At 38.7% G+C, this 144,179-nt stretch overlaps 3 protein-coding genes and 1 long non-coding RNA gene across 5 annotated transcripts; 3 read left to right on the top strand and 1 right to left on the bottom strand.

The window, feature by feature from the left end:
• The first annotated feature begins 16,291 nt into the window (after positions 1-16,291).
• Positions 16,292-18,172, top strand: LOC145792262 (uncharacterized). Its single transcript, XM_082873042.1, has 2 exons — positions 16,292-17,110; positions 17,192-18,172. The coding sequence occupies exons 1-2, from the start codon at positions 16,631-16,633 to the stop codon at positions 18,026-18,028; spliced, it is 1,317 nt and encodes a 438-aa protein (XP_082729168.1). The 5' UTR covers positions 16,292-16,630; the 3' UTR covers positions 18,029-18,172.
• Positions 18,173-43,796: 25,624 nt separating this feature from the next.
• Positions 43,797-65,425, bottom strand: LOC114281897 (uncharacterized). 2 transcript variants are annotated; one of them, XR_014332143.1, is made up of 3 exons: positions 65,158-65,425; positions 48,122-48,157; positions 43,797-44,039 (listed from the first exon to the last, which is right to left on the bottom strand). It is a non-coding gene; the product is annotated as an uncharacterized LOC114281897 (long non-coding RNA). The 2 variants fall into 2 exon arrangements; XR_014332144.1 differs by lacking the exon at positions 65,158-65,425 and adding an exon at positions 62,304-65,119 and having other exon boundaries at positions 48,122-52,761.
• Positions 65,426-69,049: 3,624 nt separating this feature from the next.
• LOC114259749 (uncharacterized) lies at positions 69,050-71,418 on the top strand. The gene is made up of 2 exons (XM_082876023.1): positions 69,050-70,648; positions 71,233-71,418. Exons 1-2 carry the CDS (start codon positions 69,050-69,052, stop codon positions 71,416-71,418), a joined length of 1,785 nt encoding a protein of 594 aa, XP_082732149.1.
• Positions 71,419-76,500: 5,082 nt separating this feature from the next.
• On the top strand, positions 76,501-77,466 carry LOC114287649 (dehydration-responsive element-binding protein 2D-like). Its single transcript, XM_028231085.2, has one exon. The coding sequence runs from the start codon at positions 76,753-76,755 to the stop codon at positions 77,464-77,466; it is 714 nt and encodes a 237-aa protein (XP_028086886.2). The 5' UTR covers positions 76,501-76,752.
• Positions 77,467-144,179: the final 66,713 nt, after the last annotated feature.

Genomic DNA, 144,179 nt, shown 5'->3' with positions numbered 1-144,179 from the left:
TGCTTGCATGTTTTGGCTCAAATCCATGAAGCTTCTAGCCTTGTTTTAACATGCTTGAGCTCTATTTTTCATTGTTTTGGTCATGCTTACATTGTTTTGTATAGCTACCATGCAATCTAGCTTGTTAGCTTTGGATGTTTGAGTCACTAGCATGCTCTATTCGGATCATTTCAATGGTTTGGCGTCACTTGTAATATTATTTCAGTTCATATAGTATGCTCATGTACTTGCATTTGTCACATCTTTAATGCTTTAAAGGGTTTGTGTTTTATGCCTTATGAATGTGTCATTGTGTATGCCACCATGCTTAGGTCTTTGGGATGCCATCTAAGTGATTTTTTGGGCTTACTTTGACATGCCATAACTCTGTTTTTCATTGCTTAAATCATGCCATGTTTGGTTTTGATAGGTGTAGTGTAACACCCTCTTTGGTAGCCTTGCATGCCTCATGTTTTGACGTTGTGTTCTAGCTTGTGTTGGCTAGTTTCGAGCTTGCTTTTGGTCTTGTTTGGACCTGTCTTAGGACTGTTTTAGGTCCTCTTGGCCCTTTGGGGCTTGCTTTGTATAGCCATGGTTTGAACCCTTAGGCTAGTTTCATGCTTTAAGCTTTCTTGCATGCTTTGCTTGTGTACTTTGGTCAGTTTGGCACCTTTCCTAACATGATTTCAGAGCTTAACATGTTTGTCTAATATCCATGTTTGTCTCCCTTTAAGCGTTCTTAAAAGTTGCTCTACAATGCTTAAGGTAATGGACCATTAGCATGCATGTTTATATGTGTATTTCATGCCTTTGTTTCATCACTTTGGCCACTGATTTGGACCTATTTGAGAGCTATCCATTTTGGTTTAAGACCATTATCGCATGTTGTTGCATGCTTGCCTTGCATGTAGTTGTATACTTGGCCTATTGCGTGTTGTTGCATGCTTGAGTTATATCGCATTTGGCATGCCCCTTTTGTTAAGTTGCTTTGCATGTTTGCATGTATTGTCCCTTGCATGTTGTTGCATGCTTGCCCCACATGTTGTTACATGCTTGCCTATCCTTGAATGTTGCCACATGCCTTGCATGCTTGTTTAGGTTGCACTGCATTTGGCATGCTTATTACCATTAGCCTTGTATGGCATTGTCCTTGACATGTTTCATGTTGCATTAGTTTTGCTTGCATGTTTGCATCCCTTGCCTCTTGATCAAGCATGATAGAGGTTGGGGTCCCTTATGTGTTTTTTTGTGCATTTCATTCCATATTGAATTGTATATTCAGCTCCTTTGGCCATCATGCAATGAAATGCATGATTGGTGGTCCGAGGGTCGAGGACTACACTCCTTTGAGTCTCAAACATGATAAGGAGGGTGGTCGTGCAAACATTGCCTTGTAAATGTAATGTCATGCTCTGTTTGTCCTCTGCTGCAGTAACACAGCATTTTGCAGGAAGATATGGCCGGTCGGCTAAACATTGTTGGCCGAGAGCTTTACATTTGGTTGACGACCAATTTCCCATGGCCGATGGCCCTATCTCTTGGCCGATAGACTCACAGAAAGTCCCCAAGCTGGTTCAGAAGTGTCACAGAAGTTGGCATAGTTTTCAGAGGTACAGAGCAATGTAAACAGAGGCAACATGTGACATGGCAATGGATTTCTGAGCGAAGCCGTCTGAGCATGCGTGCATCCCTCTTCCCGAGGCTGTTTTTACTATTTTCATAGCTTAATTGATTTGCTTAATTAGTTAAGTGTTGTGTAATAATTAATTAGCTTGTTAGTTAGTTAATTATGTAATTTGTATTATTTATTCGGACCCTCCGTCGAGAGGGCGAATTTTGTAATAAGTGTGCGTGAGTGTGTGAATGTCTTCCAACCCCACATCTTTCTCCCTTTTACTTACCTGCTTTCAATGGTTAGTTTTAGGTCATGTTTCAATTAGCATCCTTATGCTCGCATATTTGCATCATTCATCTATATTGCATGCACCAGGCTCGGCGCATCATACTAACCGCATGGTATTTCAATTCCTACTTGAATACGTATATCGAGTTGTCGCATTTCACATGCCATTCTTAGAATAGCCGAGCCTATTTCTAGTTACATTTTGCATGTGTTGCATTAGGCATCTTAACATAGCTAGGATCATGCATTGATTACTAACTAGCTTTTGTTTTGGCTCGGAGTACTGGGTAAGCTTTTATGCTTTAGCATCTTGCACGTGTGTGAGTGTTAACATGACCACATTCTTACTATGAGGCTAACTGCTTATATGATCAACTGTCTGAATGCCTGTGGGTGAAGGATAGATTACTTGAATTAGAACAATTCATTGAAATGTGAGTTTTTAAGCCCACTTGATTGTGGCAAAATCATGTTTTCTAAGCCCACTCGAAAGTGGAAAAATTCATGTTTTAACCTACTTGCGAGTAGCACCTTCAAACCATTTTCAAACAAACATGAGATGTTTTGTTCCAACTTAAGCGATCTAGTCTATACTTATGTGTTGTGCACATCACATAGTAATTCTAGGCTATTAATTGGAATAAGAACACATATGTTTTCAAAAACAAGATATCATGTTTAGTACAGGTCGATCTTTGATCCGGCGAGCGGGGGTGCTCATAGATGACCTTCCCCAATCGTACCTAAGTTCTCGAGCCGAGGCAACTTTGGTGATGACCGACACGTGGCCTTAGGCACGAGTTAGGGTTTCCTAAATTCTCCCAAAATAAAATATTTAGATGGCGACCCTGTATCTGGCAAAGCAGTCCATGTTTGACACTTTTTTACAAAAATCAGTTTTCCAAAACGATTTGCTGGATTTGGACTCTTTGGTGATTTATCAATCTCACATCGTACATTGTGAGATCAGATTAAGAACCGTGACATTTGAGTCCGAACTGTAGCATGAAGCCCCAAGGGCGCGCCTACACACTTGAAAAAGTGATTGCATATGAACATTACTTAAATTATTCCAATTCAAACAACTAGCCTTCATCCACAGGCATTCAAGCAATTATAGCACTTAAGCAATTAACCTCATGGTAAGCATGCTAAACATGGCAACATCAACATGTGATATGCTAAAGCGAGTAAAGGTTCACCTAGTACTCCAAGCCAAAAAGATGAAAAGAGTTAGAAAAAATGCATGATTCTAACTATGCGATATGACTAATGCCATACATGCGATATGCAATTTACTAGGCTCAGCTACTAATATGGCATATAATTCAATTTGATAGCATACGGTCTAAGCACGTATTCAAAGAATGTTTAACTAACAATGTAAGTTAGAATGATGAATCGAGCCTTGGCGCATGCAATACAAGTGGATGGAAACATGAAGTATGCTAAACAAAACATGATGCCCTAAACTAACATGGGGCTGAAAGACATACACGTTTTTACAACATTGCACCCTCACACAGGAGGGTCTAAATGAACTAATTAGCTAACTAATTACCTAGCTAAGCTAATACATCAACAAATGAATAATTTAGCTAAACTACTTAACTAATTATTACAAACCGAATGAACTAATTAATTAACTAATCTAACTAATTAAAAATAATTACAACGCGAGGTGAATTAGCTATTCTCACTAATTAATTACCAAGCCGCAATTTTAAGCACAACATTAATACGTCTATAACACGAATCCCGAGGATCGATGGAGGGCTCATGCATGAATGCGGTTTCCACTTGAAAAAAACCACTATTTTTGCTACTGAATGCCTCTGTTGCACAATAGAACATTTGCACTGATTTTCACCTCCAGACCAACTCTGTTCTGCTTCAAAAGGACACTACTTGATTTTGCACTGGTGGCCAGCACAGAAGATGGCCTGCCGGCCACTACTGACTGGGTTGTCCTGCTACAACAGAGAGAAAATAGAGCAGAGACAGTGTATTCTCATGGGTTTGTTTGCACAATTTACCCCTCCTTATCATTTGGACAGCTAAAAGGAGTAGTAAGTTTGATTCACAAACCACCAATGGATGCAATTTCATTGCATGATGGCTTATGAATCAAGTGTGCAAGTTCATTGAATGCAATAAAACAAGACTCTTGAAACCACCTCCCTATCATGAAAGATCAAGGGAAGTAGTTGAAAATGAATCTTGAACCGTTTTCATTACTAATGAGTACGAAACGACTCAAGACTCAAGGGTTCAATTAACATCCGATTGAACCCAAACAAGTTATTATCGTGCACCTTTTTTAGCCTCAATTTTATCACTTCATTTTAGATTACCATCCATTCTTTAGTCAATTGAGTCCAAAGGTGAATTTAAGTCCTCTAAAGGAAAGAGGGCTCAAACCAAGAGTTGCTTTGGGCATGAAAGAGACATCATACCGTTGGTAATAAACCCCAAAAGGGGATTAAACCATTAATCATGACATCTCAATTTCATGCTTAAACAAACAAGTAGTTTGAAACCACTTTCAAAGCAAAGAAAAAGTCAAGAAATGAGGGAGGTTGCAAAGGTGATTAAAGGTGAGAACAAGTAAGAAAAGCACTAAATAAATGCAATCAACTCAAATAAGATGGTGTCTAATACCTAAAACACCAAACTTATGAGGACAATTACACTACAATCATGCAATATAAGGCTCAAATGCAATGAACACTTAAAAATAGTCCTAAAACAGTCCTAAAACATACTGAAATTAAGACAAAAATAGCTAGAATAATAAGCTAAAACATGGATCATGCTAGGCTAGTAAGCAAGACACAAGGAGGGGAGGCTAACCCCTCCAACTTTGGACTTCAAAACATGATTTTAGCCACTGAAATAACTCTAAAAATTAATGTTTAAAAGCTTAGAAAAAGATAGTGTAAATGTGGGAAACACAAGGGTAAAGGCCTTGAGAGCAAGGTGTAAAGAAGGGTGAGCCACCCCTCAACCTTTATTGGCCTTAAAACCCAAGTTTTAGCCCAAAAATATAGAGTTTTTAAGGCCCAAAAATAGTTGGAAAACAGTAAGAACAAGAGTTAATACAACAAGTAAAGAGGCAAAGCTTTATACCTCTTGAGGAGGAGATCACTTTCAAGCAATAAAACAAGGCAAACACACCCTCAAGAGCTCAAACAAGGCTCAAAGATACCTCAACTCAAAGATGGAGAAATTTGGTTCAGAGTGCATAGGCAAAGGTGAAAAGTGTATAGGTAAAGGTTGAGAAATTTGTAAAAGAGATAGAAAGAGAATTATAGAGAGCGGGGAAAAAAATTTCTCTAAAATTTTTCTAACCCCATGGCAAGAGGGGAGGTCCTCTATATATAGAGAAACATGAACCTCTCTTAAAAACATCCAGCCATACACGTGGGAGCAAATGCAAGCATCTGTGCAAACAGCTGGCATAGCTGTCACAAACTATTTGCAAAACACATTGGTGGCCGATAGGCTAGTAATGGTGGCCGGCAACCAAAAGAAGTGGCTAGCAGCCCATATAAGTGGCTGGCAAGCCACCGGAGGTTGCAGCTTGAAAATCTAAGGTTTGGTCCAAAAATAAAGCAACAGGGATGTAGGGTTTGAAAGGCTCAAAGTTATGGCATTCCGCTGAGGACTTCGAGCACTTGACAAGCACATAGAGTCATCATTGGGTGTGCAAGCGATGACGTCCAAGTTGTAAAGGCCGTCAAAAATGGGGTGTCTACACCTTGCGGTGAGACGGAATAGTTAGCTAGACAAAAAGAGAGTTCAAGTCGGCGCCACTAACTCTGATCTAGTGCCCGATCACCTACATATGTATATTAAATAGTGAGTTAGAGCCCAGTGAATAATCCCAATGTAAAGATTCACAGCATATATAAGCAAAACAATGTTCAAAATATTTTCCGGATACTTGTACTAATGAATAAAGTTCCATAAACCTTCAATAAACTTTCCATAGATCAACACATAACGCAGTACGTTGTCAAAAGCATTACTATACCTTTAGCAAAATACTATACAAAACGTTCACGATGAAACAAAGTATTTATCAAACATATACATGCAGAAGTCATAAAGTTCTTCATACCATTCAGTTTCACTTTCATTTCGTGATATGATCCAATAGTACTGGTTAGCACATTAGCAGAACGTACACAATGGAATGAGAACATAGGCATAACGATTGCAACGTATCGACATATACATAACGATCTCAACGGATCGACATATACATAATGGTCGCAATGGATCGACATAGACATAATGATCGCAATGGATTAACTTAGACATAACAACCGTAACGGGTCGAAATAGACATAATGACCATTAGGGATAGACATAAACATAACAGAAGTTTTTGAAAATCAAGCACTTGTTCATGGTGTCACATTCAATGATCAATAGGGAATCTCATTCATTCGTATCAAACATAATTTCTCAAAAAACTTGTCATTTATAACAAAACGTTTACAACGATCCAATAACTTATACAAAACGTCATTTACAGTTCATAGACAAAGCAGTGGTTACTGAATGGTCAAAACATATTTTCGTATTAGTTGTTCAAAGGAAATTCACTCACTCCTTAGCAAATTTCCTTTTGAGGAAACAGATCACATTGTACATAATTCGGTATTTCAAAGCATAACTTTTAATTTTAAAGGACTTATTTGTAAACTTTGTCATATTTCATAACTCTTCGTTTAGGAAAACTAATTTCAAAGTAATTCATACAAAAATACCGTTACAAAGAGATTACTCACCTCAAGTAGGTTGGTGTCCTTGCACAACGTTCAGACCTACATATCACATATACCAAACACATTGGAACACATTGTTCTAATCGCATACTGTATCTTCTCATTCTAAATCAATTATACATGTTATTTCCTTACATATCAGTACCTTAATGAGTCATAATTCATGCTTAGAAATACTCATAAGAAGACAGAAGCAAAGATGTAAACACAAAACAACATGTCAAAACATGCTGAAAAGGCTTGGCCACTCGAGCGGTGGCCACAACCTGTTGAGCGTGCAATGTGCTTGTTGTACAGAGGAGCTGGCCACTCGAGTGGTGGCCTAGGCCGCTCAAGCGGTCTAGGTTGGCATGGTGTTCGAAAATATGTTCAAGTTTTGGAGCTCTCAATCTGCAAATCCACCTTTTTTTTTTTTTTGGGGTCTAATTCAATCCCAAAATCTTCAATTTCATACAATACAAGACCCAAAACTTCTTTCAAGAAAACATTAATCTTTATAGACATGACTTTCAACAAAAACATATCTTCAAATTAAAAACTAATTTTTCCATTCAAAACTCAAAGTTTTGAATTGAATTGAATTGAATTTTGATAAAAACTCATAATTTAAGCTTCAATTTCTCAACTTCTATGGTACCTCCTTAAAATCATAAAAACTCATTCAAGGAAATAAGAATATGATCATATGACCCAAGAATGTATATCATGCATGGTGATTTTGAAAGTTGATTTAACTAATTCTTCCATTTTGGAACACAATTACATTAAACCTTCATTTTCATAAACATAACCCTTAATTTTATGTATGGTCTCTCGTCAATCTCTATGAATCATGTAGGAGAACAAGTATAGAATCAAAGTTTTCTTGAAAATGTACCATGCATGTAAAGATTATGAGTTAATTTGAACAATTGTACCATTTTCTAACATGCATGTCCTAAGCTCTTAATTACATGAACAAATCTTCTAATTAATTATAAATTCAACTCAAGTAAGCTTATGTTCTTCCTATTTGAACTTAGATTCTATGAATTAACAGTGTACCATTTCAATTTCATGAATTAGGCGGGAGAAATTACCTTAGTTTGATAATTTAATGCAATATGAATCAAGCTCCTTTATTCTTCCTTCAATTCTTCTTTGAGCTCAAACTCTCAAGATGACTGTTTCTTTCCTCGGTCTCCTTCTCTTCGTGGGTCTTGTTTGGTGTGTTAGATGAAAGACTCCATATAAACAACAAAGTACTCTCTCTCTTACTATGTTTGTTGATTAAAAAATGAGTAGTATTCTAAATTATTATTATCATTAATTAATTTACCTTTAAAATTATTAGATCATTCTAATTAAATTAAATAAAAAAAAAATCAAATCTATGCAAATTAAATTAATTCTCATCACAATAAAATCTCAATTACACTAAATTTAACCTAATTATATTAGTGTGAGTGAATTAGGCTGTAATTCCTATCCAATTATTTAATTCTAACTTGTTAAAATTTACGAATCAAACAGGTTTATTTCTCATTCTAACCTATCTTTTCTCAATAACACAATTCAATAAATCACATGACAATCAATAACACTTAACAATACATAATCGCATAATTAAATTAAGCACGTAATCAATATACAATTAATTTACGTAATTAAGGTGGTGGTTGTCACACTCTGCCTACATTATGAACTTCTGGGAAGAATGTTTTACCGCTCAAGCAGTAGATGTTGCGCTCGAGCAGTTGGCCTATATGTGAGCACCGCTTTTGGTCACACTGCTCGAGTTATAAAGTGAGCGCTCGAGCGGCTCTATTTAGTATAAAGTGTGTTGTTTGCTATTTTTAGGGGAAAAACCCGTCTAGATTCTTAGAGAGAAGTAAAAAAAAAAATTTGTTCTATATTAGACGGTGTTTATGTATTGTTTTCCTAGATAATTTGAGGGTAATCAATTGATCAACGAGCTTCATATGGACTATCATTAAGGGTTGTTTTGTTCTTTCATTCACAAAAAAAAGAGAGGTGTTCATTGATGGATTCTGGAAAACTTGGGCCTCAAGCTTTGGTGTATTCCGGAGTGGCTCATCGTCGTGGATTCGATATCGGTGTTGTGGATTCAATGTTAGGCAAAGTAATTCCAAGGTAAAGACGGTGGTGGAACATCGGGTTGGTTCAATTCGGGCGTAGATTCGCTAGGTAATTAAGGGTTCACATGTATAATTCTTTTTGGTCTTCTTAGTGGATTGTTTTGTGATTTTAGCTCGTGATTTTTTTATCACAATTGGAGGTCTCCAATATTGATTTTTTTTTCTACATTAAATCGTTGTGTCGATTTGTTATTGATTGTTTGATTGTAAATGTTATTTAGTGTTTAAAATTAAATCATAATCACAAATCAATATCTCGGGAGTTTTTACGTTTTCCAAGCTTGTTAATTTTTTAAAATTGGGCCATATCAATATTTTCGGGGGATTATTACTGTTCAGTCCCATTAATTGAACTTAAATACCTATAAGTCTTACACATATTTTGTATGCACTAATAATATTCTTATTTTGCCCTCATCTTCTCTCTCTCTTTCTCTCTTGCTCTTCAATGTTTGGACTCTCTCTATGTCTTTGTCTCTCTCTTCAATGTTTGGAGTCTCTCTCTTTGTCTCTCTCTCTCTCTCTATATATATACAACATTTCTTCAAAACCCTCACACTATCATCACCATTGCTACTATGGCCGACCATCGCCATTATCGTCATCCACCGGTCACTACCATCGTTGCCGTCGACCTACCACCGCCACCATCATCTTCCATCGCCCCCGTCGTCGTCCATTCACTACCACCATCAATCTACACTCCATCATTGCCAATTTACCACAACCGTTCACCAACCACCTCCACTATGACTGATCTACATTTCACTGCCTCTAATTTACACTCTACATCCTTGATCTCCATTCTACCATCACTGATCCACTGACCTAGTTGTAGATCTACACTGATCTAATTGTTTCAATGGTAAAATCGGCTCCAAATGACTCCAATCAATAGTATTTTTTCAAATCCTACCCCCCTCTCTCTCTAAACTTAAAAACAAATATGTTATAAATTTATTTTTTAGTGATGAGTTTATCAGTCTATGGCTGTGCATATGTATGTAGGATGAGAGTGTCTTGTGAGTAAGTGAGTAGAAGTGTGAATGTGAACGAGTGAGTGACTTCTTTTTTTTATTTTTTTATTTACAAATCACTCAGTGATAAATTTATCACTGATATTGTTGATTTTGTATTAACTTATGATTGATTCGTTTTTTTTTTCTCAGTAATAAATTTATCAGTCTCTATTGTTTCCTATCTGTGTTTGAGAAGAGGGTGGATTCTTGCAAATAAGTGATTGAACATGAGTAAGAGTGAGTGAATCAAATTTATTTGTAATTTTTTTAGAAATCGATTAGTGATAAATTTATATATCACTAAACGTGTTTCTAATAAATTTATTAGATTAGTTTGTGCTATATATGTCTATGTGGTTATATTTCTGTGAATGAATAAGTACATAAATAAATGACAGTGTGTGTGTATGTAAATATGAATGAGTGACTGAGTGGTGACAATAATGATATAGTGGTGATAGATATTATTTTTGTTGAAGCAATTCAAAAAAATTTGCTGGAACTATCGTCAGAGGTGGTCGCTGGAGATGATTATCGGCGACTGGTAGGGGTGGGCGCGGGTCTATTGTGGCCACAGAACCTCCAATCCGTCATCCGTCCACCAGATTGACAGATTAGAGAAAATCAATCCACATTCGTCCGCCAATCCAGCGGATGTGGATTGAGCAGATTGACGGATAGATGTGAATCGGTTTAGCAGTTTAAAATTTTATAAATTTTCAACATAATTCAACTTGTGCATTTCCTCAAAAAAAAAAATTAGTATTACAATCGATGACTTAAAAAAATATTAAAATCGCTGTCTATCTCATCCAAAAAAAGAAAGTTTGAAACTTTAGAATATTAAATCACTCATGCCTCATCCACATATTACAATCACAACATGTCTCATCCACATAAAACCACCAAAACCATGAACAGAGCAGTAGTAGAAATTGTGTGCCTCTGTATTGTTACAACTATATCTGTTTTTGAAAACAAAAAGCAACCAGTATATATCATCTTTTTTATTTATTATTTTTAGAGTTAGATTTAAAAATCAAAAAATATAGATAAATAATACATTTATTTTTTTCAATTCAAAAAATATATTCAAGTTGAAAACTTTTTTCCAACAGAATATTTAAACTCTTTTTCAATTAAAAATACAAACAGAATATCTAAACAAATTGAAAACACAAAGCCTTAGAAATTATTCGGGGTGCTCGCGGTTTGGCGGTTCTATTGCGGCCAAAGGAACCTCAAATCCTCCATCCGTTCAAAACTAGGTGAATTGGAAAAAAACCAATCCACAACCGTCCGCTTGTCATCACACATCCGTTCAAAATGCAGTGGATCGGTTCGGTTCGGTCGATTTGGACGGATTAGTATATCCGCTGCTCACCCCTAGTGACTGGAGGTGGTTGATAGCAGAAGAGGAGAGAGTCATAATAGCATTGATAATAGGGATGAATAAGTTGAAGTAAAGTTATTTTAAAGATATTGATAAATGAAAAAAGGAGCATGACTTATAAGTAAATAAGTCTCCTCCATAGGACAGACTCATAAATACCCCTATTTGGATAAATTACGGGCCAGTTCTATGTGGTAGACTTAAATACTTGTAGATATTGTACACTTTTTTAATACACCAACAAGTCCTAAAGCATTTATTTTGTTCCAATATACTTTGAAAATACTGATAGATAAAATATAAAAAAATAAGCAGAACTTGTGAGTAAATAAGTTTGATCAATAAAATCAACCTGTAAGTTATTTAATATTTTTGCACAATATGACACGAAATAACCCGTAGCAATAACATAACAATGGATGCGAGATATGATATATATATATATATATATCGTTAAGTTACTTCAATAACTAATATTTTACGTTTATATTTAATATTTTTATATGTATACATATAATTCAAAATTTTCAGTTTGCTTGGTATATGTGCTCAGATTCGACCTAAATTCAATTCATGCTTTTGATTTGCTATCCAAACCCACATTGAGTTTAAAATTATTTTGTTTAAAATTTTTAAAAAATTGAGTTAAACTTGATTTTTTCGGTTGAATTCGTCGTAATTACACCCCTTGGTTTGCATGGACACCAAATTGTGGAGAGGAAGATTCGTTTACACAATGTGAACAATCCATACTATACAAATATGTTAATATTTAAGCCAAATAAAAAAAAAATATTAATGTTGGAAAATAATATACAGGCACACACACCGCCATCATGCCTTTGAATTGAGGAAAATGTGAGGTGGGGATAGTGACAGTGAAAAGAGGACCTAAATGAAATGAAGTGGGGTCTTTTTTGTTTTTTTGTTGAAGTTGGAAGACGAAGTGGGGACTTGACTTGGAGAATATTCATGCCTCCTGATTTCTGGGAATCCTACTGTCTGAACTCATCTCATTTTCCTTCGCCGCCCCCCACAAATGACATCACATTTTCACCTTTTATTTAATTGCACTTCAAGCCCCCTTATCTCCTCTATCTCTCTCTCCAAACGACAATGAATGCGATGATATCCTATAAGGAATTCTTAAGAGTGATTATTTGCTGCTTTCGAGAGGTGTCGTTTAGTTCATTGAGCTCACTTTTAGATCTCATTTTAATAATTCAAATTGTTTATATTTTAGGGTTCGTTGAATACATCATTCATATAAAAAATCAAATCGATCAGATAACAGCAACCCCGCGTTTGGATCAATTTTGTATAAAAAAAAAATAGACAACGAGAAAATAAATGGTTCATACAAAATTAATCTGAACATATGGCCTTGTTTGGTTTGTATTTCTCAAAAAATTCTGGGAAAAATTCTCTACAAATAAGTTTTCAAAAGTAGTCAAACCAAACAAATTTTTTCAAAATTTTTTTCCAAAACTTGTTTGGTTTACAAGTTTTCCAAACAAATCTCTCTCTCATACACATCAAATCAATCACTTTTTCCAAAACTCTCTCTCAAAATAATTTTTCAAAACATCTTTTGAAAAAAAACCAAACCAAACAAATGTTCGTACTTTTTATCTCAAAACATGTTTCTCAAATACAAACCAAACAAGCCGATTGATTTGATTTTTACAGGAATAACGTACTCGATAAATGCAAAAATGTGAATAGATTGAATTATCAAAACGGGACTCAAAAGTAAGCCCAATGGGCCAGACTAGACTGTCCAGTTGGATTTGGGACTGGAGACAGTCCAGGTCATTTTAAAAACTCAACAAAAAGTGTTTATCCAGTAAATATCAAGTTGGGGCAATACATGGAATTGTCTCAGTAAACCAAACCAAATCAAACCTTAAGTCTCATCAAATGGGGTCGGCTACATGAATCCTTCTTCTCCACGTGGCCCTATCACAGGCCATTTCATTAGTCAAATTAAGTAGATTCATATCTCTATTTATAACGCTAGTCAACGTTAATCTAGGCCTACCCCGTCCCCTAACACTTCCATCTATCGTTACAGCATCGCATCTCTTCACTACTGCCTCTGTTGGTCTCCGTTGAATATGACCAAACCATCTCAAACGATTCTCTCTCAACTTATCCTCTATCGGTGCTACTCCTACCCATTCCCGAATACACTCATTCCTAATCCTGTCCTGTCTAGTCTTACCACACATCCACCTTAGCATCCTCATCTCAGCCACACTCATCTTATCTACATGTTGTTTCTTGGTTGCCCAACACTCCGTCACATACAACATAGCTGGTCTAATAACCGTTCTATAGAACTTACATTTTAGTCTAGTGGGTATTCGTTTATCGCACAATACCCCAGACGTACTTCTCCACTTACACCATCCCGCCTTAATCCCATGGGCCACATCTGCATCTCAGTAGTAAGATATAAATTCTCAATCCTTAAACACATTTGAAGATGGCTCGTCTTCAGTTGGATTATTATTGTTATTCAGAGTTGATATTCTCTCCCAAAGAATTTATATGCCCTCCTTTTTCTTTTTTCTTTTTCACGTGAGCTTATGTATTAAAATAAAAAAAAGTAAAAAAGACACTTTTTTTGAAATTTTATTATTTTTTTCTGTTTTATTTATAAAATATCAATTTAATCAATTTAGATTTTGAAATTTTTTTATTTCAACACATCATCCAATTGACAATGATTTTCCTAATAAATAATCATTGAATTTGCAATTGATGCGCAAAAAATTATTTTAAGATTTAAATAACATAGGTGAAGGTATGAAAGGGGAGAGGATGAGGGAGGGGAGGGCCGTTAGTTGTAGGATGTTGGCACCGTTGGTGATACTGAAGCTTCCCACACTATAATTATGCACAAAATCCGATCACATGACATGAGGTGAGACCTATGTGAGACTGTTGTGCATGCGATTGGATTTTGTACACTGTTTTAATATATATATATGTGTGGGTAAAAATCTGACCACACTGCCCGTTTAGTGATCAGCAGCAAAGCACCGGCAGAATAGATGGCTCCAACAACCTGTAACAGAAAGGAAAAGCTCCGGCGGTGGTTCTTCCACTCGGGGGCACTCCGACGATCAAGTCAGTATGTTTCTCAAGGATAATCAAGTATTAAACTGAATACTCAAAGTATGAATTACATACCTTAGACCCACGGGGGTGCCTCTCTTTTATAATATACTTAATCCAAGTCCAACTAGAAATATGACTTCTGTGTACCCCAATCTTAGTACTTACTCTGGACTCTTTAGGAGATAGAGATAAACTCCCTAAGAGGTTTATCCTTATCTTAATTAAGTCCCCTCTTTGCTTCAGGACTCTTGTCCCTTATCTTCGGATTCCGACATCTTCGGAGATGACCTCGGCTTATCCGAGATTACATCGGCTTAACTACCAGGGCACGTGGCACGTCGGCTGACACGTCGGCGTCACCATGCCACGTGTTGGTATTCAGAAAATATGTCCCCACAACTGCCCCCTAGGTTCCATTACCTCGGCATTCTGAGGTGACGGAACCTACACTGTTCGAAATTTTGTCACTTCTTTTCTGAGCAATGGTTCAAAAAAACTGTTTTGCCAAGATTATCTTCTTTCAGCCGACGTGTTCTCTTCGGAGAACGAGGCTTCGATCGTACTCCCCTACGCGCATGAGCTGTCATGCATATCTAACTGTTTCTTTTACGTGTTTCATCTTTATTGGAGCGTGTCAGTGACGCGCCTGAAGCTGTCTGTTCGTTCGTCTGCGCCGTCTGACGCGTGCGTTGCTCTAGGCGCAATAATTGCCCTATTTTTGCCGCCGTTTCAAATTTTTGACAAAACTCTTTTTTGCCTCTTCTTTTCCTTCACTTTTTCATTCTGTCTTCTCGTTCTCTCTCTTTCTGAAAGCTTTTTCTTCTTTGAATCCGCCATTGCTTCAAACTTTCTTCTGGAACTGCTTTTGATTCTTCATTCTTGCAAAAGCCCTCTTTGTTGTTGCAACTGATTTCTGGGTGCGGCGAGCACTGCCTTGGCTTCATTTGTTCTGGTAAGACCCTTTCTTTTAATTCGTCAATTCTCTTTATGTGCTTTTGTCTGTCTACTGCCATTACTGATTTTGTTCGAGGTCTGGGATTTATTTGTCTCTTGAATTTGTGGCTATACTTTGAGCTTCTATGCTTTTTCATCATTCTCTTTGCCGCTGTTTCTTGATTTGTTTCTGTATCTCTATTGCTTCTGAGAACTATACCTCTGTTCTTGAATCTGAAACTTCGTCTTTGTTTTCTTCTTTTTTGTATCTGTCCCAGATCTGTGCCCTCGATCTTTATCTTCATAGTTCATAGATTTGGGATTTGTCTGTAGAACCCTTAATCTTTAGGGAAACTTGAAAAACGCCCATCTTTTAAGACAGATTCCTCTTAGTTTAAGCTAACATAATGGGTATGTGGAGGCATAGGGTGAATACCCCAACAAAACTTGAATACTTTAGACAAGAATTCTCTATCCCAGCCGATGTTCATCTTAAATTGGCTGGGGATAATGATACCATCGTGCCCACAGATCATACAATGCCCTTTCAAATAGTTACTTTTACCGAATGTGGACTTCGGCTTCCACTCGATCCCCTCTTTCGTCAAGTTCTCCATTTCTATAGGCTGAACCCTATGCAACTTACTATCAACTCCTATAGGGTAATTAACGGTATTATTGCCTTAGCTAGGCAAGAAAACCTTAGAATCACCCTGGCCGACCTTCAATATTGTTATACCATGTGTCCTCTCGATCTGAAGGATAGGGGTTTTGTTTATTACCTTAAGCCGAGATCCACTCAGTACAAGATTATAGCCGACCTTCCAGACTCCAACAAGGGGGCTGGAGATGACTTTCTTATTGCCTCTGGAAATTGGGAATTTGGCCCAGATGAAGATGTCCACCTCTACCCTCTTCCTCGAACACTTACAGAGGGCAAGAGTAAGAGCCCTGAGTCAATACTTAGTTGTTTTTACTTAAGATTTTAATACTTTATTTCTGACGTCTGTTTCTTTGCAGATCTTCATCAGCCACCGAAAAATTTTCGCCAATCCTTCTTCCCAGGAACAGATCTGAAAACACTTCTTGGCCTCCCAATCCATAAACGAAAAGCCCCAGTATTACTAAACTTCATCCCTACATACAAATCCACCTTACCCGACGTCCCAAGAAAAAGGAAAAAGAGCCTTTCTCCACCTACAGCCACAACCTTAACTGCTTCTACGTCCCGAACAGATCAAGAATCCACATCTGCCCCAGCCGACCTTCCATCAACTTCGGCCCCCTACTTAATACCAATTCCAGAACGTAGACGCCGAAGAAAGCTTGTAAAAACAGCCGAAATGGTTCGCTCAAAGCCTGTCGTCCAAGATCTTCTTGCCGACATTCCAACTGACGCCGAAGCCGCACCAGCGCAAACAATGCTCCCACCCAAACAAAAGAGAGTAAAAAGGGCTCAGCCTAAGGCCAAGGCTACAGATGCCGAAGCTGAAGATACTGTGCCTATTTCAAAGCTGGCAGAAAGCAAGAAATCAGCCTCTGTCTCCACCAAGAGATCTGCTGAGGGTCAACCCTCAGGGTCTACACAAACAAAGCGGCCAAGGTCATCGTCTGCGACGACCTCGGCTTCAAAGAAGCCCGACGTCCCATGGGCCCCTGATCTATCTCTGGAGGACAGGCCCATTATGGCTAGCGCGAGTGCTGACGACATTAATGTTGCTGTCGCTCTTAGCACTGCTCTCCTCCTACCGAATGACTTGGAGCGAAATGCCAGTTTTAGTGAGTATGAAAATTATGCTCTTATGCTCCAACACTCTGCTCAAGTAAGTATTTCTGTTTGTATTTATGTTTCTTCCTTCTTTTTCTTTCTGAGAAAATTTTCTGATACTTCTGTTTTCATTCAGGCTATCCAACATGCCCATTCATTTTCAATGCAATCCTTTGAGAATCGTCAAAGATTGGTTGATATGAAGAGGGAAGCAACTTCATTGAAGAGAGAATTAAGGGCCCTTGAAGTAAAAATGAAAAAACTAGAGGATCAAGCCGAGGCTGCAACGAAGAACCAAACCTTAGCTCTTGAAAAGGCCGAAGCTGCTGAAGCTGTTAAAAAAGTAGCTGAAGCCGAGAAAAGGGAGGCCGAGGCTCAGAAGGTCCAAGCGCAAAAAGAACTTCAACAAGCGCTGGCCACCAAGGAGGCCGAAATCAAAGAGGCCGATGAAAAGGCCTATGCTCAAGGTATGGCCGACGTTGCAGAAGACTACAAGCTTCAAGTCAGGCAGGCATGCAACAGGGGATTTTCCCTTGGTTGGATGTCCTTGATAAAGAAGCTTGACCTTCCTGCTGACTCGCCATTGCGTCAGGCCGATGCTATTCCGTTACCATTTCCTCCACCTCCTTCTGCTGGTGAGTCAGAGTCCGAGGCCGAGGAGGAAGATGAAGAAAAAGACGATGGTGAGGCCTTGGTGAGAAAACCCAAGAATGCTGCCGAAGTCAAGTCCCCTCCTCCCGCTGAACTGGTTATGGACTTAACTCAAGATGAGGGGGGTGATGATGCTGAGGAAGTGTCCAAGGAGTCTGTTCCAGGGTGTCTATCATCTGACCTCCTTCTGACTGAAAGAAGTCTTGACACAACTTTGGCAGAGATAGATGCCGAAATACAAGCGGAGAAGGTGGCCGAGGAGATTCCAGCTGAATCATCCGAGGTTCCAGTTCCTGCTGCTGCTGATGTTCAAGAGTCTTGATTTTCCCTTCTTTCTTTTCTGGATTTTGGACTTTGTTTTTTCTTTCAATTCCTGGACAATGTATATTCCTTCTTATGGCCGATGTGCCTTTTTCAGTATGTAATTGCAACTGTTCTTGCTATGGATATTTCAATCTTATGATGTTCTGTTGTTTGCTTCTGCGTAGTTCTATACTTAGAAATTTTTGCTTGCTTTCTGCTTCCTTTGTGCAATCTTCTCGGGGTTACATACCTCGGGTATAACTGCAAAGCTTTTACTTCGGCAAGATACTGACCTGCAAACCTTGTATAAATTTTGATAAGCACAAAACATATACTACTCAATGTATACTTTTGCCATCTTTTTTTTCAAGTTTTCAACAAGTATTTAAACAATGATTTCGTTCTAATCTACTTGTAAATTGCTACAAATTTCAACAAGTGTTTAAACAATATACTTAACCTTTGCTTCAACCTGTTAATTTTCTGTATACCTCAGTGGGTGATCATACGTCGGCTTAACATAAACTTGTAAATTGCTACAAATTTCAACAAGTGTTAAGCATCTTCTCTAGGGTTTAAACAACCCACATATTGCTATGAAAACTTAAGCAATAACCTCGGCCTATCTTCAACTTGTAAATTGCTACAAATTTCAACAAGTGAAGATAAGGAATCAGCTTAATTCCAACTTGTAAATTGCTACAAATTTCAACAAGTGAATTAAGGAATAACATCGGCTTAACTTCAACTTGTAAATTGCTACAAATTTCAACAAGTGAAGATAAGGAATCAGCTTGATTCCAACTTGTAAATTGCTACAAATTTCAACAAAGTGGATCAAGGAATAACATCGGCTTAACTTCAACTTGTAAATTGCTACAAATTTCAACAAGTGAAGATAAGGAATCAGCTTGATTCCAACTTGTAAATTGCTACAAATTTCAACAAGTGGATCAAGGAATAACATCGGCTTAACTTCAACTTGTAAATTGCTACAAATTTCAACAAGTGAAGATAAGGAATCAGCTTGATTCCAACTTGTAAATTGCTACAAATTTCAACAAGTGGATCAAGGAATAACATCGGCTTAACTTCAACTTGTAAATTGCTACAAATTTCAACAAGTGAAGATAAGGAATCAGCTTAATTCCAACTTGTAAATTGCTACAAATTTCAAAAAGTGAATTAAGGAATAACATCGGCTTAACTTCAACTTGTAAATTGCTAAAAATTTCAACAAGTGAAGATAAGGAATCAGCTTAATTCCAACTTGTAAATTGCTACAAATTTCAACAAGTGGATTAAGGAATAACACCGGCTTAGTTTGCCTGAGTTTGATATGTCTTCAATAAACATCAATCATACATGTTGAGAGAATTCTGAAAAGACTTTATTGATAATCTCGGCCAAACAATGATGTTTTTTTAATGATAGAAGAATTTCAAATTACAAGTATTCCAAGGTCTGGGCAATGCTTTGCCCTCATTGTCTTCAAGCCGATATGCTCCATTGCCTAATACTGAAGTAACTCTGTAGGGTCCTTCCCAGTTTGGGCCAAGCTTGCCCTCCCTGGGATCCTTCTTGTTCCCGACGACTTTTCTTAGGACTAAGTCGCCAACTTGAAAATCCCTTGGATTAACTTTCTTGTTGTAAGCTCTGGCAAGCTGTTGCTGGTATACTGCAAGCTGAATTGCAGCCTTCTCTCTTCGTTCTTCTAGTAAATCCAGGTCTCGGGCTAAGAGTATGTCATTGGTGCCATTCTCTACTCCCTGGGTTCTGATCCCTGGGATGCCGATCTCCAATGGGATGACTGCTTCTGTGCCATAGGCCATGGCAAAGGGGGATTCTCCTGTTGATCTTCTCGGCGTAGTCCGATATGCCCAAAGTACGTTGGGTAGCTCGTCCACCCACTTTCCTTTTGCTGCCTGGAGCCTCTTCTTTATTCCATCCAGGATTACTTTGTTGGATGCCTCTGCTTGCCCATTGCTTTGAGGAAAACTTGGTGTTGAGAAATAATTCTTGACCTTGAATTTTGCACAAAAGTTTTTGATAAGTTTGCTGTCGAATTGTGTTCCGTTGTCGGCAACTATAGCTCTTGGAATCCCAAATCTGGTGATTATGTTTTTCCAAATAAAATTCTTGACATCCACATCTCGGATTTTGGCAAGAGGTTCTGCCTCTATCCATTTTGTGAAGTAGTCTGTTGCTACCAACAAGTATTTTCTCTGCCCAGTTGCCTGGGGAAGTTGTCCAACCAGATCCATGCCCCATTGGGCAAACGGCCAAGGGCTGGATACTGGGTTTAGGTCGGCAGCTGGCTGATGTATCAGAGGTGCAAACTTTTGACATTGCTCACACTTCTTTACATAGGCTTCGGCATCCTTTTGCATGTAGGGCCACCAATACCCTTGGGTAATGGCCCTATGGGCTAACGATCTGCCCCCAGTATGGCTTCCACAAATTCCTTCATGAATCTCATAAAGAAAATCTTCAACCTGTAAAGGGTGTATGCACCTTAAAAGTGGTCCAGTGAAGGACCTTCTGTAGAGATGGCCTTCCGCTGTTAGACTGAATCTGGCCGATTTCAGCCTAATTTTATGTGCTTCTTTATGGTCTGCTGGCAGCTTCCCCTCTTTTAGGAATGCAATGATTGCATCCATCCAACTTGGTCCAAAGCCCACGCACATTGCTTCTTGTTCGATGTTCTGTTTATCTATGCTCGGGGCCGACATGTAGTCGATCATAATTGTCCTTGTTTTTCCAGTTTGAATTGAGCTGGCCAGGTTGGCTAACGCGTCGGCGTGGGTGTTGTCATCTCGGCTTACTTGGAGTAATCTGCAGTTTTGGAATAGGGCCGCCAGTCGGATGACTTCCTTTGCATATGCCGACATTCTTTCGTCTCTGGCTGCAAATTCTCCTGTTGACTGGTTAACAATTAATTGTGAATCACAAAAAACAATTACCTCGTCTGCCTCTGCTGCTGCTGCTAGCTTTAGTCCTGCAATTAATGCCTCATATTCCGCTTCATTATTGGAGGCTTTGAACCCCAGCCGGATGGACTGTTCTACAATTTCTCCATCTGGAGATATCAGCAGGACTCCTGCTCCTGCTCCCTGGCGGTTTGAACTTCCATCGACAAATAGTCTGAATGAATCGCCGATGTAGATGCTGCATGGTCTGAGCTTTTCTTTCTCTTGCTGTTTTGTCTTTGACTGGGTTTCTTTTTGTTTGTCGGGGTGATGCTTATCTCGGCTCGACGGAGCCTGAGGTGTGATGGCTTCAGGTGTGAGTTCTGCGATGAAGTCGGCCAAAACTTGGCCTTTTATTGCTGTTCTTGGCCTGAATTCCAGGTCAAACTGGCCCAGTGTTACTGCCCATTTTGCTATCCTTCCTGTTAAGTCTCCTTGATGTAATAAGGACTTCAATGGGTGCTCTGTTAGAATCACAATCTTGTGTGCCTGAAAGTAATGGCTCAATTTCTTTGAGGCCATTACCAAGGCTAGCATTAATTTTTCCAGTGGAAGGTACCTTGTTTCCGCGTTAGCCAAAGTCTTGCTTACATAATAGACAGCCTTCTGCTCCCCTTTTTCCTCTCGGATTAGCACTGCACTGACTGCGTGCTCAGAGACTGCTAAGTATAAAAATAATTCCTCCCCTGGGACTGGGTTAGAAAGGACTGGGGTTGTGGTCAGGTACTTTTTCAGGTCGGCTAAGGCAGCTTCACATTCTTCCGTCCACAGGAAGTCTGTGGCTTTTTTCACCAGGTTAAAGAAGGGTCTGCACTTGTCTGAGCTTCTGCTGATGAATCGGTTCAAGGCTGCGGCCCTTCCAGTGAGCACTTGAACTTGCTTTGCCGATGTTGGACTCTGTAGTTCCAGGATGGCCTTGATTTGGTCTGGGCTGGCTTCAATGCCCTTTCTTGTTACCAGATACCCTAGAAATTTACCTGACCCAACTCCGAAGGCACACTTCGAGGCGTTGAGTCGGAGCCGATATCGTTTGAGTATGTCGAAGACTTCTTTTAGGTCGGCAAGATGACCTTCTGATTTCTTGGTCTTTACGACCATGTCATCGATGTAAACTTCCACCGTTTTGCCAATCAGGTGTTTAAACATCTTTGTCACTAACCTCTGATAGGTTGCTCCTGCGTTTTTCAGCCCGAAAGGCATTACCCTGTAACAGTACAGGCCTTTCGGGGTGATGAACGCGGTTTTCTCCTCATCTGGAGGGTACATAGCAATCTGGTGGTACCCTCTGTATGCATCTAAAAAACTCATCCTTTCATGTCCCGAGGTGGCGTCTACCAGTTGGTCGATTTTAGGCAGAGGAAAGCTGTCTTTTGGGCAGGCCTTGTTGAGGCTGGTAAAATCTACACAAACCCTCCACTTGCCATTCTTCTTTTTTACTACTACTGTGTTGGACAGCCATGTCGGGTACTGAACTTCTCGGATGGCCCTGGCTTCAAGGAGTCTGTCTACCTCCTCTTCCACTGCTTCGACGTGCAATAACGTCGGCCTTCTGGCTCGTTGAATCACTGGTTTTGCCGATCTGTCGACGTTCAGACTGTGGCAAGTGACCTCGGGGTCAATGCCAGGCATTTCATAGGGTGTCCAGGCGAACGCCTCTATGTTTGCCCTTAAAAAATCTTCCAGTTCCTTTTCCTCTTCTCTGGCTAAGCCGGAGCCGAGAAGAAAAAATCGTTCTTCGTCGCCCTCCTGGACGAGGATTTTCTTTAGCGCCTCTTCGCTCTTCTCGGCTGGTTCTTTCCCAACATCTTCCAGGACTTCTATGTCCTCATCTTCAACTTCTGCTTTCTTTGGCTCCCGTATACTACAGGTGGACTTTATTGCTGCCATGGAGCAATTTTTGGCTTGTAGTTGGTCCCCTCTGACTTCTTCAATCCCATGCTCTGTTGGGAACCGGAGTAGTTGATGCAACGTCGAGGGAACTGCCCTCATTGCATGCAACCACGGTCTTCCAAGGATGATGTTGTATGGTGAGGGTGTGTCAATGACCAGGAATTCTGTCCTGATCTTCTTAGTGCCGGCTTGTACCTCCAAGCTTGTTGCACCCAGTGGCCATGTCGGCGTTCCATTAAAGCCGACCATCGGGCCGCTGGATTGCTCTAGGTCATCGGGGTGAAGTCCTAGCTCTTTGTAACATCTGACGTACATGATATCACAGGAGCTGCCTTGGTCTATTAGGATGCGTTTTACTTGGCACTCCCCAACCTGGAGGGATACTACCAAGGCATCATTATGCGGATGTTGGACCAATTCTAGGTCAGCTTCGGTAAAGGCTATCATTGGCCCTTCGCATTCTTCTGGCCGATGTCTCTTGTCCCCAACTTGGTAGATATGCTGTAAATGTCTTACCCTCTGGGTTTCTCCTCTGACTTCGTTTTCGTTGACCCTTGAGTGGATCACATTGACCACCCTTGGTTCTCCTGCCTGTGGTAGTTGTGCTGGGGGAGGGGGTGCTGCTGGTGCTTGAGGCAACCTTGCCTGTTCTTCCCTTGTTCTGGCCTCATCGACCAGGTCCCTCAGGAGGCCTTGCCTTACTAGGTCCTCCAAGTGTGCTTTTAAGGCTCTGCAACCTTGAGTTGGATGCCCTTCTTCATTGTGGTAGGCGCAACGTCTGCCGACGTTTCTTCCCATGTATTCCCCTGGTGCTCTTTCCGGAACCCTGAAATATGGTTGATTTCGAATCCGATCCAAGATTTTATGGATTGGGATCCGGAATACCGTGGTTACCGCCTGTTTATTTCTTAATTCTATTTCTTGCCTGGTGGGTCCATTGTTGACTCGGCCTCGCTTTGGCGAGCCGTTTCCCTTTTCTTGCTTCACCTCTTTGTTTCCCGACGTATCTTCCTCGGCCCTGGCGTATTTCTCAATTCTTGCCATGAGTTCTTCCATGCTTTTTGGCAATGTTTTTGCCAAAGACTTCCGTAGTGGGCAGTCATCTTTCAGGCCGTTCTTGAAGGATACGACTGCTACTTCCTGGTTGCATTCAGGTATTCGGTTGAACACCTCGTAGTACCTCTTCGCATAGGCCCTGAGGCCTTCTTCTTTGGTGATTCGTAGAGCCATCAAAGCATCAACCCTCAGGGGTTGCAGCTTGTTGGTCACGAATCTGGCCACAAACATCTCGGCCAAGCCTTCCCATGTCTTTATACTTCCTTTTGGTAACTTGTGGAACCAATCAGATGCAATTTCCCCAAAGGACGAGGGGAATACTTTGCAGAGCAACGGCTCGTTTCCGCTATATAGTGCCATTGAATTTAGGTACAACCCAACATGAAAGTTCGGATCTAATTTACCGTCATAGATTTGAAACCTCGGCATACTGAATCTTTTGGGTGGTTCAAATTTGTCGAGTTCCGCCGAGAAGGCTGTCTTTGGTTTCACTGGGGAGTTTACCTCGGCTTCTCCATTCTGTTGCCTCCTCTTGAGGTAGTCCCTTAGGTCTTCCTTGCTCCTCCCTGGAGCTCGGCTGTCTCTGGATTTTAATCTTTTTGGCACACTGCTTTCGGCCTCGAGGTGGGTCCGTTTGGGTCTTTCTTCATGGGTTGTGTCAAAGTGGAGTATTTGCCCCTGAACATGTCGATGTTCTTTGGGGTCTGGATTCTTCATGTGTTGCGTCCTTCGGGACTCTTCTTGCCTCGGCTTTTCTCGCCCGACTTCCCTGGAAGGCCGGTGAGAGTGCCTTCCGCTCCTGGTATGCTGAGGAACCTCGGGGATTGTTTTTCTTCCGCCCTTTTGGGTATTGGTTGCTGGTATCGGTGTATCTTGCAGCGGGTATGGTGGCTGCATTACATTGTTTTGCATCATGAAGTTGACGACTGACTGAAGGTCTGCCAACTTGTCCGCCAATTCTTTTACTTCCTCATCCCTCCGTAGGCACCTGTCCCTCCATGTCTGGAGGTTATCTTCATTGTAGTACGTTCCTTGGTTTGTTCTTTTTGACGTGTCGCCTTCCAGGTTTACGTCGTTTTCCCTGTGGCCCTGGCCACGGGCTTCTGAATTGTGGTTGTCTCCTTCAATGTCGAGGCCAATTGGTCTGCCACTCCCAGTGGGAGCGTCATCCCCAATATTTTCCTGTTGTCCGTTAGTGGCCATCTATTCTTCCTTCGTTCCCACAGACGGCGCCAAATTGTGTGGGTAAAAATCTGACCACACTGCCCGTTTAGTGATCAGCAGCAAAGCACCGGCAGAATAGATGGCTCCAACAACCTGTAACAGAAAGGAAAAGCTCCGGCGGTGGTTCTTCCACCCGGGGGCACTCCGACGATCAAGTCAGTATGTTTCTCAAGGATAATCAAGTATTAAACTGAATACTCAAAGTATGAATTACATACCTTAGACCCACGGGGGTGCCTCTCTTTTATAATATACTTAATCCAAGTCCAACTAGAAATATGACTTCTGTGTACCCCAATCTTAGTACTTACTCTGGACTCTTTAGGAGATAGAGATAAACTCCCTAAGAGGTTTATCCTTATCTTAATTAAGTCCCCTCTTTGCTTCAGGACTCTTGTCCCTTATCTTCGGATTCCGACATCTTCGGAGATGACCTCGGCTTATCCGAGATTACCTCGGCTTAACTACCAGGGCACGTGGCACGTCGGCTGACACGTCGGCGTCACCATGCCACGTGTTGGTATTCAGAAAATATGTCCCCACAATATATATATATATATATATATATATATGTATCTCTTGTGAATGCATAAATCACTATGCAAGGATAAGAAAATATAAGAGGGGAAAAAAAAGTGTAATTGTGACTTTTGTTTCAAGTTATCTAGGCAAGTATATATATGAAACTAGCAAAATATGCTTAGCTTACATAGTTTTTGTGGGAGCCGAGTAAAATTGTGGGCCAAATTGAGTCGAAACCCGTTTAAAATGGGTTGAATAAGCCAAATCCATCGAATTGTCTTTGCCGAATAAATATCCGATTTAGCTTGATAAAAGCCGTGAAGCGCCGAATAAAGGATACTTGTACCGAATAGAAGAGCCAGGTATATCAGGTGAGTCAGCATGAACCCATCGAGTGGGACCAGAATGTCCCTTACGAGGGAGTACAGCAGAGAGATGGGCACTGACAGAATGATGATGAAAAGCTAAGCTGCGTGGAATGGAAATTGAGGAAAGCGACTCTATAAAAGGAGGAGAGAGATTGATGAAAAAAGTATGCACTAAAAAAATTGAACCCCAAGAAATCTAAAAAGGCAACCTTTTTACAAAGATTAATTTGTTCGTCGGAGTACTAATTCCGGCACTACCGTTCAGAATTTTATTTCTATTTTAAGTGACTAAGTGAAAGATCAAAAACTTGTTTGGATCAAAGAGGTGTTCCATTCCCACCTCCACACAGTTTTGTATTCATATAAAAATTAACTTGTTATCTACGCCAAGGTTTAGTTGGCTGGACATGTGCTTCATTTGGAATTTTATATGTTATCGCTGTGATTTTCTTTCTATATACTTTCTTTTTACAAACTTAAAAAATGGGGGTTTGTGGTATATAAATAATATTCATTTTATTATGGCAAATTTTGGGTACTAAAGTTTTGATATCATCAAATGCGTCACTAATGAATTAATATAACGGGAGCTTCTATTCCCACACATTATTTTTACTCTGTATAATGAAATATATTTTTAGCAAAATTCTATTTTCACACACCAAGTTTTCTTATTTCACACACTAAATGAATTTTTTTAAATCTAATTTTATCCTTTTACAAAATTACCATCTCACCCACCACCATCTCACCCACACATCTCACAATTTCTTCATACACATCTCATCCACCACCACCATCACCACCATCACCCTTCTTTCTTCTCACAAATCAAACCCAAACTCATCCCTCAATCCCCCCACCTCTAAATTCCATTATCAAAAACCCACCTACGCCACCATGACTGTCCAATCCTCATCTTCACCACTCTTTTTGCCTATCCAATCTGGCAGAGTTGAAGAAATCAAAACCCAATACCACAATGCTACAAAACCCATCTCTGATCTTCACAGTTTTGACCCGGAATTGATTCAAAGATTGGTTTATGATTCTCTGGTTTGGAGTTCGCCTCATGGGCTTGTTGTTGGAGACAAAAATGTACAGGTCAGTACGTGTAATATGTCATGAATCATGTTTTAATCTTCATGGCTTGAGAATTGGAAAAGATGATCTTTTGATTCGACTTTTCTCTCTTTTTTGGTCCTGATTTTAGTTTAATTTTCAAAAAGAATTATATTTCTTCAAAATTGTTGCCAGGTTGGCTTGATAAGAATTTAGATGTGTCTCTCTTCTTTTTCTTTGAATGACAATGGGCACATAGAAAAAGGCAAGAATGATGTGAAGAATATACATACATACATACATACATGCATACATACATACAATTTTACTTGTGGGTGATTTTTAAGTGATTTAACTCGCAGAGATATGGACCAATGCCTGGTGTTAGAATGGTTGCATCACGATGGAGGGGGCAGAGATGACTGGGGAGGGGGCGAAGAAGACTGGAGAAGGGGTGGGGAGATGGATTGCAGAGGTGACGGCGACCGGTGATGATTGCGATGGAGGTGACTGCGGCTGGCAATGATCACAATGGAGGTGACAATCGTGTGAGGGGCTGTGTGAAAATGGCTAAGAGGTTGGGAAGGGGCAGTGGTTGATGTCGTCCCTGCCGCCGTCGCCAGTAGCTGGTGTAGTTAAGATTAAGGTTTTTGGAGTGAAAGAATGGAATGGGAGAATGTGCACAGAGAATGTGAGGATATTTTTGGAATGTGAAGTGTGTGGACTGAGATAAAGAAGTAAAAATCAAATTAGTAAATGTGTGGATTGAGAAAAGATATACACAGAGAAAATTTGGTGCGTGGAAATAGAATTTCTCATATTTTTATTATAATTTTAACCTTAAACAAAATTACTAATATAGATATTAGTGTACACAATCTACTTGAGATTCAAGTTTTCTCTATACACATCCATTATAAGAAAAACACAAGACCCTATTTCTATTGTTGCCTTCAAAAATGTTTTTTTCTAACTCACCCTATTGTTATCTTTCAAAGGTTCTCATATTTTCAATCCATTATCATCCTATTGTAGTTTACATTATCACCAAGGTTGGCCCTAGGCATAGGCCCACCAGGCCATAACTTAAAGCCCCTCAAAATAGACCCAAAAAAAGAGTCCTTCCTATAATAGTTTAGTGTAATATATTAAGTATGTTTTAAGTTTAAAAAAATTAAAGAAGGCCCAAACTAACTTAATATAAATTATCTCATTAAAAAATTAAAAGGCTCATTCAAAATTAAAAGGCCCAAACTAACTTAGAGTTGGTTACTTCTTCTATTTTGTTGATCAAGCACTTTGTTCACTCAAAAATAGGTTCGAACAATTCGAAGTATATGAGACAAACTTTTTCTTTTTGTTTGACTTGAAAAAGTACAGCGTTGAATCGTTGAAAGTGGGGTGTGTGAACCTTGAAGAATTTTTAAAACATGGTGAGATTTCCGATATTAATGGAAGAGATTTATTGACGGAGCTAAAAGTCTTGAAAGAGAGATTGCCAAAAGAAGTTAATAAATCAATTGAAATGTTCAATCATCTGTAGTTGATGGCAAATTATTTCCCAAATTCATGGGTTGCTTATAGGATACTTTTGACTATTCCGGTTACAATTACATCGGAAGAAATAAGCTTTTCAAAGTTGAAAATGATCAAAAATTACCTTCGATCAACCATGTCACAAGAAAGATTGAATATATTAGCATTGTTATCCACTGAAAATGATTTTGCAAAAAAAAAGATTATGTAAATGATTGATTTATTTGCTTCTAAAAATACAAGAAGAGCGAAGATCATGTGATACTTATTGACATGGATAGGCCCACAAGGCATACGGCCCACAGTAAACCACCCCAAACCCATCGCTTGGGACCAATGGCATAACCCGGTTGGCAAAGCCCAGGACAGCTGGAGGCCATCTAGACATGGAGGGCCAATGGCATTTGGGCACTTGGCAGGTGGGACACGGGCCACATCAGCAGACAAAGATCTGCAGAGTTATTATCACAACACATCACCATTAATGCATCCCATCACAGCATTTATTACGACAGCACCCCCCCGCCGGAACAGAGCCTCCATCACCCTGAACAAGGTAAGCTACGGCACAGGCTTTCGGCGAAAAAAAAGCACGTCACAAGAGACAGGAAAAATGATAACTAAAGAATATAAGCAAGGATAGGAGGAGGAGAATAAGGTTAAGCTATCTCTCTCTCTCAATCTCTCTCTACACAGTTTTTCTCCTACTCTACTAATTCTCACACTGGAGGGTTCACTGGGGGACTACCCCGTTCCCCTCTGGGCTTGCATGCAGGTCACTTGATGGAGTCATCACCCTGAGCCAGAGTCTGAAGAGCCTGGACCGGTCCGACCCGTCCACCCGGGAAGCAGAAACTTATAACCTTATCAGTTGGCGCCGTCTGTGGGAACTTACTGGTTTATTCGTGCGCTAGTTGTGTTCACTACCGCCGGAGCCCTCCCTTCTCACCATCACCTTTCCCTCTTGCCTGTCTAGGTGTATGGTCACGACTAGGTCCATGGCTTCTCACCACAACGCCGCCGATCACCAAACAGATCCCTCCCACCCAACCAACCCACCACAGTACATCATCGAGCTCACCAACAGCATTAACCGCATGGCCGAGCAAAACCAGGCACTGATCAATGCGTTACTCCAAAGAAACCCCCCCGTTCCACCTCCAAACATTCCACCCAACCAAGGAACAACCCCAGGCCATACTGCTCCACAACCCCCTCCGCCTAACCCAGAAGGTTCGCAGCTCCTTCCTCCCAAACATGAAAACCTACCACCTCCACCTCCACGCCCGCCAGTCGCAGCACTGACTGCTGAGGGGGAAGCTAGCAGTGTCCAGCCTCCATTGGCCGACCATAGCGACAACATTCCCCTCTGGGACGCTGAAATCCGAGCTATGAAACTCCAACTACAAGGGGTCATGCAGAACATTCAGCACAAGCCCTCAGCCACCACCAACTCGCCTTTTGTTGCCTCCATCCGCGACAAACCATTGCCTGCCAAGTTCAAGATGCCTACCATTGACTCCTTCGATGGCACGACGGACCCAGTCGACCATCTGGAAACCTACCGCACCCTCATGGTCCTCCATGCCTTCCCTGACGAGATCATGTGCCGAGCTTTTCCAGTGACACTAAAGGGATCAGCTCGGCTGTGGTTTAGCCAGCTACCGGCGGACTCCGTCTCCACCTTTCAACACCTCAGTGACTCCTTCCTGAGCCATTTTATTGGAGCCCAGCGTCAGAGGCGCCCAGCCACCCAGCTCCTTAACATCGTTAGACCGAGGGGGAGTCGCTCCGCAGCTTTGTCACCCGCTTCAACACCGAAGCCCTTCAAGTAGCGGAGAATGACGACAAGGTCATCCCCACCGCCTTTATGGCCGGCATGCGGTCGTCTGATTTCCTTTTCTCCCTCTCCAAAAACCCTCCAACCACCATGGCAGCTCTACTGTCCAAAGCCCAGAGATACATGAATGCTGAAGATTCCCTGGCCGCTCGGCAAGAGCCGACTCCTAAAAATCCGACTCCCAGAGAAAAGAGGAAAGACTCCGAGCCCAGAACCGCCCAGTATAATAGCCAAACACCCCACTATAATGACCGCCCCCCCCCCGAACTGACCGGTTGACTCCGACCCGACCGCCCGGTCGGTTCGAGCGGTACACCCCTCTCAACTCCCCCATGGAGCACGTCCTCAATCAGATCCAGCGGGACTACCCCCTCAAATGGCCCCTACCGTCCCCAAACCCTTCCACCCGGAAAGATCAGTCCAAATACTGCCGCTTCCACCAAGACCATGGCCATACCACCGACGAGTGCATTAACCTCAAAGACCAGATCGAGACCTTCATCCGCCAGGGCCGCCTCAGCCGATTCACAGACCCCCGTCCCCCACAGAGACAAAGAACTGACCATCCCAGGAACAATCGCCGACGCACACCACCCCGCAATCAAGCCCCACCAAACGAAGGCCACGATCGCCCCCCACCACAGCCTCGGCCTCCGGGCAATCCCCCTCCACCAGTCGGAGAAATCAGAGTCATTTCGGGGGGCCTTGCTTGCGGGGGGCCATCCCGCTCGGCTCAGAAGGCAGAACTCAGAAAAATCAGGCAAGGCTCAGACAAAGCAGTGGCGACGGTGGACAGACCTCCCAAACAGTCAAAACAATGGATCGAACCCATCACATTCACCGATACCGACTGTGCAGGAGTCCGTTACCCACATGATGACCCCCTTGTCATTTCCGCCATCCTCTCCAACTACAAAGTCAGACGAGTCCTCATAGACAACGGCAGCTCCTCAGACATCATCTTCCTCAATTGCTTCCGCCAACTCAAGATTGGGGAAGAGAGCTTGTCCCCTCTCCAAACGCCTCTGGTCGGCTTCACCGGCGATCGTGTGACCTCCATCGGCTCCATCGATCTGCCTATCACCATCGGCGAGCACCCGCGGCAGACCACTAAGCTACTCACCTTCCTTGTGGTCGACTGCCCCTCCGCTTACAACATTATCCTTGGCCGCACAGCCCTAAATGCCTTCCAAGCCATCACTTCCACATATCATCTGGCCATGAAATTTTTCACCGATCTCGGCGTCGGAACTGTCAAAGGCGAACAAACCGTGGCCAGGGAGTGTTATGTCGCCTCGCTCAAAGAAGTCAAGCTAAAAGAGGCCATGATCATCGAAGGGCTTGACGTCCGAGACGAAGATGAGCTGGTCAGAGGTGAACCTGTAGAGGAACTTGTTGAAGTCAACATCGACCCCACCAACCCAATCAGAACCGCCAGGATCGGCAGCCAATTACCCGCCCAGGCCAAGGCCGACCTTACTGCTCTCTTAACCGAGCACAGAGATGTCTTCGCCTAGACCCATTCTGACATGCCAGGCATCGACCCCTCCTTCATAACCCATCGCCTCAGCATCGAACCCCATTTTCGACCCCACCGCCAGAAACAACGCATTTTCCATCCGGAGCGCAACACCCTTATAGCCGCCAAAGTTGACAAACTCCTCGAGGCCCAATTCATCAAAAACGTGGACTATCCTCGATGGCTGTCCAATGTGGTCCTCGTCCGCAAACACAATGGCAAATGGCGACTCTGTGTCGACTACTCTGACCTGAACCGAGCTTGTCCCAAAGACAGCTACCCCCTTCCCCGCATAGATCTGCTGGTCTACGCCACAGCCGGTCATCAAATGCTCAGCTTCATGGATGCCTTCTCTGGATACAACCAAATCTTGATGCACACATCTGACCAGGAGCACACATCATTTATTACCGACCGAGGTACCTACCACTACTGTGTAATGCCGTTCGGATTAAAGAATGCTGGGGCCACTTATCAGCGGCTGGTTAACACCGTTTTCCATCACCAAATAGGCCGGAATATGAAAGTCTACGTCGACGACATGCTAGTCAAAAGCAAGTACTCCTCCGATCACCTTACTGATTTACGTGAGACCTTCGCCACCTTGCGCAAATACCAGATGAAGCTCAACCCAGAGAAGTGCGCCTTCGGCGTAGGGTCTGGCAAATTTTTGGGCTTTATGGTCAGTCAGCGCGGCATCGAGGCTAACCCTGAGAAGATCAAGGCTTTAGTCGAGATGCAGTCGCTAAGGACGGTCAAAGAAGTTCAGAGGCTCACCGGCTGAGTGGCGGCCCTTAACCGCTTCATATCCCGCGCGACAGATAAGTGCTTGCCCTTCTTCAAAGTTCTTCGGCAGACTTTTGAATGGACAGCTGAATCCGAGGAGGCCTTCCAACAGTTAAAACAATGCATGGCCAACCCCCCCTTCTCTCCCAGGAAATCACGGGCGAACCCCTCTTTCTCTACCTAGCAGTATCAGGAACCGCAGTCAGTGCAGCTCTCCTTCGAGAAGATGGCTCGGTCCAACGACCGGTCTATTACATTAGCCGAGCTCTCAGGGACGCGGAGCAGAACTACCCCTTGCTGGAAAAACTGTCCCTGGCCTTGGTCATTGCCTCTAGACGACTCCGCCCATACTTCCAAGCCCACTCCATAGTGGTCCTCACCGACCAGCCCCTGAAGAAAGTCATGCAGCAACCAGAACTCTCAGGCAGACTGATGCAGTGGTCCGTAGAACTCAGCCAGTTTGACATCTCTTATCGCCCTCGGACAGCAATCAAGGGGCAGGCTGTAGCTGAGTTCATCATGGAGTTCACCAGGCCAACCCCAACCACCACACCTCCGCCCCTATCAGCTCCAACAGAGCCAGAAGATCCTCATTCTTGGACTCTCAACGTTGACGGGTCGTCCCGAAGAGAAGGAAGCGGTGCCGGCCTCATCCTCACATCTCCTGAGGGCGGCCACTTCAAATGTGCCCTCCGTTTCCTGTTTGAAGCAACCAACAATGAAGCCGAGTACGAGGCACTAATAGCAGGACTCCACCTTGCTAAGGACATAGGGGTCAGCCACCTCCGAGTTTTCAGCGACTCCCAACTCGTCGTCGGTCAGATGACGGGGGACTTTGACGCCAAGGACGATACGATGCGAGCTTACAGAGACCTGGCACTCCCCCTTGCTCGCCTCTTCACTACCTTCCACATCAGGCATATTCCTCGGGCAGAAAACTCCAAAGCAGATGAGATGGCTCAATTGGCTTCGGCTGGCCATCTCACCCTCAGCCATGATGTCCGCGTTGAATATCTACACCACCCGGCCGTTTCACCCGATCTACAAGCCATACAGTGCATTCAAAATGAACCTATCCCTTGGGCGTCCGACATCCTCCTATTCTTGACCACAGGAGCACTCCCAGATGACCAGCTGCAGGCTTCCAAAGTCCGATCCCGCGCCTGCAATTACGTCCTTATCGACGATATATTGTACAAACGCGGCTTCTCCCAGCCATATCTACGGTGCCTCAATCCAGCGCAAGCAACTTACGTAATGCAGGAGATCCATTAGGGGATTTGTGGCAATCACTCAGGAGGCAGATCCCTTGCCCAGAAGATACTCCGTACTGGGTACTTTTGGCCAACTCTCAATCAGGATGCGACCGACTTCGTGCTCAAATGCGATAAATGTCAACGCTTCGCCAACATCCCTCACGCCCCTCCCACAGAGTTGATCACACTCTACAGCCCTTATCCGTTTGCCAAGTGGGGGATCGACCTGGTCGGTCCGCTTCCCACCGGTCGAGGTCAGACCAAGTTCGCGATCGTTGCTATTGATTACTTCACCAAATGGGTCGAGGCTGAACCCCTTGCCACAATCACCGAGCGGAACACCACCAGGTTTATCTGGCAATCGATCATTTGCCGATTTGGCATCCCTCAAGCCATCATCTCTGACAATGGCAAACAATTCGATAACGCGAAGTACAGAAAATTTTGTGCAGATCTCCAGATCCAACCGTGCTTCTCCTCCCCCGGTCACCCCCAAGCAAACGGCCAAGTTGAGGTCACCAACCGTTCCCTCCTGAAAATCATCAAAACCAAGCTCGAAGCTGCTAAAGGCCTTTGGGCTGAGGAACTGCCAAATGTACTCTGGGCTTACCGAACCACTGCTCGCACTCCCACTGGTGAAACCCCTTTTCGCTTAACATATGGCGCTAAGGCGGTTATTCCGGTAGAAGTCGGTTTGCCCACTCCCAGGATTTTACATCCGGATCTGGCCGCAGCCGACGAACTCCACTGAACAGACCTGGACCTCGTCGAAGAGCTCAGAGAGACCGCTGCCATCAGATTGGCTTCGTACCAACAGAAAATGAGAACACACTACAACCGCCGAGTTCGACCACGAGAGTTCTCCGTGGGGGACCTTGTCTTGCGAGAAGTGACTCTTGCCACAAAGAATCCAACCGAGGGCAAACTGGCAGCCAAATGGGAGGGGCCCTATGTTGTGAAAGCCCGACCACGACCAGGCACTTACCGACTTCAAGACATGGAAGGCCGAGACCTGCCCCATCCCTGGAATGCAGAACATTTGAAGCGTTACTACCAATAAGTTCATATTTTGTATTGTCAACATTGTTGTATTCCCCTTTCCATACATAATGTAAATCCCGACTGATGGCCTCGGTTTTCGTAATTCAATTGTTTCTATGTGGCCCCAATAAATTTTCCACTTGCAGCACTTCAAAAGCCTCGGCCAGACCGAGCACTTCAAAAGCCCCAGCCAAACAGAGCACTTCAAAAGCCTCGGCCAGACGGAGCACTTCAAAAACCTCGGCCAGACGGAGCACTTCAAAAGCCTCGGCCAGACCGAGCACTTCAAAAACCTCGGCCAGACCGAGCACTTCAAAAGCCTCGGCCAGACCGAGCCCTTCAAAAGCCTCGGCCAGACCGAGCCCTTCAAAAGCCTCAGCCGGACGGAGCACTTCAAAAGCCTCGGCCAGACCGAGCACTTCAAAAGCCTCAGCCAGACCGAGCACTTCAAAAGCCTCGGCCAGACCGAGCCCTTCAAAAGCCTCAGCCGGACTGAGCACTTCAAAAGCCTCGGCCAGACCGAGCACTTCAAAAGCCTCGGCCAGACCGAGCACTTCAAAAGCCTCGGCCAGACCGAGCCCTTCAAAAGCCTCGGCCAGACCGAGCCCTTTAAAAGCCTCAGCCGGACTGAGCACTTCAAAAGCCTCGGCCAGACCAAGCACTTCAAAAGCCTCGGCCAGACCGAGCACTTCGAAGGCCTCTGCCAGACCAAGCACTTCGAAGGTCCCTGCCAGACTAAGCACTTCAAAAGCCTCAGCCTGACTGAACACTTCAACGCCCAGCAGCACCACATTTTCAACACTTAGTCACATTCTGAAGCTTCTTCACAGTTCTAGGATCACGTCTTGCCAACTAGTTAGTTACAATACAACAGAGTTAAATCCTCCATATACTCTCACGTATTTCATCTAATGATCAGATTATTTGCCAACTAGTTAGTTACAATTTACAACCTGCCTCCTACTCCACTTTTTCCATTATCTTTTCAATTTTCATACAACTCTAATCGCACTCCGCAAAATAAACATTTCATTCATGATGTTTAACTTTCACATTACACGATCTTTTTATTGACCCAATCTTTTTGACCAGTTTTAATCACAACATTTCATTCACACTGGCAGCATAAGCAAAATACACAAAATTCAACTGGCTATACATTCATCCATTACAATTAAATAATCTTTGTACACAACTTCATTACAGTTAAATTCTCCATACCTTCATTTATTCCTTTACAATGTGTTTAAAAAAAAAAAAAAAAAAAAAAAACCACAGAGCACGCCCAGATCTTCTTCTCCTTGGCTACTCTTCCTCGCTGGATGCTAGATCCTCTTCTTCAACGCCTTTGTCCAGGGGGGTCTGGGCCACATCATCCTCGCCTATTGTCACACTACTCAGGTCCAAGTTTGGGAACAGCTCCTCAGCTCTACGCTTGAACATTTTCCAACCGCTGTCCCAGAACTCGGCCATTTCGTGCTTATAGAAGTCGAACTGTTGGAAGCTTTCAATCACCTCTGATTCCGTCCTACCTCCAGCAGTCTTCCTTGATGGGCCCACCCCCCCAGGCTCTTAACCAGCCAGACTCCTGGCGACGGCAGCATCCACCACCATCTGGAATTCGGGGGACCCTTTATATTGCTCCACTGCCGCGACGCATAGATCAGGGTAGGCCGCCTTTTCAGACGCCGCCTTCGCCCTCTCCTCGTCCAGCTCCCTTTGCAGGGCCCCCCTTTCAGCAGCCGCCGTCGCCCTCTCCTCTTCCATCCCCTTCCTCAGACTCTCCAGCTCCGCCGCTACCTTCACCTTCTCCATCTCCCATTCCCTCAGAAGCCTCCCCTTGTCCTCCTCTGCTCTGGCGCGCTCCTCCCCCAGCTCCTTCAACAGGTCTCCAATTCTGGAGTCCGCCTCATCCTTTTGCCTGACCAGCTCTTCATTGCTGGTCATAGCCTCTTCGTGCCGCTCAACTGCCACGGCGCAGGCCCTCTTAGACTCTTCCAACTTTTTCTGTTCACCAGCCAGTTGGAACTCCAGCGACACAACCTTACGGCGTGTGTTCTCCAGTTCCAACTTGACTGCTGACAGATCGGCATAGGCAGTCTCCCAGTCGGCATTGTCCTTCCTTAATTTGGCCAACTGGGTCCTGGCCTCCTCAGCCTTCAACTTGGCGGCCCCAGCTTTCCTAAGAAGAGCCCCCGCCAAGGTGGTTACCTCCATTTGGGCGGAGCATAACCCCCTCAGCAGGTCGGCCTCACTATACCCAGATGCCGCGCGCAGAGCTCCCTCATCCACAATCTTCACCAGGCGGTCGGCTCCCGCCCTGGCTGGGCCTTCTTCTCCCTCCAACCTTCCAGCTACCGCGCGCGCATGATAAATCGCCGTAGCCACACGATCCCCTCCTTCCTGGGGGTCAGGCCTCCTCTAGACCTGTTCCCTCCCGCTCGGCGCCGCCTCACCCACCCCAGCCTCCACTTGTACTGGTGGAGCCATCTCCACAACCTCCACCGTTGGGATGATCTCCACCACCTCTGGGGCGTCCTTTGCCGCAGGGACCTCCGCATCCGTTGGGCCCACCTTCGCCCCTTTGGCCCCAGACTCCTCTGCAGCCTCCTCTGGGGCTCCCCTCTTCTTCTTCTCCTTCTTTTTCTTCAGAGCCGCCACCGCCTCTCTGGCCTTTCCTTTTACAGGGTCTACAGGCGGAGGCCGCGGCTCAAAGCTGCTTAAGTCTTTTTCCCCCAACGGCCTGGGGCGCGGTCGGATCCTCTCCCGCGAGATCGGTTCAGGCGGTCGGTCCCTCTGCGCCTCTATCAACTTCGCAGCCTTGGCCATAACGGCTCGATCCTCTACCTCCTGTGCTCTTCTCCTCTCCTCCAACTCCGCCCGGCCGAGGTCTCCACCTTTCGGCTGCGGTCCCAGCCCCGCCTCAAACAGTGCAGATGGCTAGACAAGATCGTCCCATTTGGCTTTCTCTCTCTCTTTCCACTCCCTCACTCTCTTCACCCTCTCTTCCGCCACCGCCCCCAGCCTAGACTCCATCGACCGAGTTGGCACCTTCCAGATGGTGCGCACCCCCATCCCCCCATTAACTGACACGAAGAACCACCGTGGCCGCCACCCCTTGATCGACGTAGGCAACCCTGCCACCAACCCCCTGCCCATCACCGCCTGTAGGGTGACCCAAGTTTCTTGCTGCCCCGACGCTTTGTAACATGAGAAGAACTCGTCGATCGTCATGGCCTCCCCTCCATTCGCCTTAGGCCACGCACTCGCACAGGCCATCAGAATCTTCCACGCATTGGGCATCAACTGCCCCGGCGCTACCTCCAGGCGATTTAGCACGTCAACCACCACTTGAGGCAATGGCAGCCTCAGCCCCCCTTTCAGCGCCTCCTCGTACAGGGAAAACTCCCCTGGCTTCACCGTAGACGGCCTTTCCCCTGGTGTTGGCAGCCGTAAATCTACCTCCGCCGGAATCTGGTACCGCTCCCTAATCGCCTCCAAATCCGCCACCGTGAGTGTGGATTTGTCCGCCTTAGTGTGCCACTGCTCCGGCTCCACCTGGTTTAGTGGCTTTGGGGCCAATATCAGGGCCGACGCCTCCGTCCTGTACTGCGCTGCTAACTCCTCCCCATCATCATCCCCCAACGGGTCCACCCTCACATTAACTACTTCTTCTTGTGCCATTTCTAGGGCTTGCTCACAAAACACTTCTGACGCAGATGCAAGGAAGTTGAGAGAATTCTACACAGATATGTCGCACGCCGTGAAGAAGTTAACACTTGGATATTTTGAGTTTTTGTACAAAGGCAGGCGAAACGCATCATACCAAAAACCTACGGTTTTACCCGTATTCCATGGATCCACATTAATTTCGTCCGTTTCAAAACCTTTCAAATCAACCGCCAAAACCGCCTTTTCAAAACCCCCCCGTGACCTATCGTTTCATTTCTGCCCCAACGCCTCATTTCCCCCCACGATACTGCCACGTGTATGGCCACGATGCACTACCCCCTCCCCTTACCCTGTCCTTTCCATTTCACATCATCATATTTTTGAGCCCCGCGCCGTCCCGGTCGGCACGCCTCACGGTCGACCCCTCCCGCTCGGCCACCCTCGCGGTCGGCACGCCTCACGGTCGGCCCCCCCTCCCGCTCGGCCACCCTCGCGGTCGGCACGCCTCACGGTCGACCCCTCCCGCTCGGCCACCCTCGCGGTCGGCACGCCTCACGGTCGACCCCTCCTACCCGGCCACCCTCACGGTCAGTTCCTCCCGCCCAGTCACCCTTGCGGTCGGCACACTTTCCAGTCGGCCTCTCCACTCGGTTCATACTTCTCTTCCTTCTTACTATTCCCTTCGTTGGTCTAAAGCTGCACTCAGAAATGGGAGACTACTGACATGGATAGGCCCACAAGGCATACGGCCCACAGTAAACCACCCCAAACCCATCGCTTGGGACCAATGGCATAACCCGGTTGGCAAAGCCCAGGACAGCTGGAGGCCATCTAGACATGGAGGGCCAATGGCATTTGGGCACTTGGCAGGTGGGACACGGGCCACATCAGCAGACAAAGATCTGCAGAGTTATTATCACAACACATCACCATTAATGCATCCCATCACAGCATTTATTACGACAGCACCCCCCCGCCGGAACAGAGCCTCCATCACCCTGAACAAGGTAAGCTACGGCACAGGCTTTCGGCGAAAAAAAAGCACGTCACAAGAGACAGGAAAAATGATAACTAAAGAATATAAGCAAGGATAGGAGGAGGAGAATAAGGTTAAGCTATCTCTCTCTCTCAATCTCTCTCTACACAGTTTTTCTCCTACTCTACTAATTCTCACACTGAAGGGTTCACTGGGGGACTACCCCGTTCCCCTCTGGGCTTGCATGCAGGTCACTTGACGGAGTCATCACCCTGAGCCAGAGTCTGAAGAGCCTAGACCGGTCCGACCCATCCACCCGGGAAGCAGAAACTTATAACCTTATCACTTATTAATTGTTGTAATGTAATGTTAAGTTTTTTTTTTTTTTTGACACAAATCTTTTGTTCTTTACCTTTAAAAAAAAAATTTTTTTCGTTGAATGAAAAAATATATATATATGTGAAGAGCCCCAAATAATCTCATGGCCGAGCATGATTATCACCTTCCAAAAATACTCACATTTGCCAATCCATTATCAAACCCTCTCATTATTTTTGTTTGAGTTCTTCCTTCGCATTCAAATCTCACCGCCATTATTTAGTTATGAAATATTTGCACAATGAAAGTTTCGATTTTGAGAAGGATATCGTTATTTATGACAAAGATATTAACGAAATTGTGAGTTTGAATATTAAAATCATCTTCTTCTTCTTTTTTTTCTCAAACATTATTCGGTAAACTAGAGTAAAAAATTACCAAGTTTTTCGACAATCAAGTTCCAAACTAATTTTTTTTTTTCGGAAATCAAGTTTTTAAGAATTTTGATTTTTTAGGCAACCAAGTTACGAACAAAGTTTTTTTTTTTTTTTTGAATAAATACATTTTTTGTGGCTATCAAGTTTGGAACAATTATTTTTTCCAATACTGCAATTCCGAACATGTTTTCTTATATGTTTCAATAAGTTATATAGATGATATAATTATCAAAATATCTCTAATAATAATATTCACATTAATAATGTAAACGTTCATATCACTAAATTGTTAAGTGTTCAAAAAATATTTGTAAGTGTAAAATTGTTTACAGAATACCTTAAATATGATAATTAAAATTTGAAGGATCAAATGTCCATACAATAGGACGAAAAATTATACAATAAGACTTATTGAAATATAAAAATATATTATGAACTAATTGAAACACAAATACTTGACAAAATATTTCCTAATAAATCTCCCTTAATTTTTCCACTAATAAATTTATTGCACGATTGATTTTCTTTAATTTCAAATTTCTTTCAACAAAAACAGAAGGAAAATTTAAATCATATATGGAACAATGTTGATCCATTTAGTCTTAAGAGTTTTTTCGTGAACCAATTAAATCTTTTTGTTTTGAAATGTTGTATTTATTAGATTTGGTGTCATTTGAGTTTAAGAAAATGCCATTTTCTAATTTTGTGATTCGTTTTTGGGATGGGAATGAAAATATGAGGTGTGAAAGATTCTTTTTTAGGGGATTGGTGGCTAAAGTGATAGTTGTCAAGTATGAAAATCTATGGGTCCGTTTGGTAAGACTTTCTAACTATAATTTAAGAATATGAGTTGTATTTTGAGTTTACGTATTTTGAAATTATGATTTGAATGTAGAAAATTTGTTTGGTTATGATTTTTGAATAGAGTGTTGAATTGAGTTTTGAATTGAGTGTGGAATTTAGTTTTGAAAATTTGATTTGAAAAGTGAAGTAAGAAAATTTGTTTGGTTATGAGTCTTGGAAAGAGTTTTCAAAACTTAATTCAAATTGTTATAACTCATAACAAAACACTCTATTTTCACAATATTGAAAATTCTGATCAACACTCATAACCAAACTCTTTTTAAAATTCAATTAAAAAAAATTATTATTAATAGAAAATAACATTAATATATTTTTTAATTGAAAATAAATAATTTTTTTTCAAAATAAATATTCAAAAAATTTAAATCATAAATATTTAAATAATCTAAAAAATTTAATAAGTAAAAAATTAAAATAAATATTCAAAAAATTTAAATCGTAAAAATTTAAATAATTTAAATATTCAAAAAATTTAAATAATTTAAAATTTTAATATTTTAAATTTAAAAACAACTCTACACTCAAATCGTAACTAAACACATAAAACAAAACTAAATTAAGAAATTATTTTTAAAACTCATAACCAAACACATAACTTCATACTACTTTCACAACTCTACACTGAAATCATAACCAAATACATAACAAAAAAATTAAAATATTTAAAAACATTTTTTATAAAATAGAGTTTGAATTTATTTTTATAAAATATTTTAAAAATTAAAAAATTAAAATCATAATATTTTGAAATTAAAATATTTAAAAATATTCAAAAAATTAAAAAAATCGTGACATATTTAAATATTAAAATATTAAAAATCTTAACAAAATTAAAATATTTTTAAAATATTTAAAAAATTAAAATATTGATTTGAATTGAGTTTTGAAAAGAGTTTTGAATTATGTGTTTGGTTATGAGTTTTGAAAAGTAATGATTATGTTTTGAATTGAGTTTTGAGAAATTGGTGTTTGGGAAGAAACTTTTTTTTGGCTTTTTTGGCTAAAATAGCACTAAAAGACAAAATAGACTAAAATAATCAATAAGACAAAATGTCACATCAAATCCATAATCATTTCACTTTTTCTCTTACAAATATCACATTCAACTACAAAAAAAAAACCTAACTTTCTTCCCAAACAAAAAAAATTTAGCCTCATAAAATAGCCAAAAACTAAAATAACCTACTAAAATAGCAACTTCCCAAACATCTACTATGATTTGAAAGCTCAAAACAAACACCACACTCAAATCAATGGGTGGAACTATAATTTGAGAAGCTTATCAAACGGAGCTTATATTTCTGTTAGTGTGGTTTTCTGCTGTTACATTAGAGTATTAAATTAAAGTGATACGTTTAAAAAAAGTACATTAAGAAATTTTTGTGTGTTACATTAATTGGAACATTACGTTTGGAAAAAAAAAATACAGGATTTTTTTTTAATGTTATATTGTTACGTTTGAGAAAAGTACACTAAGAAAATTTTTTTAATATGTTATATTGGAATGTTACGTTCAGAAAAGTACATAAACTTTTTTTGTATGTTACATTGATTGAAGTGTTATGTTTAGAAACAGTACAATAAAGAGTTTTTTAATATGTTACATTGGGGTCACTACAAGAATTTTCACTTTTGGCGACTAAACTTTTAGTTGCCAAAAGTCATTTTTTAGTCGCCTATAGTCTTTAGCGACTAAATTTTTTGGTCGGAAAATTAGTAGCCAAAGAGTAGTCCAGAAAGCTAATTGGTGACTAAACTTAATTTAGTCGCCAAATGTATTCATTTGTTGACTAAATATTGAGTCGCCAATAGGTTGGAAAATTAATTAAATAATATATTTTTGCTGACCAATTTTTTTGTCGCGAAAAGCCAATGATTTAGTCGCGGAAAAATTTTTAGCTACTAAATTTTTTAGTCGCCTAAAGCAAATACTAGTGTTTTGGCTATTAAAATTTTAGTCACCTAAAGTTAATCTTTTTTGGCTACTAAAATTTTAGTTGGCAAATACTATTTCTTTTGGCTACTAAAAATTAGGAGCCTAAACTCCCACATTTTTTGCTACTAATTTTTTAGTCATCAAAAATATTTTTATTCTTCAACTTTTGTTTTTAGCTACGAAATATTTTAGTCGCCAAATGTTTGATTTTCTTTTGGCTACAAAACTTTTAGTAGCTAAAGGTTTGATTTTCTTTTGGCTACAAAACATTTAGTAGCCAAATGGTTGTTTTTCTTTTGCCTGTAAAAAATTTAGTAGCCAAATGTTTGATTTTCTTTTGCCTACAAAACTTTTAGTAGCCAAATGTTTGTTATTCCCCCCCCCTTTTTTGGCTACAAAACGTTTAGTCGGCAAATATTATAATGTGTCCATAACCTGTTTATATTCCACGCAACCTGTAATACGTATATAAATAAAATGATACATAAACTATCAATCATTCCACAATCTGCATCCGTATACAAAAAATAAATTACTTTAACTGTCCAAGTACATACAAACCAACTATCGTCCAAACTAAAATAATAATTCCATACAATATATAGAATTATCTGTTCGCTGCCAAAAGTTTTCTGTATCAGTAATAGTTAACTGTACAAAAGTCGGAGACGACAAAAGTATTATATTACTTCTATACAAAAGTACAATTTCTTCTCCATACACCAAAGTATCTCTAGAAGTCCACGCAACAAAGTCATCTACAAAAAAACAAAAAAAAGACTTTAGAATTGGACCCAAAAATGCCCAACTTCATGAATGAATTTGGCAACAAGTGACAAATAAAAATAAGTGAGAAGCAACCTTCCATGATGAATCAATTATCAGTCATTCTACAGTCTTTCTAAAGTCTTTTGTTATAAGGAACATTGTAAATGTAGAACAATCATTACTAAATCTTTCGTTAGTAACATAAAGCTAATGTAACAATCTTCTATTTGTATGCAACATGTATCCAAATTCTGTGGCTAAACCAATATCAAAGCCTAATGTGAATAGAAAGTATTCTTTTTACTAATTTTCTCATTATTTGTTTGCAAAAGGCACTTGAATCATTAGATTAGATATAAAACCATCGCTGCTTATTAATGTATGTCAGTGCCATTTCAGAAAGGATATTAGAACATGTGATAAAAATAATAACAAAAATAAATTTCAATCATAAAAGGAAATATGTAGAAATATATGTTGAGACACCTATAAATGGTTCATCAAAGAAAGAATACTTGATATCTCATGACGCACATGGCCTCAGAAACACCATGAGCATGTTTCATGCTTGTATGAAAACTTAAATATAATATAGCACACGTGTGTACGTTCAAAAAATTAGCAAGTTTAAAACAAGGCGTAAACTGAGTTCATATTGGTTTCTAAATATTTTCCCCATAATTTTCCATTACTATACATCTCCAATACATTCCATCAACTTTCACAAGTCCTATTTGTAATGGGGAAGCTGCCCGTGAGAGTTAGACGGAGGTTCGAGCACTGTTTTGAAGTTTCACCCCCGAAACGCCCTTTTTCGACTAAGTTTTGGGCGTATTCGGCTCTAAATTCCAATCTACGGGTTCGAATAACATTCCGTTAGTTGTCACAAGTCATATTTGGCATGGGGAAGCTTTTCGTTTTGGCTACACGGCGGTTCAAGGGCTATTTTGAATTTTCGCCCCCGAAACACCATTTTTCGACTAAGTTTTGGGCGTATTTGGTTCTAAAACCCAACATATGGGTCCGAATAACATTCTGTCAGTTGTAACAAGTCATATTTGGCATGGGGAAGCTGTTCGTGTTAGCCACACGGCGGTTCGGGGGCTTTTTTGAATTTTCGCCCCCGAAATGCCCTTTTTTGACTATGTTTAGGGCGTATTTGGCTCTAACTCCCAACCTACGGGTCCGAATTACATTCCGTCAGTTCTCACAAGTCATATTTGTCATAGAGAAACTATCCATGTGAGCAACATAGTTGTTCGGGGGCTGTTTTGAATTTTCGCCCCCGAAATACCTTTTTTCGACTAAGTTTAGGGCGTATTCGGCTCTAACTCTCAACCTACGGGTCCGAATTACGTTTCGTCAGTTCTCACAAGTCCTATTTGTTATGGCGAAGCTATCCATGCAAGCCACACGGTCGTTCGAGGGCTGTTTTGAATTTTCGCCCCCGAAACGCCATTTTTCAACTAAGTTTAGGGCGTATTCGGTTCAAACTCCCAACCTATGGGTCCGAATTATACATTTTTATACAACTCTGCCAATGATTGAAAATTGCAAATGCAATGCACAGCCCACACCATTGTATTATCTCTTAGCTTATGTTTACTTCTAGGTTGACAAGTTGTTGGTTATGGCAATTGGTTAGTTTTATATACTCCTTATATTCTTATAAACTAGGTGGAATATTTGTAGTGGTCATGATGGCTCAAGCACAGTTTTTTAGGTCTTCAGTCCAAGTTTTAGTAAATTCAAATAGGTTATGCCCATCAAATTCTTAGTTTCCAAATATGAATAGCTTAGGTGCTCTTAAAGTCCATGTATAGTTGGATACAATCCTTCGTGAATCTATGTGTGCTACCCACTATATACTTCTACTTCTCTACTGCACTAAATTAACATTTAAAGGCCCAAAACAATATCTACCTCATCATTTCCCCTAACCCCAAATCAAATTTTGCCAACCCTAAACCTTTCCTTTTAAATCCTTCAACTCTAACCACTACACATCATTGAAATCAACTGCTTATTAATATTCACAATCGTACTATCACAGCTCCAAACCCTAAGTTTAGGGTGTTATTTTCAGGTCAAACTCCAAGCCTACGGGTCCAAATTACATTCCATCAGTTCTCACAAGTCCTATTTGTCATAGGGAATGTGTCCGTGTGAATCACGCGGTAGTTCGGGGGCTGTTATGAATTTTCGCCCCCGAAACGCTCATTTTCAACTAAGTTTAGGGCGTATTCGGCTCTAACTCCCTACGTACGTGTCCGAATTACATTCCGTCAGTTCTCACAAGTCGTATTTTTCATGAGGAATGTGTTCATGTGACTCACGCGGTGGTTCGGGGGCTGTTATGAATTTTCGCCCTCGAAACGCTCATTTTTTACTACGTTTAGGGTGTATTCGGCTCTAACTCCCTACGTACGGTTCCGAATTACATTCCGTCAGTTGTCACAAGTCTTATTTGTCATGGGGAACATGTCCGTGTGAGCCACACGGTGGTTCGGGGGCTGTTATGAATCTTTGCCCCCGAAACGCTCATTTTTTACTACGTTTAGGGTGTATTCGGCTCTAACTCCCTACGTACGGTTCCGAATTACATTCCGTTAGTTGTCACAAGTCCTATTTGTCATGGGGAACATGTCTGTGTGAGCCACGCAGTGGTTCGGGGGCTGTTATGAATTTTCGCCCCCGAAACGCTCATTTTCGACTAAGTTTAGGGCATATTTGGCTCTAACTCCCTATGTACGGGTCCGAATTACATTCCGTCAGTTCTCATAAGTCGTATTTGTCATGGGAGAACTATCCGTGTGACTGACATGGTGGTTCGGGGGCTGTTACGAATTTTTGCCCCCCGAAACGCTCATTTTCGACTATGTTCAGGGCGTATTCGGCTCTAACTCCCTACGTACGGGTCTAAATTACATTCCGTCAGTTTTCACAAGTCCTATTTGTCATGAGGAATGTGTTCGTGTGAGTCACGCGGTGGTTCGGGGGTTGTTATGAATTTTCACCCCCGAAACGCTCCTTTTTTACTACGTTTAGGGTGTATTCGGCTCTAACTCCCTATGTACGGGTCCGAATTACATTTCGTCAGTTCTCACAAGTCCTATTTGTGTTGGGGAACATGTTCGTGTGGCTCACACGGTGGTTCGGGGGCTGTTATTATTTTTTGCCCCCGAAATGCTCTTTTTTGACTAAGTTTAAGGTGTTTTTGGCTCTAACTCCCTACTTATTGCTCTGAATTACATTCCGTCAATTTAGGGTGTTTTTGATCTTAGCTTGTCCTCATGCTTAACAATAATGACATAGTATTGTTTAGTGAATATGTAAATCTAAGTTCGCATAAGTTTAGTATGATATGAATAAAATTAACGTAGGACTGGACAACAAATACGGGTAAAAAAAAAATGATGACCAAAAAAGTGATCTGTAAGACAACAACCAAGAACAGTCAAATCAAGCACGTTTTCTTTTTACTTTTCTTCTAATGAAAAAAGCATGTTGCGTCTAGCCACATATTTTTTCCCCTGTTGCTGCTCAGAAATTAGAATATTATTGGTATCGGTGACCAAGAGATGCAAAGGTTAGGCACCCTTGTAGCTTCTAAATACATTCATCAGCCTACTGGAAAAGCCCTTCCCATAAAACAAGAATAAGGAAAAATGACACAAAATTAAGTGGACATAGATCCACCATATACTAGTGATGGGCACCAAAGATTTTCAAGGATGTCTGGCATAAAAATGAGATAAATTCAGCAAATATGAAGGGGAAGAAAATGAAAGACGCATGTATTCCTTTGAATTTTCTGCATTCAATTATCTAGAATAAATGGAAATGTACAACAAACATGCTCTAAAAATCAAACAATGCACATGTTATTTGCTCACTAAGTGAGTGTTTGCTCAACTAATAACACCTCCCTCATCCCCCCAATGAAGGGAGTGTTTGTACCATAAACCCATAATAAAAACATCACACAAGCAAAAATTTAATATCATATATTATAGGAAAGTCAATGATGATCAATGCTGGTATTAGAAATAGATATAGACGAGTTGCCTACCTCTTTTTGGAGCAGTGAATCGAATAAGGAGAAAAGCTACCAAATCAACAAAAGATATCAAACTCCAGTTCAGCAAAGCATGTGCAAGAGAAGAGAAAGTAAAAGCAATTATTATCTCAGTTACAAATCATGTGTAAGCATGTATGTATGTATATATATTACACATTCAGCAAAGAATACAGCAACAATTCAGGAAATTAGAACTCACTTGGATGCAAGCAATATTTTCATATACCGCAAGTCATACTAAAATTAACTTAATTTAAGATAAAGACAAGGTGATCATTTTTACAACTTTGCTTGCAAACTATATGTGAAGAAACACGATGACATCATTAAAAACTGGATTCTATATGCATAATGAGCTTCCTATTTGCTCCACTTTTGTCAATAATCATCAACTTCATAACCATCAAAGATAATTAACATGAACATTGTTCTCGTGCCCATATAGGCCATATTTGATCAACAATATAAGATTGGGCCACTCTAGAAAATGTTAAATAATGGTTTCGCTGTGACCTCAAGCCATGATATATCCAACGGAAGTTTCTACAAACCTTAAGAATCTAAGAAGTATTTAATAGTAAATAAATATCCAAACACCCTAAAAACATAAAACATAAAAAGATAGAAACAGATTGACCAATTAGTATCAAATTCACCCACCAAAGGGTGTCAGAAGATTTCAGGAGCACCCGATTCACGTGCAGGGATGGCTGGTTGGCTGCTTCAAAGCTCCAATATTTATACTAAACAGTCCCTCTCCCCAACCTTAGTTGCACAAAACAGGGTTGGAGGCAGGAGAGCTGGGGTACATAAAGAGTATCTAATGTTGTGCGGACCTAGGTGTAGACACCCCATTTTTGACCGACCTTAAGACTCAGACATCATCGATTAAGCGCTCGGTGATAGTGCATGTCGTGCTCGTTTCGAGGTTTCGGAGTTTTGGCTGAGAGCCTTGCCTCCGGGCCTCTGAACTCTTTGTGCTTTGGCTCGGTTTGTGGACCGAACCTTGTTTATCTTCCCTGGAGGGAGGGAGAGGTCTGATAGACCACCTCTTTGTGGTCGTAGACCACTTTTCATGGTCGTAGACCACTTTTCTCTCTTGGAGACTAGTTTTCGGTTTTCGGAGCCTTCGGTCGCGCGCCTTGACTCGGGACCGCTTAACGTTCTCCGTTTGGCGTGGTTTTTGAACCACACCTTGTTGCCTCTGCCTAGAGGGACACTGTGGTCTGGGAGACCACTTTTGTGGTTGTAAACCACATTTGGTGCCGGTAGACTAGTTTTCGAGTCTTTCGGCCACGTGCTTTGCCTCCCGAACTTTCGTCTTGCATCCTTTTTGGTTTGTTTTTGGTACAAACATTGTTTTCCTTGTTTGGAAGGTGGTACAAGGGTGGGAGACCAGTTCTTCCCCTTGGATACCACTTTTCCTCCCACCAGCCAATTTTCTGGTCGGCCAATTGGTCTCCTTAGTCTTTGGGCCATCTTTTTTGATCGGCCACCACACCACTGCATTGTTTTCATGCTCTAGACCTTCTCCCACCATGGCCGACCACTTCAAGTAACTGGCCAACCACTTCAAGTGGTCGGCTGCTTTTCGTCACCTTTTTGGAGATATTTTCATCCAGCTGGCATAGCTAGAAGGCACTAAAGCCATCCTCCATACACGTGTATGGAGGGATGGCCTTGAACCCTAAGCTTGTCCAACAAGCTTGAGTTTGGTTTTCTATAAGAGAAAGCCTCCTCCTCCCTCCTCCAGGTTGAGTTCTAGAGGCTTGAGAGATATACGTACATACTTATCTCTATCTTGCTCTTGTTTTTCATTTTGTGATTTAAAAGTGTAGTTTTACCACACTTTAACACACAAACACACACTCAAACACCATTCTTTTGTTACTGAGGTGCTTAGGAGCTGGTTTTGGTGTTGTTGGATTGGTTTGAGCTAGGAAAACCTGCTGGAGTTGTGGTTTTGAAGGTGTTCATCAAGGGTGAGCTTCTAAGCCTTTAAACCCTTTGTTTTCCTTAAGATTTTGGACCCACTTTTATATTGTTTTAAGCTTAACTCTAAACTACAAAAAGTTCTGATTTTGTATGCTTAAAATATTTGTTTAAGTCACTTTTGTGTTGGGGGTTGTTTACCCCCTCTTAGGCCTTGTTTGGCCTTATTTTTGTGCCTTCTTTTTGAGTTTTTGGGACCACCTTGTTTTGGCTTTCTCACCACTGAAACTTAGAGGAATTTCAGTGGTGGAAGTGGTGTTTTGAGGTCCCAAATAGGAGAGGGTCATCCCCTCTCCTTGTATTTTGAATACTTGCTTCATATGCCTCATGTTTGAGCATGTTTATTAAGCTTGTGTTGGCTTGTTCTTAGCATGTATTTGGGGTTATTTCAGCATGCCTCAGATCTTTTTTGACTTGGTTTGGTCATTTCATGCATACCTTATACACTTGTAGTGTAAATTTCATAAACTAGTCTTGTATGCTTCATGAGGTAGCATGTCTTTCTAGCTCATGTTGACTCCATTTCAGTATATTTTTGGTGATGTTTTGCCATGTCATACCTCTGTTAGGGTTTGGTTTGGTCACCCCTTGCATGCTCCTGGCACTTGTACTACAACTCCTTGAATTAGCCTAATGTGTATCATGCTTCAACATGTCATTCTAGCATGTTTTTGGCTTAACTTCAAGAAGCTTTTGTCCATGTTTTAGCATGCTTGAGCTCTTATTTGTGTTGTTTTAGTCATACATGCCATGCTTTGTATAGCTATAATGCATTCTAGCTTGTTAGCTTTGTGTATCAAGTTCACTAGCATGCATTACTTGGACTATTTGAATGATTTGGCATCATTTATAATGTAATTTCAGTCCATGTTTCATGGTCATGCACTTTTTGCTCTTTCAATGCGTTGGAGGGTTTGCCCCTTTATGCCTTAACATGAGCCATTGTGTATGCCTTCATGTCTAAGCTTGCGAGCTATCATTTTAGTGATTATTTGGGGTTATTTTGCCATGATATAACTCTGATTTTTTTTTGGTTAAGTCATCCCATGCTTGGTCTCAGTAGGTGTAATGTAATCCACCTTATTTACCTTGCATGATCCATGCTTTATGCCCTTCATGCTAGCCTGTTTTGGCTTCCTTCCATACATGTTTTAGACTCATTTTGACATGTTCTAGGACTGTTTTGGGTTGCCTTTTCCATATGCTTCATGTATTGCATAGCTGTAATGCAATGGGCCTTGTTAGCCTTGTGTTTTGATGCTTCTTGCATGCTATCTTTGAGCTATTTAGATGATTTGGCATCATTTAATACTTCATTTCAGATCATATAGCATTGCCATGTTCCCACTTCATTCACCCTTTGAGTGCCTCTAAGGGTTGTGCATTTGTTGCCTTATTTTGGCCTAGCAAGTTTGCCATCTTGCCTAGGTCCTTGAGCCTTTACCTTAGCATGTTTTAGTCTTTGTTTAGACCTAATTAAGCTCTGTCCATGTTTGGTTCAATCATTTGTGCCATGTAGTGCATGCTCCTTATGTAGTCCCTTTAGTGGCTTTGTGCCTTAGGCCCTCTTGCATGCTTTACTTGTGTTGTTTGAATGATTTGGCATCATTTCACACTTGCTTTCAGAGTCTTTAGTGTTGTCGCACTTCCATGACTATTGCTTCTTCATCATGCTTGAGAGTTGTGTTCTTAGGCCTAGTTGATGGGCCAATACTTGTACATGTTTGCCATGCCCTTTTGTGCCTTTATTCTAGCATTATGGCCACTAATTTGGGCATGGTTGAGGTCTATCCATTTTGGTTTAAGTCCATTGAGCATTGTGTATGCCATGTAGTTCATCACATTGAGTATGCCATATTGTTTGCATGCTTAGGTTACATTGCATTGAGTATGCCATGCTATTACATTGTATTGTTGCATCGTGTATGCCATGTTTATTGCATTGCGTATGCTATGATACCATTTGCATTGTGTATGCTAGTTGCATTGTATGTTTGCATGCTTAAGTCGTATTGCATGTTTGCATGCATGTTCTTGTGTTGCATTTTGTTTGGAATAGGTGTTAGTCCAAACATGAGAAACGAGGGACGTTTCATACTCAAAGTTATGAAACGTGCCTCAATTTTCGGTCGCCGACACTATTGATCACACATCATAGAGTTCTAGGCATTTATGTATTTACTTGTGCTTTCATTTCATATTGAATTGTGCAATTTGGCTTCTCGGCCATCATGCATCAAGATGCGTGATTGGTAGCTCGAGGGTCGAGAACTACACTCCCTTGATAGGGAGGGTGGTTGTGCACACATATCTTGCAAATACATTGCCATGCCTGCTCTCTGTTGTAGCAAATTGGAGAAGTGTAGTAACAACTGGTCGGCCAGCCCGAAAAACTAGCTGGTCGACCACTTTTTCTGGTTTGCAACAACAAAAACTGGTTGGCAGGTGGTCTCCCACATCAACAACTGGTCGGCAACCCTCCCATAGGTCCCCAAGATGAGTTAAAAGCTATCTGGAGCTTGGTGCAAGTTTCTGAGAACAGTTGCAAACAGAGGCAAGTTGGAGCATCGCAACGGATTTCCGAACGAGGCGATCGGGCATGCATACACCCTTCCCCCTCTGAGGTCCCCCTTTTACTGCTTTACTGTCACGACCCAAACCCGGCCCTATGGGTTTAGCACCGTAACCGGCCAGTAATCTGAGATTACCGAAGGCCTGCTTAACAATAGTACAGTAAAACAGAGTTCAGGGCCCGGCAGAAGCCAATACAGTAAATAAATAACGTCCATTGAGCTGTGATAGTCTGTATGCCAAAAAGATTTTTCATGCATTCATATATTCACGACAGTACAGGCTATACAAGCATTTACAGACACTCAGTATAGGGACCTAATCCCTAGATAACAGTACAGTACAGTGGATAACAGTCTATACAGTAATACAAAACAGTAACAAGGACAAGTGGGGAAAAGACACCCCAAGCCATAGCATGGCGAACTCGGAACCTCGCAGTGAGGCACGGTGGTTGGCTTGACAAAACTGGAATAACCCTGACGCCTCTAGCTTTGGTCCGGTGGCTGAGCACCTACATATATATATAAACAGTGAGCTAAAGCCCAGTGAATAACATAAAGCGTAAAGGGGTTTAGAATGAATGTCCTTACAGTAATGAAAACAGTTCATTAAATCAGTATTGCAGTCGTTCAATCAGTACAGTCATATGTGGTACATCCATTAGCATAACAGTACAGTAAACAGTAGGTCTTAAAGACTGAACAGTAATGATGGCCATCAGTCAGTAAACAGTAGTGGCTCCACGAGGGAACCGACAGAGATCTCTGTAACAGTAACAGTAAGCAGTAGGTGCTAAGGATGCCACAGTACAGTTCAGAAATAAAGGGCATACATTCATTCAGTAAGTAATGCCAGTTCAGTAAACAGTTCAGTCCAGTATCCAAAAGAAAATCAGTTGAACATATCTTTACACAATTGTTACTCACAGAGTTTTGGGCTACAGTAGGCTAGAGCGTCTCCTCGAAATGCCAACCCTATACAGTTAACAGATTGAACACACTCTAAGTTTCACAGTTGGGAAAGGTAATAATTAAATCCCTAAATTTGCCTCGGTGTGTTCTACATCTATATCCTCATCAAGATGTCTAAAACTAGGCCTAAGAATGCCTAGGATGAAATGAGGATACAAAGATGCACTTACAAAACATTTTCAGAAATTTTAGTGAAACAGAGTCCCGCTCGAGCGCAGGTTTCCCCGCTCGAGCGGACATGCAACAAAGGTACATGCTCGAGCGTCAACTATACCGCTCGAGCGGACCAAAAAGTACTGGATAGGGGAAATCCCCGCTCGACGCCTGCTCGAGCGTGTCATCTAGTCCTCCGCTCGAGCGCCCAATACTCCGCGCGAGCGGACTGTTCTACAGTGCAAGATGCTGGAAGCTCGATTTTCCCACTCGAGCGGCACTTCCCCCGCTCGAGCGGACGACTGAAATCTGGAGATCCCAGATTCGAGCTCTAGGTTCAAAATCAAGCTTAGATGCATAAAATTCGATCCTCTTGGGCCAATTTTCTAGAAAACTCTTTTGAACACATAGAATAACATATTTCGAAACTCCATTTAGGAAATCAAAGCCCAAGGGTGTTTAATTCAAACCCAATTTCAAACCATTTTCATGAACATGGAGAACATGCAAACATGCATGAATTCAAATCAATTCAAAGCATCAATTTGATGCTCTAAGGAGCCAATTGATCCAGAAACAAGTTGAAAACATGGACCATTGCAAAATTATGGACATGCATGTGACAATTTGCCATGAACTCAACTCAAAATCCCACAATACTAACATGCATGCATGAATTATGCTCTAATCCACCATTAATGAACCAATTCATGACTTAGTTCTACAATGAAGCATGAGTCATGCATGAATCACTTAATATTTAAGAACGAGAGAGTAGTTATTCTACCTTAGGTCTCCAATACAAGACTAGGAGCTCAAATTAGCAATCTACACTTCAATTAGCAAGTGATTCCCCAAGTTCCAAGCAATTCAAGATGAAATCCAAATTCTCTCACTCTCTCCCTCTCATGGTCGGCTATACACTCAAGAGAAAAGGCTGAGCAAATGTTTGTATGCATAAGAATGAGTCCTCAAAGTATTAAGTAAGTGACCCACTAGGATGGCAATTTGGCAATTAAGCCTAACTCTTTAATTAGCTTATTTTAATCTAGTTTAATCATACCAAATCAGGTTTCAGATAAATATACCATAAAATCACATTAATTATGAGGATCATGAAACATTAATCACTTCCCAGTTCGACCGCCGATAAGGCCTTCAATTAGCAGTTTAAACATTAAACATGAACAGATAGTCAAACAGTCAAACAGATAGAATGCAAATTAACACACATACTCAGTCAATTCGATTCCAGTTTTCAGTCAGTCAGTTCAGTACTTTAATCAGTTCAATTATCAGTCATCAAGGTTTATCGGTAAGCAGTGGTGAGGGTTATTACAGTCTCCCCTCCTTATAAAGAGTTTAGTCCTCTAAACTCGAGTTACCTTCGTTCTGGAAGAAAACAGGGTTCAGTGGAAACAGTTCAGGATATCTTTTAGCCATGTCATCTTCCCTTTCCCAAGTGGCATACACACCACCATGGTTTTGCCAGTCAACTTTCACTAGCGGGATCTCTTTGTTTCTCAGTTTCTTGATCCGTCTGTTTACAATCTGTATAGGTCGTTCCTCGTAAGTGTAGTCATCACTCAACACTACCCGAGTAGGCTCAATTACATGAAAAGGATCCCGGAGGTAGTCTCTCAACATAGAAATGTGGAAGACGTTATGCATATGCTCCATTTGAGGAGGAAGCGCAACTTGATACGCCACCGGATTGATTTTCTCAATAATCTCATACGGTCCGACGTATCTTGGCGCTAGCTTGCCTTTGACTCCAAAACGAGTCTGGCCCTTCATTGGTGTCACTTTCACAAAAACGTGATCACCCATTTCATACTCTTTGTCCCGTCTTCTGACATCCGCATAACTTTTCTGTCTACTCTGTGCAGTTTTCAGTCTTTGTTGTATCAGTTTTATCTTTCCAGTCGTCTCATATACGATCTCGGGCCCAAGCAAAGGCCCATCTCCAACTTCTGCCCAGCAAATCGGAGATCTACATTTTTTGCCATACAATGCCTCAAAAGGCGCCATACCAATACTCAAATGGTAGCTGTTGTTGTAGGCGAATTCAACTAATGGCAGATGACTTTCCCAATCTCCCTGAAAATCAAGGACACACATTCTCAGTAAATCCTCTAGAGTTTGGATGGTCCTTTCTGACTGTCCATCTGTCTGAGGATGATAGGCACTACTCAGCCTCAATTCAGTACCCAATGCAGTCTGTAGACTTTGCCAAAACCTCGATGTAAACTTCGAATCCCTGTCAGAAATAATGGACACAGGCACTCCATGCAGTCTCACAATTTCATCAATATAGATAACAGCCAATTTGTCCGCATTATAGATTGTCTTGACAGGTAAGAAGTGAGCAGATTTGGTTAGTCTATCAACAATAACCCAAATCAAATCCATACCTTTTCTGGAGCGAGGTAACCCAACGATAAAATCCATCGTGATATGCTCCCATTTCCACTCTGGTATGGGTAGGGGTTGCAATAATCCGGCAGGTCGTTGATGTTCAGCTTTGACTTGTTGGCAATGAAGACATTTGGACACAAAGTCGGCAATTTCTTTCTTCATTCCCGGCCACCAGAAATTCTGTTTCAGATCTTGGTACATTTTCGTATTCCCCGGGTGGATAGACAATTTTGAATTGTGGCCCTCTTGCAGAACTCTTCTTTTCAGTTCAGTATCATTCGGTACACATAGTCTTCCTTGAAATTTCAGTACATTGTTTTCAAATTTGAATCCCGGTCTCGGTTTAGACTCTCTTTCTTCGATGATCTTTTTCAAGAAGTCATCCTGTTGTTGTTTCCCTTTAATTTCTTCTATCAAGGCTGGTTAAGCAGAAATAGCGGCTAGCGTTCCACCTTGTTCTCTCAAAACAACTTCAATTTCAAATTTTTCAAGGTCACCAAGCAGCTCTTTCTGTCCAGTGAGCAAACAAGCTAAGTTGGCAATTGACTTTTGGCTCAGTGCATCGACAACGGTATTGGCCTTTCCCGGGTGATGCAGAATCTGTAGGTCATAGTCTTTGATCAGTTCTAGCCATCTGCGCTGTCTCATATTTAGTTCCTTCTGTGTGAAGAAATATTTTAAGCTCTTGTGGTCGGTGTATACTTCACATGTCGCCCCATACAGATAGTGACGCCAAAATTTCAGTGCGAACACCACCGCAGCAAGTTCCAGGTCATGGGTCGGGTAGTTCTTTTCATGTGGTTTCAACTGTCGGGAAGCATAAGCAATAACTCTCCCATTCTGCATTAAAACACATCCCAAACCCTTATGGGAAGCATCACTAAACATAGTGTAACCATCCGTACCTGAAGGTAAGGTCAGAACAGGCGCAGTCACTAATCGAGTTTTCAACTCCTGGAAAGCAGATTCTCTTTGGTCAGTCCAGTCAAATGATATCCCTTTCTGAGTTATTTGAGTCAATGGTAAAGCAATTTTGGAGAAATCTTTGACAAATCTTCTGTAATATCCAGCCAATCCCAAAAAGCTTCGGACTTCAGTCACATTTGTTGGTCTAGGCCAGTTCACTACAGCTTCAATTTTCTGCGGATCAACAGAAATTCTATTTTTGCTAACAACATGCCCCAAAAACATAACATGGTCAAGCCAAAATTCACATTTAGACAGTTTAGCATACAGTTTCTGTTCTCTTAGGGTCTGCAGGGCAAGTCTCAGATGATGTTCATGTTGTTCTATACTTTTGGAGTAAATCAATATGTCATCAATAAATACGACAATGAAATCATCAAGGTATGGTTTAAAAATTCTGTTCATGAGGTCCATAAAAGCAGCAGGGGCATTCGTGACTCCGAATGGCATAACTAAAAATTCATAATGGCCATACCTCGTTCTAAAGCAGTTTTATCAATGTCTTCCGGTTTAACCTTCAGTTGATGGTACCTCGATCTGAGATCAATCTTGGAAAACACTTGTGCACCCTGTAACTGATCAAATAAATCATCAATACGTGGCAATGGGTATTTATTTTTCACAGTTACCTTGTTCAATTCGCGGTAATCAATGCACAGTCTCAGCGAGCCATCTTTCTTCTTTACAAACAAAACCGGTGCACCCCACGGTGAAGTACTGGACCTGATAAACTTCTTGTCTAACAGTTCTTGCAATTGCACTTTCAACTCTTTCAGTTCAGTTGGGGCCATTCTGTAAGGAGCTTTCGATATCGGCTGTGTACCCGGAATCACATCAACGGTAAATTCAATCTCCCTATCAATCAAATCCCCTGGCAGATCATCTGGAAATACATCTGGGAATTCCCTGACTATAGGGATACAATTCACATCAGTTTTAACACTATCATCAGTAGACACAGTCAACACAGAACACAAATATCCTTTACACCCCTTTCTAATTAATTTAATAGCTTTCACTGACGAAATCAAATACGGAGGAGGTACTACTCCACTCCCATTAAACACAAATTCAGGCAAACCAGGTGGACGGAAAACAACTTGTTTGGTCACACAATCAATAGTGGCATGATATTTTTGTAACCAATCCATCCCCAATATTACATCAAAATGATCAATGTTCAATGGTAGTAAATCAATAAACGGATGCACATCCCCAATAATGATTTCACATGCAGGGTACATATAAGCACATGTCATGGATCCTCCTACGGGTGATGATACGGCTAGCAGATAGTTCATGGGTTCTAAGGGTCTATTCAATTTCCGTGAGAAAGCATGCGATACATAAGAATGTGTAGACCCCGAATCAATCAATACATATGCATTTTGTGTACAAATAGAGAGGATACCTGACACAACGATTTCAGTATTTTGCACGTCTCTCGATACTAGGGCGAACACTCGGCCCTGCCTCATGGGCTCTTTCCCGGTAGCTTTGGGGTTAGGCTTTGGTGCTACAGTTGACGCTGCTGCGCTTGGCGTAGCTTTGCTACTAACTTGCGGAGCGGAGGGACAGTCTCTAACCATGTGGCCCATTTTGCCACATCTGTAACAGGCTCCGGATATTTTGTGACAAACCCCTTTGTGCTTGTTGCCACATACAGAGCAGGGTGGAATGAACCCACTCCCTTGGCTGGGGCTAATTGTTGACCCCGTATTTTGTTTCTTGTTGGCCAGGTTGTGCTTGCCTTTCTTGAATTTGAAACCCTGCCTTTTACCATGCCATTCAGTTGTTGGTGTTTCAGATTGTTTCACTGCTGCAATGTTCAACTCGGTCATCAATGCCCGGTCGAGAACACCCACAAAAGTCGGTAATTTCAAAACACTTATTCGGTCAAGTATTGCAACATTAAGGCCACCCTCAAATTTTCTGGCCTTCTTGTAGTTAGTGTCCACCATATGTGGTGCATATCTGGCAAGCTCAGTGAACCTTGCTTCATATTCAGCCACAGACATTGTACCCTGTCTCAGTTGTTCGAATTCAGTCACTTTCCTATCCCTGACACACTGTGGGAAGTACTTTTCAAAGAAGGACTCCTTGAACTGAGCCCAAGTCATAACAGTATTTGTATTGCGGATCAACATCCACCACCTTCTAGCTTCTTCTTGTAGGGTGAAGGTAGCTAACAATACTTTATTCGCTTCTGAGCACGGAAACACTTCAAATAGTTTTTCTGTTTCAAGCACCCAAGCTTCAGCCTTTAGCAGTTCCAGTCCTCCTTGAAAGGATGGCGGTTTCATCTTGCTGAATTTATGGGTGAGAGCAATGATATCCCCATCATTCACAGTCGCATTAAGTTCCGGCTGTACCGGAGGAGGAGGAGGTGGGGGCTGTTGGTTCTGTTGTTGTTCAAGTCTAGCAGTTATCAGTTCCATCATTCTTTCCATTCTTTCCATTCTTGCCTCGGTAGATGAGGATTCAGGTTCATTTGCATTGTTCATTTCACTATAAGCAGTTATAACAGTTATAACAATTGTAACGTAAACAGTTGCATATTTAGACAGTTATCACATCAACATGTATTCAGTCATAACATAGCCACACACTTTTCAAGTTCATGAAATGCCCTAATCACGTTTCTAGGACACCCTATAGCTCATTTGGACACGTGTGTGCGGTATGACTCGTGGTTAAGTATCGCTCTGATACCACTCTGTCACGACCCAAACCCGGCCCTATGGGTTTAGCACCGTAACCGGCCAGTAATCTGAGATTACCGAAGGCCTGCTTAACAGTAGTACAGTTCAGGGCCCGGCGGAAGCCAATACAGTAAATAAATAACGTCCATTGAGCTGTGATAGTCTGTATGCCAAAAAGATTTTTCATGCATTCATATATTCACGACAGTACAGGCTATACAAGCATTTACAGACACTCAGTATAGGGACCTAATCCCTAGATAACAGTACAGTACAGTGGATAACAGTCTATACAGTAATACAAAACAGTAACAAGGACAAGTGGGGAAAAGACACCCCAAGCCATAGCATGGCGAACTCAGAACCTCGCAGTGAGGCACGGTGGTTGGCTTGACAAAACTGGAATAACCCTGACGCCTCTAGCTTTGGTCCGGTGGCTGAGCACCTACATATATATATAAACAGTGAGCTAAAGCCCAGTGAATAACATAAAGCGTAAAGGGGTTTAGAATGAATGTCCTTACAGTAATGAAAACAGTTCATTAAATCAGTATTGCAGTCGTTCAATCAGTACAGTCATATGTGGTACATCCATTAGCATAACAGTACAGTAAACAGTAGGTCTTAAAGACTGAACAGTAATGATGGCCATCAGTCAGTAAACAGTAGTGGCTCCACGAGGGAACCGACAGAGATCTCTGTAACAGTAACAGTAAGCAGTAGGTGCTAAGGATGCCACAGTACAGTTCAGAAATAAAGGGCATACATTCATTCAGTAAGTAATGCCAGTTCAGTAAACAGTTCAGTCCAGTATCCAAAAGAAAATCAGTTGAACATATCTTTACACAATTGTTACTCACAGAGTTTTGGGCTACAGTAGGCTAGAGCGTCTCCTCGAAATGCCAACCCTATACAGTTAACAGATTGAACACACTCTAAGTTTCACAGTTGGGAAAGGTAATAATTAAATCCCTAAATTTGCCTCGGTGTGTTCTACATCTATATCCTCATCAAGATGTCTAAAACTAGGCCTAAGAATGCCTAGGATGAAATGAGGATACAAAGATGCACTTACAAAACATTTTCAGAAATTTTAGTGAAACAGAGTCCCGCTCGAGCGCAGGTTTCCCCGCTCGAGCGGACATGCAACAAAGGTACATGCTCGAGCGTCAACTATACCGCTCGAGCGGACCAAAAAGTACTGGATAGGGGAAATCCCCGCTCGACGCCTGCTCGAGCGTGTCATCTAGTCCTCCGCTCGAGCGCCCAATACTCCGCGCGAGCGGACTGTTCTACAGTGCAAGATGCTGGAAGCTCGATTTTCCCACTCGAGCGGCACTTCCCCCGCTCGAGCGGACGACTGAAATCTGGAGATCCCAGATTCGAGCTCTAGGTTCAAAATCAAGCTTAGATGCATAAAATTCGATCCTCTTGGGCCAATTTTCTGGAAAACTCTTTTGAACACATAGAATAACATATTTCGAAACTCCATTTAGGAAATCAAAGCCCAAGGGTGTTTAATTCAAACCCAATTTCAAACCATTTTCATGAACATGGAGAACATGCAAACATGCATGAATTCAAATCAATTCAAAGCATCAATTTGATGCTCTAAGGAGCCAATTGATCCAGAAACAAGTTGAAAACATGGACCATTGCAAAATTATGGACATGCATGTGACAATTTGCCATGAACTCAACTCAAAATCCCACAATACTAACATGCATGCATGAATTATGCTCTAATCCACCATTAATGAACCAATTCATGACTTAGTTCTACAATGAAGCATGAGTCATGCATGAATCACTTAATATTTAAGAACAAGAGAGTAGTTATTCTACCTTAGGTCTCCAATGCAAGACTAGGAGCTCAAATTAGCAATCTACACTTCAATTAGCAAGTGATTCCCCAAGTTCCAAGCAATTCAAGATGAAATCCAAATTCTCTCACTCTCTCCCTCTCATGGTCGGCTATACACTCAAGAGAAAAGGCTGAGCAAATGTTTGTATGCATAAGAATGAGTCCTCAAAGTATTAAGTAAGTGACCCACTAGGATGGCAATTTGGCAATTAAGCCTAACTCTTTAATTAGCTTATTTTAATCTAGTTTAATCATACCAAATCAGGTTTCAGATAAATATACCATAAAATCACATTAATTATGAGGATCATGAAACATTAATCACTTCCCAGTTCGGCCGCCGATAAGGCCTTCAATTAGCAGTTTAAACATTAAACATGAACAGATAGTCAAACAGTCAAACAGATAGAATGCAAATTAACACACATACTCAGTCAATTCGATTCCAGTTTTCAGTCAGTCAGTTCAGTACTTTAATCAGTTCAATTATCAGTCATCAAGGTTTATCGGTAAGCAGTGGTGAGGGTTATTACATTTACTTAGCTAATTTGCTTAGCTAGTTTATGCTTTGGGTTATGTACTTTAAGTAGCTAATGAGTTTAGCTGCTTAATCGTTTTGTAATAGTTAGTTAACTAGGATTAGTTAATTAGCTTTATTTTGTAATAATTAGTTTAATTAGCTTAGATTAGCTAGTTAGCTCCTTATTCGAACCCTCCGTCGAGGGGGCCACTTGTTGTAATAAGCGTGTGTGTGTGTGTTGCATGTCTTCCAACCCTCATTTCTTTCTCCCTTTTACTTAACTGCTTACGATGGTTAGTTTTAGGGCATGTTTTGTTTAGCATAGCTTATGCTCATATGCGTGCATCCATTCATCTGTATTGCATGCACCGGGCTCGGCGCATCATACTAATTGCATTGTATTTCAATACATTTACTTGAATACGTGTTCAACAGCATGTTATCAAGTTGCATTCACATGACATGATTAGAATAGCCGAGCTTATTTTAGTTGCATTTTTGCATGTGTTGTATTAGCCATCTTAACATGAACTAGGATCATGCATGATTTCTAACTAGTTCTCTGTTTTGGCTCGGAGTACACTGTGAGTGTTTACGCTTTAGCATACTACATATGTGTTAATGTTGCCATGTAAGCATGCTTGCCATGAGGCTAACTGCTTATTTGATATAACTGCCTAAATGCCTGTGGGTGAAGGTTGGATTGCTTGAATTGGAACAATTCATTGCAATTCGCAATTTAGCCTACTTGCGAGTAGCAAATTTCAAACCGTTTTCGAACAAACGAGCGTGCAATGTTTTGTTCCAAATTAGGCGATCTAATCTATACTTGTATGCTGTGCGCATCACATAGTAATTCTAGGTTAATAATCAGAATAAGAACACATGTGTTTTCAAAAACAAAATATCATGCTTAGTACAGGCCGATCTTTGATCGGGCGAACGGGGGGTGCTCATTGCATGACCTTCCCCTCTCGTACCCAAGTTCCCGAGCCGATGCAACTTTGGTGATGACCGACACGTGGCCTTAGGCACGAGTCAGGGTTTCCTAAATTCCCATAATAAAATATTTAGGTGGCGACTCTGTATCTGGCAAAGCAGTCCATGTTTGGCACTTCTTTATTAAAAATCAGTTTACCAAAATGATTTGCCGGATTTGAACTCTTTGGTGATTTATCGGTCTCATATTGTACTTTGTGAGATTAGATTCAGAACCGTGACACGAGTCCAAACTTGTAGTAACCTAAAGAACAAAACAGAATTCGCGCCCTCGCAGCGCGGAGCCCGGAGAGTTCTTGGGGCGCGTCTACAATAGGGGAGTGTATGTATTTGTCATATAAATAGATCGTAAGAAATATTTTTCTTGCCAAGTTATAAATTATAATATGTTAAATGGTTAATTTACACTATGACTTGAATTATTAAACATAAGCATGGGAAATTCTTATTACAAAAATAACAATTCATCACCAATAATATATATCTTTACACCTTAATTGTCATAAAATCGAAATTGAAAGACCTACCAAAAAAATTTCCATACTTTAAATCCCACGAGGAATTTTTAAATTTAGGATAAATATATGTTCTTTACATAGTTTCTTTTGTCTTTTCTTTTATTTATTTATGATTTGAATATTTGAGTGGTCTTATCTCAGTTCGAACTACAACTTTATCTCAACAGTAACACAATTCTAACAAGATTCTTTTGCTCTGACTTCCATCAGCAGTTACCTCCCCCACCTTTAGTCACATCCCCCTACCCGCCACCCTCTCTCCCCTAGATGTATATGTATATATATGATACACGCACAGTGCACATATAGCTTAATATGTGATTAAATTAAAAATTAGGGAAATTCAGATAAAATATTTGCTTCACTGGTTTAAATTATAAAATTATGTTAAATTTTTGCAAAGGAGAATCAAAAGAAACACCTTTTCGTAGCTAATGTAACAGATACAGGGTAGCACTTTACTCCAAAACCACATGAGTGGTCTTTGGCTATTTTCAAATGTCAGGTGGGGAAGTGTTTCGGAGCCATACCACATGGGCTAAAGTAAAATTTTCCCTTTGTTTAATTAAGAGAAGACTTACTGTTCACTTTTCTAAAATAATTCTAGTCATACACCTTTCCAAAGCCGCCTCATCTAACTAGTGTGCAAATTATGCATCTTTGATGCCACTAACACGTCCACTAATTTTAACTATATCAGTTACAGGATGAGCTCAACTATTTCCCTGTTGTAACTTCATCAGGGTTGAAAATTGACAACACAACAATGGTTTTGGGGGAACATGGAATGGAAGGCTAGTGAATTAATAATCAGCTTTTATGACTTGAAGCAGGTCTTCAGATGTGCTTCCACATTTCAGTCGACAGTTCTTGACACAAACCAGGAAGGATTACAAGTCTATATCCCATAGAACAACCCAATTTAACTTGTAACAGAAAACCCAACTTCTCAGCAAATATCCAGTATACATTGAACTAGTTCATTAAATGGCTCATTTCTAATATTTTTAAAGTCACACACATAAACATTTAAAGTAGATTCAGCTGTGGTATTATTCTTCTTTGTCAAATCCATAAAACAAAAATCAAACCCATTTTGGACATGAAAAATTTCCTAATTTCATATAAATCAAACACTTCAACCAATAAGCCCTTAACCGAAATCAAAACACAAATAAACTAAGAAATCATATAAACCCTAGATTAAGTGTGAGAAATGGGAAAATAGGGGAAGGGAGAGAGAGAGAGAGGAGGGGGAACCCAAGAGATGGCTTCATAGAGAGAGAGAGAGAGAGAGAACCAGATCGTAACACCCAGGAGAGGACCGAACAGAGAGAGACAGAGACAAACCTGTGATTTGTGGCAGTGTTGGTGGTGATTTCGGCGTTGGCGGTGCTGGCGACGTGCGATGGTGGGGACGGACGGTGGCCAGCAACGTTGTGGTAGTGACAATCGGTGGTGAGTGGGCCTCTGGTGTGGTGAGTGGTCTGTGTTTGTGACATAGAATAGATACAAAACATATGTATCAAAACGGGGGGGCACGCCAATTCAAAAGCTTCCCTCTAATTTTTTTTCCTACTTTTAGTGACTACACTCTTTTTAGTCGGCAAACAAATGTCTATTGTCTAATTTGGCTACTAATTGTTCTTTTTGTCGGGAAAAAATAACCATAGAATCAATAAATTATTTTTGTCAATGATGGTTTAGTAAATAATCCTATCTTTTGGCGACTAAAATTGGTGTGGTCGCCAAAAGGTTATATACACCAACTAAAATTAGAATTAGTAGCCAAAAAAATAGGCAAACACCTACTAAAAACTTTTTAGTTGCCTATTTACATGAATTTTAGCGACTAATTTGTTTTTTAGTCGCCAATAACTAATATATGGCTACTAAAAATAGTTAGTAGCTAAAATTCTGACTATTGGCGACCAAAAGGCAGATTAGTCGGTAAAGGTCTGTCTTTTGGCGACTAAAAAGTTTTAGTCGCCAAATTTGGTCGCTGAAGGTACAAATTGTTGTAGTGAGCGTTGCGTTTGAGAAAAGCACACTACGGAGTTTTTGTGTTATATTAATTGGAGTATTACGTTTGAGGAAAGTATACTTGTGAGTTTTTTTTTTTTTTGAATGCTACCTCGTTGTGTTTGCGAAAAGTACACTAAGAAATTTTTTAAAGTGTTACATTTTTTGAGTGTTACATTAGATGTTTCATTTGGAAACACTAAGGAGTTTTTTTTTTTTTTTTTTTTAAGTGTTATATTTAGTAATTTCAACATTATAGAAATACTCACATTTGTCCCTCAACAGAGAACACACACGTTTATGCTTGCCATTTTATGTAATTCACACTAAAATGAGACCTGTGGGTCTATAAGATAAAATGGAGGACCAAACAGTTCATAAAATTACTATTTGAGATTTATTAGTACTTCAACCCAAATATATATATATATATATATATATATATATAATTGTAAACATATACCAACATCAAATAATTCCAGCCTTGGAATTCCTGTGTCCCAAGCACAGTGACACAATTCATTTCTAATTAGTTTTTAATTTTTTTTTTATTTATGTTTTGTTTAGGAGATAATTAGCCTACATCTCTTATAATAAATGGTCGTTTTAATTTTTTAGGAAGGTAAAGGGGTAGGACCTTATTTAGGTTTTTTTTTTTAAAAAAAAAAAATTAAATGGCCAATCACAGATGGTCACTAAACGCATTTTATTTCTAATTTGACGTAGAATTTTGCCAGATTTGAAGTACAAATATGTTAATATTTGAGCCAAATACAGAAAAAAAAAAAAAAAAAAAAGAAAAGAAAAGAAAGAGAGAGTTTAATATTGAAAGGAAAATACTATACAAATAAACTTTAATTATAGACAGATGTGTCATGGATATTATTTTTTGAAAGAAGACAAATACATACATACTCTTTTGATTTTTTTTTTTTTAATTCAAACTATTTATATATATTTTTAAATAAAAATGACAGGAAAATAATATTTTAGTTATTACACTTAATATTTTAGATAGTTTATGTACATTATATATTAAGTTTAATAATTAAAATATTATTTTTGGTCAATTTTATTTAACCAAAATAAATAACTGGTTTAGATTGAAAATAAAAAAAAATTAAAGTTTAAATTAATAAAATTAAAATTTTAATATTTATTTTGTTATAAGAGAAAAATTTTAGGTTTTTATTTAGAATAAATTACACTTTGTTCCTTTTATATCTGACCACTTTTTTACTTTAGCCCTTAAAGTTTTTTTTTTTTCACTTTGGCCCTTGATATTTCAGGTTTTTCTCAATTTACTCCTAAAACTAATTTTTGTTCAAAATTAGACAGAAAAAGCCACTATAACTATCACATAACATAAAAAATATATTATTATTTCGGGATTTGAGTTTGTGTCAGATGTATAAATTTTGTATAATAAGATATTTTATACCATGTAACTGTTAATGTGTCTTTTTCTGTTTAATTTTGAATAAAAGTTAGCTTTAAGAGTAAATTTAAAAATAAAAATAAAAAAACCTTAAAACATCTCAAAAAAAAAAAAAAAAAATTAAAGGTCAAAGTGAAAAAGTGACCAAATATAAAGAGAGCAAAGTATAATTCACTATTTTATTTATTATTTATATTTTTTATAATTTCTTTAAAAAAATTATTTATATAACATTACTTTTTAAAAAAATAAAACAACATACATGCACACGCACCGCCGTTATGCGTTTGAAGTGAGGAAAATGTGAGGTGGGAGCAGTGAGAGGCAAAGGACCAAAATGGAATGAGGTGGGGACTTGACTTGGGGATCTCCACGTACAAAGGAGCCAAAATTTGCCTGATTTCTGGGAATTCTACCGTGTGAACTTATCTTGATTTTCCTTCGTGGCCCCACAAATGACATCATAAGTTGAAAATTTTGACTCGCCTTTTACATTTAGTGATTAAAATATAAAAAAATAATTAGTGTTCTTAATTTTGTTTTCCCAATTTCACCTCTAATGACATGATACACTCTTATGTGAAGTGATGTCACACTCATCCCCCTCTCCTATTTAATCACCTTAATTCAAATGAGAGTGAGACACGTCATTAAAAGTGAAATTAAACAGACAAAATTAAGAGATATAGTACCACTCTTAAAATATTTAATTAAATTTTATTTTTCATTTATTCTCTAATCATCAATTAATCATTTTGTTAACGTATTAATAAATTTAGAAAATGAGTCTATAAAATGGTTTGTATATCATTTTTTCTATTTAATTGCATTTCAACCCCTATCTCCTCTCTCTCTTTCTTCTCTCTAACATTGAATGTAATGATATCCACTGAGCAATCCTTATAAACTCTTACATCTTGTTTGGAAATATATTAGTTTAATAATTTTTTATTTTTTTTAATTGAAGTACAAGATAAAAAAAAAATTAGTAATATATTTGGGATAATTTTTTATATTTTTCAAAAAAAATAAAATAAATAAAAAATTTGACATTTTCATATAATTAGTTAATTCTTTGACTTTTTAATATTTTTTTGACTTTTAGACTAACATGAAGTGTTGCCAAACAAACCCTTGAAGTTGGCTTCTCTTTAGCTTGTGCTGGTTTTTGGGTTTATTTTAGGCTTATTCTGATGATTCAAATTTGTAAGAATCGTTGAGAAAATAATTCAGGTAAAAAATTAAGTTAGTTAGATATAGATAATATTATGTTTCTAGTAGAGCAGGACTTCAGTTGCAATAAATTAGTTGAATAAGTCTTTACTTGACATTAGGAGAATTTAAATTTCAAATTTAGTGTTAGGTTGTTCCTATTTTGTTGGGTTGTTCCAAGTGTAGTGAGATAGTGGGTTTGTTCCTATTTTAGTGTGATATTGGCAGCTGAACTTTAGTAGAATGGTTCACTTTATTTTCTATATATTGTACTGATCTCAGTTGGAAATAATTATCCAGAATTTTATTCCACACTTGTGTGATATTGGAGGATTGGGTTTCCCTCGAAGCAAACCCCTTTTCTTTTTGATTTCCCTATTCTCAACTCTCTCCTAGCAACTCTGTTTTTGTTGTCTATCCTTTCTAGCAAAAATAGGTAAACAGAAGAACAAGAACATCAGCTCTGTTGCAGTCGCACATAACAGCTTGGTATCAAAGCTAGGCATAGAGGAGCAGCGGTTGGGGCAATTTGAGACTGATGTCAACTCTTTAGCAACTGGGCAGGAAAGAATGATGAAAGAGATGCAAGAGATGTTCGCAGCCATGAATACCATGTTGGACCACATCATGACCAACCAAGTTCGTGACCCTGGAGAAAGTTCTCACAACCAAAATCAAAGTGTTGGAGGACGAACCCTTGGAAGTGGAGGAACCAACCGCAAAGTACGTAGCAACTCTGCCCCTCAATATTTGCCCAAGACGGTGAAGCTTGATTTTCCACGCTTCAATGGAATCGAGGATCCGACAAGTTGGGTTTGCTGGGCTGAACAATTTTACGATTTTCATCAAACGACTGAAGCTGATAGAATGCCACTAGCATCCTTTAACCTTGAAGATGACGCCCAACTTTGGTACCAATTGTTGAAAGAAGAGACTCCGATCATATCGTGGGAAGACTTTAAACAAGGACTACTTAACAGATATGGGCCTACCCAGTTTCAAGACTTCTTTGGTGAGTTAACAAAGCTACAACAAACTGGTTCCGTAAGAGAATACCAAGCCCAGTTTGAGAAGTTGTTGGTTCGAGTAGGGAGGTTGACACCATCGCATCAAGTTGGTTGTTTCATAAGCGGGCTGAAGGAAAGTATCAATGCTGATGTCCAAGCTAGTCGACCTGCCACACTCTCTAGTGCTATTGGATTAGCAAGGCTATATGAGGCGCGTTGTTACTCCAATCGTTGGACTGTTCAACCGGAGGCACGCAAAACAATACCTAATCGTTCTTCAATTCCTAACTCAAGTCCCTTGCCTATCAAAAGACTTAGTCCCGCTGAACTCCATGATAGAAGAAGCAAAGGTTTATGTTTCAATTGCAATGAAAAGTTCAGCCCAGGACATCGGTGTAAAAAATTATTTCTCATTGAAGGGAGTTGGTCAGATGAGGAGGATGATGATGTAGACATGAAGGTGATAGAACTCAAGGAAAATGAAGAAACTCCAGGAATTTCGCTTCATGCTATCTATGGTGCACGAGCTCCACAAACCATGAAGGTGCGAGGTCGGATTGGCCAACATCAAATAACACTTTTGATTGATTCAGGAAGTACTCATAATTTTTTGAATAGTAAGGTTGCCCGTAAGCTTGGTGTTTCACCTAACTCGGCAGGAAGATTTGAAGTTGTCGTCGCCAACGAAGAAAAGATTAGCAGCTCTGGCCGTTGTAAGGGAATTTGCACAATTATTCAAGGAGTTCGTATTACAGCAGATTACTTCTTGCTTCCATTAGAAGGGTGTGATACTGTTCTTGGTGCCCAATGGTTGAGTACGTTGGGACCTATTATTTGGAATTTCTCTAAGCTGCAAATGAAGTTTTGTTATGAAGGAAAAAATGTGGTGTTTACTGGCTTAGCTGCTCCAGAAAACAAGGTTGTGGGTGAAAAGGAAATTACTAAGGAATTTAGAAAAAAGAAGACAGGAGCTCTGTTGCAGATTTATTCTCTCTCAGTCCAAACCACACAAGGTAATCTCTCAACACACTTGGCTTTGGAATTAAATACACTAGAGTTGCAGCAAATTTTGAGTTATTATCAGGATGTGTTCAAGGAGCCCCATGGATTGCCTCCTCCTAGGACCCATGATCACAAAATTCCCTTAAAGCAAGGAAGTGAAGTAGTTAACATGAGACCATATAGATACCCTCATTATCAAAAAATGAGATTGAAAAATTGGTGGCTGAAATGCTGAACTCTGGGTTGATCCGACTAAGTCAAAGTCCTTACTCTTCCCCAGTATTGTTGGTAAAGAAACATTATAGGTCTTGGAGGCTCTGTGTTGATTATAGAGGCTTGAACCGGATTACCATTAAAGATAAATTCCCTATACCAGTCATTGATGAATTGTTAGATGAACTCCATGGAGCAAAATTTTTTACCAAGTTAGATCTACGATCTGGTTACCACCAAATAAGGGTGCATCCTGAAGACATCACTAAGACAGCATTTCGAACATATCAAGGACATTATGAGTTCCTCGTAATGCCCTTCGGCCTTACCAACGCCCCCTCTACCTTTCAATTCTTGATGAATGAGATATTCAAGATCCACCTCTGTAAGTTCATTCTTGTATTTTTTGATGATATTCTAATTTACAGTAAATCATGGGATGAGCATATGAAGCATCTTGGTGTTACTTTAAATATTTTGAAGACTAACCAGTTATTTGTGAAAAAAGAGAAATGCACATTTGCTTAACAGGAAGTCAAATACTTGGGCCATGTAATAACCACTAAAGGTGTAGCTGCAGACCCTGAAAAAATTGCTGCTATGCAAGAATGGCCTAAGCCAAAAATGGTTAAGGCATTAAGGGGTTTCCTTGGATTGACTAGGTATTACAAGAAGTTTATTAAACACTACGGCAGGATTGCTAGACCTCTAACTTAGATGCTAAAAAAGGGGTGCTTTGAATGGAATTCCATGGCAGAAGAATCCTTCGAAGAACTAAAGAAAGCAATGACCCGAGCATCGGTGTTGGCCCTTCTAGATTTCAACCATCCGTTTATAGTCGAATGTGATGCACCGGGATCTGGAATTGGAGGAGTTCTCATGCAAAACAAGAGACCCATTGCATTTTTCAGCCGTGCTTTGCAAGGTAAAAATTTACTTTTATCTACCTATGAAAAAGAGATGTTGGCACTAATTCTTGTAGTGCAAAAGTGGAGGCCATATTTATTGGGAAGGAAGTTCATTGTTCGAACGGATCAGCGTAGTCTCAAGCATTTATGGGAACAAAAGATCACCACTGCAACCCAAGAGAAGTGGTTAGTGAAATTGATGGGGTTTGACTTTTCCATCGAATATAAAAAGGGGAATGAGAATTGTGTGGCTGATGCACTCTCACGTAGAGACGAGGCAGGCCAATTACTTGCTTTGTCAGCGCCGAGCCCTACATGGATGGAGTCAATAAAAGAAGAAGTCGGTAATCACCCTAGCTTGCAACGATTAGTTAAGCTATGCAAACAAGGAGAAGCTATCGGGCCATGGGACTACAAAGAAGGTATCCTTTACTTCAAGAATAAGATTTATTTAGCGGTTGATTCTGCTTTGATGCCTCTTATTGTTAAGGAGATGCATTCCAGTACTCATGAAGGGTTTCACAAAACTTTGCAAAGAGTAAGGTCTGTTTTTTATTGGCAAAGCATGAGAAATTTTCTGTGAGAGTATATCCGGAGTTGTGAAACTTGCCAAAGGAACAAGGGAGAGAATCTCAAGCCCACTGGATTCTTACAGCCACTTCTAATTCCTATGCAAGTATGGTCAGATATATCAATGGACTTTGTGGAAGGTCTGCCTAACTCAAAGGGGAAGTGTGTTATTTTTGTGGTAGTGGATCGGCTCTCCAAATTTGCACACTTTATTTCTCTCTCTCATCCGTACTCTGCTGCCTAAATAGCTCAGGTTTTTTTTCAACAAATATTTAAATTGTATGGCATGCCTAAAAGCATCGTATGCGATAGAGATGCCACCTTCACTAGCATTTTTTGGAGAGAGCTTTTTAACTTGCAGGGAACCAACTTCAACTTTAGTTCTTCTTATCACCCACAAACTGACGGGCAAACCGAAGTGGTCAATCGAACAGTCGAGATGTATCTTCGTTGTTTCACAAGTCATAGGCCGAAAGAGTGGGTTCGTTGGATTCCTTGGGCTGAGTACTGTTATAACACCAGTACACATTCTTCTACCAAGAGAACCCCTTATGAGATTGTGTTTGGCAAACCTCCACACACACTTCTATCATATGTTCCAGGCACTTCACAAGTAGAGGCTGTGGATCAAGAGTTGCGAGATAGGGAGCTAGTTATCAAGGAGCTACGAGACCGATTGAATGAGGCTCAACAGCGAATGAAGAAGTTCTATGATGCTCATAGAACTGACAAAAATTTCAATGTTAGAGATTTTGTATATCTCAAGTTGCAACCATATAGGCAAGTGTCCTTAGCCCTTCGAAGCAATCTCAAGCTATCACCCAAATACTATGGACCATTCGAAATTCTTGATAAAATTGGACCAGTGGCATACAAGCTCAAACTACCAGAAAGCTCAAGGCTTCATCCGGTGTTCCATGTCTCTTTGCTGAAAAAGAAGGTGGGGATGAATGTGGAAACTTTGGATTCTCTTCCCATCATTCCTAAAGAGGGTAATACAATTGTCCCTTTGCCTCAAGCTATCCTAGATCAAAGAAAGAAGAAAAACAAAGAAGAAGTTTTGGTTCATTGGCAAGGATTGTCACATTCTGACGTCACATGGGAAAATCTGGCTGAGCTCCGTTTGCGATTCCTGAAGCTACCCTTGAGGACAAGGGTGTTGTCTAGGAGGAAAGAATGTTATGTTTCCAGTAGAGCAGGACTTCAGTTGCAATAAATTAGTTGAATAAGTCTTTACTTGACATTAGGAGAATTTAAATTTCAAATTCAGGTTTATCAGCTGTTAGGTTGTTCCTATTTTGTTGGGTTGTTCCAAGTGTAGTGAGATAGTGGGTTTGTTCCTATTTTAGTGTGATATTGGCAGCTGAACTTTAGCAGAATGGTTCACTTTATTTTCTATATATTGTACTAATCTTAGTTGGAAATAAATTATCTAGAATTTTATTCCACACTTGTGTGATATTGGAGGATTGGGTTTCTCTCGAAATAAACCCCTTTTCTTTTTGATTTCCCTGTTTCCAACTCTCTCCTAGCAACTCTGTTTTTGTTGTCTATCCTTTCTAGCAAAAATAGGTAAACAGAAGAACAAGAACATCAGCTCTGTTGCAGCCGCACATAACAGATAACTATATGTTTAGATTATTTTTGTTATATAAAATTGGACCACAAATATAATTTTAAAAATCATTCAAAATTTTATCCAAAATTGAATGTGTGGATAAAATTTATTTAAAATATAACCTGCAATATATTAGTTTTAAATATAAGCCATATATTCCATGTTTTGAAAAAAAAAATTATTCAATTCTCCGAATAACTAAGATAATTATTGCTATATATTCTTTCCCAAGTGATTTATATGCCCTCCCTTTTTTTTCACGTGTGCTTGTGTATAATAAAAAAAATATTTTTTAAATATTAATATTTTTTCTATTTCATTTATAAAATATTAATTTATATCTAATTAGTTTTTTTTATTCCTTTTTAATTTCAGCACGTGCATCCGATTGAAAATGATTGTCCTAATTAATAATCGTTGAATTTTTGATTGATGTGCAAAAAAATCATTTTAAGATTTAAATAACATAAGTGAAGATAGGAAAAAGAGGGAAGATGAAGGAGGATAGGGCTGTGGAGGAAGATAGATGTTTAGTTGTAGGCTGAAAGATATCTAATAAGGTATAATAGCATCTTTAATGGTGTGTTATATGACTTGTTATTGCTCTATTTTGTCTTGAAGCTTTTAAATTTCCAATCTAACGGCAAGGCATATGACTTGTTATATATTACCTATGAGTAAACATTGTATCAAATATAGCACAAGTTTTACCTATAACTAAAATCTTTGCCTCTCTCTTTCCTCTAAAGATCCATATATAGCATTTTAATTTGACATTTTGTGTGAAAAGTTGAAAAATTTTACATTGTATCATTGGAGAAAAATTGTTAAAATCAAATATTTGAATACTATTCATTGCGAAATTGGAACAATACCTAGCTCTTTACCTATCCAACAATTGGAGGTGCTCTAAGTAAGAAGATGAGTATAGTCTCTATCGATGGTAAACTTCTTTGCAATCTCAACCAGTCTAATGGTGGGAATGGTGGGTGGAGGGAGTCGATGGATGGTGGTATGGGGTGATAGGTGAGGGTGACACCTGGATGGTGAGTTGTCGATAGGAGATGCAAAGAGAGGGGAAACGGATGAGCGGTGGAGGAAGGAAGGGATTTAATACGATAAGGTATATAGTAAATAAATATATAAAGAGTGGTTTTGATTTACTAGAAGAGTTATTTCTCGTTTGAAAATCTAACCTCCATAAATAATTGTCCTTATTTTACCTAAAAAACTAAATTGAAGAAAAATTTGTTATAATTAAAAGGAAACATCTTCTCGTCAACTGGGTTTCTCAATTAGAACACATTATTGGACCTCCATGGATCCACCATGAAATCCAACTCAATAATTTGAATTGTTCAATGCGTAAAACTCATCGAGAATCAGATATAAATAGCCACTTGATTAGATCACATTTGTATTAATAATTTATTTTTAAAATTATAGTTACTGAACACAAATCTGACATGATCAAATAGTTATCGATATCCGATCAATATGACTTTTTGCAGGGATAAAATACTCGACGAGCTCTACATATTGAGCAGTTCAAATTATCGATCACAGCTTCATGATGGGCCCACAGAGCTCAACAACACTCTCCAATTTGATTTCCAACTAGAGAGAAGCCTACGCCAATTAAAATGATAGAGATCAAATTGACACTCAAGTGAAATTACAAGGGCTATTTATAAACAGTAAAATATATTTTTAAGTACCAAAATATGGGTCTTATGTTATTTTGGTCTTTAATGTTCAAAGGGTAAATTACAAATATACCCTCTGAGGTTTGATTAAAATACGGATCACCCCTGTGGTTTTGAAAATTACATTCCACCCCTTGAAGTTTCTAATTTCATAACAAATCGCCTCTTTTATTAATAAATCATCAAGTCAATTAACAATTTTTAATAATGTTAAAAATATGTTTCAATTAATATTTTAGGTAATTTTATTATTATATAGGAGAGCAATTATGAATTTCATTTTAATTCTGTTAAATAAAAAATTCTAACAATGAGATATTTATAATTTTTCAAGCTACATGGGGCAATCTATATTTTAAGCAAACCTCAGGAGGTGTATTTGTAATTTATCCATGTTTAAATTATGTCAATTTGGTTCCCAATATATAAATGTGTTTTAATTTGATCCTCAATATTTAAATTATATCAATTTGATTTCCAATGCATAAAAAATATTTCAATTTAGTGGCCCACTTGCCCTCTTCTAATTTTGTTAATAGACACAATTTAAACATTAAGAGATTAAATTGAAATATTTTTTATATATTGGTGACCAAATTGATATAATTTAAACATTGATAATCAAATACCTTTACACATTAGAGACCAAATTGACACAATTTAAATATTAGGATCAAAATTACCTAAAACTCAGACATGGAGAACTAAAAATAATTAACCCAAATATATATATATATATATATATAGTTTAATAACAGATGAAAGGTACTGAAATTATGTGGGGTCTTTGGGCAAATACACATGATGGTCCTACTTGATATTTTATTGGTTAAATTTGTGAGGCTTAATTAATAGTTTTTGTTATGATTTTAAAAAATAATATAACGAATATTAAATTATAAATGGTGTGAAATAATGTTTTAATACCACAAAATAATCGTTCAAAAAAAGGGTGTAAATGAGGAAAAACAGTAAGCTTCACCATTGACACGGTTAAAGAAGGTGGTCTTGCCAGGTATGATGAGGCAAAACCCTTCAACAGACACGTATCAGCAACCCTGATTTATTAGCTACCTCCATTGAACCTGACCTCCCTCCTCTCTTATCCTCTCTCATCTCCTGCTTCTTTGGTCTCACTATATAAATACTCATATCTACACACAAAACCTAGTCTCATCACCAATCCTCCTCCCTTTCCAAAGCTTATCTGCTATACTATACCCCCAAAAAATACAAAAACATTTCAAAAATGTTGAAATCTGTGGTGAATTTGAGAGAGAAAAAACAACAACAGCAACAGAAAAACCAGGTGGTGAAGAAACCTGATCGAGCAACTTCAAGAAAGGGGTGCATGAGAGGGAAAGGAGGTCCAGAGAACGCTTCCTGCACTTACAAAGGGGTCCGGCAGCGGACTTGGGGTAAATGGGTTGCCGAAATCCGTGAGCCAAACCGCGGATCCCGGGTTTGGCTCGGCACCTTCGACACCTCTCTTGAAGCCGCCATGGCTTACGACTCGGCTGCCCGTAGACTCTACGGTCCAGGCGCCAACCTCAACTTGCCGGAACTCTATGCCGCTACGACTCGGTTTTCAATTTCTGGCACCAATATCCCAATCAACCCCCATCAGGAAAGCTCGGACTTGGGCAGTGCAGGTTCATCGGAGAGCCCTTTGTCAGGACTCACCGATGAATCTGGATCTTCTGTTGTTGCTGCTACGAGCTTTCCTGGTGGGGATATGGGTGTTGAGTCTCGGAATAAGAGGAGAGTTGGCCGAGAGGAAAGGGGAGATGATGGATTCTGGGGGAATCTGAATGCTGAGTTGCCGGAGTTTGATGACTCGGCTATGTGGGCAGAGGCGACAGCGACGATGGATTTTCAGGTGATGGCAGGGCCGGGGACTTCTGTCGGAGACTTTGAGGATGGGAAGGGATGGGAAGCCATACAGTACCCTTCGTGGCACTGAAGCTTCTCACCCTCACTTTTATATGTGCAAAATTTGATCACATCACATCACATCACGTGAGGTCGGACTTATGTGAAAGAGTTGTGGTTAGATTCTGTATACTATTTTAATATATATATATATATATATATATATTAATCGCTATATAAGATTAAGAAAATATAAGAGAAATAAATAGTGTAAATGTGACTTTTGTTTCAAATTATGTACGCAACTATGTGAATTAGCAAAAATATGCTTAGCTTGTATAGTTTTGAATGCATTTATAAAAAGAGAAAAGTTATGGATCATGAAATTTTTTTTATAAAAATGATTATGAAAGATTTATAATTTTTGAATTACCTTGATTAGTGTGTGGTACTTTATTCTAAATGTAATCTAAGAATCACAAAATTTTCATAATTATTTTCATGAAATTTTTTTCATGATACCAAGCATTGCTGTTATAAAAATTCACTTGTTATCTATGCCAAGGTTTGGTTGGTTGGAAATGTGTGCCTCACGTGCAATTTTAAATGTTTTTTTCTCTGATTTTCTTTTTATATAGTATTTTTTTTTGGTGAATAATATATAGTTTTTTTTGATAACTAAGAAAATGGAGCTTAATGGTATACAAGTATTATCTATTTTATTATGACAAAATTTGGGTAATAATTTTTCGATATCACCAACTGTGTCAAAAAAAACTACATCACCAATGAATTCATGTTAGGAATATGATATATAAATTTATTTGTTAAATTCATTTTATAAACCCAATCATATATAAGTTTGTATATAATTAGTTAATAATTAAATAATATATAAGAGAATGTATTACGTTTAATATCTTAATTGATTAATACATTTGAAAATCGAGTCTACTTTTTTATCTTAAATAACAATGTTCTTGGTGTAATGGATTCTGTATTTGTGAAAAATTAATACTCAAATTTAATCATTATAATATTATTACATTATTCCAAACGAATGTAGCAATTAAGCGTAAATCACAAATAAATTTTTTGAGGTTTGATTAAAATATAAATTGTTCTATGTGGTTTTAAAAATTACATTCCACCTTTGGAGGTTTTTAATTTCATAAAAAATCGTTATTTTTATTAATAAATCATCAAGTCAATTAACAGTTTTTAATGATACTAAAAATATATTTTAATTAACAATTTAGGTAATTTAATTATTGTATAGGAGAGCAATTATGAATTTCATTTTTTTAGTTAATTTTGTTACATAAAAAAATTTAACAAGGGGGTATTTGTAATTTTTCAAATCATATAGGACATTCTGTACTTTAAGCAAATCTCATGAAATGTATTTGTAATTTACTTATAGAATTTAATTAGTTTGGAGATAAAGAGGCATCTCTCCCATTCAAGTTTTATTTTGTTTTATTTTGTTTTTGTTTTTATTTTGTTGTTTCTATTTTATTTTATTTTTTTTATTTATGGCGCAAATTCAAGTTTTGGACAAGTTTTCATAGTTGTGGGCAAGCCATTTAAATTGCAAGTCTCGTCTATCATATCAATAAAATAAAAATAAATAAATAAATAATTGAATATTAACAATAATTTGATTGGATCATATTCATTAAAAAAAAAATCAAATAAAATTTTAAAAATAGATTATCTATTTTTTTATACAAATATAACTGATCATGCGATTAGCAATATTCGATCTTAATTTTCCATATAGGTAATCAGCTTGACTAATTTTTCCTAAGCCAACAGTCATATAAACTTGACCCTCTTGATTGTTTTGAAAATAGTCCCCCTTTGGCCTCTCCATTTTTGGATGTTGATTGAAGTTAACGACTAAAAATAGAATAATAAATCACAACAACTAATAACTAGCTTTTGTGATTAAAAAAAATAAAATAAAAAATTAATAATAATGTGCCACTAAAAAAATTCTCCTGAAAAGCAGGAGGCCAACTAATCCAAATAAGAGAGAAATTTCAATGAGGGAGGGATCAACACCAGATCACCAGTGTTTTATTTATTTATTTATTTATTTTAATTATTAATAATAAGTACACTTACGTATCTATCATTTTTCCAAGCAGGAATCAACCTATCATCACTTTGATAAGAATTGCTAAATGCCATATATATATATATATATATAAAAGTGTATGTCCGTACCTAAAAGTACAGTATGAATAAAAATAAATGAACAAAAAGGAGAAAAAAAAAACAAATAGAGAAAAAAATAAAAATGGGAGAAAATAAAAAATAAAAAAAAAAAGAAAAGAGAGAGGAAGGTGGGATTATGGGATCATAGAAAAATGGGTGAGAAAAGAAAAAAATAAGAGAGAAAAGTGAGAAAGTAGAAAATGAACATGTAGGACATTTTTTGAAAAATATATCTCAGCCATTGTTTTATAATTTGAACAGATCTGAACCATCTAAATATCTTAATAAGACAAAAATATGTTGATTCGAAAACAGTTCTGCTTTATTATACGGATATATTAGGGTAAAACTTACCAACGCTCTTTAATGAAATTACAAAATCTCCACTAAGATTTTTAAAGTGACTGAAATCTCTGTTGAGGTTCAATTTTCAATCACATTGTCCTTCAGTGAGGTTTAATGAAATTGAAATGTAAAAATCTCCCCTAAAGTTTTTAAAATGATAGAAACCTTCATTGAGATTTAGTTTTTAATTACAATTACTTCTCTTGAGATTTAATGAAATATTAGAAACTTCCCTTAAAATTTCTAAAATCACAGAACCCTCTCTTGAGGTTAGTTTTTTATATTAGATTTTCTCTTTTGTTACTTTATCATAAAAAACAACAGAAAATATTAAAATCATTAAATAATTTAATTATATTTTTAATTTACCCTTGAAAACTATGTCCAATTACAAGTAAATAAAAAACATAATTTTTATTTTCATTTTTTATTATTCCTGCAATTATTGTTGATTGTGTATGCCTTTTTTTAAATCAAAAACTCCTTACATCGTAAAACAAAATAATAATAATAAAAAAAATGTTAATATCATTAAATAATTTAATTGCATATCTAATTTAACATTGTGTCTAAAAAAAAAAAAAAAAAATCTTATCTTGTTTTCTTTGTTATGCTTGTAGTTATGTTAATTATGTATGCCTCTTTTATCCAAAACCCCAATAGAAATTATATATACATATATATATCTTTATTATTGGACACAATTTTAAATGGTAAAATTGAAAAAAAAAAAATTAAATTATTTGATGATTTCAACATTTTCTGTTATTTGTTTTACCATAAGTAACAAAGAGGGAATATGTAATCGTTGGCTACATATTTTGTACTAGTCAATTACAATTCGACGCGTGACAAAATAAGGGTAATACAAGAAGACTATTCAAGTCTTCGATCCTGATCGTACACGTGGCAGTTAGTATTGGTAATTACGAAATCTAAGTAGCAGTGGATCAACAAAGAGATGTAAGGTGATATGGCTTCAACGGTTACTCACATTTGAATTCAAATTTATGAGGGAAGCCTAACTACAAGTGATAGCATAGTGGAGCAAATTATAAGGCAACATGATCAGCGATCATGGAGGAGCAGTTCGACGGTTGAAAATACAGTTCGACGGTCATCCTTGAGAAGTATAAATAGCAGAGAAGACCAAAAAAAAGACCCCCAGACTCAGATCTAAAAAACCAGTCTTATTATACCTATTATTTTCCTTTCTAGTTTTTTACATTTCAAGTCTTACATTTCCTGTTCTTTACATTCTTGTGTTTTAAATTCTTGCACTGCACTTCGTTCATAAGAGTATTTTCAAGTAGATTGTTGCTGTAAACCTCTACGAGGCTGAGTTTGGATCATTGTAAGTTTTTCATTTTAAAGAAATGTTTCAACTGTTCTTCATTTAATTGTCATTTTGCTTAATTATTCTAAATCAAGCCACTAGTAAAAGTCCTCTTCAGTGAGGCTGAAAGAATTAAAACACAATCATCTGATAATTGGTTGGCAATTAATTTTCTGTAAGGACTGATTGATCCTTGCTAGCACGCTCGCAATTACAATAATAACCTTCGAAAGCCAAAAAGTCAACATATATTTTTGGCACGCCCAGTGAGACTAATTGAAATGGCTAGACGTAGGAGACAATGAGAAAATAAATGCTTGGAAGAAGGCGTGGAAGGAGAGGTAGAAGTGCCTAATCCAGAGGATAATGTGATAACACATCCTGTGGAAGCATCTAGTTCATCAGAACCTATGGACGAACAGACCATCACTTCAGAACAACTACCACATGTTCAGAATATTGGACGAAGCCAAGGAATTGGACCATTCACTGTTCTATCTACTCAGCCAATGAATCCATGGGGTGGCCTAGTAGATGCTATGGGACAGCAGTTAATGAACACAATGGAAAGATGGACAACATCCTTTTTGGATCGAATGAATACCCATCAACCAACAAGCACAAGACACATGGAGGAAATTTCAAATGTCCCTCAGCAAAGATTGCCTCAAGATAAACAGCCTATGCAAATTAATGGACATTTTAATGGTCAAACTAGCAATCAAAACTATGAAAGACCATCACTCCAGTCTTGGTATGAACCTATTTCCAGGCCTATGGCAGGTCAAAATGCATCAGGATTTAGCAGTGAAGCCATGCAAGTTGGTGGATCGGGCCTAGTACAAGAAAATGGCATAAGAATGGTCTCAAACCCCATGTTCGAAGCCATTCCTGGTACAAGGGGATTTACTAATCCTTTATTCGAATTTATGCCCAGGGGATTGGAAGGTTTTCCTACAAATAGAAGAGACACAACACCTTTTTCAACACCTTTCGCAAGTCCTTTCGCAGGTCCTTTCGCAGGACAAGCTCAAAGGGGTTATCCACACCCCCAACAGCAACTGGCACCACAGGGACAACCAATCCCAAATATACCACCTTATGGACCAGGAGGATCCCAGGCACAAGGTGGTCCACCAAACCCTATGTTTGTTCCTCCAGTAGTGGTCCAGCAGGTACAAAATATGGTCCCTAGGGACCAAATTGCTGATATTGTTAGAGAGATGTGTGGACCGATGGCTCGGGGGGTCCAGACTCCTGTGTACAGGAAACCGTACCCAAAATGGGTAGACAGGGTACATGAATACCCAAAAGGTTTCAGGGTATCAGATTTTGCCCTTTTTTATGGGAATGGAAACCAGTCAACAGTGGAGCATATTGCTAAGTTTGCTGCTCAATGCGGTGAATTTACTAATAATGACTATATAAAATTAAGATTATTCCCAAATTCTCTAACTGGGGGAGCATTTGTATGGTATATTAACCTTACACTTGGCTCTATCCAAACGTGACAACAAATGGAAGAGGCATTTCATGCTCAATTCTTCCAATCGGAGTCAAAGGTTTCCATGGCAGACTTGGCAAGATTGAGTCAAAAGTCTGATGAAAAGGCTACTCAGTTTATTGCCAGATTTAAAAGAGCATGAAACAAATGTAGAGTTATCCTGCCAGAGCCAGAATTCGTGAGATTGGCTGAAAATAGCTTAGAGTTTAAGCTTCAAAAGAAGTTTGACTCAACTGAGTTCAGAGACTTAGTGGAACTAACGTATGAGGTGTCTAGGTATGAAGCATTATTAAAGGAAGAACAAGATCGAAAAATGCATCGTACAAGACATATTATAGAGATCCTAATTATGAGATTGATGCAGCAGAGATTGTGGGGAAAGAACCTGTGATCTATGAGGCATTAATTCATAAGGATACAACAATTGACCAGTAGTTTAAAAAGAAAGACCTTCATAGGAAATACTCTTTCGATTTAACTAAAGCAGATGACATTTTTGATCATTTGCTTGTAGCCAACTTCCTTAAGTTACCAAAATGAGTCAAAATTCCATCTCTAGATGAACTTAAAGGAAAAGTGTATTGTAAATGGAATAATTCTTGGTCTCACTCGACTAAAAACTGTATTGTTTTTCGAGACAGGATCCAGGAACAAATTCGGAAAGGAAGTCTAAAATTCCCAACTAAAGCAGAAAAGGCCATGGGGATCGACAGTAATCCATTTCCAGAAGTTGGAGAAAGTACAGCTAATGTTATTGTACCAGACTTCAAGAATTTATCTCTACAGGAATTGGAAGAGGTCAATGTATAAATGCATGTTTCTAGCCAGGCTACTGTTAAGAAAGACACTAGAAGTCTGCCAATTGTTGGACAAGGCTCTACAAGTCAGGGAAAAGACTTTGATGAAGAAGCACTGGATGATGATTCCTTAGAGGCAGCAGTTATCCAAAGAATGTGTCCAAGGTGTAGGTTGAGCTATAAGTGGCTGAAGGGGCTCCTGATTGATGAGAAGCAATACTACAGGGATGTGCAGAGACGTCCTAAACCAATCAGCGCTTATAACAAAATGCCATATCCGACTGCTCCCAGGCAGCAGCCATTCGTGGCTGAATCAATAACTACTAGAGTGCAATTCAAGGGTAAGTGTCCTATGCATGAGTCCAGACCTGCCAACTATTACAGAGTGGAAAGAAATCGTCCTAAAAGAAGGACTGAAATAAGCTCAGGTTATGGGATCAAAGCCAAAAATTGGCCCCCTAGACCAGCCTCACGCAGGACAGAAAGTGGCTACCTTTATCAAAACCTTGAGTTAGGCCCAAAATATGAAGTCAGGGTCAAGCAGTGGCCATCACAGCCAATTTCAAAAATGGCTTCGAATGAGGAAAGAAACAGTTCAACAGCTGAGTTAGTAAGTTCGTGGGTACCTAGAGTTCCAGATTGGTTTGTGATGCAGAACAAACCTAGGGAAGTGTCTACCCAAAGAGATGTTGTTGGAAACCAAGGTAGGATGGTCAAGCCTCCTTTGGTAGCTCCAGACAATTGGGTATTGCTTAAACACCCAAAAACGAAGGAGTCAGATATGGTCCCCGTAATTTCTAGATCACAGAGGAGGAAGATTCAGCATAGGTACACTTAGTACCAGAAAGACCTGAAAGAAAGTGGAGAAAGCTTATCATTGGTCCAGACAGAAAGAAAGAAGAATCCAAAGTCAGACCATACTCCAAAAACAACTCTACAAGACAAAATGGGTTGTAGTAGAGAACAATTTGCCCAAGTTCACTCTGAACTAAAAGCTAGAGAGAAGTCCAGGCTAGCAGGATTAAAGAAGACTTTGATGGAGAGTGATAGCGAGATAGAGAAAGAACTTGGCCTAGGCTAAAAGAAAGAAGTGGTTGAGGAAGAAATGTTCGAAGCCTTAATGGTTGAACAGACTTTTTTGGTTGAAAACCAGTCAAAAAGATCATTCGAATGATGAAGTGCCAGAATGCAGCATGGAAGATGCTTTTGAAGTAACTGAACAAGGTGGCCAAGAGGAGAAACAGGCACAGCTAGCCAACCAATTTGGCTCGTTTCCCCCAGTATCAGTAAATATGGTACATATACTACCGCATGAATTCCAAGCTAGAGATTAGAACCAAGGGGGTCAAGAAATAGACCCAATTCCAGTCTCTAGTGAAGACTCACAAGTGAGTATGGTGCAAGATGAATCCGGAATGGCTACCCCAATGGAAACTAAATACGAGAGTGAAGAAGAGGTGAGTATCAACCTCTCATATCCTTTTGAGTGTCCCTCGAATTCTATGACACAGCATGTCAAGCCTTTGTATATCAAGACCTTCTTCGATGGAATACAATTGAACCGAGTCTTGGTGGATAATGGGGCAGTAGTGAACTTACTGCCAAAAGCTTCCTTGAAGAAACTAAGGAAAAAGAACCCCAGGTTAATCCCAACCAGCACAACCATTGCTGGCTTCACTGGAGACAAACAGATGGCTCAGGGAATTCTGCCCATCAACCTGAGTGTGGAAACCAGGGACTGCATGACAGCATTCTTCGTTATCGACAGCAATGCTAAGTACAATGCTTTACTTGGTAGAGATTGGATTCACACTAACAAGTGTGTGCCTTCCTCTTTGCATCAAAAAATAATGATGGCCTTGGGCAATGGAGAGACAGAGGAAATTGATGCAGATCCTCAACCCTTCATAGCCTGTGCAGACTTCGCAGAGGCTAAATTGTATATTGAGGAAGTGACACCACTCAGTATACTGAGAAAACCTGATGGCTCAGCCGAAGTGGCGGCTGATGAGGAAGTGACACACCTGAAGCACTTAGTCCAGGAGAGTGCTGATGAAGAGGTTACCATTAAGGATGACAATGATGCCTGGTTGTAGGCAAAGAAATGAAGCCCAAGAAGCCAAGTCTTTGGCTCTAATTAAATTCTCAATATTAAATGTAAAATCAATAGTCCAGAAAGTGTAAGAGCAAGAGAAAGAAGCCATGATAATTGGCTGCAAGCAGGAGCAGCAAGAGGCCAGAGTATTGGCCCTTGATAAATTCTGTGCATTGGACATTGAAACAAAAGTTCAAGAGATACAGGAAGAAGAAGCCTTATGGACAGACTTTGTCTATGAGGAGGAGGGTAAAGACGTTGAATCAAAGAACCTGGGAGCAGAACAAAGCAAGGAGATTGCTTCGAATTCAGAAGGAATCAAAGAAGGAGTTTCAGTAAGTTTTCAGATACAAGACCCCTTAGAAGAAATAAATTTAGGGAAGGTTCTATACAACATCCCATCTACATAAGTTCCTGGTTGAATGCTCTTGACAGGAACCAGTTGTTGGTTGTTCTTAAGAAATATAAAGATTGTTTTGCATAAGGATTGGATAGGTCATTAGTAGAACATAGGCTCCCTATGAGGCTTAATTTCAAGCCATACAAGCAAAAACCAAGAAGAATGAGTCCAGAAGTGATTCAGAAAGTTGAGGAAATTCTTAGACTACTCAAGGCAGACTTTATTAGGACAGCCAGGTATGTTGAATGGCTATCCAATATTGTACCTATAATTAAGAAAAATGGTAAAATGGGGGTATGCATTGATTTCGGAAACTTAAATCTAGCAACTCCAAAAGATGAGTATCCTATGCCTATAGTGGATTTGTTGGTAGACAGTTCAGCAGGGCATCAAATTTTGTCAATGATGGATGGGCACTCTGATTATAACCAAATCTGCATTGCAGAAGAAGATGTTCACAAGACAGCATTCAGATGTCCTGTGAATATTGGCACCTTCGAATGGGTTAAAATGCCATTTGGCCTGAAGAACGCTGGGGCTATATATCAGAGGGCTATGAACACTATCTTTCATGACTTCATTGGAGGGTATTTAGAGTGTTATATTGATAACATTGTAGTGAAATCTCAATCCATGTAGGAGCATCTGTTTCACTTAGAAGCAGCTTTTGAAAAAATGAGAAAATTCAAGTTGAAACTCAACCCTCTTAAGTGTGCTTTTGGCGTAACATTTGGAAACTTCTTGGACTATGTAGTACACAAGAAAGGAATACAGATTGATCAGAATAAAGCCAAAGCCATCATTGAAGCCAAGCTTCCATCAAGTAAGAAAGAATTACAAAAGTTCCTTGGACAGGTTAATTTTCTTCGAAGATTCATTTCTAATACTGCAGGGAAAGCTAAAGTTTTTTCTTCCTTGTTAAGGCTAAAAGATGTAGAAGAATTTGTGTGGACAGTAGAGCATCAAATTGCTTTTGAAGGAATCAAAGCCTACTTGGCCAACCCTCCAGTGCTGAGGCCACCAAAGAGTGAAAAGCCCTTAAAGTAATACATAGCTGCAGCAGAGGATTCATTGGGAGCTTTCTTAGCCCAAGACAATGAAGGAGGCAAGGAGCAAGCTGTTTATTACCTTAGTAGGTTTTTAAATTCTTGTGAATGTAAATACTCAGCTGTGGAAAAGCTATGCCTTGCATTGTATTTTGCTGCAATGAAATTAAGATACTATCTTTTGCCTACAACTGTCTTGGTAATTACAACCACAAATTTGGTTAAGTATATGTTATCTAGACCTATGTTGAGGGGAAGAATTGGCAAATGGATACTAGCCTTATCAGAATTTCATTTAGAATATGTTCCCCAAAAGGCAGTAAAAGGACAAGTTTTAGCTAATTTTTTGGCAGACCATCCATCTCAAACAGAAAGCCAAGAAATAATGGAACTTGGTATGGCTAGTATTGAGCCATGGCAAATGTGGTTCGATGGATCAAAAGCCAATGGCCTAATTGGAATTGATATAGTGATTAAGTCACCACAAGAAGTAGAAACCACACATGGTTTCAGGGTGGATGAAACTACTTGTTCTCAAAATCAAGTTGAACATGAAGCCTTAATAGTGGAACTGGAAATTCTTATTGAGTTGCAAGTTCATGCAGTTGACATATTTGGAGATTCTCAATTGGTGGTTAACCAAGTGAAAGGGATTTTCAAATGTCAAAGTATAAGTATGTTGCCATACTATGTTGTTGCATTACATTTGCTTTCTCAATTTTAAATAGCAAATGTAACTCATGTCCCAAGATTCTTGAATAATAGAGCTAATAATGTGGCTCAAAAGGCTTCAAATTTCAAGAGAAGGGATAATGTTCACAGGGACATAAGCCAAACAACATTTCAGAAATTAATACCACCCTTAAATAAAAGGAATGTGGTCTTGGAAGTCAATCATAATGACTTACAAGAACAAGATTGGAGACATCCAATAATGCAGTATTTGGCTGGCCCATCTTCAAAGGCCAGTAGAAAAATTAAATTACAATCTATGCAATACATAATATATGATAATGCTCTCTACAAAAAGGGGGGGAGATGGTCTATTGCTGGAATGTTTAGGCCCAAAAAAAGCATTGATAGCTATGGTTGAGGTTCATGAAGGCATCTGTGGTGCTCATCAGCCTGATGTGAAGATGAAATGGTTGCTTCAGAGGCATTCCTACTATTGGCCAACTATTCTTAAAGATTGCATAGAATATGCAAGAGGTTGTCAGGCATGTCAAAAGCATGGCACAATATGGCATGTACCCATAACTGATTTGCATGCAGTAGTGAAGCCTTGGCCATTTAGAGGATGGGCCATGGATATGATGGGAAAAATACACCCACCTTCTTCGAAGCATCATTGTTTCATTTTAGTGGCTACTGATTACTTCACTAAGTGGGTCGAAGCTAAGCTATATAAAGATATAGACCAGACTGAGGTCATTGGATTCATTAAGGATTTAATCCATGGATTTGGTATCCCACAAACTATAACTGTTGATAATGGGATAGTATTCGATGGGAAAATGGTGAAGTCTTTCGTGGCAGAGTTTGGAATTAGCCTTGTTAATTCCTCCCCCTATTATGCACAAGCCAATGGTCAAGCTGAATCATCAAATAAATCCTTGAAAAAAAGAATACAAAAGGTTGTGGAAGACAATCCTAGGGATTGGCATAACTTATTGTTGGATGTATTGTGGGCTTATAGAACTCCCCCAAGGTCAAGCACAGGAGTCACTCCTTATGCCTTAGTATATGGGCATGATGCAGTGTTACCTGTGGAAATTAATGTTAAGTCCTTAAGGATAAGATACCAAGACCAGTTAGATCTTGAGCAATACCGTCAGAGTATGTGCTTGGAATTAGAAAGCATAGATGAAGCTAGAATTCTGGCATTAAATAGCATTCTTTTCAAAAGAAGAAAGCAGCCAAAAACTATAATAAAAAAGTCGAACACATTGGCTTTGATGAAGGTGATTTGGTATGGAAGACAATACTCCCAATAGGGATCAAGAGTCATAAGTTTGGTAAATGGTCACCTAACTGGGAAGGACCATATCAAGTTCATCGAGTCCTGCCTTTTAGAGCATACCATTTGAGAAATTTAAATGGGTATGTACATCCCAAAAGGATTAATGACAGATATTTGAAGCCTTATTTTCCAACCATTTGGGAAACACAAGGAACAGAATAAATTCTAAATAAAAGAATATACGAATAGTCAAATGATGAATAAGAATTTGCTTTTCATAGAGAGTTGAATATATTTTTCCATAAATTGGCCCAAAAATCAGTACAATGCCTCAGTTGTTCTTTTACAACAGATGTTCTATTCTTGAATGATGAAAATAACTGGATGGTTGTGGTTATTTCCTGCTTTCGATCGACCAGTCCTTGATTGGTAATCAGCAACTTGGTGTCAATTCGAACTAAGGCCTGATTGACTGCAGATAGTTCCTCCTCAAGTTGAGCTTTCTTCTCCAGTAATTGAGTTCGAAACTGGGAGACAGAGGAATGTTGTTCATTTAGCTCTGATACTTCAGTATGTACTTTGGAAACAAAGCTCTGATCTCTAACCAATTTCTCATCTGCAGCCTTGGCAGCATGGCAAATGTTGATGTAAAAGTTAATAGTGGTTGCTACCTGAGACAAATGACTTGAGACATTCATACCGGATTGCTCAACAATTTTGCAGCATTGAAGGAAGCCATTTCTTATTATAGGTCTCTCTAAGGCCTCGAAAGGAATCCTCGAAAAGGATGTCAATAGTTCCAGCCAGCTGTCCAAGTCCATCAGGGGTGAAGAAGGCTTACTATTGGATGGAGAGCTCTCAAAAATTTCTAGTAGGGAATCAGCCAAAACTAATGGCTTAGTCTCATCACTAGCCATTTGTAACAACCCTCATACTGTTTACTGATTAGGGACTGATTGATTACCGATAATCACCGATTACTGCTAAACGGAACTGATGATGACTAATAACTGACTGATAATTGAACTGATTAAAGTACTGAACTGACTGATTGAAATTGGAAACTGAATTGACTGAGTATATGTTAGTTAATTGCATTCTATCTGTTTGATTGTCTGATTATCTGTTCATGTTTATATGTTTAAACTGCTAATTGAAGGCCTTATCGGCGGCCGAATTAGAAACCGATTGATGTTCCGTGACCCTCATAATTAATGTGATTTTATGGTATAATTATCTGAAAATTGATTAGGTATGATTAAATTAGATTAAATAAGCTAATTGAAGAGTTGGACTTAATTACCGTTCCGCCACTTAGTGGCCACCACATCACACCTCTTGAGCCTTTTACACTCCACGTATGTGATCAAACCAAACATTCTTCTCCTCTTCTTGCCTCAACCGACCTTAGAGAGAGAGAGACTTGAGGGGTTGGTTTTCATCTTGAATTGCTTGGAATTGTTTGAGAATTGAAGTGTGATTGCTACTTTGAGCTCCTAGACCTTGAATACAAGACTAAGGTAGGACATTCATCTTCTTGTTGTTGTTCTTGAGTTCATTCTTGCACAATTCATGCTTTAATTGTAGAGTTAAGACATGTTTTGGTGCATACATGTTGGATTGAAGCTCATCTCTTGCATGCATGTTAGTATTATTGCATTTTGAGGTTGATTACATGGACATTGGTACATGCATGCTCATATTGTTGTTATAGACCATGTTTTCATCTGGTTTTGGAAAAAAATGAGCTCATTTGAGCAAGCTTTGGAGCTTCAATTTGGTTTAAAACTCATTCATGCATGTTTGAATGTTGTTCTTGAAAATGGGTTTGAATATGGTTTTAATTGACTCACCTTTGGGGCTTGAATTCATAAATTGAGCTTTGAATCTTGTTATACATTGAATTTAGTGGTGTTTTCCAGAATTTGGGCCCAAGAGGTCGAGTTTGGAGTGGTAGAATGCTTGGTTTGAGCTTGGGAGGCAGATCTGGAAATTCCAGATTTGGCTTCCTCGCTCGAGCGAAGGATTCCCCGCTCGAGCGAGCACCTTTGTCCAGGGCTCCGCTCGAGCGACCATCGAGCGACCATCGCGCGTAAAATCTCAGCATCCAGTACTTTTACTGTTTTGCAGACCGCTCGAGCGAAGGATTCCTCGCTCGAGCGAAGCCTTTGATTTTGGACTTACGCTCGAGCGTAGAAAGTCTCGCTCGAGCGAAGCCCCTATTTTCAGCAAAGTTTGCAAAATGTTTTCTAAGTGTATTTTTGCATCCTCATCCCATCCTAGGCATTCTTAGGCCTAGTTTAAGACATTTAGATGAGGATATCGTTGTAGAACACACCAAGGCAAATTAGGGATTAAGTTATGATATTTCCCAACAGTGTAGCTTAGTGTGTTCAATCTGTTAACTGTGTAGGGTTGGCAACTGGGGAGACACGCTCTAGCCTACTGTAGCCCAAACTCTGTGAGTAACGATTGTGTAAAGATATGTTCACAAATGATTATTTTCTGAACAACTGAACTGTACTGTTTTCTGAACTGATTACTGTTAACTGAATGAATGTATGTCCTTTATTTCTGAACTGTACTGTGGCATCCTTAGCACCTACTGTTTACTGTTACTGTTACTGTTACAGAGATCTCTGTCGGTTCCCTCGTGGAACCACTACCGTTTACTGACTGATGGCCATCATTACTGTTCGGTCTTTTAAGACCTACTGTTACTGTTATGCTAATGGATGTACCACATATGACTGTTTACTGTACTGAACAACTGAAATACTGATTGAATTGAACTGTTTTCATTACTGTAAGGACATTCATTCTAAACCCCTTTACGCTTTATGTTATTCACTGGGCTTTAGCTCACTGCTCATATATATATGTAGGTGTACAGGCACCAGACCGCAGCTAGAGGCGTCAGGGTTACTCCAGTTTTGTCAAGCCAGCCTTTGTGCCTCACTGCGAGGTTCCGAGTTGCCATGCTATGGCTTGGGGGTGTTTTGTCTGTTTTTCCCCCTTCTGTACTGTTTTACTGTTTTGTATAGACCGTACTATTTTGTACAGACGGAATGTTTTCTTTACTGTTCTGTAGGGTTGAGTCCCTAGTTGAATGGATGTGAATATTGTACATACTGTTCTGTACTGTTTATGTGTGAATGTATGAAAAGCCTTTTTGCATACAGACTGTCACAACTCAATGGACACTATTTATTTACTGTGTTGGCTTCCGCCAGGCCCTGTACTCTGTTTTACTGTATTACTGTTCAGCAGGCCTTCGGTAATCTCGGATTACTGGCCGGTTACGGTGCTAAACCCATAGGGCCGGGTTTGGGCTGTGACAGAGTGGTATCAGAGCGATACTTACCATGAGTTATACCGCACACACGTGTCCAAATGAGCTATAGGGTGTCCTAGAAAAGTTATTAGGGCATCTCATGAGCATGATAAGTGTGTGGTTATGTTATGACTGAATATCTGCTAATGTGTTAAACTGGTAAACAAATGACTGCTTATGTTTAAAACTGTTATAACTGCTTATAGTGAAATGGACAATGCAAATGAACCTGAGTCCTCATCTACTGAGGCAAGAATGGAAAGAATGGAAAGAATGATGGAACTGATAACTGCTAGACTTGAACAACAGAACCAACAGCCTCCTCCTCCTCCGGTACAGCCGGAACTTAATGCGAATGTGAATGATGAGGATATTATTGCTCTCACCCATAAATTCAGCAAGATGAAACCGCCATCCTTTCAGGGAGGATTGGAACCGCTAAAGGCTGAAGCTTGGGTGCTTGAGACAGAAAAACTATTTGAAGTGTTTCCGTGCTCAGAAGCGAACAGAGTATTGTTAGCTACCTTCACCCTACAAGAAGAGGCTAGAAGGTGGTGGATGTTGATCCGTGACACAAATACTGTTATGACTTGGGCTCAGTTCAAGGAGTCCTTCTTTGAAAAGTATTTCCCTCAGTGTGTCAGGGATAGAAAAGTGACTGAATTTGAACAGCTGAAGCAGGGCACAATGACTGTTGCAGAATACAAGACGAAATTCACCGAGCTTGCTAGATATGCACCGCATATGGTGGATACGGAATATAAGAAGGCCAGAAAATTTGAAGGCAGCCTTAATGTGGCAATACTTGACCGGATAAATGTTTTGAAACTACCGACTTTTGTGGGTGTTCTCGACCGGGCATTGATGGCCGAGTCGAACATTGCAGCGGTGAAGCAATCTGAAACACCAACAACTGAATGGCATGGTAAGAGGCAGGGTTTCAAATTCAAGAAAGGCAAGCACAACCCAGCCAATAAGAAACAGAATACGGGGTCGACAACTAGCCCCAGCCAAGGGAGTGGTTTCATACCACCCTGTCCTGAGTGTGGCAAGAAGCATAAGGGGGTCTGCTACAGAATATCTGGAGCCTGTTACAGGCGTGGCAAGGTGGGCCACATGGTTAAAGACTGCCCCTCTGCTCCACAAGCCAGTGGTAAAGCTGCACCAAGCGCAGCAGCATCAACTGTAGCACCGAAGCCTAACCCTAAAGCTACCGGGAAAGAGCCTGTGAGGCAAGGCCGAGTGTTCGCACTAGTACCGGGAGATGTGCAGAATACTGAGACCGTTGTGTCAGGTATCCTCTCTATCTGTACGCAAAATGCATATGTATTGATTGATTCGGGGTCTACGCATTCTTATGTATCGCATGCTTTTTCACGGAAATTGAATAGACCCTTAGAACCTATGAACTATCTGTTGGCCGTATCATCACCCGTAGGGGGATCCATGACATGTGCTTATATGTACCCCGCATGTGAAATTATTGTTGGGGATATGCATCTGTTTATTGATTTACTGCCATTGAACATTGATCATTTTGACGTAATATTGGGGATGGATTGGTTACAAAAATATCATGCCACTATTGACTGTGTGACCAAGAAAGTTGTTTTCCGTCCACCTGGTTTGCCTGAATTTGTGTTTAATGGGAGTGGAGTAGTACCTCCTCCGTATTTGATTTCGTCAGTGAAAGCTGTTAAATTAATTAGAAAGGGGTGTAAAGGATATCTGTGTTCTGTACTGACTGTGTCTACTGATGATAGTGTTAAAACTGATATGAATTGCATTCCTATAGTCAGCGAATTTCCAGATGTTTTTCCAGATAATCTTCCAGGGGATTTGACTGACAGGGAGATTGAATTTACCATTGATGTGATTCCCGGAACACAACCAGTTTCTAAAGCTCCCTACCGAATGGCTCCAACTGAACTGAAAGAACTGAAAGTGCAACTGCAAGAACTGTTAGACAAAAAGTTCATCAGACCTAGCACTTCGCCATGGGGTGCTCCTGTTTTGTTTGTCAAGAAGAAAGATGGCTCACTAAGACTGTGCATTGACTACCGTGAACTGAATAAGGTAACTGTAAAGAATAAATACCCATTACCGCGTATTGATGATTTATTTGATCAGTTACAGGGTGCACAAGTGTTTTCCAAAATCGATCTCCGATCGGGGTATCATCAACTGAAGGTTAAACCAGATGACATTGATAAAACTGCTTTTAGAACGAGGTATGGACATTACGAATTTTTAGTTATGCCATTCGGAGTCACGAATGCCCCTGCTGCTTTTATGGACCTCATGAACAGAATTTTTAAACCATACCTTGATGACTTTATTGTTGTATTTATCGATGACATATTGATTTACTCCAAGAGTATAGAAGAACATGAACATCATCTGAGACTTGCCCTGCAAACCTTAAGAGAACAGAAACTGTATGCTAAACTGTCTAAATGTGAATTTTGGCTTGACCATGTTATGTTTTTGGGGCATGTTGTTAGCAAAAATGAAATTTCTGTTGATCCGCAGAAAATTGAAGCTGTAGTGAACTGGCCTAGACCGACCAATGTGACTGAAGTCCGAAGCTTTTTGGGACTGGCTGGATATTACAGAAGATTTGTCAAAGATTTCTCCAGAATTGCCCTACCATTGACTCAGTTAACTCAGAAGGGGACATCATTTGACTGGACTGACCAAAGAGAATCTGCTTTTCAGGAGTTGAAAACTCGATTAGTGACTGCACCAGTTCTTACCTTACCTTCAGGTACGGATGGTTATACTGTATTTAGTGATGCTTCTCATAAGGGTCTGGGGTGTGTTTTAATGCAGAATGGGAGAGTTATTGCTTATGCTTCCCGACAACTGAGACCACATGAAAAGAACTACCCAACCCATGATTTGGAACTTGCTGCAGTAGTATTTGCACTGAAAATCTGGCGTCACTATCTGTATGGGGTGACATGTGAAGTATACACCGACCACAAGAGCTTAAAGTATTTCTTCACACAGAAAGAACTGAACATGAGACAGCGGAGATGGCTAGAACTGATTAAAGATTATGACCTACAGATACTGTATCATCCGGGAAAAGCCAATATCGTTGCCGATGCATTGAGCCGGAAATCGATTGGAAACTTAGCCTGTTTGCTTACAGGACAGAAAGAGTTGCTTTGTGACCTTGAAAAATCTGAAATCGAAATTGTTTTACGAGAACAAGGTGGAATCTTAGCGGCTATTGCTGCTCAACCGGCGCTGATTGAAGAGATTAAAGAGAAACAGCAACTGGATGACTTCTTGAAAAAGATCATTGAAGAAAGAGAATCTAAGCCGAGACCGGGATTCAAATTTGAGAATAATATACTGAAGTTTCAAGAAAGACTGTGTGTACCAGATGATACTGAACTAAAAAGAAGAGTTCTGCAAGAAGGCCACAATTCGAAATTGTCTATCCATCCGGGGAATACAAAAATGTACCAAGATCTAAAACAGAATTTCTGGTGGCCGGGAATGAAGAAAGGAATTGCTGATTTTGTATCCAAATGTCTTCATTGCCAACAGGTCAAAGCTGAACATCAACGACCTGCCGGACTATTGCAACCCCTACCCATACCAGAGTGGAAATGGGAGCATATCACCATGGATTTTATCGTGGGATTACCTCGCTCCAGAAAAGGTATGGATTCAATTTGGGTTATTGTTGATAGACTAACCAAATCTGCTCACTTCTTACCTGTCAAGACAATCTATAATGCGGACAAATTGGCTGTTATCTATATTGATGAAATTGTGAGACTGCATGGAGTGCCTGTGTCTATTGTTTCTGACAGGGATTCGAAGTTTACATCGAGGTTTTGGCAAAGCCTACAAACTGCACTGGGTACTGAACTGAGACTGAGTAGTGCCTATCATCCTCAGACAGATGGCCAATTGGAAAGGACCATCCAAACTCTGGAGGACTTATTGAGAATGTGTGTCCTTGATTTTCAGGGAGACTGGGAAAGTCATCTGCCATTAGCTGAATTCGCCTACAACAACAGCTACCATTCGAGTATAGGTATGGCGCCTTTCGAGGCATTGTATGGCAGGAAATGTAGGTCTCCAATTTGCTGGGCAGAAGTTGGAGATGGGCCTTTGCTTGGGCCCGAGATTGTGTATGAAACAACTGAAAAAGTGAAACTGATACAGCAAAGATTGAAAACTGCACAGAGTAGACAGAAAAGTTATGCAGATGTCAGAAGACGGGACAGAGAGTATGAAGTGGGTGATCACGTTTTTGTGAAAGTGACACCAATGAAAGGCCAGACTCGTTTTGGGGTCAAAGGCAAGTTAGCACCGAGATACGTCGGACCATATGAGATCATTGAGAAAATCAATCCGGTGGCGTATCAAGTTGCGCTTCCTCCTGAAATGGAGCATATGCATAACGTCTTCCACATTTCCATGTTGAGAGACTACCTCCGGGATCCCTTCCATGTGATTGAGCCTACTCGGATAGTGTTGAGTGATGACTACACTTACGAGGAACGGCCTATACAGATTGTAAACCGACGGATTAAGAAACTGAGGAACAAAGAGATCCCGCTAGTAAAAGTTGACTGGCAAAACCACGGTGGCGTGTATGCCACTTGGGAAAGGGAAGATGACATGGCCAAACGATATCCTGAACTGTTTCCACTGAATCCTGTTTTCTTCCAGAATGAAGGTAACTCGAGTTTAGAGGACTAAACTCTTTATAAGGAGGGGAGACTGTAACAACCCTCATACTGTTTACTGATTAGGGACTGATTGATTACCGATAATCACCGATTACTGCTAAACGGAACTGATGATGACTAATAACTGACTGATAATTGAACTGACTGATTGAAATTGGAAACTGAATTGACTGAGTATATGTTAGTTAATTGCATTCTATCTGTTTGATTGTCTGATTATCTGTTCATGTTTATATGTTTAAACTGCTAATTGAAGGCCTTATCGGCGGCCGAATTAAAAACCGATTGATGTTCCGTGACCCTCATAATTAATGTGATTTTATGGTATAATTATCTGAAAATTGATTAGGTATGATTAAATTAGATTAAATAAGCTAATTGAAGAGTTGGACTTAATTACCGTTCCGCCACTTAGTGGCCACCACATCACACCTCTTGAGCCTTTTACACTCCACGTATGTGATCAAACCAAACATTCTTCTCCTCTTCTTGCCTCAACCGACCTTAGAGAGAGAGAGACTTGAGGGGTTGGTTTTCATCTTGAATTGCTTGGAATTGTTTGAGAATTGAAGTGTGATTGCTACTTTGAGCTCCTAGACCTTGAATACAAGACTAAGGTAGGACATTCATCTTCTTGTTGTTGTTCTTGAGTTCATTCTTGCACAATTCATGCTTTAATTGTAGAGTTAAGCCATGTTTTGGTGCATACATGTTGGATTGAAGCTCATCTCTTGCATGCATGTTAGTATTATTGCATTTTGAGGTTGATTACATGGACATTGGTACATGCATGCTCATATTGTTGTTATAGACCATGTTTTCATCTGGTTTTGGAAAGAAATGAGCTCATTTGAGCAAGCTTTGGAGCTTCAATTTGGTTTAAAACTCATTCATGCATGTTTGAATGTTGTTCTTGAAAATGGGTTTGAATATGGTTTTAATTGACTCACCTTTGGGGCTTGAATTCATAAATTGAGCTTTGAATCTTGTTATACATTGAATTTAGTGGTGTTTTCCAGAATTTGGGCCCAAGAGGTCGAGTTTGGAGTGGTAGAATGCTTGGTTTGAGCTTGGGAGGCAGATCTGGAAATTCCAGATTTGGCTTCCTCGCTCGAGCGAAGGATTCCCCGCTCGAGCGAGCACCTTTGTCCAGGGCTCCGCTCGAGCGACCATCGAGCGACCATCGCGCGTAAAATCTCAGCATCCAGTACTTTTACTGTTTTGCAGACCGCTCGAGCGAAGGATTCCTCGCTCGAGCGAAGCCTTTGATTTTGGACTTACGCTCGAGCGTAGAAAGTCTCGCTCGAGCGAAGCCCCTATTTTCAGCAAAGTTTGCAAAATGTTTTCTAAGTGTATTTTTGCATCCTCATCCCATCCTAGGCATTCTTAGGCCTAGTTTAAGACATTTAGATGAGGATATCGTTGTAGAACACACCAAGGCAAATTAGGGATTAAGTTATGATATTTCCCAACAGTGTAGCTTAGTGTGTTCAATCTGTTAACTGTGTAGGGTTGGCAACTGGGGAGACACGCTCTAGCCTACTGTAGCCCAAACTCTGTGAGTAACGATTGTGTAAAGATATGTTCACAAATGATTATTTTCTGAACAACTGAACTGTACTGTTTTCTGAACTGATTACTGTTAACTGAATGAATGTATGTCCTTTATTTCTGAACTGTACTGTGGCATCCTTAGCACCTACTGTTTACTGTTACTGTTACTGTTACAGAGATCTCTGTCGGTTCCCTCGTGGAACCACTACCGTTTACTGACTGATGGCCATCATTACTGTTCGGTCTTTTAAGACCTACTGTTACTGTTATGCTAATGGATGTACCACATATGACTGTTTACTGTACTGAACAACTGAAATACTGATTGAATTGAACTGTTTTCATTACTGTAAGGACATTCATTCTAAACCCCTTTACGCTTTATGTTATTCACTGGGCTTTAGCTCACTGCTCATATATATATGTAGGTGTACAGGCACCAGACCGCAGCTAGAGGCGTCAGGGTTACTCCAGTTTTGTCAAGCCAGCCTTTGTGCCTCACTGCGAGGTTCCGAGTTGCCATGCTATGGCTTGGGGGTGTTTTGTCTGTTTTTCCCCTTCTGTACTGTTTTACTATTTTGTATAGACCGTACTGTTTTGTACAGACGGAATGTTTTCTGTACTGTTCTGTAGGGTTGAGTCCCTAGTTGAATGGATGTGAATATTGTACATACTATTCTGTACTGTTTATGTGTGAATGTATGAAAAGCCTTTTTGCATACAGATTGTCACAGCTCAATGGACACTATTTATTTACTGTATTGGCTTCCGCCAGGCCCTGTACTCTGTTTTACTGTATTACTGTTCAGCAGGCCTTCGGTAATCTCGGATTACTGGCCGGTTACGGTGCTAAACCCATAGGGCCGGGTTTGGGTCGTGACACCATTGGAGAGGTAGAAGGCATGTCGAAGAGACTGGCTAGTCTTGCTTCGAAGATGTCTACCTCGCCCGTGGACATGAAAAGTGCAGAAAGAGCTTTGGCGGAGGGCACGAAGGACTGCATGGGAATAAGAGAAATGGGTGGGGCATCTTCAGCAGTCTCTATAGTTCTAGCTACCAACAAGTCGAGGGAAGAAGGGGCTGGAACTAGGTAGAGGTAATAAACTACGGGTTGGAGAACTGCAAGCACCCTCTATAGGGGAATCAGCTACCATCGAAGAGAGGGTAATAGCTGGAATTTCCTTAGGAGGAGAAGGAAGAGCAAGGCTTGAAAGAGAATTAAAATAAGATAGATCAAAAGACAAGTAAGGGAGGTATGGATTTAAACCAAAAGAAAGAAATGTAGGAATACTTGACCTCAAGGAAGGTACGGAGAATGTAGACCTAGGGAGTGGGAGTGTTATCTGAATGGATCTCACATTTTGCAATTGATCAACTTCAACTGAAACTGAGGGAGTCCTTATTGGAAGAACAGGCTCAGTAGTTGTTGTTGCAAAAGAAGAAGTACAAAGTAATATCAAGTCTCAATACCAAACGTTTGACAAGGGAAAACAGTAGAGGCTTGGAAGAAGTTACTTGTTTCAGAAGTGATAGCAACAAAATGAGAGCTACGAAGGGAATAGTGCTCAGCAATGTGTTGCCTTCTTGTAGTTTCCCTTTGGATTGCATCAGCAGCAGCAACTTCATCTCTTAAGAATTGCTGTTGTCGTCTCTTCTCAGCCCTCTCAAAAATAATTATGGCCTTAGAATGTTCCTGCTCTACTACCTCATGAATAGGGTCTTCGACCAAATTAAAATGGGAGATAGTCATCTTCCTTCTCTTTTTTCTCTATATTGGTATTGCCTGCTCCTTGTCAATTTCTCTCTCTTTAATTTGGGATTCAAATTCCTCAGAAGTGAGTTCCTCTGTTACTACTCTGGCAGTTGTCTCATGAGTAGGATCTTGAGCCAAACCAGAAGAAGAGACAGTTGCTCTCTTTCTTTCTTGTAAGAGTGTCTCTTGCTCTTAATCTTCTTCTTCTTCTTCTCCTGTTGATTGAACTTCAGGTGCTTCCTTTTTAGGATCAGGCAAGAGTTTCATTTTCTTCTTTTGCTGTTTGTTCCTGAGGAGATGTAAAGCTTAGGTCTTCTAAGGAGAATCTCCCTTTGAAGCACCCGCACCACCTTCACAAAAGAAGAACTAAAGATAAGGCTAAGAAGCATTATAAAAAAAGACAAAAAGGAGAAGAAACAAGGGTATATACCTTTCTTAGAAGCAGCCCGAGTAACTCTAGAAAGAGTGGAAGCAGCAGAAGTAAACTGTGTGGTGGCAGGCACAGGAACTGAAGTGATAAGAATAGTGGAAGAAGTGGCAACTCCTGCTCCTTTAGACATGGATTAAGGCACATCCAGCACCATTAATAAGTCTTGAGGAGCAATGGCCAAGTATACTTCCATGTTGGTCACCTACTAGTTTTGGTACCTCTTCAATAGGTTAGAAGTTAGAAGTTACCTCTTCTAGTCTGGACCTTTGAACCTTTAAATCCCTACTAGTAAGACTTAGATTGGTGTTACTACAAAGAGGTATTGGGACCCCTTGTGAGAAGCCAAATTGTCTAGTAAATTGAGCAGGACAATAGGTCTCAGCAATGCATTTATAGGCTCTGGGGTTCATAGTCCCAATGAATAACTCTCTAGGGATTAGAATGAAAGCCCATATATCTTTATGAGGAGGTGAAGTACAGAACCTATCACTTAGAAAATTCTTCAACCAAGATGGGCCAATAGTAATGGGTTCGAAGGGGCGAAAGCTGTACGAAGGAAGGGAAGCTGGAAGTTGGTGGAAGAAAGAGAAGTAAAAAGCAAAAGTAGAAGGATAAAGTGAAGCATTGACTAGCCTCATGCCATGAGTAGGAGGGTTTGGCTCAAAAAATTTAAGGCACTTAGATTGTAGCTCAGCAAAATAAGCAAAATGCCAAAGCTGAAGTATCCAAAATGAACCTCCTTGATTGGCATCCAAGGGTTTCTCACAAAAAAGAGAACAAGCTCTATAAACATGACCTAGAACATATGGAGCTAAGGCCACCTTTTTCTGTAAGACAAGAGCTTTGGAAAGAGTGGCAAATTCAGGCATGATTCTTTAAGAAGAAGTGCAAAAAAGGAATTTGCAAAGCCAATATAGTATGAAAGAGAAGAATTCCTTATCAGTTACAGGACCCCCCTTTCTATTCTCAGCCTTGACAAAGTCATTATAGGACGAGTTAAGGGACGAGAGGGAAAAGGGGACTGGTAAGTCAGGATAATCTGGTCCAACGGGGGTACCGGTGGGAGACAATCCTAATAGATGGCAAATATCAAGAACAGTAGGGGCCATCATTTCACATCTGAATTGGAAAAAATTAAAAGCAGAATTCCAGAAGCAAAGGGCAGCAGGAATTAGGAAAGGGTCTTCTGAGATGGTAAACCTGGATAGTCGAAGGGTATCGAGAAGACAGAGCTCTTGAAGGTCCAAACTCCTAGCAGGGACAACCCGATCATACCATTCTTGCCACTCCGATCTCACCGTGGGCCAATATCGGTGGGGACGGTTCATCCTCCAGGTTTCCCAGTCAAGACCACCTTCGTAAAGGAGACAATGGTCTTCTAGACGTGGATATAACACTAGAAGCTCAGTATGAATCTCCTTGAAGATGGGCCAAAGCACATAGTCCTGTTGCTCGTGACGTCGAGGGATGAAGATGCGCCCATTGATGGCGCTTTTCTCACCGGCCTTGTACTTTTCACATTCTGCCTCAATGATCCTTTTCAGGGTTACAGATGAGCTCGCGCGCTCTACAACTGGTACTTTCAATGAAGAAGAAGCCATTGATTGAAAGCTTTCTCAGAGGACGAAGTTGGGAAAGGAAGTAGAGAGTCAGTAGCGATAAAGAGTTTGTGTGTTAAACGAGCGAGTGATTTCAAAACATGAAATAAAAGGGTTTTAAAAACCTTTGTGCCTGAAAAATGTATCGCGTGATTCATTAAGTACTAAAAGTACAGATACGAAGAGTTTCCTTCAATATTGATACTTTTGGAGGGAAAACACGTCCCAGATGTTGATACCAGCTTCGAAGTAAAATATTTGGCTTCGAAACCAGATTTTGGCGCCAAAAGTCAAATAACAACGGCTTCGAAACAGAGAAGCCGACTTCGAAGCACATTCTATACCTAAAGATGTAAAAATGCTCAAGTATTTGTTTACTTCAAAGAGATTAAAGACCTGTTTTAGGTTTCTTAAATGAAAGTAATGTCCTTCGAAGCAAAACTCGAGACCCCTTAAGGATGGGAATTGGTGTTCGAAGCATCAAAACCATTAGTTGGTTAATATATATATATATATACAGAAAGAAATTGTCTTTTCGAACTAACACAGTGCAGCCCTCAAAAGGAGCTTCCATATTTTTGAAAGTATGGACTTGTAGACACCCCATTTCTGACCGTCCTCAAGACTTGGACGTCATCGTTTGAACACTCGATGATCATCCTTGTTCGTGTTCGTCTTGAGTTCCCGGAGGTCTCGGCTACGCGCCCTGCCTCAGGATCTCTCGACTCGATTGTTTTGTGTCTGGTTTTGCACCAAACACTTGTTGTTTTGCTTCTGAGGGTGGGAAGTAGCTTGTAGGCCATCCCCACACCTCACCGGCCGTAGCATGAGGCCACCGGCCTTGTTTCCTTGCCACCGGCCATTGGTGATGGCCGGTCGGCACTCTTGATGGTCGGTCGGCATTATGTTTGGTCGGCCGGCCACTGTTTTTGATCAATCGGCCACTTGTCCTGACCGAGACCTTTTCTTGAGGGAGCTTGACCCTTTTGAACCTTTTTTTAGCTTCTCCAAGAAGCTTGACCCTTTTTTAGCTTCTCCAAGAAGCTTGAACCTTTTGACCCTTTTTTAGCTTCTCCAAGAAGCTTGACCTTTTTTAGCTTCTCCAAGAAGCTTGAACCTTTTGACCCTTTTTTAGCTTCTCCAAGAAGCTTGACCCTTTTTTTTAAAGCTTCTTGAAGAAGCTTGAACCTCTTGACCCCTTTACCTAGCTTCTCTAAGAAGCTTGGCCTTTTTCCAAGCTTCTAAGAGAAGCTTGGCCTTTTTGGTCAAAGCTTCTATGAGAAGTTTTGCCCCCTTGGTTCCTCTATATAAGGAGAGCCTCTCCTTCCATTTTAAGGGTTAGAAAAATCTGATATATATCACATATATATCACTCCCTCTCTATATCTCCCTCTCTCTCTACATTTGTGTGGATTAGAGGGTCCAAAAGGGTCTAGTTTTTGGCCATTTGAACTACAACTCTTGGCCTAACACCTCCATCATCAACCTAAGGAGCTTGGAGGCCATTTTCAGAGGCTAAGGGACTGTTTTTTGGGACCAAAGGGCTGCTGTCCCCTTTTGGCTACAAAGGTAACCCCTTTTCCCTCTTTATTCTCCGTTTTTGCACACACTTTTAGCCTATCTTGCTTGCTGTTTTGAGCTTTGTGTATAACATAAAAAAGTTCTGTTTTTTTGTGTTTAAGATACTTCATTAAGGTCACTTTTGTATTTGGGGTCGTTTACCCCCTCTTAGGCCTTGTTTGGCCCCATTTTGTGCTATTTTTGGTGAGTTTCGAGACCACCTTGTTTGGGCCTCCTCATCACTGAAATCTTGAGGGATTTTAGTGGTGAGGATGGTGATTTAAGGTCCTAAGAAGGAGAGGGCCATCCCCTCTCCTTGTTGTCTTCAAAAAATGCCATTTTAGCCTCATGTGTGAGCACCATTTTTAAGTTCATGTTGGCCATGTCTTAAGTGTTATTTGTGCTTATTTTGCCATGATATAGCACTGTTTTTAATTGGTTTAGACACACCATGCTTGCTTTGCATACTTGTCTTGTAATGCCATGAATTGCCTTAACATGTGCCTAGCATTTAGACTACCATGCTCACTTGTTTTGGCTTAGCTTTGTGAATCTTTTGTTCATGTTTTAGTGTGCTTGAGATCTGTTTTGGGTCATTTGGGTCATCCATGCTTTGCTTTGTATAGCTATCATGTAATCCCCCTTGGCTTGCCTTGAGTTTTAGACCATTGTTCCATGCTTGGCTTGTCTTGTTTACTTGGTTTTGCACCTTCTATAACATGATTTCAGAGCTTTCTATGCATGCCATGTATCCATGTTTATTCTCTTTTAAGTGTGCTTAAAAGTTGCTCTTTGGTGCCTAAGTGTTGAACCTTGTGTGCATGCATGCTTGTATGTGTTTTGGCCCTCATTTCCATGGCATTTGGCCACTGATTTGGGCCTATTTGAGAGCTGCCCATTTTAGTTTAAGACCATTCCCACATGTCGTTGCATGCTCATCCATCTTGTATGCTTGTTAGTTTGCATAACTTGCATGCTTGCATGTTTACATTGTTTGTTCACATGCTCATGTTGCACACTTAGTTAACATGCCTAGGTTGCATTGCATGAGCATACATCCCTTGCCTCTTGATCAATCATGATCGGGGTTGGGGCCCTTTGATGTGTTTTGTGCTTGCATTTCATTTGATATCAAAGTTGCAAAACTTGGCCTCTTAGGCCATCATGCATAATTGATGGCCCGAGGGTCGAAGGTCATGCTCCCTTGAGTCCCTTGCATGATAGGGAGTGTGCCCGCGCATACATGTGCTTGAAATTCTATGCCATGCACTGTCTGTCCTTGTTGCTGTCAAAAACCAGCTTCTGCAGGAAGTTTCTGCCGACCGGCACTGAAGAATGCCGACCGGCAAAGGATATGAGGCCGATGGACTTGAAAGCAGCCGATGGAAATTTCCCATGGCCGGTGGTCATTTCACTTAGCCGGTGGTGTTATGCAGTTCTCATTGAAGATACCCTGAGACTTTGGCAATTTTCAGAGGAGCAGGGCAGCATTAACAGAGGCAGCAGTGACATGGTATGGGTTTCCGAGCAAAACGGACCGAGCATGCATCATTCGCGCATTCCGAGGCACGGCTGCGGCCACCTTCTGTCTGCATTTATTTTGTTAATTAATTAAGGGTCTGTAATAATTAATTAGCTAGGATAGTTGATTTGTTATTCGGACTGTATTATTCTTTCGATCCCTCCGAGTGAGGGCAAATTTGTAATAAGTGTGGGTGCGTGTGTGCATGTCTTCCAACCCCACGTCTGTCTTCCATTTTATTTACCCGCTTATGATGGTAGACTAGGGCATATTTAAATTAGCATACCTTATGCTATGCATGCGTGCATTCGTACATTTGTCTTGCATGCACCAGGCTCGGTACATCATGCTAACTGCACTCGTATTTCAATTCCAAGTTGAGTATTTGTTAGTTGCAGCATTTCACATGCCATGTTTAGGATAGCCGAGCCTGTTTAGATTGCATCTTTGCATGTGTTGCATTAGCCATTTCAAATATGAACTAGGATCATGCATGTGATTACTAACTGGTTTCTGTTTTGGCTTGGAGTACTAGGTGAGCTTTTATGCTTTAGCATGCCGCATGCGTGTGAGTGTTGCCATAATTGCATGATTACCATGAGGCTAGCTGCTTATGTGATATAACTGCTTGGATGCCTGTGGATGAAGGTCGAATTGCCTAAATTGGGATAATTCATTAAAACTGCGAGTTTTAAGCCCACTCGATAGTGGCAAAACCATTTTTCCTAAAAGTCCACTTGAAGGTGGCAAAACCTGCCTTTTAGCCTACTTGCGAGTAGCAAACTATTTTCAAAACAAACATGCTATGTTTTGTTCCAATTTAGGTGATTTGGTCTATACTTGTTTGTTGTGCGCATAACATAGTAATTCTAGGCTAATAACCGGAATAAGAACACATAACGTTTTCAAAACCGGATATCATGGTTAGTAGAGGCCGATCTTCAGATCGGGCGAGAGGGGGTGCTCATAGCTGACCTTCCCCGATCGTACCCAAGTTCCCGAGCCGAGGCAGCTTTGGTGATGACGGGCACGTGGCCTTTGGCACCGAGTCAGGGTTTCCTAAATTCCCCCATAAAAAATATTTAGGTGGCGACTCTGTATCTGGCAAAGCAGTCCATGTTTGGCACTTCTTTTCAAAAATCTGTTTCTCAAAACGATTTGCCAGATTTAGGCTCTTTGGTTCAGATTAAGAACCGTGACACAAATCGAGTCCGAACTGTAGCGAGGCCCACGGGCGCGTCTACAGGACTGTTATTCGAAGGAAAGAAGGTTAATTTAAAATTGATTGATCATACTAACCATGACCATATCTTGGTTATGATTAGAACAAGCTTTAAGGGGTAAGATTGTTAAAATTCAAAGCATTGATTTTAAATGAAAAAATCAGCATAACTGTCAACTTTATTCCATAAATTGGAAAAATTCATGTTGGTTTTTTTTAGTGTTTCCTTTAAAACGATTGAGTTCGGATTCGAAGGATAAGATTGTCCAGTTTGAAGCCCTAGATTTGCTTTTAAAGACAAATGGAGACAAGATGAGACAATACTGAACAAAGAAAAGTCTTAGTTGTATTAAAGCAAAAGCAATTACATTGAATGGCCCTCTTTGGGTACAAATTCAAGCTCATAAAAGTAGGGAACAGAATAAATAACAAGATCATGAAATTTGGTTCAACTATGATCAATGAATTTCTGTTCCTTCTTTATTCTATCCTCTATTTCTTCTAGGATTGGCTGCATAAGCTGATGTGCTCTCACTTCATAAAAGAGCTCTTCAGCCTTTATTTCGAATGTTGTTTCTCTCAATCCTTGTTCCAACTCGTCTATATCCAAGTCATCCCAATACACAGAATCTTTATTGTTTAAGCTTTCGAATTCTTCAATGAAGTTCTCTACTTCGTAGTGAGCGTGAACTCGAAGGGATGAGAGTTGGTTCAAAGATTGAGTAGTGGCCACAGAGGTTCGATGCCAGTGGAGGTGTAATGGAAGTTGGTCCAAAAACATATGAAGCTCTGCTTGGGCAAGAGGGTTGAGGATGTGACCCCGAGTCAGAATGTCACAAGCCCATCGATGGTTCTTGAAAGGGATGTCGTCCTCAAGAACATTGAAAGGCAAGTAAGAGAAGGCCACAAGCAGAAGTTGGGCTTGCTTTCGCTCAGCTAGAGTAGGAGAAGGTGAAGGCTTGTAAGGAGGAAATACCTTATCCGCAAAGAGAGCAAGCCTCAGTCTCTTTGTCCAGCAAGGAGTTGGCGGAGAAGAAGGTATGGAACCCTCCACTTTAGGAGGAAGAGAAAGGACAGAAGGTACAAAGGCATTAATATAATCGAGCCAGTCAGAAGAGCAAAGCTTCGCCTTTTGGGCTAAGAACGATGGATTGTACCCTTGTGCCTCTTTGGGGCGTCGAGCAATGTGCACTATCTTTATAGGCATGGAGGATGTGTATCATGCTACAAGCAGATTCTCCTCCAAACTGCGTCGACGGTCGATGGGCACGTAAGGATAGACCACCGAGCTTCGTGCATAGGAAGGGAATTCTAAAGGGTCAGTAAACTCAACAAAGTGATGGTTGACCCGCTCCCTTAAATCACAGACCTCAAGTTTTTACCAACTTGTCCAATCAGAAGCCCCAGAGGAAAAAGAAGCTGCAGCCTTACCCCATACAGAGGGTTGTGAAGAAGAACTTCCCATGTCCGTATTTGCGACTTTCTGAATCAAAGGATTGAGATCAGTTTGTTCGTAGTCCAAGGGTAAGTCAGAAGAAGAACTTCCCATGTCCATGCTTGTAAGTTTCTGAATTAAAGGATTAAGGGTAATGTGTTCGTAGTCCAAGGGTTGATAATTTACAAAGGCATCCATGACCTAAATATAGAAAGGTGGGTAAAGGTGGCTAATCAATTCATGAAGGTTTTTTCGAGAAGGAACAGCATCATCAGATGACTCTTCGTGTGCTCGATTAATAGAGAAGAAAATTGATTTGACCATAGAAAATGTATTAGTCTGCTCGAATACTAAGGTGGTGGGGGTGTTCAAAAGATTGAAGGAGAGTTTAATGCAGATGATGAATGACAGTTGCATTTTTGGAAGAATGCAAAGCCCATGCACGTTCTAAGACGTGGATAAAAGACCTTGATCCACTAATATCACCAAGTATTGGGTATATTAGTGCAAAGGGTGATGTTGGCTACATATTTTGTACAAGCCAATTATAATTCGACGCGTGGCAGAATAAGGGTAATACAGGAAGACTATTCAAGTCTTCGATCCTGATCGTATACGTGGTAGTTAATATTGGTTATTACGAGATCTAAGTAGCAGTGGATCAACAAAAAGATGTAAGGTGATGTGCCTTTAACAGTTACTCACATTTGAATTCAAATTTAGGAGGGAAGCCCAACTGCAAGTGATGGCACAGTGGAGCTAATTATAAGGCAACATGATCAGCGATCATGGAGGAGTAGTTTGACGGTTGGAAATACAGTTCGACAGTCATCCTTGAGAAGTATAAATAGCAGAGAAGGCCCAAAAAAAGACCCCTAGACTCAGATCCAAAAAACCAGTCTTATTATACTTATTATTTTCCTTTCCACTTTTTTACATTTCCAGTCTTACATTTCCTGTTCTTTACATTCCTGTGTTTTAAATTCCTGTACTGCACTTCGTTCATACGAGTAGTCTCAAGTAGATTGTTGCTGTAGTTTGGATCATTGTAAGTTTTTCATTTTAATGAAATGCTTCAACTGTTCTTCATTTAATTGTCATTTTGCTTAATTCTCCTAAATCAAGCCACCAGTAAAAGTCCTCTTAAGTGAGGCTAAAAGAACTAAAACACAATCATCTGATAATTGGTTGGCAATTAATTTTCTGTAAGGACTGATTGATCCTTACTGGCATGCTCGCAATTACAATAATAACCTTCGAAAGCCAAAAAGCCAACATATATTGTTGGCTTATTTTTCCTACGAAGGAAAATATCATAAATAAGAGCGTGCCAGCAAGGATTAAAAAATCCTTACAGATTAAATTCAAGCCAATTATCAAGCAATTGCTTTGATGGTTCTTTTGCCTCAACAAAGAGGACTTTAAAATTCCCAAGTGTAGAGAAAAGAAAAATTAAAAGAAGAATGAGGCAGACGGAGAAAGGCAATTGAGTGAATAATCAAAGTAATCATTACTTACCTCTACTTCTATGCTTCGAAAAAGAAGTGCATAAAATGCTTCAAAAAGAAAGTGCTAAAAATAAATACTTCGAAATATAAATCTATGTTAAACTACTCCTAAGATAAGGAAAATGACAAGAAATATTGAAATCAATTGTCTTTGATTTGAATTCTAGATCCTTTACAATGTAGCCATGAATGACTATTTATAGGCAAATATTTTTAGGAAATAACTACCCAATAACCACCTAAAACTACCCACTTTTCCATCTTCATTCCCACAATGCCACATATCACTCCATGTCTTCATAACTTTCTTCAACCTCTAATTCATTATCCATGTTCTCCATTTAATTCTCCATCATCTTTTCATTTTTCATAACTTCTCATAACCTCCAAATGACTAAGAGGATGCCACATGTCCTACAATTATATAAATAACAAATAATAATAAAATTGCAGATTTATGGTGCTAACTAGGGGTGTGCGCGGTGCGGTTCGGGCGGTTTGAAAGTAAATTTATAAACCGAATGGCGGGTTGGCGGATTAGCGGATTGACAAATTGCGATTTGGGCGGTTTTTAGCGGATTGGCGGATTGAAGAATATTCTAACTAATTATCATACATTTGCATAATATATAACACTAATTTCTATAATATTTTTTAGATATATAACACAAAGTAATTTTATATAATATATTTCATATATATAACCACTAATTTGTAATAAATTTCATATCTTAAATTTCTCTCACACTCATTTTTACATTGATATTTCATTGGAGGTTAAAAAATATATATGTATTAACTATAGCGGAGCAGAGCGGTTCGGTTGGCAGATTATAAATTTTAAAGTTTAAACCGCGGTTAGCAGTTAGAGCAGTGCGGATAGATGCGGATCGGTGTGATTTTAGCGGATTGGGCGGTATTTTGCACAGCCCTAGTGCTAACATTACCCCCCTGCGGCCCTTAAAAATGATGTTTACTAAAATTTTTGAAGGGCCGAACCAAGCACTTGACTAACCTAAGCAGCAAAGTGCTTTGAATGATATAACAACACCAATATAAGTGCTTCGAATGAGAATGAAATTATGACTAGATGACCCACCAATAAAGTGCTTCGAATGAACATGAAATTATGACTAGATGACCAATAACAAGTTTCGAAGGTGGTATAAAAGACCAAATTCATCGTTCAAAGGTCTTGCGGCACAACTTTGAAGGAACAACATCACCTCTCGAAGGTTGGAAGCATTGATATAGGATGATGATACTTACAATGAAGTTTCAAGGTTAGGCTTGATGCTTCGAATGTATCTTCGAAGCTTTATACAGTTTTGAAGGTGAAGTAATCAACCTTCGAAATAACTCTTGATGTTTCGAATGTATTTTCAAAGCTTTATACAACTTCGAAGGTGAAGTAATCAACCTTCGATGCAACTCTTGATGCTTTGATTGTGTACATACAAACAACTGGCCATCAATTTGAAAAGATAAGCCATTCTCAACCACTTATTTAAATGCATAGGCTTTTCCTAGCCAAGTTCATGCATTTTAAATAATCATCTCCTGTTCTTAGTGCTTCGAACTCATAAGAACAATTTGTTAATTTTATTAGCCATTGTAACAGCGCCCGCGAGTGGGCCTCATGCTACAGTTCGGACTCGATTTGTGTCACGGTTCTTAATCTGAACCAAAGAGTCCAAATCTGGCAAATCGTTTTGAGAAACAGATTTTTGAAAAAGTAGTGCCAAACATGGACTGCTTTGCCAGATACAGAGTCGCCACCTAAATATTTTTTATGGGAGAATTTAGGAAACCCTGACTCGGTGCCGAAGGCCACATGTCCGTCATCACCGGAGTTGTCTCGGCTCGGGAGCTTGGGTACGATCGGGGAAGGTCAGCTATGAGCACCCCCTTTCACCCGGTCCGAAGACCGGCCTCTACTAACCGTGATATCCGTTTTTGAAAACTTTATGTGTTCTTAAACCAATTATTAGCCTAGAATTACTATGTTATGCGCGCAGCAAATAAGTATAGACTAGATTGCCTAATTTGGAAATAAGCATTGCATATCCGTTTGTGTTGGAAAATGTTTTGGATTTGCTACTCGCAAGTAGGCTAAAACACGGATTTCAATGAGTTCTTCCAACTCAAACAATCCAACCTTCACCCACAGGCATCCAAGCAGTTTATAACACATAAGCATCTAGCCACATGTTAAGCATGCTGACATGGCAACATTCACACTCATGCGATATGCTAAAGCGGAAATACTTACATCGTACTCCGTGCCAAAACAAAGAACTCGTTAGCAAACATGCATGATCCAAGTCCATGTTAAGTGCCTAATGCATCGCATACAAAGTGTTGCTAGAATAGGCTCGGTTATCCTAAACATGGCATGTGAGAATGCACAACTATCACATATTCAGTTTAGAATTTGAAGTACAAATGCAGTTAGCGTGATGTACCGAGCCTAATACATGTAGCACAAATGCATGAATGCACACATGCATAGCATAAGGTATGCTAATTTAAACGTGTCCTAATCTACCATCGTAAGCAGGTAAATAAAAGGGAAGAAAGACGTGAGGTTGGAAGACATACACACACTCACGCACACTTATTACATCTTTACCCTCACTCGAAGGGATCGAATAAATATTACAGATTAATTAACTACGCAAGCTAATTAATATTACAAATTAATTTAATTAACGAATTAAATAAATTAATTAAAACAGAAAAATCACCTCGGGAAACGCGCCGCCATGCATAGGCTGCCTCTGTTTTCCTTCCTTCACTCCTCTGGAGGCTGTCAAAACCTCAAGATTGCATCCCTGGACACTGGGGAGTACCACCGGCTGAGTGGAATTACCACCGGCACTGGTGTGTGGCTATCGGCACAAAATGGAGTTGTCGGCAGAGGAATGATTGCCGGCCGGCACCTTACACTGCCGGTCGGCAGAATGTTCCTGCAGAATCTGCAAATGACAGCAACAGAGGGCAAGGCAAAGCACGGCAGCACAATTCAAGGCATATATGCACCAACCATGTCCCTTATCATGATAATGACTCAAAGGGGCATGTGCCTCGATTCTCGGACCATCAATCACGCATTTCCATGCATGATGGCCCAAAGAATCAAGTATGCAACTTTGATTTCAAATGCATGCAAACCAAATCAAACCAAAGTCGTAATCCCTATCACCAAATCAAGGGACAAGGAATGCATGCAAAATGCAATGCAACCTAAGCATACAAGCTAAGGATGCAACATGGCATGTGGGCAAGCTTATGCAAGCATACAAGCATACATATGGCAATGCAAATAGATGGAAAGATGGACTTATGCATGAATTAGGCAGTTCTAAATAGGCCTAAAATAGTAGCCAATAATGCCCAAAATGGATGCTAAACACACATGCACACATATACATGTTATGGTCCAAACCTTAAGCACAAATTGAACAACCCTCAAACACATTTGAAAGGGGGAATCATGGACTAATTAGCATGCAACATGAGCATTGAAAGTCATGTTAGGATGGTGCCAAACCAAGCAACAAGATAAGCTAACATTCACATGTAAAATGATCCAAATGTTCAAAGCAAGCCAATGAGGCATTGAACTACACTGAGTAAGACCAAACATGGCATGAAATCATTGACCCAAAACAGAGTTTTAGGGCATTAATACAAGGCCTAAGGACCACTTAGATGGCATCTAAATGACCCAAAAACAAAAGCATGCACAAACACCAAACACATGGAGCATTGCTACACAAGCTTCCAAAGCATTAAAGAGGCATGCAAGGCAATCAAACAAGCATGGAAATGGGACTGAAATAGCATGTAGGGTGGTCCCAAATCACCAAAACAATGCAAGGATGGCATGCTATACATGCACATACTCAAGGCCAACAAGCCCAAATACAAAGGAGCTATATCAAGCATGCCAAAATCAACCCAAACAACCTAGGACAGACCTAGAACATGGCAAAACATGCACAAAATCTTCACAAGACTAAGCCTAAAACATGCTCCAACAAAGGCTAACAACCTAAGACATGTTAAGGCATAACAAGGCATTACAAGGCAACTATGCTAAGCATGCATGGAGTACCAAAACCAATTTAAAATCATGTTATATTATGGATATATAAGCATGAAAAACAACCTAAACATTCTCAACACACACTCAAGCATAATGCTCTCTCAAGAGGCCAAAACATGCCCTTTTAAAGGACAACAAGGAGAGGGGGTGGCCCTCTCCTTCTTGGGACTTCAAGGCATCATCTTCACCACTGAAATCCCTCAAGATTTCAGTGGTGAAGAGACCCCAACACCAAAATCCCGGAGCTAGCACAAAATGGCCCAAAATGAGGCCTTTCAAGGCCTAAGGGGGGTCAACCACCCTCAAACAACAAAACACTCTTAATAAACAATAAAGAGGGCCTAAAAACAGAACTTTTTTATGTTATACAATAAGCACAAAAACAACTCTAAGATAGGTAGAAAATCAATGCAAAATTGGGGAAAAAAAGGTGTAAGTTTCTTACCCTTGATGATCCCTTCACAAATGGTGCTCCAATGGCCTCCTTTAGCTTGGATCCAACACCAAAACTTCAAAACCAGTCCCTTAGAACCTCAAGAGCCAAAGGAATGTGAAACACTAGGTGTTTGTGTGCAATAGTAAGACACAAAACACCTAGAGCACAAATGAGAGGGAAAGAGAGATAGAAAATGTATGTAACTCAAACCCTAGAACCAGAGCTCAACAATGGCTGTTTTTGCTCTCAAAATATCTCAACTCTCTAACCTAAGTCCCCCCTTTTTTTCTTAAGAGAGAGCCTCTCTCTATATGTCTTGTAAAGCTTACAAGACAAGCTTTACAAGAGGGAGATCCCTCCATACACGTGTATGGAGGGATGCAAAAGCAAGACAGCTGTCTAAAAATATCTGCAAAAGCAGATGAACAGCAATCGGCCGGCCAAAAATGCCATCTTGGCCAAAAAGAGTGTCGGCCGGCACTAAATAGTGCTGACCGGCGACAAATAGTGCCGGTCGGCAATATACATTGTCGGTGGCAGCAAAAACCAGCCGGTGGCCTCTAGCCACTGCCGGTGGTGGGTGGGGATGGTCTACAAGCCCTACCCTGCCTCTCAAAGGCAAGACACAAGTGTTTGGTGCAAAACCAGACACTAAACGGTCGAGTTCGGAGATCCTGAGGCAAGGCGCGCGAGCCGAGACCTCCGGGAACTCCGAACAAACACAAACATGGATGATCACTGAGTGTTCAAACGGTGACGTCCAAGTCTTGAGGACGGCCAAAAATGGGGTGTCTACAGCCATATCATCCGAATTATATTTTGGTGTGATCCACAAATCCAAAGCAGGTTTTAAAGACCAAGAACCATAGTATAAGATGGCCTTAAAAATTCAAACAACTTGACATTTTGAACAATTTCAAAAAATTCAAATTCGTGAACATTAAATTGTTCAACATTAAATTCGTGAACATTAATTTGGGTTGAGAACATGTTCTTTAACCAAATAATTTTCATCATTTATTGACAACTGAGGTTGTTTTTCTATTTTAGCCACTAAAGGCTTATGAAAACCCTCTTTGTGAGTTTCATCATTTTTTGGCCTAATGGGTTGTTCTATTTTAGCCATTAATGGCTTATGAAAATCCTTCATAGACATGTTGTTTCCATGGTTTGACTCTCTAAGAATGATTTTTCAACCCCCCGAACTCTATATGGAACATCATTTTTAACCATGCTTGGCTCAACAACATACTTTTTATCAAAGTTATTTTTATAAGTTGGCTTTTTAACAATGGGTTTTTCGATCCCCCGAGCCATTGATGAAATTATATTTTCACTAATTTCAATCACAAATGACTTAAAAACATTTTGTAAAACCCCACAAAATTCAGTCATTAAAGACTTGACAAAAAGGGTTAATAACTCATGTCTCCATTGGCAGATTTCTACATCAAGTTGATGAGTTACTCCAATTAAGTGGTGTATTTTTTCTTTTACCAAATAATATGGTAATGAAGAAACAACTTGAAAAAAAATTTCATCAAGAAAATGGATCGTTTCTTGAAGATCCAAAATTTTTCTTTCATACCAATATATTTCATATTGACAACTTCGAATGGTGAAATCCAAATCGTTTGTCATTTCTTACACTTGGCAGTCCCATTGGGCGTGCCAAAAATTGTTGGCTTATTTTTCCTACGAAGGAAAATATCATAAATAAGAGCGTGCCAGCAATGATTGAAAAATCCTTACAGATTAAATTCAAGCCAATTATCAAGTGATTGCTTTGATGGTTCTTTTGCCTCAACAAAGAGGACTTCAAAATTGCTAAGTGTAGAAAAAAGAAAAATTAAAAGAAGAATGAGGGAGATAGAGAAAGACGATTGAGTGAACAATCAAAGTAATCATTACTTACCTCTATTCCTATGCTTTGAAAAGGAAGTGCATAAAATGCTTCGAAAAGAAAATGCTGAAAATAAATACTTCGAAGTATAAATCTATGTTAAACTACTCTTAAGATAAGGAAAATGACAAGAAATATTGAAATCAATTGTCTTTGATTTGAATTCTGGATCCTTTACAATGTAGCCATGAATGGCTATGTATAGGCAAATATTTGTAGGAAATAACTACCCAATAACCACCTAAAACTATCCACTTTTCTATCTTCATTCCCACAATGCCACATATCCCTCAATGTCTTCATAACTTCTTTTAACCTCCAATTCATTCTCCATGTTCTCCATTTAATTCTCCATCATCTTTTCATATTTCATAACTTCTCATAACCTCCAAATGAGTAGGAGGATGTTCTGCAATTATATAAATAATAAATAATAATAAAATTACAAATTTATAATGCTAACAGTAATAAAATAAATAAATAAATAAAAGACCTTAGAGGAGGTTAGTGTAACTAAATATTAAACCTTAAGTGGGTTTCTGTCATTTTAGCAATTTCATTAAACCATAGGAGACGTCAATGTAATTGAAAATTAAACCACAAGGGAGATTTTAGCCATTTCAGTAACCTCAGGAGAAATTTTTGCAATTTTACCAAATCTCATGAGAGGCCAATGTAATTTATCCTACTTTTCATTAATCTATTTTTAATAATCAAGCGTTGGGGCGATTTTTTTAACTGTTAAATTCATTGCAGGATAGATTTTCCAACTAGTTTCAAATACCTATTCTAAAAAAACTATCAAATTCTAAATATATGCCTTTTCTTTTCTTTTTCTTTTTTTTATTATCAATAGTTAGGAGAGTAATTACAAATAAAAAAAATATTTTATATCATTTAAAAGAACACAAACTCACATTAGGTAAAAAATCTACAAAGTCTAACAATAAATAAACAAACTAGCTCAACCTCAACACAGCCACCAATACGTACATAAGTCCTATAATGAGGAAGAGATAACTCACTACAAAGAGAATAAAATTTCGAGTTGAACTAGATATTTTACATCACAAAAAGTATTACATAGCCATCATGCCAAATGCCTGGTTCAATTCTAAACATATGCTAATACCAAAGAAATTCAATCTTCGAATTCCTGTGTCCCATGCACAATTTTACTTGTCTGCGACGGAGATGGACAAATGGACAAATTAAAATACGGATAAAACTTCAGGATTTAATTTTTTTAAATTAAAACACTGGGGTTTAAAGTGAAAACGCATAAAACATTAGGATATTTTTTGGAATTAACCCTAGTTTAATATAAAACCCTAATAATTAATACAATACTTATAATCATGATTAAAAAAACGCAGCTTATTCCTACATGATTAAAAAATAAATATAAAAGTAAAAAAAATTTAATCGCCTCACAATAAATTAAAATTAGTTAATAAGAAATAAAAGATCAAGAAATCATTTGAGAATAATAAATAATTCAAATAATCTCTCATTTCTTACACCTAAAAATAAAATTAATCTTTACTTGAATGGAGAAATTATTTTAGAATACTAAAATACTCAATTAATTTGTTGTATGATACTTAAAATATATTTCTTCATTTTTATTTTTATCATTTAAATTATTTTTATTAAATTAAATCTTAAAGTTAATTTCTCACATGCATTAATGGTTAAATTTATACTTTATTTTTTAATTTCTCACATATATTTTGTTCTATTATTATTTACAGCGAAATGTTATTATTTAAGCAATCTAATTTTACTTCTTCCGTATATCTAATAGTCATATAATTTTATTGACAAGACTGAGAAATCAGACTCTAATAACACACAATAAAATAAAATAGTCTCTAAGGAGAAAAATATAAATGCAATTTAATTTTCCCTATTAAATATATATGAAATTATTATTTACTTTTCATAATTTTTTAAAATATAAATGTAATTTCTTGACTCTATTTTTTTTCACAACAAGTTTTTGAAATTTTATAAACACAAAATAAAATATAAAAATTCAATCATTAATGAAGGTAAGAAATAAATTTTAAGATTTAATTTGATAAAAATAATTTAAATGAGATAAATAAAGATAGAGAAATATATTTTACATATCACACATAACAAATTAATTGAGTATTTTATTATTCTCAAATAATTTCTCCATTCAAATAAAGATAAATTTTAATTTTAGGTGTACGAAATGACAAATTATTTGAATTGTTTATTATTCTCAAATGATTTCTTGATATTTCATTCCTTGTTAACTAATATTAATTTCTTGTGAGGTGATTAGAAGTTTATTGTCTCAAAGATAAAAATTAAAATATGAGAATAATATATGATTCAGAAAAGATAAAATAATATTTTTTTTTACATATGAATAAATAAGTAATGCAAATTGTTGGATGAAAAAAATCTATTTATTTTAAATTTAAAAATAAAATAAAATAATAAATGCATTACTTAAAATAATAAATTTTTGGTTATTTATATGGTGTGAAATAAGTCTTGCATTAAATTATTATGATGTTATCTAATATTAATTTTAGAGAGATTATTTATTTTTAAGTATTTTATCAATAAAAATTAAGTTTTTTTTACATTAAATGGTTTAATAATATCTTAACAATTTAAAGAGTTTATTTAATATTGCATGAAATGTAAGAATTTTATTAAATAATGGTAAAATATGTATGAAATTTTGATAATATATATGCAAAACCACAAGGGAGGTGAATGAAAATTTTCATTTGAATAGATAAAGTAATTAATGGGGAATTTCATCATTTTTGGTATGATATCAACATGACATTAGTAAATTCTGTTAAATAGCCTAATAGTGAGGGAAATCTTAATAATAGTTTCAAAAATAAGGGAAATTAGTGTAATTATTGAAACCATAGGGGAGGTCCCTGTAATTGTCAAAAATCTCAGGAGAGATAAGTGTAATTTACCCTCTCTTTTTTTCCAATAAAGTAGCAAAAAAAAAAAAATTAAAATAAAAACCTAAACCTCAAGGAAAGTTCATGTCACTTTATAAAATCTTAGGAGAGGTTTCTATAATTTTATTAAATTTGAGGGGAGATTAATGTAATTGAAAATTGAACCTTCAAAGGAAGTTTCTATCATGTCATAAACCTTAGGAAAGGATTATACATTTCATTAATCTAAAAGGAGGTTAGTACAACTGAAAACTAAATCTCAACGGAGGTTTAAGTCATTTCAGAAACCTCAATAGAGGTCTAATTTCTATAATTTCACCAAGTCTTAGGAGAGGTCAGTATAATTTATTTATTTATTTGATAGGAGATAATTAGCCCCTAGGCATCTCTGTTAAGCAATGAGTTTTTTAATTTCTTAGGAAGGTAAAAAGATAGGACTATAGTTGTTGTTTTTTTTTTTTTTTTCAGCATCTCAAATGGTCGATCACAAATGGTGATAAGTAGAGTTTGAATCTATTTGTTTTGTTTGGACAATCCACTTGGAGCATTCTTCCGTTAAAAAATAAAATAAAATTACACCAACCATAATAAATGCTTTCGGTTGTTTAAGATGATTAATTTTTTACGAAAATATACGCAGAAAAGTAGAGAAGTGATATAACTCACATATTATTTATACTATATATTAAGTAAAATGAGATTTTTAACCCCAAGCATTGTGAGAGCTCCAATCTTCCAATCTAAATTTCCTGATTTTTTGATTTCAAAAAAAAAAAACTTTACATTTATTAACTTCTCCCAACCCCCAAGTCTTACCCTTATAATAACACTTTAATGTATTAAGAACAAGTATAAAAAAAATTCTTTGAAATCCAACACATGAATTCCTTAAAAAGTCTCAACACATATGATTAGTATCCCTCATAATAACACTTTAATGTATTAAGAACAAGCATAAAAAAAATTCTTGAAAAGTCCAACACATATGATTATTATCAAAATATTAAATTTTAATATAATATAAAAAAGGAAAAAAAAGATATTTAAAAAAAAAAAACATTTAAAAATCGCAATTCACATATATAGATAATATATACTATATATTAAGCAAAATGAAATTTTTAACCCCAAGCCTTGTGGGAGCTCCAATCTCCCAATCTAAATTTCCTGATTTAAAAAAACAAAAAAGAAAAACCTTAGCACTTATTAACTTCTCCGAACCTCCAAGTCCTACCCTCATAATAACACTTTAATTAATTAAGAACAAACATAAAAAATTAAAAAAAAAATTCTTTGAAATCCAACACATATGAATTCCTTGAAAAGCCCCAACACATATGATTATTATACCTCATAATAACACTTTAATTAACTAAGAACAAGCATAAAAAATATTTCTTGAAAAATCCAACACATATGATTATTATCAAAATATTAAAATTTAATATAATATAATAAAAAAAAGAAGGCATTTAATTTCCTGAAAAGTCCAACATATATGATTATTATCAAAATATTAAACTTTATATAATATAAAAAAGGAAAAAAAGAAGACACTTAAAAAAAAAAAAACATTTAAAAATCGCAATTCACACATATAGATAATTGTAAATATATTAAGAAAAATGGGGTTTCTAAACCCTAAGCCTTGTGGGAGCTCCAATTTCTCAATCTTAATTTTCTAAATTTTTTATTTAAAAAAAAACCTCAGTATTTATTGATTTGGTCAAAATCCCCTAATCAGCATTTATTAACTTTTTCCAATCTACATGCCTGCATTTATTGATTTGGTCAAAATTCCTGATTACCATTTAAAATATACTCATACAAATAATTATAGATACAACCCATGCATAGTAACTGCAGTAGCTTTTTAAATTTCTCCTGTACATTTCGGTTAGTGATAAGATTGTTAAATTATTTTTATAAAATATCTTAAAAAACATAATTTATATATTAAAAAAATTAAAACAAATATAAATATTTATAATTATCCCGTGCAAAGCACGGGTAAGAGGCTGATTTAGTTTATGCCAATTAGTGATTATCAATCAGCTCAAAACAAATTCAAATTTGTTTATCAACTTGTCTGGTGGATGAACAAAACAACCATCAGTTTTTTTTTCTTTTATTTATTTATGTATTTTAATTTTTATTATTTTTTTTAAGGGATATATGCTGAAAATCTCATTCGAAGCAATGCCAACATTCATACAGCAAAAAAGAAGCAAAACAGAGCTAACAAAAACAGAGCTAAGAACACTCAACCAATACTCCGAAGCAATTAAGGCCGAATGGATTATATTCACCACACATTAGGTTGGCGAACAAAATTTTTTTTGATCAAATTCTGATATTATTGTATTTTCTTACCTATAAAAGTAACTTGGGATCTTAATTGGGATCTTAAATAAATATCTAATTGTATTCTCAACAAGTGTTACTGTACCCCACAAAATAAAGTTAAAAAAAATAAATAAAAATTGTGATAAAAAGAGTTCATCATCCAACTAGTATTTTATATAATATTTTTCATATATATAACTACTAATTTTTAACAAATTTCACATTATAAATCTCTCTGACACTTATTTTTACTTTGATATTTCATCATAGATTAAAAAATATATGTATTAACTATAATGGAACGGAACGGTTTGATTTTGAAAACAGATTATAAATTTTAAAATTTAATCTACAATTAACAGTACAAATTAATACAAATCAATATTATTTTAACAAATTAGATAATATTTTACATAACCCTAATCATGAGCACTTTAGCTGGAAGGGAGCAGCTTGCCTCCAGTCCGAGATCGGACTGGACGGTGCTGTTCGGTCCGTAAAGACCCACTACGGGTTCCGTTTTGATAATCTAAATTGTTCAATATGTAGAAGTCGTCGAGTACTATATGCCTGCAAAACATCACGTTGATCAGATATTAATAGCTCTGTGATCAAATCAGTTTTATATAAAAAAAAAAAAAATGGACGGTGAACAAATTAACAGCTGACAAAAAACTGATCCGATGAGATAGCTATCAATATCCGATCAACGTAATTTTTTACCAGCATATAGTACTTGACGATTTCTACATATTGAATGGTTCGAATTATCAAAACGGAACCCGCGGTGAGCCCCCACAGACCGAACAAAATTGTCCAATCCGATCTCAAACTGGAGGCAAGCAGCTCCCTAGGTGAAACTCGCGACCAAGCACTACATATCCTTAATTTAAATTTAAACATACTTCGATTTAAACTGTCACGACCCAAACCCGCCCCTATGGGTTTAGTACCGTAACCGGCTAGTAATCCATGATTACCGAAGGCCTGCTTAACAGTAATAACAGTAATATAGAGTACAGGGGCTGGCGGAAGCCAAAACAATAAATGAAAGATGTCCAATGAGCTGTGACAGTCTGTATGCCAAAAGACTTTTCATAACACATTCACATTCGGAACAAACAGTATGCACATACATCATATACAGGCATTCAGGTTAATGACCAAATCTCTACCATAACAGTACAGTACAAGTCTATACAGTATTACAAAACAGAGACAGAAGGGTGAACTGAGACAGCCCAAAAAGCCTAAGCTTGAACACACTTGGAACCTCGCAGTGAGGCACGTTGGTTGGTTTGACAAAAAGGGAGTTTAACCCAACGCTCTTAGCTCCGATCCGGTGCCTGGACACCTACATATATATATAACAGTGAGCGAAAGCCCAATGAATAACATATGCGTAAAGAGGTTAGGAATGAATGTCCTTCCAGTATTTAAAACAGTCATTTGAACAATATATCAATTATTCGATCATAGCAGTCATAAGTGGTACATCCAATAGCAAACAGTACAGTAGGTCTTAATAGACCGAATAGTCAGTTGATGGCCATCATATCAGTAAACAGTAGTGGTTCCAAACATGGGAACCGACAGAGATCTCTGTGACAGTAGTAGTACAATACAATAACAGTAAATTGCTATGGATGCCACGAATACAGTTCGCAAATAAGACAAGCATTCATTCAGTAAGAAATATCATTTCAGAAAGTAGTACAGTTGATCATTCAGAAAATATTCATGATTGAATATATCTTTATAACATTGTTACTCACAGAGCACTGAGCTACAGATAGGCTAGAGCGTCTTCGGATGCCAACCCTACACAGTTACAGAATGAACACACACTAAGTTACATACTTGGGAATCAATGACTTAGTTCCTAACTTGACTCGGTGTGGTTCTACATCAATATCCTCATTAAGATACCTTAAACTAGGCCTAGGAATGCCTAGGATGAAATGAGGATGCAAAGATGTACTTAAAAACACTTTTCAGAATTTTCAGCAAACAGGGGTCTCGCTCGAGCGTGGCTTTCTACGCTCGAGCGGACATGCAGACAAAGGATCCCCGTTCGAGCGGACTGCAAACTCAGGTAAAAGTACTGGACGCATGCAATTCATGCTCGATGGGCGCTCGACCCCCGCTTGAGCATGAGACACAAGTCCTCGCTCGAGTGTGCATTCCCTCGCTCGAGCGGATTGTAAACATATGAAAAGTACTGGACACACACATTTTACGCTTGAGCGTTACTTTCCCCGCTAGAGCGGGACGCATGTACTCAGAGTGTACACTCGAGCGTGAAGTCTTACGCTCGAGTGTGGGTCCAAAATCTGGAATTTCTAGATTGAACCTCCAAGCTCAAATTCAACATTTCAAACATCAAATCCGATCTTTTTGGGCTAATTTCTGGAAAACACTTTAAAACTCATAATATGACATGTTTCAAAGATCAATTTGCAAAATCAAAGCCCAATGGTAGTTCAATTAAACACAAATCCAAACAAAACTTCATGAACATAATGTATATGTAACATGCAAGTGTTCAATTGAAATCAAAGCTTCAAATACCTGATCAAATGAGTCAATTCACTCAAAAACATGATGAATTCATGGACCATAGCTAGGATATAGACATGCATGCAAGAATTTCCATGGAAACAACCTCAAAACTCACCAATGTGTACATGTATGCATGATTCAAGCTTCAATTCAACAATTTAAAACCAATTCTAGACTTAGATCACTAATGGCTCAAGGACCATGCAAGATACAACTGGAATTCAAGTTCAAGAAGATGATTCTCCTACCTTAGGTCTTCAATTTCAAGAATAGAAGCTCAATTCATGTAATTATCATCCAAATCTTCTAATTCTCCAAGTAATTCTCTAGATGAAACAATTCTCTCTTAAGTCTCTCTCTCTCTCTCTCTCTCTCTCTCTCTCGGTTCTGGCCTAGAAAAAAGGCTAAGATAGTGTATCCAAATTGAAATAAACTAATGGCCTAAAGATGCCCACTCAAGGGCAAAAGGGTAATAAAGTCATTTAATGTAATTCAACATTATTTAATCCAATTTAATTATACCAAATCAAATTTCAATTAAACATACCATAAAATCACATAAATTCTAATTAACATGAAACACTAAACAATTTCAGATTCGGCCGCCGATAAGGCCTTCAATTCACAGTTCGACACTTAAAATGTGAACAGATCAATTAACAGTCAAACAGATAGAAATGCGTTTAAACTAATACACTCAATCAATCAGTTCAGAATGTCAGTCAAATCAGTTACTTAATCATGTTCAGTCACAGTTTAACAGTAATCAGTGGTATTATCAGTAAACAGTGGTGAGAGTTGTCACAGTCTCCCCTCCTTACAAAGAGTTTGGTCCTCCAAATTCGAATTACCTTCATTTTGGAAGAACACCGGATCCAGAGGGAACAGTTCAGGATATCTCTTTAACATATCGTCTTCCCTTTCCCAAGTGGCATATACGCCACCATCGTTTTGCCAATCAACTTTCACTAACAGAATTTCTTTGTTCCTTAACTTCTTGATCCGTCGGTTTACAATCTGAATAGCCCGTTCTTTATAAGTGTAGTCATCACTTAGCACTACACGGGTAGGCTCAATCACATGGAAGGGATCCCGAAGGTAATCCCTCAACATTGAAATATGGAACACGTTATGCATATGCTCTATTTCAGGAGGAAGCGCTACTTGATACGCCACCAGATTAATCTTTTCAATAATCTCGTACGGTCCGACATATCCCGGCGCTAACTTGCCTTTAACCCCAAAACGAGTCTGGCCTTTCATCGGTGTCACTTTAACAAAAACATGATCACCTACGTTGTACTCTCTGTCTCACCTTCGGACATCCGCATAATTTTTCTGTCGGCTTTGTGCGGTTTTCAGTCTCTACTGAATCAGTTTCACTTTTTCAGTAGTTTCATGTACAATTTCGGGCCCAAGCAAAGACCCATCTCCAACTTCTGCCCAGCAAATCGGAGATCGACATTTTTTTTTCCATATAAAGCCTCGAAAGATGCTATACCAATGCTTGAGTGAAAACTGTTGTTGTAGGCAAATTCAGCTAGAGGTAAATGGCTTTCCCAATTTCCCTAGAAATCAAGGACACACATCCGCAGTAAATCTTCCAAAGTCTGGATGGTTCTTTCTGACTGGCCATCTGTCTGAGGGTGGTATGCATTACTCAGTCTTAGTTCAGTACCCAATGCTGCCTGTAGGCTTTGCCAAAATCTCGATGTAAACTTCGAGTCCCTATCAGAAACAATGGACATAGGCACTCCGTGCAATCTAACAATCTCATCAATATAAATTATAGCCAATTTATCCGCATTGTAAATTGTTTTGACAGGTAAAAAATGAGCAGATTTAGTCAGTCTATCAACAATAACCCAAATTGAATCCTTACCTTTATTGGAGCGAGGTAAACCAACAATGAAATCCATAGTAATATGTTCCCATTTCCACTCCGGTATTGGTAAGGGTTGTAGTAAGCCTGCGGGTCGTTGATGTTTGGCTTTAACTTGTTAGCAATGAAGACATTTCGATACAAAATCAGCAATTTCTTTCTTTATTCCCGACCACCAGAAATTCAGTTTCAAGTCTTGGTACATTTTCATATTTCCGGGATGGATAGACAGTTTCGAATTGTGGCCTTTCTGCAAAACTCATCTTTTCAGTTCAGAATCATTCGGTACACACAACCTTCCCTGGAATTTCAACACATTGTTCTTAAATTTAAAGTCCGGCCTCGGTTTGGACTCCCGTTCATCAATGACCTTTTTCAAAAAGTCATCATGTTGTCGTTTCTCTTTAATCTCCTCAATCAGTGCCGGTTGAGCAGAAATAACGGCTAAGGTTCCACCTTGTTCACGCAAAACAATCTCAACTTTAAATTTTTCAAGGTCACATAGCAATTCTTTCTGCCCGGTGAGTAAACAGGCTAAATTTCCAATTGACTTCCGGCTGAGTGCATCAGCAACGGTGTTAGCTTCCCCTGGATGGTACAAAATTTGCAAATCATAATCCTTTATCAGTTCTAACCATCTCCGCTGCCTCATGTTCAGTTCTTTCTGTGTAAAGAAGTACTTCAAACTCTCGTGATCTGTATACACTTCACATGTTGCCCCATATAGGTAGTGACGCCAGATCTTCAGTGCAAACACTACTGCAGCAAGTTCCAAGTCATGGGTCGGGTAGTTCTTTTCATGCGGTCTCAGTTGTCGGGAAGTATACGCAATCACATTACCATTCTGCATTAAAACACATCCCAAACCCTTATAAGAAGCATCACTAAATATGGTAAAACCATTCGTACCTGAGGGTAGGGTAAGAATCGGTGCAGTCACAAGTCGAGTCTTTAACTCTTGAAAAACTTATTCTCTCTGATCGGTCCAGTCAAATGATATCCCCTTTTGAGTCAACTGAGTCAATGGTAAGGCAATCTTGGAGAAGTTTTTCACAAATCTCCTGTAATACCTGGCTAATCCTAAGAAACTTCGAACTTCTGTAACATTAGACGGTCTAGACCAATTCACTACTGCTTCAATTTTCTGCGGGTCAACTGTAATACCATCTTTACTAATCACATGCCCCAAAAACATTACATTATCAAGCCAAAATTCACATTTTGTCAGTTTATCATACAGTTTCTGTTCTCTTAGGGTCTGCAAGGCAATTCTCAAATGATGTTCATGTTCTTCCGTGCTTTTGGAATAAATCAAAATGTTATCTATGAAAATAACTACAAATTCATCTAGGAATGGTTTGAAAATTCTGTTCATAAGATCCATAAATGCAGCAGGTGCATTGGCAACTCCGAAAGGCATAACTAAGAATTCATAATGTCCGTACCTCGTTCGAAAGGCAGTCTTTTCAATGTCCCCTGTCTTGACTTTCAACTGGTGGTATCCAGATCTAAAGTCAATTTTGGAGAACACTTAGGCACCCTGTAACTGGTCAAATAAATCATCAATACGAGGCAATGGATATTTATTTTTCACTGTTACCTTGTTCAGTTCACGGTAGTCAATGCAGAGTCTCAATGAGCCGTCTTTTTTTTTTCACAAATAAGACCGGCGCGCCCCACGGTGAAGTGCTGGGCCTGATGAACTTCTTATCTAACAGTTCTTGCAGCTGAACTTTCAACTCTTTCAATTCAGTCGATGCCATTCTGTAAGGAGCTTTAGATACTGGCTGTGTACCCGGAATCACATCAATGGTGAATTCAGTCTCCCTATCAATCAAATCCCCTGGCAAATCATCTGAAAAAACATCTGGGAATTCTCTGACTATAGGAATACTGTTCACATCAGTTTTAGCATCAGTAGGTACAGTCAATACACAACACAGATACCCTTTACACACCTTTTTAATCAGTTTAAAAGCTTTTATGGATGAAATCAAATATGGGGGAGGTACTACTCCAACTCCGTTAAACACAAATTCAGGCAGTCCAGGTGGACGGAAAACAACTTATTTTGTTACACAGTCTATGGTAGCATGATATTTCGTTAACTAGTCCATTCCCAATAATCAATATTCAGTGACAGTAAATCAATATACAAATGAACATCCCTAACAATAATTTCACATGCAGGGTACATATAAGCACAAGTCATAGATCCTCCAACAGGTGAAGATGCAGCTAACAGATAGTTCATAGGTTCCAGTGGTCTATTTAATTTTCGCGAAAAAACATGCGATACATATGAATGTGTAGACCTCGAATCAATCAGAACATAAGCATTTTGAGTACAGATTGAGAGTATACCTGACATAACGGTCTCGGTATTCTGCACATCTCCCGGTACGAGTGCAAACACTCGGCCTTGCCTCTTGGGCTCTTTTTCGGTAGCTTTCGGATTTGGTTTCAGTGCAACAGTTGATGTTGCGGCGTTGGCTGCAGCTTTACTATTGCTTTGAGAAGCAGAAGGGCAATCTTTGACCATGTGGCCCACCTTGCCACACCTGTAACAAGCTCTAGAAATTTTATAACACACCCCTTTGTGTCTCTTGCCACACTCTGAATAGGGCGGTATGGAATTGTTACCCTAGCTAGAACTGTTCGAAGACCTAGTGTTTTGCTTCTTGTTCAATGAACTGTTCCGACCTTTCTTAAATTTAAAGCCTCGTCTCTTACCGTGCCATTCAGTTCCCGGTGTTTTAGTCTGTTTCAATGCTTCGATATTTGACTCGGCCATTATTGCTCGGTCAAGAACATTCACATATTTCAATAATTTCAGAACATTGATTCTGTCAAGTATTTCAACATTAAGGTCGCCTTCAAATTTCCTGGCCTTTTTGTAATCAGTATCAACCATGTGTGGTGCATATCTGGCGAGTTCAGTGAATTTAGATTCATACTCTGCTACTGACACGGTGCCGTGTTTCAGTTGTTCAAACTCAGTCACGTTGCGGTCCCTGACACACCGAGGAAAGTATTTCTTAAAGAAGGCTCCCTTAAACTGAGCCCAATTCATGGCAGTATTGGTGTCGCGGACCAGCATCCACCACCTTCTGGCCTCCTCTTGTAAAGTAAAAGTGGCCAATAGGACCTTGTGTGCTTTAGAACACGGAAACACTTTAAATAATTTCTCTGTTTCAAGAACCCAGGCTTCGGCCTTTAATGGTTCAAGGCCTCCTTGGAATGATGGCGGTTTCATTTTACTAAACTTCTGTGTCAGAGCAATTATATCATCATTAACATTCTGCTCGGGTTGAACTGGAGGAGGTGGGGGCTGTTGGTTCTGTTGTAGCCTCAAGGCCTCAGTCAATAGTTCAATTATTCTTTCCAATCTTGCCATTCTAGCATCAGATGATTCTGTTTCATCGGCGTTCCTTGCATTGTCCATTTCACTATATGCAATACAATGATAATAAACATAGGCAGTTGCATACTTAAACACATTAGTACATTAGCACATATATTCTTGTCATGGCCACACACAATTTTTCATGCTCATACATTGCCCTAATTACTTTTCTAGGACATCCTATAGCTCAATTGGACACGTGTATGTAGTATAACTCGTGGTTTGATATCGCTCTGATACCACTCTGTCACGACCCAAACCTGTCCCTATGGGTTTAGCACTATAACCGGCCAGTAATCAGTGATTACCGAAGGCTTGCTTAATAGTAATAACAGTAATACAGAGTACAGGGGCTGGCGGAAGCCAAAACAGTGAATGAAAGATGTCCAATGAGCTGTGACAATCTGTATGCAAAAAGACTTTTCATAACACATTCACATTTGGAACAAAAGCAGTATGTACATACATCATATACAGGCATTCAGGTTAGGGACCAAATCCGTACCATAACAGTACAATACAAGTCTATACAGTATTACAAAACAGTGACAGAAGGGTGAACTGAGACACCCCAAAAAGCCTAAGCTTGAACACACTTGGAATCTCATAGTGAGGCACGTTGGTTGGCTTGACAAAAAGGGAGTTTAACCCAACGCTCCTAACTCCGATCCGGTTCTTGGACACCTACATATATATATAAACAGTGAACGAAAGCCCAGTGAATAACATATGCGTAAAGAGGTTAGGAATGAATGTCCTTCCAGTATTTAAAACAGTCATTTGAACAGTATATCAGTTATTCGATCATAGCAGTCATAAGTGGTACATCCAATAGCAAACAGTACAGTAGGTCTTAACAGACCAAACAGTCAGTTGATGGCCATCATATCAGTAAACAGTAGTGGTTCCAAACATGGGAACTGACAGAGATCTCTGTGACAGTAGTAGTACAATATAATAACAGTAAATTGCTATGGATGCCACGAATACAGTTCGCAAATAAGACAAGCATTCATTAAGTAAGAAATATCATTTCAGAAAGTAGTACAGTTGATCATTCAGAAAATATTCATGATTGAATATATCTTTACAACATTGTTACTCACAGAGCACTGGGCTACAGATAGGCTAGAGCGTCCTCGGATGCCAACCCTACACAGTTACAGAATGAACACACACTAAGTTACATACTTGGAAATCAATGACTTAGTCCCTAACTTGACTCGGTGTGGTTCTACATCAATATCCTCATTAAGATGCCTTAAACTAGGCCTAGGAATGCCTAGGATAAAATAAGGATACAAAGATGTACTTAAAAACACTTTTCAGAATTTTCAGCAAATAGGGGTCTCGCTCGAGCGTGGCTTTCTACGCTCGAGCGGACATGCAGACAAAGGATCTCTGCTCGAGCGTGACTTTCCCCGCTCGAGCGGACTGTAAACTCAGGCAAAAGTACTGGATGCATGCAATTCACGCTCGATGGGTGCTCGACCCCCGCTCGAGCGTGAGACACAAGTCCTCGCTCGAGTGTGCATTCCCTCGCTCGAGCGGACTATAAACATATGAAACGTACTGGATACACACATTTCATGCTCAAGCGTTACTTTATCCGCTCGAGCTGGATGCATGTACTCAACATTTCAAACATCAAATCCGATCTTTTTGGGCTAATTTTCTGGAAAACACTTTAAAACTCATAATATGACATGTTTCAAAGATCAATTTGCAAAATCAAAGCCCAAAGGTAGTTCAATTAAACACAAATCCAAACAAAAATTCATGAACATAATGTATATGTAACATGCAAGTGTTCAATTGAAATCAAAGCTTCAAATAGCTGATCAATTGAGTCAATTCACTCAAAAACATGATGAATTCATGGACCATAGCTAGTATATAGACATGCATGTAAGAATTTCTATGAAAACAACCTCAAAACTCACCAATGTGTACATGCATGCATGATTCAAGCTTCAATTCAACAATTTAAAACCAATTCTAGACTTAGATCACTAATGGCTCAAGGACCATGCAAGATACAACTAGAATTCAAGTTCAAGAAGATGATTCTCCTACCTTAGGTCTTCAATTTCAAGAATGGAAGCTCAATTCGTGCAATTATCCTCCAAATCTCCTAATTCTCCAAGTAATTCTCTAGATGAAACAATTCTCTCTTAAGTCTCTCTCTCTCTCTCTCTCTCTCTCTCTCTCTCTCTCTCTCTCTCTCTCTCTCTCTCTCTCTTTCTCTCGGTTCTGGCCTAGAAAAAAGGCTGAGATAGTGTATCCAAATTGAAATGAACTAATGGCCTAAAACTGCCCACTCAATGGCAAAAGGGTAATAAACTCATTTAATGTAATTCAACATTATTTAATCCAATTTAATTATACCAAATCAAATTTCAATTAAACATACCATAAAATCACATAAATTCTAATTAACATGAAACACTAAACAAATTCAGTTTCGACCGCCGATAAGGCCTTCAATTCACAGTTTGACACTTAAAACATGAACAGATCAATTAACAGTCAAACAGATAGAAATGTGTTTAAACTAATACACTCAATCAATCAGTTCAGAATGTCAGTCAAATCAGTTACTTAATCATGTTCAGTCACAGTTTAGCAGTAATGAGTGGTATTATCAGTAAACAGTGGTGAGAGTTGTCACAAAAACACACACTCAAAATTAAAGGTGTGCATTTTCTATCCCACATGAATCATATTTAAATTTAATAAATTATGATTTATTATTTTTTGACATAAATATATCTATATATATATACATGATACGACACTATAATACAAATATTAAATATGTTGGGTGTTGCATCTGCATAATATGAACTTGATATGAATAACCCATTTTATAAAAATTAATTACACATTTCAATATTATTTTCACTAATGGGTGTCATGACATTTTTTAATCCATTCTTCATCTAACTTATTAATAAGTATGTAAAATAAGATTTTAAGACTATTATAGGTTTTGTTTTGTTTTTAATTAATGAATACATTTTTCGTGTGCTATTTGAGTTAATCTAGAGAGAAAAAAAATAGAATATAATTTTTGTAAGTTAATAAAATTGAACTGAAATCAAATATTCTTATGAATAATTTCTCCCAATAGAGATTGATTTCATTAAATTTAACTTTTAGAAAATTACTTGAGCAAATCACACTAATGGTCACTATATTTTACACTTTGTGTCATTTTGGTTCTTATACTTTTAATTGACTCAATTTTGACCATTAATTTTAAATTATGTGTCAATTTGGTCAAATTAATAATATTGTTAGTGTGTTTTTTGAGAAAAATTATCACTAAATGGGTTGACGTTTAAGTCACTAAGTTGAGTAAATTTATATTTTTTTCCCTTAAAAATATATCACATGACACTTAAGTTTCTATTTTCTATGGGGTAAAAAAAATTAAGAATTGTAATCAAGTAGACTAAATTTAGACAAAGTCATAAATTTATGGTCAAAATCAAATTAATTGAAATTACATGAACTAAAATATCACAAGGACAAAATACATGAACTGCTTTCGGAATTTTTCCAAATTAGTTTTTTTTTAATTTATAAACTTGATATTTTTAGTTATGGTAAAAAAATTTAAAATGGTGCATTAACACAATGCGAACTAAACACATGCCGAAATGACATGAAATAATTAGCAGGTTGAGTTAGTATTGAAATAATTCAAACATGAATCCGAAATAACATGACATGACCCACTACACACCTAGTGCAAATCATAACAAATACCACTTTATTCATAACCAAAGTTAATTTGCCCATTACCGATGTCAACAAAGAGCAAATCCAAGTGGTGTAGTATTTAGAAAAGAATAATACTATATACACTAATTAGTATACTAACTAATATATTAATTAATAATGTGGTATAATTTAAGAAATTTTTGATATTTGTAATTCGTATAATGAGTGAGATTAATAATAATGTCATAACTAGTGTTGATACATTAATTAGTATACTAATTGATACATGTAACACAACCATTTAAAAAATACGTGACAGGGTGACAATTTCTAGCGCATTAATCCACCGCCTAATATCCCTGCCTTCATTGTTAAGGGAATGAAGGCAAAATTAATTAAATCAAAGAAAGAAATTCAAGTATCCATTTCTGGTTTTTTTGATTTGCATTATTAATAAGTAGTGCTACACCACTAGAAAATATATAAAGGGTTTATTTATTCAGCTACCTAAAAATTAAGAACACTAATTTTTTAAGTAAAATCCCTTAGTCTAGTTTTATCATTCACCACCTCCAATCACCATTGTAACTCTTACTTCCGGCCGTCACCTCTAGTCACTGACGACCACCCTTGACAACCACTTTTCGATGACTACAATCGGTTATTAGTAAGTAATTTTCGGTGAATCTTCAGCGAAGTGAAATTTTACTAACTTTTTATAGTAACATTTTCTGGCAACGATTTTCAGCGATTCTTCGGTAAAGTAAGTTAGTAAAATTTCAATCTACTAAGGTCAATGAAATTTCACTATTTTCAAACATAAAAATTTGAATTAATAGCTAAAAGCATATAGATTTTTTTTTTTCTATGCTAATTAGCACACAAATTTCTCTAAACCTTAGCTATAAACACAATGGTACGTGTACCTCCTTAGGATCCACCAAAAATATACTTGATTTGGGCCAAAATGTTATCCATTGAGACCCACTAACTTATGTTTTGAGTTCTTTAGCTACCGATACGTAATAAAATGTTTTTCCTTGCCCTTTAGGCTAACAGGGCACCAAAGTTGAGAAGTATGCTAAATGAGCCAAAAAAAAAAAAAAAAAAAAAGAAAGAAATAAACACGGCACAATCCGTATGTGCGGATCATATGCACTGCATAAGTAGATCAATTTGGCAAGATCCTACTTTGTCTCAATCCCCATGTGTGGACCTTTATGCTGTACAACCGGATCTACCTCGATTTGTGTGTGCACCAAAGTGATGGAATTAGCTAGGAGCTATACAAAATGCGGTTGAGAACTTGTTTGGAAGGATCCGAAAAACTTAAAAGATGGCTTGGAGCCAGGGAGGTACTCCCAATCATCAATTTATGATGTTTTCTTCGTTTGGATTGTTTGAGATGTGCTACATAAGTGTACTTTTTAATTTTTTAGTTAAAAAAACAGGAATTTTTTTTAATGTTCCTAATAATAGTAATTTAAAGAATAGAGAATACCAAAAAAATGGATAATGTATTAGGTCCCTCAATTGGAATCCGTGCATTTTTTAATTCTTTCTTGGACCAAATACCCTTTACAAATTAACTGAGAACACTCCATTGGATTCCGACGACTCAGTTCCATTCCAAAAATTCAACCATTTTCATGAGCAAGAGAACAGGAGAATTAGGGTTTCATTACGGTTTCATTATCTTCTGCCAAAATCTTTTCCATTCCTTCCTCGCAAATCTCTCTGACACGTTTTCACTGTTCATCGTCATCTCAATTCATCTTCATCTCATTGCATCTTCATCTCAGGGCATATCAGTTTGTAATTAGGATTTCATCATCACTCTGACAAGTTTTCTACAATCCAACGAGTTTTTGTCTGGAAACACAGTTAATTGCATATTATATTAGCCTTCTATTTATTAGGGTTTCAATTTCGTAATAAAAAGTTACATGAATTTGAAAAATGTTATTTCTCTAAATTTTGTACTTAATCTTGAAGATGTTTGCGTGATTTTGTCTACAAATTTCTCTGGTATTGGCTTGATCTATGTTTCTTCTTTGAATTTTCTTTGGCATGTTTATTCCGCCATTTTTTTTGGCATGGTTAATTTCTCTGTATTTCTATGCGTAATTTTCAAATACAACTCATTCAAATTCCTCTACTCTATAAATTTCTTTGGCTTGCCATGTTTAATTTTCTCTAACATGTGCAATTTTCATTTTCTGTGATTGCTACATTTATGTTTCTTTCTTGAATTTTCTTTGGTTATATTTTACATCTATATGTAATTTTACTCTCTTGTCTCTGTCTATGTTTATCTGATATTTATAATTTTCTCTGGCCACATCACTTTTCTCCCTTGTGTGTGTCTGTCATGTTTAATTTTCTCTGGTTGTCTGTAAATTTCTCTGGCATTTTAATATTATGGAATGGAAATTTTCTTTGGAATGTGTTTGAATTTTCTCTGGCTATAATTTACATCTATATGTAATATTACTCTCTTGTCTGTATCTAAGTTTCTTTGGCATTTATAATTTTCTCTAGCTACATCACTTTTCTCCCTTGTGTGTCTCTGTCATGTTTAAATTTCTATGGTTGTGTATGTAAATTTCTCTCGTATTTTAATATTATGGAATGAAATTTTTCTCTAGAATGTGTAATTTTCTCTGGAATGTGTTTGAATTTTCTCTGGTATTTTCATTTTCTGTGGTTACTAGATGTATGTTTCTTTCTTGAAGTTTTTCTGGCTATATTTTACATCTATATGTAATTTTTATCAATTTTTTAAAAAATTTCTGTCATGTTTATGTTGCTTTGTTTATTTTCTCTGGGAATGGAAATTATCTGTGGCAACATTTATTCCACATGAAAACACTTAGTATTCTCTTGTCTATGTCTAAGTTTCTTTGGAACTTTTAATTTTCTCTAACCGCATTACTTTTATCCCTTGTTAATTTCTTTGGCATGTTTATGTTACTTTTTTGATTTTCTCTAAGAATGAAAATTTTCTGTGACTAGATGTATTCCATAGGAAAACAATTAGTACTCTGACATTTAATTTTCAGTGTATAATTTTCTTTGACCACCTTAGTTTTCTCCCTTATATGTAATTTTCTTTGACATGTTCAATTTTTTGTAGCATATTTAATTTTCTCTGGGATTTAATATTGACATCTTTATGTTTTCATTGTCTGTAAATGGAAAAACGCAAAAGCAGCAAAACACTAGAAACACCACAAAAGAAACAAAAACTCTCTAAGTCTTCTTATGATCTTAGATCAAAAAGTAGCAAAACACCACAAACTCCTTGCCAAAAAACACAAGTCCAAGGTAATGAAGCAACAAGCGTCAAAATGAATACCCTAACTTCAAAAGACTCAAGCTTAAAGGGGAAAAAACCTGTTAAACTTCAAAGAAGGGGAGCTCATTACAGCATCCAATACCGATCCAAGCTCTCATCTATTGTCTCCTTTTTTCAAACCCTTAAATTCAATTCAAACCAACTTGAAGAGCTTCAAAAGACTCCATTTTGGTATTTAATTCAAGCTCTAACCACTGGAAGGATGGATCTAAGGAAGTCTAGGAAATCTGATTATGATGTGGTTGAAATAATCCAACGTTACAATGAAAAAACAAAAGTATTCACAGTTGGTAAAAAGAATTTGACCTTTGCAACCAATGACATGACCTTGATTTTTGATTTGCAAGGTGGTAAAGAAGCCATGTCATTAAGATACTCAAAAAAGCCAAAGACTGCATTCTTGAGGCGAAGATTTCCAAAGGACACAAGGCTCACTGGTCCTATTCTTAAGAATGCCTTGGTCAAAGTAATGAAAGGCAAGCAACCAACTGACTTTAAAGATCTAACAATCATCATTACCTTGTACTTGTGTCTTACCCTATTTTTTGCAACATGTGGGAATTCAATAGGGTGGGTTTTTATCAAGTATGTGGAACCTCTTGAATCAATGAAGCAGTATGATTGGCCAGAAGCAATCATAGCAACATTGACCGATTCTATAATAGCATTGCACAAAACTCCAGAAAAGTTACGGGGTGTGTCATTGCATAGCTAGTAAGTAGAATTTCCATTCAAATTTACAGTTATGATACTTACAAATTTGTGTGTTTAGCAAAATTTAATTACTTCAATTTCCATGACAGTATTGGCTATGTGAACATGTAAATATCATTGAATGGGAAGACAATAACACAAATGACTTCCCAAGATGTACCAAGTGGAACCTGCAAAGCTTGACCAAATAGTTGCAGAAGACACCAGTCCACTCCCTTGCACCTCGACAAGTTAGATTTCTATTGCCATTGCATTCTCAATGAAATTTCAAAATTTCTCTGACCACTAGTTTTTTTCCCTCCTTGTGCTTTGATTGATTAAGATCAATTTTCTCTGCGATGCAATATCTTATATGGAATAACTTATGTGTCTTGACTGATTGACATCAATTTTCTCTGAAGTTTTAATTTATGTTGCTTCTTTAATTACCACTGGTTTATTTCTGCCCTTGGAATGAATTTTCTCTGGAATCCAAATTTCTCTGACCACAATTGTAACACATTAACTTATATGCCTTGATGGATTTTCTCTGATATCTAAATTATGTTGTCTGTTTCATAATTTTCTGTGGCCCATAAAATTATTTCTCCTTGTGCGTGTAATTTTATCTAACCCATAACTTATGTGCCTTGACTGATTGAGATCCATTTTCTCTAAAATTTCAATTTATGTTGCTTTTTTAGTAACACTGTTTATTTCTACCCTTGTAATGAATTTTCTCTTGAATCCAAATTTCTCTGACCACAATTATAGTGACATTAACTTAACTGCATTGATTGAGCTTCTCTGATATCTAAATTATATTGCTTGTTTCATAATTTTCTTTGACTTGTAAAATTATGTGTCCTTGTGTGTAATTTTCTCTAGCCCATACAATTTTCTCTTAAGTTTGTTTCCCATTAGTATGATTTAGATGAATTTTATCTGCCTTATTTGAATTTTTCTCTTAGTGAATTTTTAACATTTCTTTAATAAAAGAGCCTCCTGTTACAGATAGATAACAAGGAGCTAGTTAAAAACCCATCAGAGGAGTTTTGTCTTGGTAAAAATAAGAAGAAAGAATCAAAAAAGGCATTGGTCAAATTCAAGGAAACATTAGAAGATTCATCTGAAGAAGAAGAAGGGAATAAAGAATGAGAAATCAACACAGAAGAACAAGAAGCAAGCAATGAAGATGAAGATCAAGCAAGTAGTGGAGAAGCGGAAGCTAGAGAAGCAAATGAAAAAGTAGAAGACAAAGAAGAAAATGAACAAAAAGAAGAAGAAGAAAATGAAGAAGAAGATGAAGGCACTGAATCTAAAGAGGAAGAAGAAAACAATGAGGAAATGAATGAAGAAGAACATAATGAGTTGATGGACCAAAATCATGATTGCATTTATAGCTCAACAATGCATCAGCCTCAAGAATTTGAGAAATCAAAGGATGCTCAAATTGCTAATCTATATCAAAGACTAAAGGCACTTTCTAAATCCAAAATAGAAGAGAAAAATTGGAATGAATCACTTACAGAAAAGGACATTGCAATAAGAACCTTGACATTATATAACTCGAAACTTCAAGAAAGAGACAGCACAAACCAAATGAAGCTAAGGATGTTAGAGGTTCAAAAAGAAGATGATACAAAAACAATTCAATAGTTGAGATATTTAATTTCAGAGCTTGAAACTGAAAATGCTAGATTGCATAAACAAATTTAAGAACTAACTGTCCAACTAGCAACACAACCTTACCGAACACCAACACAAGTTCAACCCCAAGGTTAGTGAAAATCTTGAGCCACAAAAAGTTATATTTTTGTGTCAACATAACTCAGAGAAATTTCTATTTATTACAATTTTCTTTGTCAATGGTAATTTTCTCTAGAAGTTAAATTTCTCTGACCACATTAGTTTGGCTAGTTTGATTTTTGTTGCTTATTTGATTTTTTCTGTCTATTTGGTTATTTGATTTTTGGGGCTTGTTTGATTTTCACTGTATATGGTTGGAATAAAAGTGGAACAATAACTAACAACCCAGCAAGAACAAGTGACACACAAACAACAACCAAAACAAAAGACAAAAATCTATGGTAACTGGAAAATATTGAAGCAAATAAATTTACATATTGAAATATGATCTGTTACTTTAGAGAAATTTAACTTTTACTGATATTTTCACTGTCTACAGTGAAAAAAGATCCTATATCAATGATAAATAATTTAAAAGCAAAAGAAAGAAAAGAAAAGCAACAAGATCCAGAATTTCAATATCCTAAAGTTGTAAAGGTGACTAGAGTTGCAAAGCAAACAAAGCAAACTACCAAAGATAAACAAGTACTTGATGTCGATGAGTACGTCTTGCCTCAACCAATAAGCATCAGAAAATCTTGGGTTTTGTGACAAACTCTACCGGTTGCAAAATTGGTAAAATAACATGTAAAAGACATCTTACAGCACATATCAAATGTGTCTAGACTTGAGTAAGTACAACAAATAAAATAGAAGATAACAAATAACAATTTACAAACTTATATTGCATTAACAACTATTAAATCCCTTCTTTGTCATCTTGTAGGGCTTTAATTTGGATAACTGAGTTAAATCTCATTATCTTTGAAGCTATTGGAAACCTAATAAAGGAAAAAGAAATTGCCAACAATGTAAGTCTTTTATCAAAATTCTCTGCAATGTTCCATTAGCCTTTATAAACCAATGTTACAATTATAAATAATATTTTTCAAGTCATTGATGGCTATGGAGAGATCCTATTTGCTGACCAAATGAGAAAATGACAACAACCAACTTCATTTTTTTTTTTCCACATGCATGAGCTTGGTATGTTACTACTCTTTTATTTGATTTTTTCTGGAATTTACTTACTACTTTCTCTTGTTAAGATACTTCTTGAAGCCAGTTGTGTCACTAGTCTAATTTTCTCTGGCTAGTTGTGTACATTTAAAATTTCTCTATGTATATTTTTGAAATTCCTGTCATTTCAACTTTCTCATAACCATTTTTTGATTTTCTCTGACCACAGAACTTCATCAAGATAACGGAAAATCAAACTTTCAGAGTCTCATTATTTGACAAGCATCTTGAAACAGCATAGAGGAACTACAGGTTCCTCCATTTCTCAATAAATACCAAGGGCAATGAGAAGTCGACAGATGGATATCACTGGACCTTGCTAGTCTTGAACAAACAAGACAATTTATGAAGGTACTACAACTCACTAAGGCCAAGGAGGGACGATGCACAAGACAAATATATCAAAGATGCAAAACAATTGGTATCGAGTGCAAATTTCTCTAATTCATGATAATGTTTATGTGATGATAATTTTCATAGAATCTCATTAATTTGTGTGTAAATTTCTCTGTTATTTAAAAATTATTTTTTTATAGCAAGATTATGTGGAGAATTTTTTGAAAGTTGGCCTTGAAATAGAGGCACAATCACAACCTTCTTTCAAATTGATAGACTCACAAAATACAAATTATGACTTTGAATATGTCAACAATGCTCCACAACAAGACAGTGATTCGTAAGTTTCATACAACATCTATAAATAAGATAATCTAATTTGAATGTTTCTTAAAACTAATTATACGTATAATTTGTATGCAGTGTGGATTGTGACCTCTTTGTATGCTACATAATGAGACAATATAGCAACTATGAACCTATCAGCTTGAAATTGTCGACACAAGACATCAGATTGATGAGGGTAGAAATCATAGAGAGATTTGCGATCGAAGTTGGCCGGTCATGAATAGAACCAATTCAAATACCACCAGAAGAAGAACCAAAAGTATAATAGTGAAACCACACTAGTGAAAGGAAGACAATGCATACAATGTAATTAGGAATAACCCTTCAATTTGTTTTTTCATACATTGAAGGAATGATGATGTTTGATATATATGTATATATCTTTTTTTAGATAATGTAAATTTCATAGCTATCAATGGCTAAATATATATTTTTTTATAATGCATGCTAAGTAGTGATTGTCAACAGAATCCACATAGAGAAAATTGTTTGTAGAAATTTCTCTGGTATGATGTTACAAAAAATTCACAGAGAAATTTGACTTGTATCGTGCCAAGAGGGTGCCTATATGATCATATAATCTCTAATGCAATGTGTTGGTACAAAATAATCATCAAATTTAAAAAACACAAAGGGCACAGTAATTTTCTCTGCTATTGACAAATTTCTCTAAATGAATTTGAAGCTTCAAAACACAATGCACAGAGAATTTTCTCTGCTAGTGGCAATTTCTCTAGATGAATTTGACTGTTATTATAACCACACTGCCTATAGTATGTTTCAACAAACACAATGCACACTATAATTTTCTATACTATTGGAAAATTTCTCTGAATGAATTTGACCTTACAAAACACAATGCACATTTTAACAAACACAATGCCATAGTAAATTTCTCTTCTATTGGCAGATTTGTTTGGATGAATTTGACTGGTATGAAGTTACCAGAAATTCACAGAGAAATTTAACTCATATCGTGCCAAGAAGGTGCTAATATGATTATGTAATCTGTAATGTACTGTGTTGGTACAAAACAATCATCAAATTCAAAAAAAAATGCACACAGTAATTTTCTCTGCTATTGGCAAATTTCTCTGAATGAATTTGACCTCACAAAACACAATGCACAGAGAATTTTCTCTGCTAGTGGAAAATTTCTCTAGATGAATTTGACTGGTATTATAAAGGCACTCCCAAAGTTTGTTTCTAAAAACACAATACAAAAAGTAATTTTCACTACTATTGAAAAATTTCTCTGGATGAATTTGATTGGTATTATATACACACTGTCCAAAAAATACATTTTACAAAACAAAATACTCAAAGTAATCATCAAATTTATTATTCAATCAATAAAATGTATTATTCTTAACTATTTAACAAAGGTTCATTGCATGTCTTCTTATTATGGTGACCACTACTCTCATATTAACTAAACTTTATCACCCTTTTATACTCTCTAGTAGAAGCAATTATGTTCTTCTTTGGCCTCTCAGCTAGTCTCTTACTTAATGGAGGTAAAATCATAGCATCATCACTGCTACACATAGGTTTTTCAACAATTGGAACTGGGCCAATTGAAAACGAGTATGCTTGATGATACATATCAGCATGAAAAAATGGTTCAGCAAATAAATTCAAATTCTTTTCACTCCCAAAAATTGCAGCACAATCATGTTGACATGGATACCCATTTATTTCCTATTTTCGACATGAACAAGTTCTCAACCCAAGATCAACCATAACCGAAGGAAAACAATGCACTTCAAACACATTATCCGATGATAAAATCACATTTCATGTCCTCGCATCCATGAAAGCCTTCTCCAATACACTATTCATATGAAGACAGAGAACCTTATTCCATTTACTAGAGAGCAGCCTCCTATCAACCGCACATGTCCACCAAATTTGTTATTGGCAAGTGTTGAGCTTCTCGTATCTGTAGACACCCCATTTTTTATGACCCTTACGACTTGGGCGTCCTCGCATGCATACCCGATGATGAGTCTGTTTGCTCGCCAAGTGCTCGAAGTTCCCAGTGGAATGCCACAACTTTGAGCCTCACAAACCCTGATAGCCTTTTAAACCCAGTTTTGGACCAAGCCTATCTTTTTTAGTCTTTAACCTCTAGTGACCTATCGGCCACTGAGAGAGACATACTGGCTATCACTTTTTTCTTGCCGACTTGGTACCGGCCACTGATATGGCTTGCCGACTACCACTGATGGCCGGTCGGCCACCAGTGTCTTTTGTAGATATTTTATGTCAGTTGTGCCAACTGTTTTCACAGATGCATGTATCTTCACCCACGTGTAGGGCTGGATGTTTTTGAGGGAACTGTTTGGTTCTCTATATATAAAAGACCTCTCATATAATTTTGAAGGTTAGAAAATTTTGAGCTTAAAAATTCTCCTCTCTCTCTACCAAATCTCTATAATTTTGCTTACGATTCTTCAACCTTTGCCTATATACCCTAAACCAAATCTCTTCACCTTTGAGCTAAGGTACTTTTGAGCTTGGTTTGAGCTCTAGAGGGTGTTGTTTGCTTGTGTTGTTGCTTGGAATTGCTTCTTCTCTTCAAGAGGTATAAAGTTCTACCTATTTGCTTGCTTGCTTTGCTTTTATTCCTACTGTTTTTCCATTGTTTTGGGTTGTCAAAACTCTGTGTTTTTTGGGCTGAGGCTTGGGTTTAAGGCCATTAAAGGTTGAGGGATTAATAGCCCTTCTTTATACCTTGTTTTGGAGGCCTTTGCCCTTGTGTTTCCCACTCTTTTATTATCTTTTTCCAAACTTTTAAACACTGATTTTTAGAGCTTTTTCAGTGGCCAAAATCATATTTTGAAGTCCAAATTTGGAGGGGTTAGCCTCCTCACCTTGTGTCTTGTTTACTAGCCTAGTTTATGCTATGTGTTAGCTTAATTTTCTAGCCATTTATAACTTAATTCCAGCATGTTTTTACCACTGATTGGAGTGTTTTAACTCTATTTTGGGTTGGTTAAGTCATTTGAGTCTTGTTTTGCATGCTTATAGTGTAAGTGTCCCCACAAGCTTGGTGTTTTAGGTCTTTCGACACGACTTGTTTGAGTTGATTGCATTGTTCTAGTGTTTTTCTCACTTAATTTCAGAAAGCATAATCTCTACAATCTCCCTTATTTCTTCACTCTTTGTTTACTTTGAGGGCTGTTTCAACCTTCGGATTGTTTAAGCTTGAGATTGGGGTCCATACTTAATGGTTTAATCCTTTTTTGAGGGTTCATTATCAACGACATGACACCTCTCTCTTGCCTTAAACTATCCCTTGTTTGACACTTCCTTCTCCTTTAGAGGACTCAATTCACCATTGGACTTAATTGATTAAAGGATGGTTGGTAAATTAAAAGGAGTAACTAAAAGTTGAAACTAAAATTGTGTAAAGATAAAAATTTGATTATGTGTTGGTTATGTTTAATCGGACGTTAATTGAACACATTGAAGCTTGGACCATTTCATATTTGCTGGTGATGAAATAATCCAAGTC

This window comes from Camellia sinensis, chromosome 6, assembly GCF_055761805.1.
Source record: "Camellia sinensis isolate YWXY chromosome 6, ASM5576180v1, whole genome shotgun sequence".
NCBI lineage: Eukaryota > Viridiplantae > Streptophyta > Magnoliopsida > Ericales > Theaceae > Camellia > Camellia sinensis.
This window is presented reverse-complemented; position numbering and strand designations above follow the sequence as displayed.

Bases quoted from the DNA above. Each gene is read 5' to 3' on its own strand.
- LOC114259749 (XM_082876023.1), top strand. From the start codon at position 69,050: ATGATGAAAGAGATGCAAGAGATGTTCGCAGCCATGAATACCATGTTG. The intron at 70,649-71,232 runs GTAGTTAACATG...TTTGCTTAACAG, and splicing joins CCTTAAAGCAAGGAAGTGAA to GAAGTCAAATACTTGGGCCA.
- LOC114287649 (XM_028231085.2), top strand. From the start codon at position 76,753: ATGTTGAAATCTGTGGTGAATTTGAGAGAGAAAAAACAACAACAGCAA.
- LOC145792262 (XM_082873042.1), top strand. From the start codon at position 16,631: ATGGTTCGCTCAAAGCCTGTCGTCCAAGATCTTCTTGCCGACATTCCA. The intron at 17,111-17,191 runs GTAAGTATTTCT...GTTTTCATTCAG, and splicing joins TGCTCCAACACTCTGCTCAA to GCTATCCAACATGCCCATTC.